This window comes from Crassostrea angulata, chromosome 9 (assembly GCF_025612915.1).
Source record: "Crassostrea angulata isolate pt1a10 chromosome 9, ASM2561291v2, whole genome shotgun sequence".
Taxonomy (NCBI): domain Eukaryota; kingdom Metazoa; phylum Mollusca; class Bivalvia; order Ostreida; family Ostreidae; genus Magallana; species Magallana angulata.
This window is the reverse complement of record NC_069119.1, coordinates 20,894,841-21,006,120: the sequence shown is the minus strand read 5'-3', so window position 1 is coordinate 21,006,120 and position 111,280 is coordinate 20,894,841. Positions and strand designations below refer to the sequence as shown.

General features: G+C 33.6%; 8 protein-coding genes and 1 long non-coding RNA gene across 10 annotated transcripts; 4 read left to right on the top strand and 5 right to left on the bottom strand.

The window, feature by feature from the left end:
* Positions 1-10,827: 10,827 nt before the first annotated feature.
* Positions 10,828-13,487, bottom strand: LOC128163503 (uncharacterized). Its single transcript, XM_052827116.1, has 3 exons — positions 13,232-13,487; positions 11,381-11,567; positions 10,828-11,242 (listed from the first exon to the last, which is right to left on the bottom strand). The coding sequence occupies exons 1-3, from the start codon at positions 13,433-13,435 to the stop codon at positions 11,130-11,132; spliced, it is 504 nt and encodes a 167-aa protein (XP_052683076.1). The 5' UTR covers positions 13,436-13,487; the 3' UTR covers positions 10,828-11,129.
* A 10,688-nt stretch (positions 13,488-24,175) lies between these two features.
* LOC128163493 (uncharacterized) lies at positions 24,176-31,015 on the top strand. The gene is made up of 4 exons (XR_008240809.1): positions 24,176-24,333; positions 26,353-26,473; positions 26,676-26,849; positions 30,371-31,015. It is a non-coding gene; the product is annotated as an uncharacterized LOC128163493 (long non-coding RNA).
* Positions 31,016-32,728: 1,713 nt separating this feature from the next.
* Positions 32,729-38,041, top strand: LOC128162812 (uncharacterized). The gene has a single exon (XM_052826190.1). It carries the CDS (start codon positions 33,143-33,145, stop codon positions 35,525-35,527), a length of 2,385 nt encoding a protein of 794 aa, XP_052682150.1. The 5' UTR covers positions 32,729-33,142; the 3' UTR covers positions 35,528-38,041.
* LOC128162813 (transmembrane channel-like protein 7) lies at positions 36,409-62,503 on the bottom strand. 2 transcript variants are annotated; one of them, XM_052826193.1, is made up of 19 exons: positions 62,366-62,503; positions 62,089-62,187; positions 58,292-58,479; positions 57,871-57,946; positions 57,335-57,407; positions 57,027-57,199; positions 56,725-56,861; positions 55,585-55,732; positions 54,979-55,076; positions 47,612-47,693; positions 47,125-47,211; positions 44,996-45,121; positions 44,596-44,670; positions 41,790-41,903; positions 40,013-40,218; positions 39,287-39,454; positions 39,098-39,137; positions 38,495-38,573; positions 36,409-36,582 (listed from the first exon to the last, which is right to left on the bottom strand). In XM_052826193.1, the coding sequence occupies exons 2-19, from the start codon at positions 62,122-62,124 to the stop codon at positions 36,575-36,577; spliced, it is 1,914 nt and encodes a 637-aa protein (XP_052682153.1). In that variant the 5' UTR covers positions 62,125-62,187; positions 62,366-62,503; the 3' UTR covers positions 36,409-36,574. The 2 variants fall into 2 exon arrangements, with proteins under 2 accessions (XP_052682153.1, XP_052682152.1); XM_052826192.1 differs by lacking the exon at positions 39,098-39,137.
* A 4-nt stretch (positions 62,504-62,507) lies between these two features.
* LOC128162814 (uncharacterized) lies at positions 62,508-66,435 on the top strand. Its single transcript, XM_052826194.1, has 8 exons — positions 62,508-62,670; positions 62,903-62,996; positions 63,494-63,757; positions 64,243-64,424; positions 64,558-64,704; positions 65,247-65,331; positions 65,511-65,845; positions 65,973-66,435. Exons 1-8 carry the CDS (start codon positions 62,599-62,601, stop codon positions 65,994-65,996), a joined length of 1,203 nt encoding a protein of 400 aa, XP_052682154.1. The 5' UTR covers positions 62,508-62,598; the 3' UTR covers positions 65,997-66,435.
* A 147-nt stretch (positions 66,436-66,582) lies between these two features.
* On the bottom strand, positions 66,583-69,585 carry LOC128162815 (uncharacterized). The gene is made up of 2 exons (XM_052826195.1): positions 69,368-69,585; positions 66,583-68,333 (listed from the first exon to the last, which is right to left on the bottom strand). Exons 1-2 carry the CDS (start codon positions 69,417-69,419, stop codon positions 67,357-67,359), a joined length of 1,029 nt encoding a protein of 342 aa, XP_052682155.1. The 5' UTR covers positions 69,420-69,585; the 3' UTR covers positions 66,583-67,356.
* Positions 69,586-74,936: 5,351 nt separating this feature from the next.
* LOC128163481 (uncharacterized) lies at positions 74,937-76,513 on the bottom strand. Its single transcript, XM_052827096.1, has one exon. It carries the CDS (start codon positions 76,467-76,469, stop codon positions 75,078-75,080), a length of 1,392 nt encoding a protein of 463 aa, XP_052683056.1. The 5' UTR covers positions 76,470-76,513; the 3' UTR covers positions 74,937-75,077.
* A 14,331-nt stretch (positions 76,514-90,844) lies between these two features.
* On the top strand, positions 90,845-98,674 carry LOC128162200 (uncharacterized). Its single transcript, XM_052825382.1, has 3 exons — positions 90,845-91,466; positions 92,766-98,006; positions 98,463-98,674. The coding sequence occupies exons 1-3, from the start codon at positions 90,845-90,847 to the stop codon at positions 98,672-98,674; spliced, it is 6,075 nt and encodes a 2,024-aa protein (XP_052681342.1).
* Positions 98,675-105,970: 7,296 nt separating this feature from the next.
* Positions 105,971-107,210, bottom strand: LOC128163989 (uncharacterized). Its single transcript, XM_052827697.1, has one exon. It carries the CDS (start codon positions 107,191-107,193, stop codon positions 106,003-106,005), a length of 1,191 nt encoding a protein of 396 aa, XP_052683657.1. The 5' UTR covers positions 107,194-107,210; the 3' UTR covers positions 105,971-106,002.
* Positions 107,211-111,280: the final 4,070 nt, after the last annotated feature.

The window sequence follows — 111,280 nt, the reverse complement described above, 5'->3', positions numbered from 1 at the left end:
ATTTTCATTACAATATTGTTTAACAAAATCAATACGTATACCTTCTACATATGAGAAACACATTGCAAGAATTAGAGTGTCATCTCATAGACTTGCAACTGAAAGTGGATGACACACGAATGTACCAAAAGAAAGGCATTTATATAAATTTTGTTTTGATCTTAAAGATTAATTCCATATTGTTTTGATATGTCCACATTATAGAGAAATCCGAGTAAAATAATTAAAGAAATATTTTTGGAAAAAAAAAACTTCTGTAAACAAATTCAATTATTTAAAAGTGTTCACAATTTTAAAGAACTGTGTGATTTTGGGAAGTATCTTCGCCTAGCTTTTAAAACTAATGATAATTAAGAAAAAAATTCTGTTTTTTTTTCTTCAGCTGTTAGTAAAAATTTATTGCTTTTTAATTATACTAGTATGTAACAACCTATGCTATAAGACGTGCGTCTTGTGCAGATAAAGAATGAATGAATCACGGACGCATTTTTTAAAATGAAACCGAACGTAATGGTATTCACACCGATGCTCTATTTTGCTCTCTACGAAGATCAGAAATAAAAAAAAAACCCACGAGAACAAGAAACTAACGACTGACAAAACTGGGGCATTCATACACGAGACTTTAAAAAACAGGCACTACAAGGTCAGACTAAAAGACCCTAAACTCAGAAAAAAACCCATATCGACAACATACACTAACACTACTCATCACAAATTTTCAACAATTAAAAGGAGTTAATGCTGGTGGTTCTTATCTAAAATGTGAAACTTAAAGTGATTGCATGTATATGTACTTAAATTACAATGTTTTTAAGCATCTGATATAGTATGCATAATTATCGAAAACTAATTAACTATTGATAAGGTCCATTTGCAGCAAAAGTACATTAGTAAAAGGGTGAACCATGTAAAAGGCAAAAACATAGAGTTCATATTGCTTTATAAAAGAGATTGACACTCTTTCACTATTTGATTCGTGCGAATTAAGAAGAGTTCATTTCATGTATAAAGGCCAGACTTTGGGATTGTTTAGAAATTACTTCTCTAGAGTCCGATTTCACATTCAATATAAGCTCAAGAAGAACATTGCTCTAAATAAATCCATTACTAAACTTGCAATTGGTTACATTTATGCAAGTCCAATTCATTAATTAAATTATATTAACATACTAGATATGATCTCGTTGCGAGCAATGAGGAGGTCTTCCGTGCGATTTTTTAAGGGTAATATGACCCCGACTTTGATATTTGACCCTATATCTCCTTATCGGGGCAACATAACAAAATTTTGATGGTTGAATATTGTTAAGAATATCATTCTCAGCATTTTTTAAAATTGTACATTGATTTTCAAAAAAATGCTTTTTAAAATACTTGTTCTGTTTGATATATGTTATGAAACTTTTGGATTTCTGGTCCCTTAAAACCCCTAACTACGGAACGCATGACAAAATAATTAAGGTCTTCCGTTTCCAACGGAAGACCTTATAGTTTTCGTACTGTTTCTTATTATTAAGGTCTTCCGTTTCCAACGGAAGACCTTATTGTTTTCGTTCGGTTTCTTTTTCCCTATTATTATTATTATTATTTTTCTTTTTTTTTCTTACAAATTTTGTGCACGCGATTTCTCAGAAACGGCTTGACCGATTTTCATGAAACTTTCAGATCTGATAGATACTGATCTGAACCTTATAGGTTTTTGATTTTATTGATGACGTCACTTCCGTTTTTGAGAAACTGACGTTTTAGCGATTTTCAGAGGGGTGGCTTGTTCCTCTAAGTTCTCCTAAACTATAAAAGATATTGAGTTCAAACTTTCAGGGATAGTAGACGAAAGATTGTAGATTTGCAATTTTATTTTCATTTTGATCTAGCTTTAAAGGCGCCGAAGCTCGCCTGGACCCGAAAATTGAGATGGAAAAAACGTCGTAATTTTTCGTGGGTTTTTTTAATTATCTCTTTTCTGAAAAATATTTTTTTAAGACATGTAATGTAAAAATAGTTTCTACTTACATGACCTTTCTTTTGAAATCAAGAAAAAGGGGCTGGCCCTTCAAATAAAGGGACCAAAGGGCTCGAAAGTCTTTAATCTGTAGCCCTTTACTGAACGATATTTTGTGAAATGTTATAGAAGCAAATATGTTCATCTTACAGTTATGTATCCAAGCAATGTAATGATTTTTCCATGTGTTACGTAATTAAGGGTTTTTAGGGGCCGAAAGTCCAAAATCTCGATCACCCATATCTCGGAAAGGAAAACTATTTTGAAATGCAGTGTAGAAGAAAAGTTGTTCAAAATGATGTTCTTAACAATATGCAACCTTCAAAATTTCGTTAAAGGGCCCCTTTAAGGAGATAAGGGATCGGCCCCTAAAACCTTCTTTCTCATATATCTCCAGAACGGTAACAGATTTCTAAACACTTGTTGAACAAAATGTGTTTAGAATTCAGTGACCTTTTATTTGATATAAAGAAAAGGGGGCTGGCCCCTTAAATTAGGGAACCAAAGGGATCGAAAGTGTTTTATCTATAGCCCTTTACTGAGAGATATTTTGTAAAATATTATAAAAGCAAATGTGTTTATCTTACAGTAATGTATCCAAGCAATGTAATGATTTTCTCATTTGTTACGTAATTAAGGGTTTTTAGGGGCCGAAAGTCCCAAATTTCGATCACCCATATCTCAGAAAGGAAAAATATATTGAAATGCAATACAGAGGAGAAGTTGTTCAAATTAATGTTCTTTACAATATGCAACCTTCAAATTTTCGTTAAACGGCCCTTATAAGGAGATAAGGGATCGGCCCCTAAAACCTTCTTTCTAATATATCTCCAGTACGGTAACGATTTTCTGAACACTTGTTGAACAAAAATTGTTTAGAATTAAATATCCCTTCATTTAATATCACGAAAAGGGGGCTGGCCCCTAAAATTAAGGGACCAAAGGGCTCTAAAGTCTTTAATCTGTAGCCCTTTACTGTAACATATTTTGTGAAAGGTTATAGAAGCAAATATGTTTATCTCACTGTTATGTATCCAAGCAATGTACTGATTTTATTATGTGTTACGTAATGAAGGGTTTTTAGGGGCCAAAAGTCCAAAATTTCTGTCCCCCATATCTCAGAAAGGAAAAATATTTTGTAATGCAATACAGAAGAAAAGTTGTTTAAATTAATGTTTTAAACAATATGCAACCTTCAAAATTTCGTTACACGGCCCCTATAAGGAGATAAGGGATCGGCCCCTAAAACCTTCTTTCTCATATATCTCCAGAACGGTATCGGTTTTCTAAACACTTGTTGAACAAAATTTGTTAAGAATTAAATGACCTGTCATTTAATATCAAGAAAAAAGGGGCTGGCCCCTCAAATAAGGGGACCAAAGGGCTATAAGTCTTTAATCTGTAGCCCTTTTCTGAGACTTATTTTGTGAAAGGTCATAGAAGCAAATATGTTTATCTCACAGTTATGTATTCAAGCAATGTAATGATTCTATCATGTGTTACTTAATTATGGGTTTTTAGGGGCCAAAAATCCAAAATTTCGATCACCCATATCTCAGAAAGGAAAAATATTTTGAAATGCAATACAAAAAAAAAATGTTCAAAATGATTTTCTTAACAATATGCAACCTTCAAATTTTCGTAAACGGTCCCTATAAGGAGATAAAGAATCAGCCCCTTAAAACTTCTTTCTCATGTATCTCCAGAACGGTAACGAATTTTTAAACACTTGTTGACAAAATGTGTTCAGAATTAAATGACCTTTCATTTAATATCAAGATACCTTTTTCTTGATATTAAATGAAAGGTCCCTTAAATTAGGGGATCAAAGGGCTCTAAAAAAATTATCTATAGCCCTTAAATGAGAGCCATCTTGTGAAAGGTTATTAAAGCTAGATTAGGTATAATACGTTTATATATCCTAAAAGTATAATGATTTTCTCTTGCGTTACCCAATTAGGGTTTTTTGGGACCAGATGTCAACAAGTTTAATCTTTTCAATCTTCATTGGAAGAAATGCAAGTATTTTAAAAAGCAATGTAATAGAACTTATAAAAAGCGATGCAATAAAGCATTAGTACTTCACTCCTTTCTCCATATCATGTTTTTTTTGTCAAAAATCATAGTTGATGATGTCATATTTTCTTCTAAAAATCGGACGGAAGACCTCCTCGTTGCTCGCAACGAGATCGTGTCTAGTTATTATTATTTTTTTCCACGAATTTTGTGCACGCGATTTCTCGAAAACTATTCGGCCGATTTCGACCATTTTTTCTCAGATGATTGCCAGTGGTCATAATTCTAGAAGTTTTTTGAAATTTTGAAATCGGCACTTCCGGTTCCGATTTACGGCCGATTTTGTCAGTTTTTACGACTAATTTTGTGCAGACATAAACTCAGAGACTATCAGAGATAGGAATATGAAATTTTCAGGATAGGTAGACTATAGGTTGAAGTTGTGCACAATGTAGTTTTTTTGCGCCAGTGGCGCCATTTCTATGAGCTCGCATAGGCTCGAAAATTGGGTACGAATTTCGAATCAAATTTTTCATACGTTTTGATCTGTATCTTTTTATGAGTAGATATTTTGTTAAAACATATATAACAAAAGTGGTAGATAATCAAAAGTTCTTTTCAACAAAATCAAGAAATAGGGGCTGGCCCCTTAAATTAGGGGCCAAGACAGTCATAAACTCTATTACGAATAACTTAAAAACGATTAACATTTTGTAATGCATTATAGAAGCAAAGTTGTTGATCGTACCAATATCTATTAGGAAAAATCATTGCCACGCCCATTTATTACGTAATTAGGGATTATTAGGGGCCAAAGTACTTAAACTTTGACGAAAAATAACTAGAGAAGTATACATATTTTGTTAGACATCATAGAAGAGAAAATGTTTGAATAAATGATTTAAATTGATTCCACTTATCAAAACACGATTTTCTGTCCCCATTAAGGATCTAGAGGGCTGGCCCCTAAAATATTCAATCATTTGTATCTGAAAAATGATCAACAATTTCACATGGAAGTAAGAACAAAAAATATTTGTATTCTTAAGACCTTTTCACACAAATCAAGAAAAAGGGGCTTGCCCCTTTTTTTAGGGGCCAAGGCCTTCGTAAACTCTATTACAAGTAACTTAAAAACGATTAACATTTTGTAATGCATTATAGAAGCAAAGTTGTTGATCGTACCAATATCTATTAGAAAAAATCATTGCCACGCCCATTAATTACGTAATTAGGGATTTTTAGGGGCCAAAGTACTTAAACTTTGACGAAAAATAACTAGAGAAGTATACATATTTTGTTAGACATCATAGAAGAGAAAATATTTGAAAAAATGATTTAAATTGATTCCACTTATCAAAAGACGAATTTCTGTCCCCATTAAGGATCTAGAGGGCTGGCCCCTAAAATATTCAATCATTTGTATCTCAAAAGTGATCAACAATTTTAGATGGATGTAAGAACAAAAAATGTTAGTATTCATGAGACCTTTCGTATAAAATCAAGAAAAAGGGGCTTGCCCCTTAAATTAGGGGCCATTAGACTCCTAAACGCTATTACTCATACCTTAAAAACGATTAAGATTTTGTAATGCATTATAGAAACATAGTTGTTGATAGCAGCAATATCTGTTTGTAAAACTCATTTCCAAACCCATTGATGACGTAATTAGAGATTTTAGGGGACTAAAATATTAAATCTTTTATGTGCTGTATGTTAAAAAGCAAAACTCTTTGTTAAGCATTTTAAAGGATATTGACAATCGTATACATTATCTAAAAGGAGGTGGTTGAGGGAGAATTCTGAAATTTCATTGATATTTTAATCGAATCGTTTAAAAAATTAAACGGAAGACCTACTCGTTACTCGTAACGAGATCGTATCTAGTTATAATTTATTTTTAAATAAAAGTGAGATAAACATTTTTGCTTCCTAAACATATAACAAATAATTTTTCAGAAAGGTCTATTGAATAAATCCTTTAGAGCTCTTTTGGACCCTTATTTGAGGGATCAGTCCTTTTTTCTTGATATCAAATGAAAGGTCTTTTCATATTTAACAACTTTTGTTCAACAAGTGTTTAAAAATTTGTTACCGGTCTTTTGTAAAGACCGTTTTAGGGGCTGACCCCTTATCTCCTTATTGGGGCCATATGACAAAATTTCGATTGTTGAATAAGCATTTATTATTCCATATTGCTTTTCAAAATATTTGACCTTTTTGGGATATAATTGATCAAGGTTTTAAAATTCTGGCCCCTTAAAACCCCTAATTACGTAACGCATGATAAAGTTTTTATAATGTATAGTTCAATATGTGTAAGATGAACATTTTTGCTTCTTAAACATATTACCAATTATTTCTCAGAAAATTGCTATGGAAGAAAGACTTTAAAGCCCCTTTGGCCCCTTAAATAAAGGGCCAGCCTCTTTTTCCTGACATCATATGAAAGATCTTTTGATATTAAACATATTTTATTCAATAAGCGTTTCGACATTTGTTGCCGTTTTTTTAGCTATCTGGGAAAGAACATTTTAGGGGCTGACCCCTTATCTCCTTAATGGGGCCAGATAACGAAACTTTTATAATTGAATATTATTTAAAACATCATTATATGCATCTTTTATTCTATATTGCTTTTCAAAATATGTCCTTTTTTGAGAGATAATTGATCGAAGTTTTGGACTTCTGGCCCCTTCAAACACCTAATTACGTAACGCATGATAAAGTTTTTATAATGTATAGTTTTGACGGGCCAGCCCCTTTTTCTTGATGTCCAATGAAAGATCTTTTTTAAAAAGAAATTGAATTGTTCTACATGTCTGAACAAAATATTTTCGATAAAAAAGATACATAAAGAAAACCAAGAAAAATCACCACATTTTTTATATCTCAATTTTCGCGTCCAGGCGAGCTTCGGCGCCTTTTGTGCCAAATATAAATGATTCACTTTAGACAAAACTGCAATAATTATTCGTCTATAATTCCTGAAAATTTAAATTTGATATCTTTTGTCATTTAGGAGGAGTACGACGGACAAGCTGACCCTCTAAACATCGCTTAAGGTACTTCACTACACCGAGACTTATACTTTTTAAGACACTACGTCACAAGATGGCGATTTAACTGTTTTGTTAAACTGTTTGTATCAATCAATTCAGATGTATTTCGTCGTAGCTCAGTGGTTAAAGCATCAGGTTTGTTAACCGCAGGTCATGAGTTCGAATACACCTGGGGCTTTTGTTTATGTTTACTGAATGAAATTTTTGAAAATATCATTTTTTATCTAAAATTGCACATTTTTTCGCCTATTTGACATATCTACTTCTTATCCATCACGCTTTGTATCATAATCAAGTAATTTTCTGCTGATTTGAGAAACTATTTCAAGGTGTAGTGAGGCACCTTAAACGTCAATATCTCTAAAACAGAAATGAAGTCATTAAAATAAAAATTTTCCAACGAGGTTCAGATCAATATCTATCAGATCTGAAAGTTTCATGAAAATCGGCCGAGCCATTTCCGAGAACTCGCGTGCACAAAATTGTGCACTCGGGGCTTGAACCCGGGTCGGCTGGGCCATGTCCACGACTCTATCGACTGAGCTACTCGGACTCCCGCTTCAGAACTTTGATGCTTTATTTTTCGTGATTAATGCCTTGATCGATTTTAAAACAAATTACATATTCTGAATCAGTAAACGGGTCTCTATCAACTGTAAAAATATGAAAAAGAAATATTAAAAAAATAAAAAAGTAAAAAAAAAAAATAAGTTTTGAAATTTTCTTCTTTGATGAGAGGAAGTGACGGCGGACATTTTCTTGAGTGTGTTGCACCAGAAAAATGGAAGATCTATCATCTCTGAAAATTTCAGCCTTGTATCTTTACTTGTTTTCGAGAAACGTCGCAGACAAAATTCACTTTTAAAAATCGTTTATCGACGATAACTTCCGACCGGGAGTGATTTTTTGAAAATTTAAAAAACCAATAAACTTTAGTAACTAACGCGTGACTGGGGAAAATTTGAATGAAATCTATTGAGCCATCTCCGAGAAATCATCTGCACAAAATCAGTAAGAAAAAAGAAGAAGAAAGAATAATAACAACTAGAGCAAAGCTTGTTGTAAAGCAACGAGTGGGTCTTCCGTTAATGTCGAGAGTAAAGCTTGATGTTCCTGCAAGAAGCAGAGCATGAACAAAATCATAGTATATATATATATATATATATATATATATATATATATATATATATATATATATATATATATATATATATATATATATAAAGACAAGGATTTAATACATAACTATGCGATTACCTTAACCTTATACCTATGAATATGGTTCAAGTTCACTGCAAACCCTTTACCTAACGGCACTATGTGGGTGAAGTATGAGCCAGATTGAGCCAAAGGGAGAGAAGCTATGCTCCGGATAAGTGATCTTGGACGGAGAGATGGACGGATGGACAGACGGACAAACTTATCACTATAGGGTACCCACATAAATATGTTTTTCTATCTAACCGTGAAATAATTTCTGTGCTATCTGTCCATGGTAATTAGTCATCAAAACCATTCACAAGCAGCATTCATTCAATTTCCCTCATTTTCAAACTCGGAAAACCTCTGATGTAATCCGATCGCTGCATTAAATTCTTAGTCCGATAACTCTAATTTATTTATCATAAAAAAAATTCTGCATTGCCGACAAATAAAGTTTTCTTTAATAATAAAAATTAATACATATTTACTATTTGGACAATAGTAAGTTTATTGTCCCCCTCGACAGCAACTTTATCCCTCGGCTTGGCCTCATGATATAGTTGCTGTCTTGATGGAAAATAAACTTGCTACATCCTCATAACCAGTAAAAAGGTATATAATGTCCCATTCACCTACATTCCAAGTTATATAACCTCCCATTTGTAAACTGCAATATCACTGTGCAGTCAACACAACAGTCATAGCCAAAAGTTTCAAAATTTACTCCTGCTTCTCATGCACTTAACATTAGGAGCCTTCATATTGCATACCAATTCAAACAGGAGACATCCCGATAACTAAAGATAATCATAAAATTCATTTCATGAATCATTAATTACAACACTCATAAGCCTTCAAGTACAGCAACTCTCAATTTTACAAAATTATTTACGGGTACTTTATTCGAAACTGTGCCTTGCTACCTTTAACTTAGTACATTATCATTCAATGAATAAATGTTTGGTCTTAGACTTAGAAAGCTAATGCAATTCTGAGAAAAAGTATACCCCATATTCCCAATTCCATTGAGGTTTCAGAAAAATATGGCCATTGAAGTGAACCCACCATTTCCACTTTCCTCTATTTAACACAGATTCATAGGGCTCTCCATAGTAAAACATCTTTGCCAAACCTTTTAGAGGTCAATTGATTCTCAACCTCCTTCAATATAAGAAATTTTTTTCAATACAACATACATCTACATCTACATGATATTATCATGATAAAAGCATCACACCACTTAGAAATGCCCTTACATGTACACTGTATACCCCCCCCCCCCCACCCTACCCCCGCCAATCTTTGATTTTCATGATCGAATAACTCAAAAAACAGGATACTAGTAAATGAGAATACAGAGTCTCTTTAATGTTTTTTTTTAGGTAGAAGTTGACATATCTCGTTTGAAAAACTATTATAACTATATAACAGACGCAATGATGGAAGAGGAAGACGTTAAAGTGAACAGCAAATATACTGGTACAAATATTTATACACATTTTGAAAACCCGTTTGAAGATTGGGATTCGACTCAAGAAAAGGACAGTGAAAAGGTGAATAGAAGTAACTTCCTTAGATAAATTATGCATGAGAGAGAGAGAGAGAGAGAGAGAGAGAGAGAGAGAGAGAGAGAGAGAGAGAGAGAGAGAGAGAGAGAGAGAGTTTGTGTAGAAGATAATCAAATTATTAAATTGCAAGATATTTTTATAGGGTGGAAAAGTTTCAATGTAATGTAATGTAATTACGTGTATGTGAAAGCTATAACTTTACCATCGTCGCAAGCCACGGATTTTGTGTCCATTCTATTTCCACAAATAAAATAGGGAATGTGGAAATAGAATGGACACAAAACCCGTGGCTTGCGACGTAACTTTACACGTTTTTATCAATGATCCGTGTATATATAAGAGTTTTCTCCGTAAGCCGTTCTGATACGTCAAGCCCACAAATTGTACATGTGTTTTGGTTTAAAGGGCTCTAGACGAAATTTGAGCTCAGCATTTTCAAATTTTGTTTTTCAATTTTTAATGTCTAGAATGGTTAGCATGGGTATTTTTAATGCTTCGTTAAAATTTAAACGTCAAATATCCAGTTAGGCATATAAGCAACCCAGTTTAAAATTCTTTGCTTATTTTTAATGAAAAGGCAGATCACTCTAAAATAGTATCACGAAATTCAATTACACCCGCGAGTTCTCTCACGGAGATCGCTACTTCACCAAAGGATCTAATGGTAATCATATTGAATTTGATATCATAGAACCTTAACAAGACTTTGGACTTTCGGTTGCACGTAGCTATCTATTTCTTGCGTCAAAACAAGTTAAAAATGACGCGATTTCAGGCGAAACCTGCACTGATTGCGTAGTCTTAGCTCAAAAGCCAGACAAATCTTGTTGATTTCAAAGAGCCATGGCTGTGTGCCCAACAGTGAAATAGACAGGCCTACGTCACATTCCTGTTTGACACAACAACCCCAAGTCCAAGCTCTTATTAAAATGGTTCTAATGTCTATACGTCAAGAATAAAAATGCAACAAAAATTCATTCATCAGTTTTATTCAATCTACATGTACTTGCATTCTTTAAGATCTATGGTTTCTCAATGGATGTTTCTTATATTGCTGCTTTGTGTAAATCCATTTCATAAATTTGTAAAAGGCACATCAAATACACAAATATTGTATGGAACATAAAAGTAAAAAAAAAACAACCATACATGCATAAAAAGTTAAACTCATAAGAAAGGAAAACGAACCCCCTACCCACCCCACTACTTTTGAAAACTGATATGCACAGGATATGTAAAAAATGAAATCCATACAATTTATGCTGTTATAAACGTTTAGGATTTCACAGTAGCGAAGAGAACCAGCACAAATGCGACCCAGACGAGGACTGCCCGGATGTAATGGCGGGAGATCCAGCGTTCCACGGCCTCCCTCACCCACTGATTCCCTGTCAACATGACACGGTCAAACATTTCAATAGTCATCGTCACATGTATAAATCAAAACTAGGTTTATTAAATCGAATATATTATTAAAGAGAACATTAAAAAGAAACCTGCAGGGTTATTGTAAGTGCCATTTTTACCTTTCTTTGTAATGACATCTTTCTCCAAAAGAATCTTAATTTCCGGACGCATGACGATTATGGTATAGACAAACGAGAAGAGAGAGAAGGCCACTGGAGCCAGCCAAAGATTCCGCAGCTCATCAGAGGCGGGGCTTAGGTAGAACACGCCTCCAGAGGACGCTGCCATACACAGCGACATCACAGGCTGTAATATGAGGCAAAACTCAACATAAATACATTGCAATGAAGTATAATTTACTAGTATATGTTTTTTAGTGGACTGCTCTTTCCAGTGTAGTTTCAAATTTTTGATTTCACCTGAATCCTAAAAAATAAATATGCAATTAAAAAAATCACCGTAATTCAATTTAGCAAATAAAATCGCAAAATTAAATTTAAGAATCTAAACGTATAAAGGTGTAACGGCATAAAAACACTTGTATTGAACAGCGATTTAACACTCTCTTTAAGAAAAGATGAGTATACAGAATTAAGTTTTAACACTCTTGTAGCTAGAAATATGTCATCAAATATATAGAATGTCGGATCATTAATAAAATTAAGAAACGTGCGTCTATTGTTTACTATGTTGCATTGCATGGACAATTTTTTTTTAATCAAGATTGTAAGAATAAGTAATGTATGTACAATGTAATGTACAAGTTTGCAAATTTCAGTAAGATGAAATTTAAATAAAAAATTATTTGAATGCTTGTATACTCTAATGTTATTTTATTTTCATTTATACATGTTGATTTGAAATAATGCTTTGGTGGTTCTTTAGGGTACAAACAGAAACAAGTTTGTGGACATTTCAGAAAAAAACCCCACAAACCTGCTTGAACAACGAAGGTTTATTCATACAAACTTTCAATATAAACACATTTAAAAAAAAAAAATTTCATATTGAAAATAAGAAAAACTCTAGCTCTGACACTTGATATGACTTCAGTAAATAGCATAGCATATAATATACTGCATGGGCCATATCACAGTTACCTGGTTTTATATCTTTATCCTAATAAACAATTTCCCTAAATCAACGATCAACATCAATCTCTCCATACCATACACATTCAGGCTATACATGTATGCACAGGGGTTTAATCAGGTACTAATTAACATGCTCTATTTGTTCTCATGGGCTTTGCTATTATATAAATAGTGCCTGTTTGGGAGGGCAACTGCATTGACACCCCGAGACAACCATTGTCATCCGACGCAAAGCGGAGGTTGACAATGGTTTTCGAGGGGTGTCAATTTCAACAGTTACCCTCCCAAAAAGGCACTATTTATTTTATTAGACTGAATGACTTTTTTAAAATTTTAAAGAAATGAAGTGAATTCTACAGCAAACCATACACGCATAATTTACGCGCATGTAACAATTCTTTGTGTTACCCGTTGCCAAGTGTGTTGCTAACGCTGGGGGTAATATAACGGATTACCAACTGCGTCTAAACCATTTAACATGAAAGTATAATAAAACTATACTCGACAAAGTTAAAAATATTTATATCTTCAATATATTTTTAGTCATATATAATATAAAATTATATAATTTACATTTATTTATTTTACTGTGTGATATTTCATCTTTTAATATCCATACCACAGGGACAAAACCCGTTATGATTACATTGAAATTAATGTCAAAACGGGCTTGGCCCCTGTGATCAAATACACCAAATACTGTTCAATGATCCGCCCCTTTACAAAAAGAAAGAGAGATCGTGTGCACTCTACCGTGACATTTATTCAGCTTTGTTTACAGTTGATCTAGGCCCATTTCTCGTGATAATGCATCAAGAAATAATTCGTCAAATAACACATATTTATCAGCCCGATTCTTGCGAGAATGTGACTTACGATGAGTTTGGCTGCCCTGGTGAAGCTGGTGGACCATTGTTCCCACAGAGAATGCAGGGGGAGGTTGGATCGACTGGGGGCCTCTATCACTGCTGCATACACACTGCAGCCCGTGTAAATTCCCGCTAACATGCACGTGAAAACCTTTAACAGTTCCACGGGGGATATCGGCACACTCATGATACTTTTAACAATATCATCCATTTTCCCTTGGTTTACTTTCGTGTCCGTCTTTCGTTCCTCCAATGTAAATAGAAAATCTATATTTAGATTATTCTTGTTATTCTACAGGGGGCGGGGAAAGCCATTGATCAATATGGAAAAAAAATAAATTATATATATATAGTGGCGCGACAAACACTATGAATAAATGATAAATATTTTATTTTCTTGACCGAATAACTCAAAATCGGGATAAATGAATAAATTTTAAAAAAAATTATCCGGAGAATATTGAGTTTCTTTAATGTTTTTTCTTTTAGGTAGAAGTTGACATATCTCGCGGTCATACTAAAATACGCATGCCGTGGAAAACACGCCTGCCGAGAGAAAACCACACGCCTGCCGTTTACCTGACGGATTATTTTAATATTTTCTTTGATATTTTATTTAACTTAACTAAATTAAGTATCATAATAACAAAAAGTTGACTTTATATTGATTAATTAGCACAAAATTAGCAAAAATGTTCAATGTTGGTAAAGATAGACAACTCTTACGTAGAATTCATACGCCTGCCGAGGAAATCTAGACGCCTGTCGTTTATCTGATAGATAATTTTTTTTTCTTGGATATTTTATGTTTCCTAACTAAATACATTATCAAAGAAACAAAAGGTTATTTTGTATTCGCTGTTTAATGAAAAATATTATTAAAAATGTTCAAAGTCTGTAAAGAAGACAAAGACTGAAAGAGTTCTTACCCTGCTTACGCCTGCCGAGACACTGAGTTGTAATAAGCCTGCTGATTTAATCATTTATCCATGTCTTTTATTTTTATTTCTTGAAAAACTTCAGCTTTTTACATAGTTATCGTTATACTGTATTAGTGTTATCATACCCTTATTCTTTTGTTGCAATTAATTAAAGATATATTACAAACTCGAATCAGGGAAATATGTACTGTTATATATATATACATGTACAGGACTTTTGTATGTCTCTGCTCGAATTTTAAGATTAAAGATGGTCTCTAGTTTTTAGAGGAACCCTTAAAATATGCATGTATTTTACGTATAATCAAAATATTTTGTTTTATATTCATACGATCTAAAAGTGGTGTCTGAAATAAGAAGGAACTTCAAAGTATACTGATGTGAATATATATAATTAATGCACTGTTATACTAAGTTCAGAAATACGTATGGAGTCAAACTGTAAAAACTGTGTTGGGTGAACATGTAAATACAAAATTCAAGACATGCAGCCTAATGGAAATTAATATTTACACCAACTAGATGCAATTGGACAATTTCATTTTTTAGAGAAGTACTAGTGGACTGGCATAACCTTTATCCGTGTATGAAGGCAATATAATGTATTTCTTAAACAAACAGGCTAGCGTACTTCAGTTGTGTAACATTCCAGATTTTATAAATATTTATGCTCCTAAATTATTAATTCTAGTAAATGTATATGGGGAAAGGTTAGACTTTTTGAGCAAAGTGCACGTGCATTTACATTTTCATACACAATTAGTTCTGTACAATGTTTGTAACTGTTTACATCTTGAAAAACTTTTTCATCTCAAGAATTTCACTGCCTAGTTCATCAAACTATATCTAAATCTCTAGATTCTGGTACTGTTTCGCTGCGTTTTTAAAATCAAATATTACACAGGACATTAATTCATGAATAAGCCTGCAGCAAAATTTTACATTGCATGATATCAGTGTAGCGGATAATTATTCCATTCAAGGAAAAGAGGGGTGGGGGGGGGGTATCAGTTTGAATATTTAAAAAAATAACCGGCTTTTTCTGTTCGTATAGAAGAAAAAAAGCAGACTTATAGAGCATGCAATCACCAAATCAAAGCAGAACTCTGTAGGTTGATTCAATATTCAACACAATCAATATACCGGTATAATTATTGCAGCTACATGTTCAGTATATGCTTTATTTTGGGGTTATCATTCAGTATTAAGTTCGTTTAATTTTTCCAAGCTGATGAAAATGTGACCGGCTTAAAATTTTACGATTTATGGTCTCAGTTTTTAATGGAGAAAAAAAAGAACCCTGGTTTAATGATTAACATTGTAAAGTGATTCAAATCATGTCAATATTCTTGGTTATAAGCCTGGACTGTCTCGTAAATAATAATGAATGATAATTTTCCCTACAAAATAAGTTTTGTTTTTCTGTATATCTTATAAGCTTCTCGAGGATACATTGTATATAGTAACACAAATGTTTCAATGTTTACGGTTATGAATGGACTATACACGTTTTATGAAGAGAAGTAAGTCTGACCAATTAAAAACTGATGGCTTATTAATCAGAAATATTTTTTTTATTAAGTGCTTGTACATGAGATATACATATATAAGGATAAAATGGTATTATTTTTCAATTTCATATAGATACATAAAAAATACAAATATATGAGACAGAAACCATGATATGGCGACCTTGCTCTATCAATTGGAATAATTAAAGTGGACTGCAAGGTTTTAATAATACTTTTGGGTTAATAATTAGTTGTAAGTTCAAAGGCTATACACAGTATCTTAAAACATACTTAGGTAGATCGACTCCTTCATAACTATTTTTCTTAGTCACCTAAAAACATGCAAATGAGAGAGAGAGAGAGAGAGAGAGAGAGAGAGAGAGAGAGAGAGAGGTGGAGAGAGAGAGAGAGAGAGAGGGGGCTTGTGTACAAGCTGTGTGCTTCACGGTCGTCTTCCAATATACAGGTAGGTAAGGTCTATTGTTTCTTAAGAGACAAAAAACCGTTCAATTCACACAGAATACACAAGAAACTAACACGTGTATGTATACGCGTGTATCGGTAGAGCAACGATCACTAGTTATCTTTGGACATGTAGCCCCAACCCCGATTCGCCCAAAATATTATAGCAAAGAACATAATAAGTAAATTATCTTGTTATTAGTGCATGATTTGTAATAAAATGATATTAAAGTACATTAATCTGTATGTGCATGTTCTGATTGTGGTCCTGTTTTTTTTTATTTACAAAACTGTGAGTGTAACCGTTTGAGGGATAATGAAGTGAATGATATTGTAAGCCGTTTGGTATGATTATATACATTGAAGAATCAATAATTACGAATGCATGCATTATTCTTTTTTTTTTTATCAAAACCTCCACGACCTACGATTAATTATAGTCAGTATGGTTGATTGATATAAAAATTGTCGGGAAGATATTCAAAGACAACCGATCTGCATAGAATATTGCGTTCATTTTTTGACTCATAAAATTTTTACTCATGAAATAAATTAAAACCACCACGTTCAGACGTCGAACATTTGGAATGTGAATGTCTTACGCTTACCGACTCGCTGCAGTTTTCTCCATATTTTTATTGATTTTTTTTTATTGAAAAATACATGTACTAGAACAGTTGAACGCAGGTGCAACTACATTTATTAGTATTTTTTCTCTTGATATTTGAATTGTTTCCGTTAATGAAGAGTGAAAGAAAGAGAGGGCAGTGGATGGAAAAGACGGAGAGAGGAGAGAGAGAGAGAGAGAGGAAGTGAAAGGAGAGGAGACAAAGATAGAGGGAGAGGGATAGAGATGCAAGAAAACAGCTTAATTTCTTGCTTTAACACGCAAACAACTATATACACGTATGTACACGCCACGTTTCTAAAGCCTTCTCCTTTCTCATAAGGGTTCCCATATATAGCAGTGGCGTCGGAAGCAAATTGAAAAGTGGGGGGGGGGACCTAAATACTACCCCCCCCTGAAAAAAATATACTGGATGCACAAGTTTCGTGTTACGTTTTAATATCATTGAAATCTAATTGTTATGTCTTTATTCGTTTACTTTGTAAAGTTAAATGAAATATGAAATATTGTTTGAAAATACAAGATTATCAATTTTTGCGTTAGGCGAAAAGTTATGATATTGATTAATAGTATCCCTCTTTACAACACAGAAAGTTTTATTTAATTCTCATTCTATGATCATGTACACAGTTGACTGAAGAAAACAAATTAATGAAAAAAATCATATCATGCAATAATATAGGTATTCGACAAGCGTAAAAGCGTACAAAAGGAATATACCTTGGGCGTTTCGTATCTATAGACGTGTTGATAAATCTTACCCTGTATTTCTATCATAAAAAGCTTCAGTGACAGGCGTAATAATCAAAACATTAAATTCTGATAGAAAACAAAACTTTGTCAAACTTAAAAGGGATGACATACATACTATATCATACTCGTATCACCCGACTTCATATAATATGACGAATCAATAGCAGCAATAAGTAAAGTTCTGAACATAATTATAAGGCAAAATGTTAAGTCTATATAAAGCAATCTTAAGTAATTCATAAATTAGTTTATACAAATAAAAATGACATAAATAAAATGGCAACCGTGCATATTAAATCGACAGTCGTAAGATTTCTACAAAAGAGTTTTCCCTTTATTTTTAAGCCCTTCGCAATTTTTTGCCTTTTTATCTATGCTTGCTTTTTAGTACAGTAAAATAAAATACATGTACTAACGTAAGAAAAATATTAAATCATCTTCAGGTAAACGGCAGGCGTATGGATTCCACGTATACTGTATTTACCCATGGTTTTTTCTCATGTTGTGTTAATTAAAAAAGTGCGTTGAATATCAGTTTTTGTATTATGTTCTAATAAATATTTTTACATTCTGCAATGCTTCTGTGGTTTTTGCTCAAGGACCTTGAGGGTTAACTAATACCTAATGACTGTTGGCATAAGCACTAGTCCGTCGGTCAAAAACCTTGAAGGTTAACTAATACCTAACGACTGTTGGCATATACACTAGTCCATCGTCAATGCACAAGTCTAAAAGCCGAGGTATGTGGATGGGGGTGGAAGGTGGGGGTAATTAATTGGTCGTATCTTTCATTTTGATTTTTAAGTTAAGTCGGTTGACTCAAAACAGCGGTCTCCCACTATGCATAAAATATTGACTGTGTTCTCTAGAAGTAGATACTTACATTGATTCAGTTTTGTATCGTATTATGATAAACGATATTTTGTCAAACCACACTACAATATCCACTATTTTGATATAGATCATTGGCTATGAGTTTCATATAATATGATAGAGGTGGTCTCATAAAGGTGATGCCTCGCCTCGTTGAGCACTGTCATCTTTGATTACCTATGTTTCTTTTATGGAATATATTTCCCCGGCGACCATGAAAGACAACGTCAATATAATCCAGATGATACCGTTCAAGGATTGCTATAAAACTAATCAGCTTATCAGCATTTAATTACCCTCTGATGTATCATGTAATATGACTGCCCTCTTGTTCAGCTGACATTATTTTAAAAGCTCTGTAGGAATGAACTTACTCATCAGTATCATCTTTCAGATATCCGTGTCTAAGGGCTTTTTGGGGTACAATCGATACAAGATGTGAACGAAAGCTTCTAGTCTTTCCATATAGAGATATTTTATTCGCAATTTCTTAAGGTTTAATTGATAACAATATCAGTCCAAGAATTACCCTTCACCTTTATTATTACTAAATAACGTTACATTTCACCTCTAGTAGTTAATTACTAATTAATGTTACAACCCGCCTGTTACAAATGCGTGTAAATGAAACAGTCAAATTGAATGCGGATTGGGGAGGCATTTGTTAGAATTCCGAAGGTATACGGAACCATATCAAAGTCGATGCTTCATAGACATAATACCTAAAATCTTGCTAGTATCGCCTTTTTGGAAATGTATTTTTCCTAGTTTTAATCTTAAAGATTTAAGCATACTTATTTTTTTAGATGAAAAATTAAACCTTTTTTAGAACAGTAAAAAAAATTAAGAATATGCGACATCTAGATTCGAGAGAAAAGTATTTATGCAGATAATATGCATGCTAATGCGATTCAAGCCAACAAACAATATACAAAACAATGATGGCAAGTTTAGTCAATGAGAAATCTGTTATAACGGATTTACACGTGATTTGTCTTGGACAAGAGAACTGTCAATTTAGATAGAAGATGTCTTATCTCAGCGCCACTGATGAAGGAGCATCACGGTTATTGTTTATGGCAAGTAGAATCATGGCGACACCTTTTGCAATCTGTAATTACGCAGATTTGCTTTTAAGACGTATTTTGTCTTTTGTGAGATAATTGAAGTCTCCAAAGAATATTTCGGTTTTTTGTGGGTACAACATGTACGACGATCAAGAAAATCAAACTAAAATGTCCTTGTAGATGATTTTTTGTTAAACTTCTTTATAGATTTTCAAGTGAGGCAAATATGCCATATGTAAAATCTTACGTAAATTCATTTTGTCATAATTTTGTGATTATTTAATTGATTGCAAAGTACATCTGTTGGATTACAAGAAAAAAGTCCAAAGAATCTGGAAAGTCTGTCGGCCAGTAAAGATAACAAATGAGCAGCTACTGAAGCATGCCCCCCCCCCCCCCCCAAGAAAACACCCCCCCCCCCAAAAAAAAAAAAAAAAAACAAAAAAAAACCCCAAAACGATCAGCATGGATTAGCCACATGACATAGAGAAAACCCCAAAAGGATTGGCCACTTGACATGGAGAAATCCCCAAAAACAATAAAACCAGAGATGCATTGGACTCGAGCCCACAAGGTCAACAAGAAAACAGGGCAATCACTGGATAGCGGAAGAAGAATAAGAATAAAAGATCTGGAATGAGCCAAAAGAACAACCATACACTGAATAAGAAGGAGGACTGCTGTAGCAGTCCCATACCCTACAACGAATGACGAGGACTTAAGTAATTCATGTATTTACATGTAATTTCTCTATGAAATGTAATATATACCGTGTCTAACAGATTTAACACACCTATACAGTTCTGTAAGGATGGTTTGATGCGTTGTATCAGTAGTGATATTAAATCAAATTATAACAAGCCTATAAATTCACGATATTCGACGCCGTTATCCGATTTCAGTGCGGTAGTTTTTAAAGGTGAAGTAGCAACTTTTTGGTATTCACAGATTTAAAAGATATGGACACTTGTCAGAGTTATCAAAAAGTATATCAAATGTTCGAAAAAGCGTGAAAGCGTAAGTACAGTACATAAATCTATTTCTTATTTATTGCCTGTTATGCTTATTATCATACACATCATTGAACAGAGTGGCCTTTAATCTAGATTAAAACTATGTTAAAAGACATAAAAACTTGTCAAATACGAAATCAATACCCGGCAAATTAGGAAAGGTCTCACTCCACCCGATTAAGTTACGGATGGCGAGTTTTTGAATTGTTTCGCCTCCGTTTAATTGGATGCGTATTTTGTCCTTTTTCATTCGATATAGATCCGTTTATTTGGTTTATTCGCCGCTTGCTCTAGATGCAAGAAGTCCGTTCTATGCGGTATAAAGATTTGAGCCTTTTCAAAACCATAGTGACCCAGTGTCCGATTTTCTCAATAGCTGCAATGTCCGTTGGACCAGAGATACAGTACGTCGGACATTCGTTTGTGAAAAGGGTAACAATTCTTCAAAAATCGTTCTACTAGTTTCTTATGCTTTTTGCATTTGCAGGGGTGGATCCAAGATTTGAAGAAAGAGGAGCGTCAGTTTTAAGCAGGGGCCTGGGCCGCATTGAGGCCCCCAGTGGGTCCCGGACAAAGCCCTGGGGGCGGGAGGGGGGCGAAGCCCCCTGAAGTTCCTCGATTCTACAGATTTTGTAGGGTAAAAATAAAGTGTTCAACATATTTCTTCTCGTGATTATACTTATAAAGTAATGAAACTATTTACAATTGTTAAAGGTAGTAAATTTACGACCTGCAGTAACCATATCAAAGCCCTCTGCCTTGCAGAAATATATGAAATATTGTTGTAAATGAAGTTTAAAAGAAAATAACCATGCCAGCATGTTTTATGATAAACATGGAAGATTGGTTACAACACTAGCTAGTATAACCAATTACTTAAAGGTTGGTGACTGGTCACATTTAAACCCAAGCACAGCGTAACGGAAATGGGCATTCTATGTACACATAGGCGTCGGAACCGGGGGGGGGGGGGGGGGGGGGGGGGGCTAGGGGGGGGCTTAGCTCCCCCCCCCACTTTTTTTGCAAATTTATACCTTACCATTAGAAACATAGCATAATAGAGGGTTCAGCCCCCCCCCCCCCCACTTTTTCTCGCATGAAAGATTATTGTTTCTAAATTTACCTTGAAAGATTGAAAAGTTGGATTCACAAGCATATTACTCCCCCCCCCCCTTTTTTGAAGAAAGAGGAGCGTCAGTTTTAAGCAGGGGCCTGGGCCGCATTGAGGCCCCCAGTGGGTCCCGGACAAAGCCCTGGGGGCGGGAGGGGGGCGAAGCCCCCTGAAGTTCCTCGATTCTACAGATTTTGTAGGGTAAAAATAAAGTGTTCAACATATTTCTTCTCATGATTATACTTATAAAGTAATGAAACTATTTACAATTGTTAAAGGTAGTAAATTTACGACCTGCAGTAACCATATCAAAGCCCTCTGCCTTGCAGAAATATATGAAATATTGTTGTAAATGAAGTTTAAAAGAAAATAACCATGCCAGCATGTTTTATGATAAACATGGAAGATTGGTTACAACACTAGCTAGTATAACCAATTACTTAAAGGTTGGTGACTGGTCACATTTAAACCCAAGCACAGCGTAACGGAAATGGGCATTCTATGTACACATAGGCATCGGAACCGGGGGGGGGGGGGGGGGGGGCTAGGGGGGGCTTAGCTCCCCCCCCCCACTTTTTTTGCAAATTTATACCTTACCATTAGAAACATAGCATAATAGAGGGTTCAGCCCCCCCCCCCCACTTTTTCACGCATGAAAGATTATTGTTTCTAAATTTACCTTGAAAGATTGAAAAGTTGGATTCACAAGCATATTACTCCCCCCCCCCCCCCCCCCCCCCCCCCCCCCCCCCGCGGATTAGGATTTCCATGATTTTGGGAATTACTTTTTTCTCAATATTTCAGAGGATTAGTCTAGCCCCCCCCCCCCTTTCAATTTGCTTCCGACGCCAGTGGTACATGTATGTTACACCATTAAACCCACGGTTTTTTTTCATACTGCAATATTGAAATCAGTCTAATGTTGAGAAATCCCGAGTTTCCAAAAAGTTGAAAATTAAGACTCGCAAGTTGTATGTTTTCTTTACCATACGGAGTATAATTTAACTTAGCTTTGACAATGTTAGGGGAGAGGGCGCCAGGTGCCCCCTTAGAATACGCCATTGATTTTATTTTAATATTATATTGTTTATTACCCAAACAGTATAATCTTTATGTTGACAATATCTTGAACGATGTCGTCCAAGACGTTGTCAACCTAAAGATTACACGGTTGATAACTTGATACATTAAAGTACCTGATCGACAATCATTAACGGACACCATTTTGATCAAATTTTTAAGTTGTAATTTTCCCCATTGGAAGTCCGTTAATATTAGTCGGAGAGGTATCACTGGGGCATTTAAGAGATATGAGAGTTCATTCTTTTTTAACTTGCTTTCGTTGTAGCATTATGGTTTTTTTTTTCCTAAAAAATATTGACCAAAAAATAGTCATTTCATTTTATTGAAAAAGAGTTAACTCTAAAATGATTTAGAACGTATATTTTCCTCCTAACAGTAATAAATCGAAGCAAAAGGACGTGTTTATTATATAAACAAACTCCCTACGATTACCTATTGATCCCCAGAAAAAAATACATATAAATAAAAAAAGGTGTTGGTGTTGACAGTTATCAAGCTGTCATTTAGACACGTGTGTGAACGCACGCCCTTTTGTAGAGTCCAAGATTGCAGTCCAAGATTGCTCGGTGCATTTAAAACCGATTTTATTTATGGATATTAAATGGTCATGTAATCTTACCCAAATTTAAATTGGATTAGAAAAACAACTCAGAAACGTTCAAGTTTGTTCGTGTAGTGCATTGTCACATGTAAGAAAAAAACTGTTTAGTAATTATTATCTTAAAAACCGAAACACCTTTAAAATTTTTGCACTTACGTCATCTTCAAACCATGTAATTCTTTATGAAAATTTGTACATCAATTAGAAAAATATTTGATTTAGTTGGTCATCCTATACATAACAACTACAAAAAATTCATTGTTTACTTTTTTCTGTTTCTCTTTTGTAAATCCTGCTTTTCTTATACTTTTGAAAATAATTCTTATGCACCTCATATATATAACATTATATGTTATAAGTAAAAATAAATGGAACTTGAAGTATGTTGGGGGTAAGCAATTCAATTCAATTTATTCTCTCAAACCATTATCATACAATGGTACATGAAGTACAATGACATATTTGCATTAACTTGTGATGTCAAGGGTCTAATAAATTATATATAAATTATAATACAACATAGTATTACACATGCGCGGATCCAGAAATTTTTTCCAGGGGGGGTCCGAAGGATAATTGTGTTTGGCAGGGGGGGTCCGAGGCATATTTTCGCGATAATTTTACTATGTAAATTTAATAAATTTTCATTTTCCAGGGGGGGTCGGGACCCCCCCGACCCCCCCACTAGATCCGCGCATGTTACATGTGTTAGTAAGCATAAGTAAGTAAGAGAAAAAAAAATATAGTAATAATACAAAAAGTGGTAGAAAAAAATAGATCATCGTATAAAAAGTAAGCGAGTGACGTTAATATTTTTTTTTATCGATAAGTGATTAATAATTGCGATAACGACAGTAAATATCATCACCTAGTTATCACAATTTACGGCTGCCACCTCTGACGACACGCTCTCTTCACCTGCCTATGGATACCAATCGTCGCAGAGTCGGTGCGTGGTAGCAGAGGCTGAGGAATCAACAGGACTCGCGTGCCTACTTATTGACTTTAGGCTTTGAAAACTCGCACTGGATTTACACTGCAAAGACTTGGACACATCTTAAGACAGGTAAGGTTACAATAAAGAAAACTTAAAATAATTTTAAAAAACAACAACATTCAGTTATTTGCTATTAGATATCGGCTTGATTTTCATCGCGGAGAAATTAATCGAGTATCTAGAGTACTAGTAAGTAAACGATTTATAAATCTATTTAATCAGCTTATAAATGTTCTCATCAAATAAAAGAAAAAAAGGACAGCGATTTTACATTGATTAACATAAATATATAAACAATTTACATTTTGTTTTAACCTCACTGATAAAAGCAATCACATCAGTTAATGCACGCAAGGTCACTCGGTTATTTGGTTGATTAGCTTTATGATAAAAAAAGAGACGTGTGTTATTATTTCATGTACACGTATCATTCATTTTTGCATAAGAACGGCTATATATATATATATATATATATATATATATATATATATATATATATATATATATATATATATATATATATATATATATATATATATATATATATATATATATATACACACCGGTATTTGGAACAATATATATAAGCATTTTTACAAAACACCTACATGTATAGCATTGTAATAGATTGTCTATAGTGGCTTTTGTGAACATATAATCAAAACGACTAAACAGTTTCATCGTCTATCTAATAAATAGAGATGAGAGAATGAAAAAAAATATGATAAAGAAAATAAAGTGAGATGAAATCACAGTATTTTTATATCTTATGTAATTTAAATCAAGAGAAAGGACTTGTCAGGGGAATATTTTTCCACTAAATACTTATCTATCACATTCATGATGTATCTAAGACCTTTGACTAGTTCATTGCAGTAATTTTATCTTAGGCTTCTAACTAGACAAGTAACCTTATATTATCTTACGTACATGTTTATGATTCAAGTGTATTTTACCATTAATTAATGATCATAATCGTTTTTTTCCGGAGTCTGAGACGGACTGGATCTGTATTTTTTTTCCGGTTTACAAAGAAGTAAATCTCCATTAATTGATAGGTGCGTTTTGAACAGGTCTAATGTTCTTGATGACTTTAAATCAACTTTCAATCACTGCTGTGTATCGTATCTTAAAAGCCTTTTACGAGGACAAACTAATTCGATATAAAGAATAGTGTTGTAAATTATTCAAGGTAAAAGGATTAACTGTGTTAGAATACGCAGACGACAACGTCTATGTAAATGTACTGTTTAAACCCAAAGGGAAAGCCTTTTAACAGCCTGTTTTTAGTTTCCATAGTTATGCGTGTGATTTAAATTCAAGTATAGAAGGGTCATATTTTTTTTATGTAAACCGATTAAGGTTCTCAATGAAAAAAAAAACCTAGAAAGTTTGAGACTTTTTCACATTAGTTGTTGATTTTCCCCGAGAGAGTCGGATCTTGTTTGAAGAATATTAGTACTGCAACTGATATTAAAAGTAAAGTCATGTATCCAAATAAATAGGCTCACAATGGGTTTGAACTAAATTTGTTTTTTTTTTTTATATGAGCTTATAAACATCGATTTCTTAAGAATTATGCATTTTCCATAGATATAATCATTGAATGATTTAAAAAAGCCGGTATTAGTTTTGGATTAACTAAGTACTAGTACATGACAGTATATCATAAATAAAATCTGACTATTTTCAAGGTAGCAATAAGTAAGTTTCCTTGAAAAACAATGCTTTTGCATACATTATTTCAAATTTATCAATTATTCTCAAGAACTAAGTCTTGTCAGCGGCGATGATTTGTGCTTTGGTTCAAACACTGTTTCACTTTCGGTTTGTCAGAGTAACTGCATAGGAGAGTTGATTAAAATCAACTCCCAAAAATAACGGAAAAAAGACTCGATCGTTTTTTATCATGATAACTCCCTTTAGTTTAGGCTTTTTTTTATATTCTAACCCTCTGAAAAGACGAGGATGCTAGTATTAGAGTAAATTCATGTCTTTTGATTTATGTCCATTGAACGTCAGGTCATATGTGTTGCATATATGGTTTTCTTCGTGGACTATATTCATTGTGTTAACGTACTTCTACAGGACAATAATGAGAACTGAGACGTGTGTCACATGGGTGGTTTGTAGTCTCTGTCTAATCACCTTGTCTGTCTGCCGACCAATCAAAGACGTCGAAGGAGAAGCTTTTGCATCAGACAATGAGGTATTTAGAAAAAATATTAAATAGTATGAAATTGTACTTTTTTGTATTTTTGTGACTTTATATCCTTTAAATTTAAAATGTTCCACAAATTAGTATTTTAGACATATCTCGCCTTAAAAATAGAAAATATTTATGAGGTAAAAGTTATAGTTCATCACTTTTTTGCGGGAAACGTAAAGAGCAATGGATGTCATATTTGTAGGAACGTCTCCTGTTAGCAGCCAAACTTTTACAACAGATGCAACAGAGGCAGTATGGCATACGATACTATCCCAACATCCCAACACACAAAAGAAACCTAGGGACAGTCGATTCCTTGTACAATTTACCAGATCTCCTCTACAGAGGGAAAAGATAGTCACACAGAGAAGCTTAGGTAAGAACAGACTTTTGATCTTCAGCTCTTCGTGAAAAGAGTTTATTGGGTACATACAGTCTAAGACTGTACTTAAGTAGAATTTAATTAAGTACATGCATAGACTTTTGACCGTAACTAAAGAACCTTGCTTAGCGAGGACAAGTTAAGCAAAACGTGGGTGGCAGTTAAAGCTATCTTTGGGAAGTATTCAATACGTAAATATACAATTTGTACAGTTATTAACCTCGGTGTTAAGATCTATGTCATCATTTTTAACATTACACCAAAATATACGTATTAAACTTAAAAAATTTAATACATGTAGGTTTTTAATACTTAATACCCATAATAAGCTAAGTTACATTTTCACTAACTAAAGGAATTTTAAAGCATGTAATCATTGATTTTCTTTGTAAAAGGGCTATTTTGCTAGTCCTGTTAAAATTGTTATGAATATATTATATGATTTGATACACAAACGAAATGTCTGTTAGCACCAAAGGAACACTTTTTTAAAATATGTTTGATAAACGCATCATTTGTGGAATCTTTGGTTGAATTAAAATCAAAGGCCCTATTGTATTGCACTTTCAGTGTGCAAGTGAAGATTTAAAATGATTTAACAGATTTAAAAATGGCAGGAATACGCTAGATGCCGTGTTTGTGCAATGTCGAGACGAGAGGAGCCAAATGTCACGTGTTTTACCTCTTGACAATGACAAAACTCAACACTCTGCAAGACACTAGTTACTTTTTTCGGTGAAAGGTTACAGCAAATTGAGCTGCATTTTCATGCTGAATTTTTTTTCTTTACCAAAATGTTACTTTCTACTAAAATGGCCAATAATATCATGGTGTTTAAAATACCTTTAGCCATATTTTTTGTGGGAAAAGCCTTTAAAAAGTCTTAATTGGAGCAAGATTGAATTATTGTCGTCCTGTACAAAAATTGATCTGCTATATATTCCTTAGAAGAGAAATAATTCTTCTGACAAAAATTAATGATTTTTTCAAGTCTTAGTTATAATAAAAGTCTAAGTTACATGCAAACTTATCATACTAGCAGGTTTTTTCAGCAAAATAAAATTCTAACAAATACAGCTCATATTGCTTTAAGTCATATTAATCAAAGTACCTATATACTAAAACTTTGGTTTTTTTTTTTATGTATACGTACATATTTTGTTGGAATAACTTTTGAGGATTTTGAAGGGGAGCTTCGGTTGACCAAAGAGGTCTATAAGGCTGTGTCTTCCTATGTTTTATTTTTTATTTTTTATGGGTCAAAACGCGTTTTTCTTTTTGTTCAGACATGATCCTGATTACTGAGTATATATGTGTAAAATATACCCTGAAATAGATTTTATTAAACATCATAATTATTCCTATTGCCACAATTTACGACACCATGAATATTATTAATTACCTATGCCCACATTTTATAGTAAAAACCCTGTATTATTATCTAAATAACCAACCAACGGTGTCAGAGACTAAAGGACCTTGTGGACAATAATATTATTTTGATTCAATGAAAACCGCGAAAAATAGTCAGCTTTTTATAATCCCATTGTATAAGCATTTTTCAAAATAATTGAATTTTAATCAAACCATGACCATGGCCTTTTGATTCCATATTCTCATATTAACTGATAAAATTAACGCGGTAAAATTGCAATTTCTAGAAAGAACTACTTCGAGGTATGTTAAGTCAATTGCTTAAATTGATTAAATTGGGTAAACTAGTACTACATGTAGCTACAATGCAATGGGCTGACTTGCACTGTAGCTAAATGTAGTACTAGTTTATCCAATTTAATCAATTTAAGCAATAAGCCTTTAAAAAGTACACTTTTATCAAAGGTAGCAAAAGGAGTGTTATGAAAAGTTGTCCATTGAAAAAAAATCTGGTATTTTTTCTCTAAATTTACTTTTCGATGATTGGCAGAATTACCTTAATAGTGTAATGAATGGGGGGTTTAATGAAACCCGGTGGAGAAAGCCTTCTCATATCTTCGTATACATATACTACAAAACTATGCTGAAACAATACGTATGCACCTTTAATATAAACGAATTTGATATGCATTGTGTACACAAGTTCATGTACCAAAATTAAGCAGTTGCGCTACAACTAGGAAAAGAAATTAAATTAAAAAAAATGTCTTTAAAGAATGAACAAAGTAGATCCAGTGTTCTGTGACGTCACACTTTTATGTAAAACTTTGCATTCTTTAAAACTTGTGCAAGATAGTTTAATATATTTCTATGTAAATATTATCAATTGGTATTATTGAGAAGTTAAAGATATTTTCGCAGTTAAATTTTAACCTAAACTTTTAATTCTTTATGTACAATAAATCTATGCTAAGTGGAAATAACTCTTTTTCTGATTTATCTCCCAGTTGTTTGACTAAATGCTATAAGTTTACTTATCCGAACTATCAAATCGAATTTTATAAAATGATTGTAGTTTTAGTTTTCTGATACAGTTGACAATAAAATTAAACATGATAAACAAGTTTCTGCCTACAAAGATTTTGCTTTTAACAAAAAAGTACGATTTTCTGATGCTAAAATGTGCTTTAGTTTATGTTTATCTGACATCTCGAAAAGTGGGTTGACAGGTAAAGTTTTTCTAATAATTGATGAAATTCAAGTCTATTTAGTTGAAACCAGTTCTGTTTTCCAACTTTCACCAGAGAATTTTACGAGTGTGGAGTTACCTTAAGGTGCAGTGACAGAAAACGAAAACAATTTGTCCGATCCTGACCTCATATCTGTCAATAATTGCAATGATTTTACAGTAAACAACTATTTACAGCAATCTACATCTAATCAAGCAAACCCACGTTATTATGTTTTATGCGGCGCAGCAAATAAAAATAATGGATACATGCATTTGTAATAGGTTAATCAAATCGTATTATTCTAGATTTAAAGTAATACAGAATCAGGACTACATGTATATTGGTATAACCGTAGCTATCATAAATATTATGATTAAGCGTAAACAAACAGCATGATTAGATAACTAACTATGCTTGTACATCATGATTTACCTACTTAAGACGAATATTCACGTAACATTTAAAGGTCACGAGTATCATGTTCATTACACAGTCTCTTTCTGCGGAAATACATTTCCTTTCATACCATTATGCAATTACTAAAATTTAGTTTCTTGACAATCAAAATCAAAACAGTCATATAATTTTGATTATCAGGAATCTAAAGTTTGGCATGAAAATACGTAATTTAGTATTTTAATCAGCTGTAAGCTTTTTTTTTAGAGTGATAACAGGTTGAATATGTTATTAAATATTTTATTTAAAAAAGATGTAACCAAGACATAAGCTAAATAAACTGCAGTTGTATATGAAATGAAGTCTTCTATTCCTAATGCTTATTTGTCAATCGGACTAACGCAGCATCATATAATCATTTACAGTAACATCTTTCGGCTGTATGGAACAAAGTAACATTGTTTTAAAACAACTATTTTATATGGATATCAGCATCGTTTTTATTTACTTCAGAACAAATCGTTACGGAGAAGATGGATGAGACCCCAACAGATGGAATACTCGCTTTTCAAAGCTTACGCAATAACCTTCGATGGCCATGCTATCTAACGAAGTGGAGATGATTCAACTGCTTTTCACTTCTTTATTTTAGAAATACGGAAAATTATATATAAATGAATCTTTAAAAAAATTACATTGAAATAATTCGCTGTACTTTAGATACGGAATTTGTAAACGCGTTTAGAAATTTCTTTCATAATGAATACATTGTAGATTGTATATGATATTTCATGTTACATTTTGTACATGTACCAATTATGTGAAAGAAATTATATATGATACGTAATCCATTATATGACAATTAAATCAAAAGTTAAAAAAAATGCAAAAAAATGCAAAAGCTTAGACAAAGTTTCCTTTAAACTTTCAATGGGATACTCAACTGATGGAAAACTTAATTGTCCTTTTTAATGTAAGAAGGAAAAATAGTATTTTTTTTTAAAATTGTAAATCAATTATATTCAATATTGCGTAGGACGTGTTATATTTCAATGAATAATTCACTTTTGTAATTTTTAAATTTGATTTGGACCAATGATATACATTGCAATCATATAATTGACAGGGTTGCTATGATTAAACAGATATTAAATTTTCTTTGTTGGGTTTGTTTTATTGTTTGGTTATTTATATTTAAGAAATACAATTGTAAACAGTTTTAATGGTCTCCTGATTAAGAGTAAATATTTCATTTACCACGGCCATCAAAATAAATTTTGATTATTTTATAATACGAAATATGTTTTGTTGATTTAGATACCAGAACGTAAGCAAATACGTAACTAGCGAATAAGCAAAAAATAAAAAGATTTAAAACAATACATCATATACACCTATTAATTGTTCAAAGATTAACATATCATATGCCATATATATCTGTAAATTAAAATCAAGATAGTCTGTGTTACATTTTTGTAAAGATAAAATTGTCAGAATTCTGTTTCTTTTCGCTATTATTTGATTTGAAACGAATCTGCAACATGTTCCTGCTTGGCAAGACTTGACACTTTTATAGCATACACTTTTTATTTGTTAATAAGTTCACGTTTTACTTTAGTTTGAAATGAAACGATCCACGCAAAAATAGGTTTTTTAATGGCTGTGGCAAATAAAAATTAACCTTGAATTTTTGGAAACGTGCAAGATCTTTTCAATCAGTGATCAAATAATTTAAATAAAAAAAAAAAGAACGCATAGAAAAAAAATATCTATATTACATTTTGTAATGTTTAGGTTGGTATCGATCCGGCTTACGGACTGATAAAATTCTTCTTGTTTACTTTTACCTGTTACACCGAGGGTCGTAAAACTTATATTACTTCATTCTCTTTTTTTTTGTCGATGTTTGCTAAAGATGAAAAGTTCAATAGTGCGATAAGTTTGAATATGTAAAATCAATATCTCGAATAATAATAGAATATTAAAATAAATTTTGATTCGGCAAATGCGAAATAATTTATGTCATCAGCAATGAAGCAATAAGTTAAGTGTAGAGTAAAATTCATCACTGTGTAGCTAAATTCATTTTATTAGTTCTCTAGTGTATCATATAATGATATTACATGTACATGATAAGATTAGGGGACTAAGATTTTAGACAAAATTGGTACTGGTTAACACTAACAGTGATGTTATTGATGGGAAAATATAAAGATTATAACAAGGCCATCCTTACCTTTTTCATAATAAAAATGTTTGCTTACATCATGCCAGGTAATACTTAATCACTGCCCATTTTGACTGTATTTCAAGTCACATAGTATATAATTTCTAGTTTTGACACCGTCATCTAAATATTCACATTGTTATCTATATCCTCCATTGACACTATTGAATAATGACACTACAAAATAATTTTTTATCTCCCCCCCCCCCAAAAAAAAATACTAGTACATTAGTTATGAGACAAAGAATGATAAAGGTAATACGTACTTGAATTCCACCTGTATGTACATTTGCCAAATAATTTGGTTCTTTCCAAAAATCACTTGTCATTCAAAATGCCTTAGTAGATCGAAGCTGAACAATTCAAAGTAAAACATAAAAAATTAAATGTAAACCGAGAAGACTGTTTTACTACACTTACCGGATATCCACGGCCTCTCAAATTTATAGTTAGCCTTAAAGACATTAACACGAAAAATATATTGTAAAGTACAAACGATTTAAATTTTATAAAGATAATACATTGAACAGATAATGCAACAAGATCTCCCTCTAGCTGCAGAACAAATAAAGTGTTACCAAAAAACTCACAACTTTTTGTTCATTATTCAATCAGTTTATGTGTTGTTCTTAGTTTATTTATGTACCTTAAAGCAACGTATTATGATGTAAAATCGTCGATATGTATTGATAATTTGTCATTTGCATGAAAACTCGGCTAACGAATTCTGTGATCTCGAACTAGACTGCATGTCTCCCAGCGGTTCCTGTTGTTCTGATTATTCGTTTCACCGTCATTTCCAGCGATTACTTCACCAGTTCTGCTGACAGTCCACAGAGCAGAATGCAGGAATTTGCTCGACTTTTCAAGTAGTTTACAACGCGTTCGTTCATTCGTGGGATATTTAAACCTACTTTTTCCCTTTTATGACCAGATACTATTGTTACTCAAACTTAGTCGACATTTACACGTCTGACGGTGAATCAGCCGTTTCTTCATGCCTTAGTGAATAGTTTTTTAAACGGACATTCCAGAGGAATAAACAAAATTGGATTAAGATGGCGAACAAAAATATCGTTTTTGGTTTGAGTTTGATTTGGAGTTTTATCGCATGCGTTTCTTGCAAATGTTTGCACCATGAGGAACAGCTGGTGTACCAGTGGGTGGCTGTGGAATTCAAATGGCCGAATGATACCATGAAGCAGGAATACATCAACTCTAGTAAATACATATTAGAAAATAACGCCATCAACGGAATAAAACTGTATAAAGATGATGTTTACTTGACAATTCCCAGGCTGAAGGATGGGGTCGCCGCATCGCTCGTAATTATTGATAAAAACGACTACAGCGAATCTCCGATGGTTGATGCATATCCCAGCTGGGAAATGCATATTTTAGGAGACTGTAATACACTGCAATTAGTACAAAGCATGGAAATAGATCCGGAGAGTGGGTTGATGTGGATTTTAGACACAGCTTACGTCCCAAGTTCATCAATTGAAGTGGCTAAAAGATGCCTCCCTAAGATCGTGGTATGGGACATTAACCAGAATAAAGAAGTTTATCGGTATGTTTTTTCGAAAGAAGTCATAGAGGACCCGTTTTATCTGAACGACCTCGTCTTAGATTACGGCGGTCAGAAAGAGGTTGAATTCGTGTACATAAGTGACACCCTTGGAAGAAAAATGGTTGTTTATAACCACATAAACAAAACAGCTTACACATTCGTTCATTCCAGTTTTGAAAGAAAAATGCAGTATGGAAACATTACCATTAATGGTGAAAGCGAAATGGTTCCGTTGAGTGTTAACGGCATAGCGATATCAGATGATTTCCGATACGTGTACTATTGTCCGATGGCCTCATTGAGTTTGTACCGAGTCCCTACGTCTGCCCTTAGAAATAAAGACGCCAATATGGACGCGGTGGTCGAAAGCCTCGGTAGCAAAGGGATTCAGTCAGACGGTCTCTATCACGGAAGAGGAAGCTCACTATATTATTCCACCTTAGGACAGAATGGAGTTTACCGTTGGGATACGTTAAAAAATACAAAAGAAGTCTTGGTTAAAAACACCACAATTGAATGGGTAGACTCTCTAGGAATGGACGGAAAAGGGTACTTGTGGTTCACATCTAATGATTTACACAAGTATTTTAGAAACGGAACAATACCCGGCAAATCCAATTATTTTGTATGGAAAGTTTACGTTGGAGAAAAAGGATACCTGGACACCCCTAAGGGAGGTCCTGTTTTTGGTTGTAAAGAAACGGGATCAAAATCAGCATCTATCGCTGAAAAGTGGGTTACAGTTGACTTTGAATGGCCAACATGCAAACAGCGAGAAAATGCACTAGCTTCGAACAATTATATTCCTGCAAATAATGAAATAAATGGAATAAGTGTTTACAAGGATAAAATTTATCTAACAATTCCCAGAACCAAAAATGGAGTCGTTAGTACGGTTGGGATCTTAACCGAACACTCGATTCAACCTTACCCGTCACCTGAGATGAACACCATTGGTGACTGTAATGCTTTGCAATCTGTACAAAGCATGGAAATTGATGTTAACACGGGCTTTCTTTGGATGTTGGACTCGCCATCTGGAAATTCATGCAAACCTAAACTAGTTGTACATGATTTAAACAAAAATACTGAAGTCTTCAGGTACGTGTTTACTGAGAGTCTGCTGGGTCAGAAATATTTTCTTGAAGATATTGTTTTAGATTACATTCATCAAACCGCTTCGTTTGCGTACATATCCGACTCTTTGGGTGGAAAGCTTATCATTTTTGACGTCAGTAATAAATCCGCTTGGAGCATAACGCATCTATCAATGACCCATAATACCCAATACGAAAATATAATGGTATCAGGAATACAAACAAGTACTCATCAGAAGGGAATCAGAGGAATTGCTTTATCTCCAAATTTCAAATATTTGTATTATTCGCCGCTAGCTGGCGTTAAACTGTACCAGATCGAGACCTCCGTTATAAGAAACAAGGACAGTACCGCCACAGACATTAATACATCCGTCAGAGAAATAGGAAATAAAGATTTCCCGACATCAGGGATGTACAGTACCAAAACCGGTCTCTACCTGACTGATCTGAGCACTGGCTCTATTCTGAAATATAGTTACTCGGCGACGGGGAATCTAGTGAACGGCAGCAAAACGGAAGTGACGAAGAATTGCTTGATCCAATGGCTAGACAGTCCAACTGTTGATGCAAATGAAAACCTTTGGTTTACTTCACGCAATGTCGAGCCTTTCTTTGGCAATTCTACGATGACTGAACATTTCAATTTCTTTATATGGAAGCTTAACATCGGTCAAAGCAAGGACACCTCTGCCGGCACAATTTTATCCGGCAGTACATCTGTTTATTTGTTACAGTTTTGGTTGATCACGATGCTGTATTTCCATATTATTTAAACCAGCAATAACTGCTTAACGATGAGGAACGATTTGAAGGAATGTTTTAAACTGTACCTCTACGTGAGATTTTAATGGTAACACAGCATTCCTTTAGTATGTCAAATGAATGATGTGATTTAAAAAAAATTAACCAGCTAAATTACAGTCAACAACACGCAATGGGCTAGTGTACAGAAAAATTTTCTTTATATCAAATGTACAGAATAGGTATAAAGTCTCACGATTCATAAGTAAAGTATATCGATGACAGCTGACTCCTCCACGGTTTATAAACTTAAAAAAAGACAAGTTATTCAAAACCAAAACCACCTGAGTGAATTTTGGCCATTGTTCTTCTTCAATTCGTTGTTCGCAGATACAAAATTAAAACTATTATGAGGACACAAAAAATATTTCATTTTCAAGACACGTTGAGTGCCTCTTGATATTTGAAGTACACGTAACGTGTTGTAAATTTAGTCTCATTGCGAACAATTTAAAATATATAAACCTTGAACTTGAACTCAGCCTGATGTAAATAACCATTGATAGCCTTTTACTGGGTCGCCGATAAGCAGCTTTACAAGTAATGTTCAGGACACCACAACAAGTGAACCATAATAGACACGATAAAAGAATGACAAAGACTGGGCTTTGTTAAATTGTATGCCTTATTCCCTTATCATATATCGAATACACAAATTATATGTCTGTAAATATATGATCATTAATACGCCATTAGTCTAATGTTTGTAGATATCTAAATCATAAAATAACGCATAAATCATTGCTGCATTTTGCTGTATTAAATAATATTAATGTCGTTGTATCTATTGTAATATAAATACTATTATAGAATTTTGTACGTATTCTCTATTAGCTCAAGATAAATAGCTGTGAATCGCTAAAATCTTTATTAATATGTCCCTCTTGTAATATATTAATTTGACAAAACCATGGAAATAATTTCTTTCAAAGTTTGTCTAAAACTTTGTTTTAGAATTAATTTTAATTCAGGAGTAACTCGGGTGGCCTTGTATTTTCCCAAGAAGTTCTGCATTGTCCTCAGTTTCCTGTAATACAGAAAATGTCCTCGATATTAATAATAGGAAAAAACCGTGTGACAAAAGTGTATACATGTATCTGCGTGAGATAAGAATTTCGTCATCTACAGAGTTGCAAAAAGCTCTACATTATTTTAGAAATAACTGAAATGATATTGCATTAATACAGGTAGCAACATGATGTGTTTTGGACTTAAGGTGGCTCTATACACCCACAGTTTATTCCAATTTTCAATAGAAGACCACAAAATATATACTTATCAAATATTAAAATGACAATAGGGATACTATAGGTATTTTTAAAGAATTTTTTAATGTTTTTTCGTGTTTTTGTAAAATATTTTTTTAAAAGACAGCTATCAACAAATTGAAAGACATTATTTTGTCATATGATGGATATTTCCATCGGACACACAAAAAAAATATAACACTTCTTAACATTCAAAAATGTTATTATTGCAATTTTGTTTAGTATTTCCCCAAAACATATTTTTTCATATTTTCTTACTCTGTTGACAAATCATCTGAAAAAGTTGCTTGATGTTATAAGAAAATGTATTTTAATAAATGTGAAATAAAAAATTGAATGAAAACAATTGCAAATAAACACAAAAAATATTTTAAATTTTATTTGGTATGAAAGTTCCTCGTGTAAGGGTTATCATTCCTAAGTCCCAAGGCCCAAACACCTTGGGGACTTTTCATTTCTGAGTTGAAGAAAATTTCCTAAATATAATGTTGGAATGATAAATACATGCATATTTCATTATAGACTTTGCCCTGTATAAGTGAATATATTCGCTTTAGTGCAAAACTAAGTCAAATAAATAAAGGGGAACATTGACTAGGCTAATAGGATTTATGTATCCCAACCTGAGAGAAATTCAAAGCAACCCTCTCATCCCCGTTAGGTGTCGATAATAATGTGCATTAAAGTATATTATAATTAAAATATTTTCCCCTGTTTAGAATTTTCTTTCACGGTATTCAACCAAAAAATACGTTTTAGAAATTTTTGGAAAGTTAAAAAATTTATTGTTCTCAACGGGAGTCGAACTCATGACCTACTGGTTTGTAGTGAACCCACTAACCCACTGCGCTACGGTGTAACATATCGATGACGCTAAAGAAACTCTTAAAAAATTTATCCTTGATTTTATTGTTTATTTCGATAAATAATACCACACAACGTGAAGGTGTCACATACCACATTACTTGTAAGTAATGAATTTTCCAATTATCAAATTAAATCTATCCATTTAACAAATTTTTCAAAATAGCGGTTCCCATACAATTTACCTCAGTTTAAATCAGCCAGTACCGGAAATGCATGTTTCCAGATTTACTTTTTTGCGTACTGCGTCATCAAAAAGTGGTGTATAGAGCCACCTTAATACCTAAGAAGGTTTTGATCGTATCTGCATTGTTTAGGTAATAAATAGCAATTAATTAAAAAAAATTCAACTTGTTTGGTCACGTGTTCAGATTATGTGCAGCCCGAACTGTTTCTCTAAAGACTCTTGTAAATGTTTAATGTTAATCTTATTATCATAAAAAATAAAATTCGACGCTACAGTTCTAAAAAACCTGGTTCTAACTAATGATTCTATCAATTCTACAGATTGTGTTATATAAAACGGAAGAATCTGAGAAGAAGCACAAGGCTCTGCATTTTGATTCATATCAACAAAAAATATCGTATATCAGGAAAAAGCGATATAATATCATCATGTATCTACAACTATAGGCAACCAACTGAATTGCCAGCACTTCGAATTCCGAAATCAAAGCTATTTATGTAAAAAAAAAAAAAGGCGTTATTTTCACCTAAATATACATGTAATTAAAAGTGGAATACAAAGAGATATAATCTAAAAGGAAATGAATCTTCCTCCAATAATGAATCAGAAAAATAATTTACCTGTAACAACTCCGCTTGGAGTACCAATCGATGTCTTTTCTCTCCGGAAATCAGCACTCTTTGGTAAAATATGTAGGCCCTAAAGTAAGCATGTTCTTATTATTACGATTCTTGTTCAAAGATGGATTCCAAATTAAATATAGTTATGCATAAAATGTTTTACAATGTTGCTCACTACTTAGAATGAGATAAGCTTATGTAAAACTTTGAAAACTCTCCTATAACATAAATATACTATTCGAATTATAATGCAAATGTTATTTTTGCCTTTTTGTTTGGCTATTTGGCTTTGATAAGGCTATTTAAAAAAAAATTCTATTATAAAGTGTCATTCATCAATTATTTTCTCTTGATCATCATAAATTCATTTTTTTCTCAAATACATGTACATATGAAATCAAGTTATGAACACGAATATAGCACAACTGTATTTGTGCTTTATTGAAACATGTCGATAAACCAAAGTTTATTCTTGATATTGACCATCGTAGAATTCTATATATAGACAAAGAAATTGATATTAGTATAAACTTTCAGGTCAGTGACAATAACAAAACATGACAAAATAGCAGTAAATATATAAGCATAAATGGTGTAATGTACCTGTGTTATTGATTTTGAACTAGTAACATAAAACACGTTGCTGAAATTAAAAAAAAATTTAAAGAAGAAATAAAATAATCATTTTTCTGATCAAAACGGTTTAAGATAAAAAAAAAAAAATCAATAAAAAAACACCAACATTGCATAAAATCCAAAAAGTACGAAAAAAAAAAGGGGGGGGGGGCTCACAGAAGTAAAAGAAACAAAGGAAGTAAAACGCTATCCGACACTGCCCATTGCATTATTTGTTGCAAAAGAATTGGCTGTTGCTGTTGGAACTTGGTGTAGACTGAGGTCGGCTTCTCCTGTCCAAAGGGTCCACAGTCAGAGCTCTGGCCCAGGTTAATAACTTGCTGACTACAACATTACAGCAATACCACACAGCTTATGTATACGCCAATGTAAAAAGGAGACTAAAGATAGTAATAGTCAACCAAAATAGATGTACGACAAATTTTCCTACATGATAAAAATGGCAATTCTTTTTTAAAATTTGGATTAGGCGGCACCACCCCAAACTACTTTCAAAACGATGCTACGTGACTTATATACGATAATTATATGAAAATCAAAGTATTGTGACTTTAATTAAAATGTAAAATTCCATTTGAAAAGTTTTATCTAGTATATTATTTGTACTCCCTATGTTAAAATCCGACTTATTTCAAACTTGTGTGTTTAACAATGTTTAGATTTAGGTCACACAGTATGTAAATGTAAATGAACTGCTCGTTCGGTGTTTGCAACAGTCCCAGAAATAAATTGTTGACACATTTTCTTTCAAATTGAGGAAATTAGCCGTCTCGAACTCCATCGCCTGAGTGCGGTATGTTACACGTACATATTAATTGATTTTTATCGTTTGGGATTAACAAAGGCCAATATACGAACGCGTGTACAGTGATATATACTTACCTTCCAATAACAACAGATATTGGGATTATAATCAGGATCAGTGTAACCAGCAGGAAAGCTGTGAGGAATGCGGTGTTCCTGGACTGGCTCCAGCGCTTCAGGGGCGGGCGACATGTATCGCAAACAATGCGGTAGTTGACATGGAAGAAGACTAGGTTAGAGAGAACCCCGACCAACGGAAGAAGTGGACAAGCCAGCGTTCCAACCTGAAACCGGACACTGGTTGAGAAATAGGTCCAATAAAAAAAACCATCACAGAAAGCGTATTATATTTTGCGTGTACAATTATATAAATAGTGCCTTTTTAGGAGGGTAAGAGTTGAAATTCACACCCCGAGAAAACTATTGTCAACCGACGCGAAGCGGAGGTTGACAATGCTTTTTGAGGGGTGTCAATTTCAACTCTTACCCTCCTAAACGGGCACTATTTATTTTATTATACTGAATGTTTTAATTTTAAAGAAAACTTTACTACTTTTATATATGAATGACGTGAATTCTTTTGCGAACAGTACGCGCAGAGTTTACGCGCATGTAACAATTCGTTGTGTTACCCGTTGCTAAGTGTGTTGCTAACGTTGAGGGTAATAGAACGGATTATCAACTGCGTCTAAACCAATCAGATTTCAGTATTTAACATGAAAGTATAATAAACACATTTATTGCATGATGGTGAGGGAGATATGAAGATTTATTCGACAAAGAAAAATAATATTTTCCGAGGGCATCGTCCGTAGGGAATTTCATTTTTCTGGAGAAATGAATCTTCATATCTCCCGAATATTTATTGCATACTTTTTATTGTACCGAACAACAAAATATTATACAAAATACGCCGTGTCTTTTTTTTCAACTTTGAAAAAGCAAAAACGTCTTGATCCGGGCAAGAAAAATACTAACCCCCGTAACCCCCTCCCCCACCCCCGGATCAGCACAGGTAAATAATTGGTCCATATATTTTGGTATTATTTTAAATACTCGAATAAAAGTAAAGCAAATAGGTAAAGCTAGGTATATCAAGTCATGCAATTCAGAAATGCTGTATCTTCACATGATATCCAAATGCTTGTAGGCCCTACATATTCTGTCTGTGTGCGTATTTACAACCCAAATTACTTTGACATGATCTAGATATCGGTTTCCCGTTCTTTTTTTTTTAGAAGTGGCGGTTCACAACCTACATGTTTACTGTTGAGTTTATTGAGGATAAGACAGCTATTTGGATGTCTTAGAGTTTAGATGATTTTTAAGAGGTACATGTATCGTAAATTTGAACTTCTCAAGAAACTGTCTTAAGATAAAGATGTGCCCTAAGATAAATCCGAGACATATCTTAGTCTAAGACAGCTTCATGAACATGCCCAAAGATCATAATGTCTACTCACAATTTAGTTTTAACTCAAAAAATATATAAATTGTTTTTCCAGTAAAAAACAAAATTTCAACACTTAGATAGTTTAATTGATATCATTTCTTGTAAACAATAAACATGACTTATGAACTAAAACATGACTTATGAACTAAAACATGACTTATGAACTAAAACATGACTTATGAACTAAAACATGACTTATGAACTAAAACATGACTTATGAACTAAAAAGATGATGTTTATCCAGTTTATACAAGACTTAGTTAGTTTGTGCCCTGTGGTATGTATAACATCACGGTATGTCTTGACTTACACATAGCAAAAAACATTTTTTTTTGGTTTGTCTCTGAAACCAAAAAAACCAATACAACTGAATCATATGACAAAAGCACTAAATTTAATTACCCAAATAAGTCCTTGTCGATAAATCAAAACCAATGCCGGGCCCGACATTACAAATTCCGATTTCTCCTGAGTCCAGAAATATCTAATGTAGTTGATGCCTAGTTGCCCTATTAGCTAGAAGAATAGAAAATATAACTTAATCAGACAAATGACACATCTTCTACGATTGTTTACAAAGGTGTGTGTGAATTATCGTCATCACTTTACAGTTTCTTGAGGACGTGCAATTCTATAAGATAATATATGACGTGATTTGACATGAACATTGTTGGGTACGTATACAGAGTTCCCATGATAACAACACAACATCCTCACGAAATATAATGATATTTTCATCATAAAGCTTTCAGTTGGATAACCTTTTTTTTCTTTCTAGAAACTCAAAACTTCCAGAGTCTATCAAGAAATTTGTAACAAGGTCAGTTCTTTTTTTATCTCCAAAATGAGAAGAGTTTGATGAACTTAACAGTATAGGGTGTGGAATAAAACCAGTACTCTAAGAGTAAAAGAAAGCAGGCGATTATAATTTCAATAAAAGAAGCAGACTTCGTGATGTAGTTCATATAAAGAACGCGGTACATGTACATGTACCATACTTACCATACTTAGTAGCTGTAAGAAGATTAGGAGGCAGTCCGGTAATAAAACGCGAAACCTTCGCTTAATATATACATGTACATATAATTTATACATGAACGAGAGAGAGAGAGAGAGAGAGAGAGAGAGAGAGAGAGAGTGTGTGTACTACATGTATACAAAAACCCTACAAGCTTATTAATAAAAAAAAAACGTATTCCCCTATTTACCGAACAGTGAAAAGCGATCATCGCTTTGTGTTTGTGATGAGCGCTATTGACATCATTTTAATTGGTTGTACATGTAACTAAATTTATCCATTTCCTCTTTAGAAGTCACGGAATACCAATACTCTTCTATTTTGCCATAACAAATTAGGAGGCAGATAAATAGAAAAACAATTTATTGTTTCAGCAAGTGCGTCATGATAACTAACAGTTCGCGTGGCAGTACATGCATTATTTTTGTGGCATCCCATTTACATGTACATTGTATGTTTGCTGAGGTACTTAAATATGCCAATATATTTGTACATGTTTAACAAAGCATTTTTATGTGTAAGTAAAGAAAAAAAAAGCCCGTTACGACATGTAGGCTCTTTATTATAATGACAGTTTAATTCACCTTGACAACATGATGTATATATTTAATGTATTACATCAATATTTCTTGATTTCTATAAATTTTGTAATCACAATACAATCATGCTCATTTTACCGTGGCACTCTGTTATTCATCTTTGACAATTACATCCAAAGCAATAACCATTCCCGTTTGTATGTCCCGTTAAGGCGCTCTTTTTTTTTTTTTTTTTTAGAGTTTTGAGTTTTGAGCACTAACAATTAAATACTTCAAAACTCCGATGCTTAAAATACTGGAAACCTCATTAAACACTCATTAACGTTTAAAATTTAACAAAACTATTTGCACATTTTTAAATTAGAAATCCGTTTACGATTTTTTGAAATCATAACCTAAATGTCATTTTGGATTTAACTGATTATGAATTAAACTTATCCATCTAGAAAAATGATATCCTATGTAGGCATGTGCGTTAGAACTAAAGACAAGCGTTTAGTGCACCAAGAGCCACCAAGCAAAGGGATCCCAGTGTACTGGACGGACAGCACTTAATTTCCAGGTCATACCCAGAGCTAATAATCTGACCCTTGACCTTAGTTTGTTCTTTAAAAAAGGTCGTCTCTCCTTTATTTTACCAAGTTTGATATCTGACCAAGCAAAGAGGGTCTAAAGTAGCTGCAATAATGTAGCCCTCTCCCGATTTTTTTTTTTTTTTTTTTTTTTGGGAGAGGGCTACAACTCCATAGGATCTCCGTAATGGTGCAAGTGCGGGAGTGATTCACTCCCGCAACGATTTCGTCTCAAATCGTTTATAAATGACAATAACATTTGCATTTCTTACCTGACCTCAAACGTTGTAGATGTCTATGGCATAAATTAATCCAAAAATATCAAGTATAGTCCATATATCGGTTACTTTTCGTGTATGTCAACAACGAAACTGTCGAAAGTTGAATTTGTCCGCCATGTCTACTGACCTTGACCGGTTTTATTTTGGGACAGCCAATGAGAATTCAGGAGCGGATCTTGAACTGAATATAGGAATTCCCCTATTATAAACATAATTAACGCGGTAAATATGAATTTTCCATTATATACCATTTCCTTAAATGATGTTTAAGTGATATAACGAGGTAAGATCAATTATTAACACTGACATTTGCGTTATCAAGCCCATCAAAACTCCAAGCGTACATCCCATAAAATCACGCGAGAACTGTCATGGCTGCTGAAAAAGACGACTGGTAAACATGCTGATGTATTTTATCTGGTTTTGATTTATATATGATTAATTTGTTCAACCTGAATTAAAAAATCATTTTATCTCAAGGAAGACAAATATAAAATCGATCTTTTCAGACCGAAGTCAGCCGCATTAAAAACTTAATTTTGCACCATTACGGAGATCCTGTGGAATTGTAGCCCTCTCCAGTAAACATCAGATATAAAAAATCGGAGAGGGCTACATTATTGCAGCTAGGTCTAAAGATATTGATCGAAAACACAAGTAGTTTGGTGTACCAGAAGTTTATAAACACAGGGTCCTTGTGTACACAATCTTTTAACTTTGAAACAAACGTCAATGATCTTTTAACACTCAGTGTATAATCAGTATGCAGGTGTGCTTGCAGTTGACATTGAGACTTACGTGAACAAGCGTATCCATGACAACCAGTTTATAGAGCTCTTGCCCAATAACAGTTCCTGCGCAGTCATACGGTAACTGGAAAAAAAACAACATATTGATGGAAACAGGGTGTATGTTGCTATCTATTCTCAAGAGAATGTTTTTAATAATGTTCAATCATTAAAAATAATAGGATCATTAGATCAAAATTATACATGCGTTAGTGATGACGGCAACCAAAATGATTTTTCTCCATCCTTTGTCTGTGATTATATTTTTACACTGACTCATCATAAAACCTGGCATGTCACCCAACACAGCAACTTAACAGTATTTGAAGCCATTTATTGTCTCTGATTATCATTTAGATATGAGAGAACTATTCCTGAGGAGATTTGAAACAACAGATGTTGAGATGTACCTTTGTGAGACGACTGTATAGAGTAACTATCAGAGCAAACAGGTTGGCCATTCGTAGGCAGAAGACCCGGGCCAGGGTGATGCTCAGCTCCATCTTACCACTGGGATACCTCTCCATCGATGGTAACTGAAGTCAGACAGATTTAATATAGGTACAAAGTACAAAATTCACATCATCATATACTTGCAAATGGGGGGGGGGGGGGGTGTGTCTAAGGAGACATCACTAAATTTTGTATTATCGGATTATTTCGCAATTAATCTACACTCAGGAACATTGACAGCACCGACAAATAAAAGGACCGACTTCAGACTTCCTAATGCATGTAGCTGTAGCATTAGATTCATATATTGACAATAATTAAGGAAGCGAAGTTAGGTTTATTTATTTTCATTTTTTCCCGCAAATATTGCTCTCTTTATAGCCACTAGGATCACTAAGAATGTATCTTATTTATAATTATCAAGTTAATCCCAATGCGCATACTTTTCAGGAGGGCAATCTTTTAACAGGATATATATTTGCGTGTGATTTATTCATTTGAAAGTCGTTCCGCGGAAAATTAATGAGTAGTTCGTGACCTCCACGGCAAATTAGTGAAAACCTTATATGCACGATTTCAGAGGAAAATAGTTAATATTAAAACATTGTATCTTATTTCAAATATTAGTTACACTGGTTATGGAATTAAAACAAAAATCCAAAAATAGTTAGTCTCTAAAGGCAACCAAACTGAAACTCTTTCCACATTTTTTTTACAAGTTCTACAACCTATAATTTTCTGTAAATTGTGCATAATGGTTAAATCCTATTTACAAACTGGGGTGATAATTCAGAGATACAGTATGTATAAATGGTAATTTTGTTTATTTTAGTCTTGGTGAGACCCACGTAGGTAGGGAATAATATGCAAATTGAATCGCACCCAGAGCTGTAAATGATGATATACAGTTCATCACAAAGTTAAGGACAATGGTCATTTTTTTCAGCACCAGGGCAGCAGTACTTGCTAGAGGGTTTACAAAATATTTTTGCGCTAAAACAACACCGTTATCAGCTTTACTTAAAGCTATCATTGACGATAACATCAAACAATGTGATTCTCTTTCCTATCAAAGTCAGTTATAATGATCTGCATTGAAGTATTTTAATTGAAATGCAACCAATATCAGTATACCCGATGCTAAGGAAGCCGATTTAAAACTTTTCAGAAAATGTTTTTGAATTTTATGGAATAACCAAAAAGTTAATTTAATTCATAGAGTTAAAAAAATTAGTTATCTTAAAGTTTAGACAATTCGTACGAAAACGTATGTATAATTCAATCAAATTCGTTAAAATAATAAATTCAACAATAATTCATTAAATAGTAAGTTCTAAATCTTCTTCCTAATTGTGTTTCATTAAAGTGAAATCAACGAAGTCATTTAGGCTTTATCAGTGCATTTTCGCAAATAAATTTTTATATTGTATAACGAGTAAAAAAACCCAAAATTTATTTAACATGGCAGAAATTAATCTATGACGATTGCATTGATATCTACAAAAAAAGCTGGTTTTATCAAATTGAAAAATTCAGTAAAAGAAAATATAAAATGAAGAAAATAAATGGTTTGTTGGAATTATGAATAATTACCTTTATGAGAAAGTTGGGATGGGGTTACAAGGACTTGTCAAGAAAATTGATTAGGGCATACAGCCGCATACTAAATATTTACATACCGCTAGTTTAAAGTAATGGAACATGTCTGTTGTGCAGTCTATTTTTTGTTTATTATAAGCGTCATTACAATTACATTGTTTTGATTGGTTGGATGACTTCAGAAAACTATATTAGGATTGGTTGATCTAGTATCCGTGAAGTAATTGTCTAGACGCTAGCTGTTCTTTTGAATTTTGGTTGGTTTATAAGTATCTTTGATGCGATTGGCTGGATGCTTACCTTTGTTATGATTGGTGGTGCATATACATGTACAGGTAAAAAATGATGTGATTGGCTGGATACTGAGTCTGTGTTATGGTTGTGAAGTGTTCATATGTAAATGTGTTGCGATTGGCTGAACGCTTACATTTGTTATGATTGTTGAATCGTTTACATGTAATCATGTTGTGATTGGCTGGTCGCTTACCTTTGTTATGATTGGAGGAACAAGCATATTAATGAGACTGAATACGATTGTGGTGCCGTACACATGAACAAAATCACTCTCTCTTTCCTGGATAAAACAATTCAAATGTTATGGTTAATGAGAAGAATCCCAGCTACATGTATGCCAGTCAATTTTAAATCAATAAATTGTTCATTGATCTTTCTCAATAATTAAACATGTTTTACATTAAATTGTAGAAGGTGTGATTAATCACGTTTACTAGTATAGTATATTAAGTTGCTAATTAACCAACATCCAAGTCAACTTGATTTTAATATATTGATTTTGATATTTGTATAAAGAGGATTCAACTTGTATATGATTATCATACGGTGACATATTTGAGTCGACTCTCTTTTTGGAATCCATTTTAGAGAATTTAACATTCATGAGCGATGCTCATCAATTACAGAAGTCTAAGTGAACTTGAATTAAAGATTAGAACCATTAGATAGAGGTGTAATACCCTTGATCCTGTTGACTGGTCCGAGAAATTGACATAGACGACGAGAAACACAATTGTTGTACACGCTCCACCGATTATCAGTCTGCAAAAATATCAAAGTTGGGGAAAATAAAAAATAACATCCAGCTACATGTAGTTTATTTATATGTTCTAAATAAGGTTGATCAATAAACACGCGAAATTGTTTGTTTACAAAACATTTACAGAACATAAACATGTGTATCAAATAAACATTTTCTCAATTTAAACAAGAGGCCCATGGGGCCACATCGCTCACCTGAGCAACAATGGGCGTTCAAAAGATATTGTGCCATATGGCCCCTCGGTAGAATAACAAAAAATAAATATTGTAAAGTATTCGAATTTTACACTTATTTTTGTATACACGTAATCTTTGACATTGTACCTTCATGAAATACGATTTTTTACCGAAATCCTACGCAAAATATAAAACTAAACACTTGGTAGTGGTACACTGTTAAGTTGTTAACTTCCAATTCCCTATATTTTCGTTCTGCCCCCCCCCCCCCCCCCCACTTTGTAAAGCGATCAAAATATATGAGAGCATATAGGTACATTTTTTTCATTAACTACTTACTAGTTTTTGTACTTAAAAAAATATATAATTGTTATTGTTTTTTATTTAAAAAATCCTACATGTATAGATGTGAAGAAGAAAATTGTACCTCAATGTGCTCAATTCCTCAAATTAAAAACATTCAAAAATTTTATTTGTGTTCTCCATTATAATTAAATGACTGTTATTTACTTCGCGTACAAACCAGGATAATTTTCCGCTGTGATATTCTTAGGAATAGCGATAATTACATTATCCCCGCAACAGAAATGTGTCAGAAATATGGAAACTGTTTTAAAGATGTCGTTTTTATTTACTCATGTCTGAAAAACTATCAAAATTGATATAGATTTCACATTATTTATTGTCTAAAGAGGAGGCCCCAAAGAGTAGGTATATACAGAATATCATTCTTTTATTTTGTTTGTACAAGTATTTATCATACTCTAATTCATAGAGAATTTCTAATGTTCAACCAAAATTTCAGCGTCAATCGTAGAATTATAAGCAAGATACAGAGCTCACAGTTCGCCTAGGTTTGAGTCATATTTTGTTCACATGAGTTTATTACATTCAGCTTATGATCTTTAACTTGGTATTTCCTATTCAGCATTAAAAATGGAGAAAAAAAAATGGCCTAAGATTTTATATTCTTTTATTCACTCAAGACCAGTTCACTGGTATTTGAGGTTCAAAATCAGTTTATACAAATGTACACGAATACAGTCAAGGATCACATGTACAGTAGGAGTAATAATGACAAAAAAAGGTTAAGTTTACAATACAATAAGTTGTTAAAGTTGGTTTCTGGAAGAACAGACTTTGAAAATTTTCTTAATAAATATTGACAAATTTTTTACTTTTTTAATCTTTAGTTTTTAAGATCTGTGTACAATTGTGAGCAAATCTCTGTATCTTGCTTATAATTTGAAGCTTAACACTTAAATATGGTTAGTAAATAGAAATTGTAAACAATTAAACACAAGAAACATGCACTATAACAAATAAAGAACACAATTTATTTTTTCGAAATGAATCATACGTACATATACATGTATATACCTACATATTTCCGTCAGCGATATCAAACTCTATTTAAACTGAATAAACTCGAGAAAATGCCGAACATCGCAAAAAAACCTATTGCATTAATCTACCTTTACGCAAAAGATAATGGCAATGCCGATCGAATTACCGATAGAATGAATTGTATTTCAGTACTTTTTTGATACATCAGATTTTGCTTAATTTGCGCAGGTAAACAGTTAACTGTTTGATTTACCGAAGTCTCTGTTTGATTTGATACGTAAAAATCACGAAATACAAACGACAGTTCCAAAGTTACAAAGCAGAAATAATGAAAACGAAACGAAAATCAGAACAAGCTAACACCAACGTCAGGTGTGAAAACTGTCAACTCATTGAAATATTTAGCCTCAATTTACTTCACAAAATCGGCAACAATATATTTTGCATGTTTCAAAAATTTCCCTTCATACGCGAACTGTTGCACAACAAGCAAATTCATCATAGTCAGATCGACCCTTTTTCGTATAATGTCATGGCTGCTTTAAACAAAGAACCTCGTTTTAGAAGTATGAAATACGAGTCTTGGTAAAATGGGTATATGCAAACCCGGGCCGTGGCAAAATAAAAGCCAAGGCAGATCGACAATCGTCAATTCCAAATACGCATTATTTTGCAGCAATATTTACAGCGAATACAAATATACTGGTCCACCAAATATCCTGAAATTTTAAAGAAATTGGCAGATTGATAACTGCCAATCTTTGTTTTGCCCAGGCCAAGTCTTGCCTACCCATTTTACCGGATGCTGAACCCGAAGCTATTTTAAAACTGATTGAAACACGCCTTTCCTTTATTATTATTTTCGTAATAACTCGGATATAAAACAGAATTAGCACTTAATTTTTGCAATTTATATTTTCCTTCCCATAAGTATGGAACGCCATGGCTGCCTTATAGCATTAGACTATAGGCACATTATGTCAAATTACCATTACATTATGTCAAAGTCCATTACGTGGTGTGAATATATCTTTACATTTGGTCAAATCGTTATTACGTGATGTCAAAAGCACGTTAGGTGAAGTAAACATGTCTTTACATTATGTCAACTTTTTATGTTGTGATGTAAAATCACCCTTACGTTATGCCAACATTGTACAACCAAAGGTCAATACATCATGACATTATTTCGACACTGTATTACATGGGGCGAATGTATCCTTACATTATGTCAACATTTTATTACATGCTTTCAATATATCCTTACATTATATCAACACTGCAGTACGTATCGCGATTCTATCCTTACATTATGTCAACATTTTATTACATGATATCAATGCATTTTTACATTTTATCAACACCTTATTACATGGTGTAAATATATCGTTTTATTATGTCAAACCTTTATAACTTGATGTCATAAGTTTATGACGTTATGTCTAAACTTAATAACGTGATGTGAATAAGTCTTTGCTGTAGGTCAGTTCTCTGTTTCATGATGTACATGCTCCATTACTTTAAGGTGAAACATCATTTCGTTACGCGAACACGGATACATCGGCCTTTCTATATACAAGGAAACGGTAAGCTTACCCAAATGTATCCAGGGGCTATTGAAACTTTGTGGAACAGAATGGAACCAGTAAAGGGTCATCCAATGGGAAAATAGAAATTTAAAAATAATGATTTATTTTGATTTTATTCATTTCAATTCAAAAAAAGATTGATCTTTAATTTTATTGTTTAAATTCGTTGTTTAAAGAAAAATATACATAATTATATTACTTACTACTCTAATGTTAACATATTACAGTATTTTCACGGCAGAACTTACTAACTAGTTTAAGCTAGCAAAAAAATATTCTCTATTAGTTAGAGATTTAAAACAAACGAAACGCATTCCAAAGCATACCATCTTTAAAATTACAATGTCAGCAGTACTTGACTTATTTGTAAGATTCTGGTTCCGTTACGTTCCGCAATATATTATTACCCCTGTGGATATTGGTATTCAACGGAACAGAACGGAATGAGCGTAAATTTCCTTCTCAGCCTATTTTCACGCCTATTCTATACTTACAACGAAAATATATGTAACATGATCATACATTTAACTGTTTACAAAAACCAACACTCATGTTGTCGAATTATTTCATTTAATTAAAAATTAGTAAGTTACATGTATGGGGCAAACCCTGAAGACAGTACCAATTCTACCAAAAGTGTTTGCTTTTCTTTATAATAAATCTGAAATCGGCGAATACAGTTCCCCTCTCTTATTTGTGTGCGTTTTTATTACGACATATTTCTGATTTATACCCTCTGTCTGAACAATTACCTAAAACCAACATTTCATAAAAACATCTATATCAAGATGGAGAAGGTCTTTAAAGGGGTTAAAGATCTCTTGTAATTTATTTGTAGATTTTATTTCATATAAGTTATCAAGTGCCCTCTTGGATGAAAAGGAGAAAATTTATTCAGAGGAACGTAGCGTACCCCCTCCACAAACACCATTCCCACCCCCTCTGCAGCAATAAGAAAAAAATCATTTTCATAGCATAATAATTTTGTAGCAGAACGGCCATACCTACAGGTGTAGTTAGGGTCAGTATCCTTAATTTAAGATAGCAATAGCAACGTTTACTTTTAACTACTAAATACTTTATTTTAACTACTAAATACTTTGAGACTAAATTTTAAAAAAATTAAATATGCCCTGGGTGTCTGCGCCACGACATACAGGCTTTGCAACGATAAAGAACCCTGACTGCTAAATGACTGAGTGTGTAGTAACGAACGTAATTTGAATATTCTTGAAGTAAAAAAAGTATAAATCAAAAATAAAATTTTAAATCCCCCCCCAAAAAAACCCAACAATAAAGGGGTTAATTTTAGATTTTATATCCATTTCATTTTGAATATTCAAATGCCGATGAGCACGAGAAAACTTGGATTTAAGTCTTATTCTTATAACTTAGGTCAATCTAAACTATAAATTCAATGTTTAAATACGTAGATGTTCATTCACTCTCGGGAAATTAAATTGTCAGCAACTAAGTCTTTAACAGCTTTCAGAAGACCTATATATAGGCCTATATATATTTTCATTCTAGTACATGTGTATGATTAAATCACTGCTTCTTACTAGTATTTACTGTTGGGGTTTTTCTGCATGGGTCCATTTGGGTAAATCGGCGTACCGTTTCTATATAGTAAATTTTGAATTTAAAACATGACAAATATACAAAGACCAAGGATTTCGTGTTTGTATAACGGAATGATGTTTCGACTTTAAGTAATAGAGCGTATACATCACGGAATAGAGAATTTGCCTAATGTAAAGACTTATTTACATCACGTAATAAAGTTTAGACAAAAAGTCAAGACATTTTCGTATCAAGTAATGTACTTTTGACATAAAGTGATAAAGTGTTGACATAATGAAAGGATGAGTTAACACCATGTATGAAGGTGTTGATAAAATGTAAAAATGCATTGATATCATGTAATAAAATGTTGACATAATGTAAGGATAGAATCGCGATACGTACTGCAGTGTTGATATAATGTAAGGATATATTGAAAGCATGTAATAAAATGTTGACATAATGTAAGGATACATTCGCCCCATGTAATACAGTGTCGAAATAATGTCATGATGTATTGACCTTTGGTTGTACAATGTTGGCATAACGTAAGGATGATTTTACATCACAACGTAAAAAATTGACATAATGTAAAGACATGTTTACTTCACCTAACGTGCTTTTGACATCACGTAATAACGATTTGACCTAGCGTAAAGATATATTCACACCACGTAATGGACTTTGACATAATGTAATGATAATTTGACATAATGTACCTATAGTATTATGCTATAAGGCAGCCATGGCGTTCCATACATAAGGATAATTTATGCTAAACTACGTTGAATTGGAATCAGGAGTTCTTGAGAAGAAGATTTTTAAAAATGCACCCCCCTTTTTCTACAGTTTCAAGGTTTCCTCTGCTTTGAATACAGATCGGACTTCATTTTTGCAATTTATATTCACCCTCCCATAAGGATACTTTGTGCCAAATTTGGTTGAAATTGGATAAGCGGTTTTAGAGAAGAAGTTCAAAATGTAAAAAGTTTACAGACGGACAGACGGACGGACGGACAAACGGACGACGGACAAAATGTGATCAGAATAGCTCACTTGAGCTTTCAGCTCAGGTGAGCTAATAAATACTAGACTAAGTATTATTTAATGATAATATATTCACAAAACAAAGGTTTCAGACCCTTAAGATAATCCGTTGTATTGTAAAGATGAATCAAGACATGGAAAGCGAACTGCATTTGTATGCCTTATTGAGACATCGAACGCCATTATATTATGACGTATTTTCTTGTCAAAAATAAGCAATGGGATAAATTATACTATAAACAAGTTTATCTTTTAAAAAGATTGATGAGCTCGCGCTGTAGACATCATAAACACAGAAGCAGATTTCTAAAACATCGGTTTAAATTAATTAACAATAGTAAGGCACGGTGTTATACTGAAATTGTGCTGGAGTAGGATCTCAATTTAGAATTGTGAAATTAGAGTGGGCTTCACATCGGCAATGGCATAGCTCATTGCCAGTGCCCTAATCATTATGTATCTACTGTACAGAATTTCATTTCGAGGTGAAATTTTTAAAGCTGCTTGGTCCTATTTTTTCGTAATTACAGTATCAAAATTTTGTTCATACAAATCATTTATCTTACAAAGTTATGGACTTTCTCCTTTTTACACCAGCAGAACCAATCTCCTTTCAAAGTTAGAAATATTCAAAGTAAATGAAAATAATTTCTCTTTGAGCAAACGAAAAAACAAACCAAAATGCATCACGGGAATGTTTAGAAAAGGAAACCGAATGGTTTCGTCCCCCGAATGATTGGGTTTATTCAACCCGCATGCTATTCGATTGTAAAGAAAGCAAACTTTAGAAATATTGGCGAAAAAAACGTACACATGTTTATTTGTAATTTGTCTGATCATTTGTCTGGCCATTTCGACCTTTATTTAAAGCGATGTCAAATTCGTAATACAACCATACTCGTCACGTCGTCAGGGGTGAAATCTAACATGAGGCGAAATAACGCGGTATCTTTTAATGTCGTTTGTATTGTTAGCAAATTTTGTACGTATTTTTCTTCATTGAAATTTGGCTTAATTGACTGGGAAAACTACTGCAATGTCTATTATTATACATATACTAAGCATAGCCATTGTTTAAAAGCGTACATAAAATTTGATATAAAATTGGACCAAGCAGCTTTAAGAACCGTTGGTACTCTTTCGTAGCAATCGTATCTTCTCGGGCCTTTCCGGCAAGCTCGGAAAACATAGAATTTAAGATAAGGCTAGCTATTCATTATAATATTTAAAATAACTTTGCAATATAAGACCTAGGCTACTTTTACTTTTTGACATTTACAATAGAAAACAAAACTTCATGTGAAGATGATAAAACGAAATTCAAATGGTACAGTTTATCTACAGTAGTACAGTATTCCTAGAATCCCCTACTATGGAGTCGAGCATGCGTATTCCAGTGAAAAAGAGCGCTTGCAATAGTCTTAACGAAAAATGCGCCAAATTACAGTGAATATATAGAGCAATAGTTTGCTTTGCAGATTACAACTGTTCAAAATCGGTGTTTTAACAAGCCTAGTAGAGAGAGTATGGTCTTCCACTAGTCTAATCTACTAATGACTTACATGGTAATGATCCAAGCGAGGACTCTCAGGGCATATATCTTGGTTTTATTTGTAAATTTATCCGCTGCTTCTTTAGCCTTAACTTCATATATGTGATCCTGAAATGTACAATTCACCATCAATAAAGGTATGGTTTACTGTAACAGGAGAGATAACTTTTACTATTGTTATACTTAAGATATATAAAATTATCATTCTTAGGGAATTTGTAATCTATCATACGCTGAACTTTAACCATATCCTTTAGTTACCGTTTTTAGAATTATTATTAAAAATTTTTTCAAGGGCTAACCAAAATATTTTCGAGGAATATTAATAAATTTAAGGTTTGAATTAGAACCATTTTAACAAGGCCTTGGACTTTTCGTAGGACGTAGCTATCATTTCTTACGTCAAAACATGTTAAAAATGACGCTGGATTCAAGTGAAATATGCACCGATTGCGTAGTCTTAGCTCAAAAGCCAGAAAAATCGTGTTGATTTCAATGAGCTTTCACTGAGTGGGCAGCAATGAAATAGACAGGCATACGTCACATTGCTGTTTGACACAACTACCCAAAGTCCAAGCTCCTGTTATAATGGTTCTAGAATTTGATCTGCACGTACCTTGAACATACTGACAATTCCTTTAGACAGATTAATACTAGCTTCCGGTGACGTCACAGAGTAGTCCCATGAAGAAAGCGTCATGAGGGAGAACTTGAATCGAGTTTCGGCGGCTGTACTGGACCGTGGGGACGCGGCTCGTGCTACACTAAAAGCAGCATTTGTTTAAATTTCAGACTAGTTTTTTTCACTGTTTTTTTTTTATAAATCAAGATGCGTCGTCTGTACTTGATATTTAACGAATGCATTAGTTGGGGCTATATCGGCCTGGGTAGCTCAGTGGTAGAGCACCTGAATAAGATGCAGGGGTCCCGGGTCCTGATTCCAGGCCAGCCATACGTTTTCAATTTATCTATCAATATGCTTATTCCTCCTCTCTAACTACATGTTCTACCCACAGCTTTAACATGTTTCAGTAGTATATTGGTTTCTACATGAGTTATATTTTTTCTACACAACAATGACGATGCGTTTTTGTTCTCCTTTTCATTCATTGTGGAGTTTAGTTAAATTTTGTATCATAAGATTTAATAGTTCAGTTTCCGCATATTACCTTCACGTAAACCTTGCGCAAAACTCGTGCTAAAATCTCCACGATGTGAAAATTGGTGGAAAAGGTTAATATAGATAAAATCAAAGACCGTGAGTCATTATTTTTAATTTCTTTCGGGGTCTGAAATCACTTTTATGCATTTATGGTTTATTACATGCAGGTTGTGAATAAATGTAAACTAGCTTTAAGTAAGAAACTACATTTGCTTGAAAACTATGGAATGTTCTGGTTCAGGAAATTTCATTGCTACATGTAAATGGTATAAATGCGGTTGTTTATTCACTGGTAAAACAGGCCTCTCTTTTGTCATTTTCAGTTACACTTTTTATCGCACTAAGTAGTAAACTATGGATGTAATGGAACGTTCTTATAGTTTATCGCCTTTTCATTTATTCCGGAATTGTCAAGGTTGTTTAATATTTCTACTATCCAGTCATATCTTTGTTTATCCGTTAATACTGAAATCTTATACTATATCACGAACACGTACGTTAAGCTCAGTCTACTTTTGCATAAAGTGATGGTAACTTTGTCATTATTTTATTTTTTGTGTGTGTGAATGAGTATATTATATATATTATACATACCTTTTCATAATAACAAAAAGCGTGCCAAAGTAAGTGAGGATGATGAGGAACAGGTAGGCAAGGGCGAGGGGGTACATCCCCCCCAGGGCGCGGTACTGATAGCCCCCGTAAAACATCCACACCTCTCCCAACACTCCCTGCAATCAAATTAATTGGTTTTAAAAAAAACTATCCTTCTTACTAAAGCGGCATATTTGGCTCTATATGTTTTATATTAATGTATAAACGTTTTAAGTTGTACGTGTAAAAAATTGATTTCTACAAAGTAAATACAAAACTTGTCAATGAAATCATATAATGACCTGACCATCCACTATATTTCCCAAAGCAAACCCTTGTGTGACATTACTATAGGGGAATGATATTGCCATGGGAACGACAACTAGACTGGTCCAGAAAACAGACAGCACCAGATTTGTCATCAAAACCCATCTTGTGAAGACAAAGAGGGCTCCGATACTGGAACCAAAGTTACCTAAAACATAGAAGAACTAAAAACACACGCTTCACAACCGCATCCTGTATAAAAGAGACTATAACAATTAATTTAATGTTGTAATATTAATAGACACCATAGTGTAATCTTCCGTAATGATTTATTTTTACTTACTCTCGATTTCTTTTATTTCTCGTCTGAAAAACGGTTCCTCTATTTGTTTATTTTTCCATCGCTTTTTCCAGATCTATAAAAACAAAGTCTGATTTTGTAAGTTTGAAAGAAAACATTCATGCTAGAATATTACTCAAAGTTTATTACAAAATATGTACATGGTTAAGCTTAAATGCTTCATTAACCACAAATTTTCCTTTTTTTTTAATATAAAAAGTGTGTTCTTTCTTGAGTCGATGAGTGTGGAATAAATCCAAGTTTATTTCCATCGTGTTTGCTGCTTCAATAGCTTTTGATTTTTTAAATACATTCATGTCTAATAGTTTTTATGACGTATCGTGGGCCAATATTGTCAACAAAACAACCCCCCCCCCCCCTCCCTGGCATCGACAAAGACGAACGATTACAATTTTTAAAATACCTCCTGTAAATAAGGAATATTTGTTATTACATCAATTTCAGCCATTTCTACCATCTAATTCGATGAGAATGGATCAATGGATTCTCAATTTTTTTCAGATCGATATATTTCTAACCTTGAAATCATGGAGAAGGAGTCCAAAAAATCCCAGGTTAGCTCTTATGTTCGTCTTCTTTTTAGTTGAATTAGAACTTTAAAAGAATAGTATGTATTTGATATAATTTGATTTATTTTATGTATTTTACAAAGTAATCACATCCTGAAAGCTCTCTATCAGAGCAACAACCTACACGAAATCTGTGAGAAATTAAAAATGGCAAAAGAGAAAAGATGCGTATAATAATCGACATATTTTTCTTCTAAAAAAAACAAACAAAAGAAAAAAAACCAGAAAAAACCCCAGTAATCACCCAATGGCTTTATTTGGTATTATCATGTGTAAATTCTTACAAGTATTATTTGAATGTATGGCATTAATATGCAACCAAAATAACAGATTTACTCCCGAATGGTCCGTCCATAAACATCCGGGTTACCTGCTCTCCGCGGGGTGCATCAATTCCTCCAGGTACATATCGTCCACCAACTCTCCCTCGGGGGACTGGGACTGGATAAGTCGACCTTGACCTCTCATGAGTGACGTAGTTGAGGGTTTGGACGCCTTGCCCATGATGAGAGTGTTTGACACTATTTGGGCGATAGAGGACCGTCTTCGTTCAACCCCCTAAACAAAATGCAGTATACGATTTGTGAAAAATTTACTATACATGCGATAAAAAATCCACAAAACACGGACTGTGTTAAATGGGTCATTATCAAAATATGCAGACTTTTAAAATATGTAAAACATGAGAAAATTATTGGTGAAAAAATTACTTTGATTGCAAAAAACACATTTAACAAACAATGAAGTATAACATCTAAAAATTTGCAAACATTGGAATCTACCATTTGGTTGATAATTAGACTAAAATTAAATGAACTGTGACAATTTTGTCAGTGGTGTAACAGGCATATAGTATAGGAAAAAATTCTTAAATAAAATAAAATAATTCTTTTAAAATGATGGACATAAAGTTTATATCAACAAACTTCATTTAAAGTTATTAGAATTAGATAACAGAAAATATTTGACACATTTACATAGTGACCAACATAACATTTGAGACAAAGTCTTGATGTTACTCAACAAATTTTTAATTTGAGTATTAAAAAGAACACAACTGGATTTTTCTTTTAATGGAGCATAAAAAAGACATTATTGTAAATGCACTGGTGTTTTCAAATATACATGAATCATTGTCAGTTAATTTTATTTGGAGAAAAATGTACACGTTACACCACTGATTATTATGTTTTACCACTGACTAAAAGTTACACCACTGACCTAGCGATAATAGATAAGAGATAAGCGTGTTAAATTTTGTAAAATAAACTAATTTCTTTTTTTGATTGCATTTAAAACATGATAAATTTGATCTTAAATAAAAGTTTTCGTGCCTCCTTCTTTCATAATCTGAAGATAGACACACTGTTACACCACTTATAATCAGTGTTACACCACTGACAGAAAAATGGCATGTAGACGTTTTTTTACATGAATTCACTCATTCTTTAATGTTATATTTTTTACTATTGGCATCCACACACTTTTATCCACCTTGTACCGAGTTCGAACTTTCTTCGGCTCATCAATCTCACAAACAACATCTTCAATACTATACCAGCTCATATCAATCATACACTTTGGATAATAAAATTGAAATTTCTCCAATTTTCTCCAAAATCTATGCATACAATGCATATACACTTCCTCTTTGTCTATGTATGTTTTTTGAAGCTCAGCTAGCATTTGTTACCTTTAAGTATTTGAAAGATTTTAGTATAACATAATAGGGAATGTGAAATGTCAGTGGAATAACATATATTATTGTACACTATAAGTCATTAAAAAATTTGATTTTTTAATAAAAATATGATGTGGATAATTTCATTTCTTTATTAGAATAAATTAGTTTTTACTTTTATCTTTTAATCAAGTATTTAAATGGGTAAAACATAATTAGAGCATACAAAATGTCAATGGTGTTTCAAATAATGTCAATGGTGTAACAGGTCTCATTTTCCAGATTAAGAAAACACAATTGCAATTAAATAGTCAAGCTTTCTTTATTGTGACAGTGTCTAACTTGTAAAATTGATAAATAACAATTGTTCAAAATGCTCAAAATATAAATGAAATGGAAGAAAAAGTAAAATAATTAAATAATGTCATGTGGTGTAACAGTTTTTTTCAGTGGTGTAACAACAATTTTTGGTTACACCACTGACCGTTATACCACTGATGTATCCATAGTAAATGTAGCAGTATGAGCCAAGAGAACAGATACTACACGAAGCTACATAGCCTATGTTATAATGTGATAAACATTCATCATTTATGTGAAAAACTTTTTTGTTCTTTCATAACAGAAAACCTTAAATAGCACGTTATCCCACTGACACAGTTTACATTGTATTTTTCGGAGCATACTAACATTTTCTGCCATATTTTCTATCACAATGATGTCATCACTGATACATTTATCTTTTTAGTAGCAGGGAATGATGTCACTATGAACTGGGGGATTCCAACTGTAGTACAATATTATTTACTTGATGTATTTTAAGATATTTTTATATAATTTGCCTTGTAACACCAATGACAAAAATTTTTTGTACAAGCATATATCTCATCAAATTCATTGTTTTTAAAAGAGAACTTGTTAAGGAGCATAGCAGAAATTAAAATATGAATGTTGTTTTGAAAATTAACGGCGATTTTTGAATAAAACATCAATATTATTGAAGATATTGTAGGTTAAAGACGTTGGAAAAATTTAATGACAACATAAATTCACTGAAATCTCATAACAAATAATATTTTTTTTATACTTTAAGCAGTAAAATTGTCGATTTATTTGATCAACAATATGGGTTTAAGTTTCTAAAATCCAATGGTACTGTATATATTCCCCAGAACATTATTTTTCCCCCTTTAAATTGACACTGACACAAAAGGCTGCATATTTTGATAATGACCCATATACAAGACTCATCCCAAATATCAATGGGGGGGGGGGGGGGGGCTTTATATCTACAACTTCAAATTCACTCTTAGTTTCCTTAATTTCATTTCATTTTCTATATGCTCCTTAAAAAATGGGGAGAAGGGGAGGGGACTACAGGATAAATCAATTATATGTTAATTTAACAAAAATGTTTGCTGCTAAATAAAAACTGATCCTAACGTGTCCAAAATGTAAATATACTTATGTGAATATACTAAATTAGAATTTTCCATAGAGTGATAGGTTCTGATCCCCGCATGTGCATTTTAAGGAAGGAGTCTTTTCTGGTTTTCGACTTGTCAAACGTAAATTTGATTAATTGTTAATTAAATCAAGATGAAAGGAAATCAAAATAGTATATTTTTCTTTCTTTTTTACTATCATACAATTTGGCATAGAAAAAGGTTATCAATGTTTAGAATCTAACAAGGACTATATTCTTGGCGTAATATTGGCGTAGGAAAATATCACATGTTTCGCAATTCAGAATTGCTGCAGATTAATGAGTCTTTTTTAGCATTTTAAAAACAATAACATTAATGTTAGATTTTTTTTTACTAAAGTGAACTAATGATATGATACTTGGGTTTCAGAATATGTTTTTAAAATATGATTTGCCTATCAAATTACATTTTTATTAGCTTTTTAAAGCGCCTATTCTATACATTGATTTTTGTGAAAAAATCACTAAAATCAGTTTTTCTCTCTTATAAAATGGTCAATATATAAGCTTTTCTGTCAATTTATATCTTTATATAAAGTCTTCATAATACATAAAAATCAGAAATATTTTATTATTGGAAAAATAAAAAAATAATCAAAATTTCTTCAAAATTTAAGAAAATTAGAGGAAATGCGGGTTAAGCAATATCAATTTTAGTATGAATATTTATTCCAATTTAGTAGTATAAGCTGATAGACACTCTGATAGTCTATGATTTCATCGAATATTAGAATCTTCAAATCTTAAACAACTGTCTACAGAACTACAAAGAGCTACACTTATTTTTATCATCCTTTACGTTGAGGAAAAAGGTAGTGACCTTGACCTGACCTTTATGCGAAAACAAAAAGGTCAAATTTGATTAAACTAATAGAATCATTTGGTAATATGATCCGTTTGACTGTTTCAAAATTTCATGAATTTCTTATTATAAGAAGTATGTTTGATAATGAGAAGACTCCTTCCTTAAACATTTACAAACAAAACTCATGGAACTCACCAGTTGACTAATCATTCTTGGTGGGTAGTTTTGCATATTTTGTCCTGTCGAATACTAAACAATGTGGTTTTTGTTGATTGTTGAATTTGGAATATTGAGCTGAAGTCAGAGTAAAATTTTAATTTTTTATATTATGTATACATTTCAAAACTGGAAAGCAAATTAAATGATCAAGGCGTGTTCAGTTCTTATTTCATTTAACAGTTACTTGAAAACAATGAATGAATAAACGTTTAATATTTTAAAATCTAGTTTCTAAGACATAAATAAAACATACCCTTTCAAGCCAACTTTGTTATTTCATTTGCATAGTCCTTTTCGGATAGTTTTTGTATGAATGAGTGTACACAATACAGAAAAATGTTTTAAAGGCATCGGGATCGGACTTCTCGTCAAAATCCGGTTTACCTCCCTTCGAAGCTCTTCAGTAAATGTTTTTATTGACAACGAAGTCGAAGGGCAGATAAAATATTTGTTTTCTGTTTATCTCTTGTTCTTATTGATAAATTCATGAGAATGGCGTCAGCTGGAAGAGGAAAAGCAAGAACAAAACAGGCAAAAAAACATGAAATAGCGGAAAGGGTGAGATAACTAATACATTTGTACATTCATCGTGATCAGGTGATTTGCAAATGTAGCAAAAATAGTTTTTTTTTTTTTAAATTCCTGGATAAGAAGCACTATGAAATCTACGAAAAATAAGCAACCACAAATTCTTTAAATTTCAGTGGAGTTTGAAAATACTGTAAACATGTGAACATTTATTTTTATTAAGTTGCAAGCAACAATTTTATTCCTAATTTTATTAAATCAGGTTCAAGAGATACAAATGAGGCAGAAGAATTGGATGGAACAAAGAGAAGTAGCTTTGAAAACAAAAGTAAACTCTGAAGGGAAATCAGCAACAGGTACAATTCATTTATCACTGTTTATTGATAAGTTTTTCTCTTTGTAGATGGCTATATCACTAATTATAAACCACTAGGCTAGTTAAACTTAAAACTGACATTAATTCATAAATACACATAATTTCCCTTTGATCCCTGACTTTTGCCATCTATTGTAATGCTCATGCATGTGGCTACTTGTAAAATACAGGTTCATAAGCCACTATTGTTGTGTCACAGTAAAAACAATTAGTGCCACTGACAGTAAAATTCCCAAAGTAAAATCAACCTCTTTTTATCCAAAGATAATTATGTTAGAAAGTAACTGGTAATTTTAATATGAAAAGTATACAGTTTTGTAAATGTAATAGGTACTTAATGCATGCACGTATAAATGATAACTTTGCTTTCACTCTGACAGGTAAATTTCACGTCAAACACTTGGTTTAATTGGCTCAGTTATTAAAACAAAATGAGAACTTAATTTTGAGTAAAGTTTTGTTATTTAAAATCTTCAGTTGAAAAGAAACCTGAAACTAAATTTGCACCATCACCAAAACCAACTAAAACCACAGCAGAAAACATTGCATCTACCTCAAACCATCAAATGTCTAAAGAAAGGTTCAAATCTTGGATGGTTGCCAGAGAAAGAAAAGGCAAAATGGATCATGGAGACTATGATGAGGAAGACAGTGCAGATGTACTTAAAGTCTCAAGTTCAAGGACACCTGGTTATGCGAGTCCAGAGCCAGAGTGGGAAGAAGAAGAAACAAGTTACAAAAGTTAGTACTAATAGTACAATGTACAAAATGTCTTCATTTGATAGGAAATGCAAAGGTACAGTGTAATGCTGCATTGATTAGGATTTGATGAGTCATTTCAATTTAGTGGCAATTGTAAATCTTTTAGAAAGCAAAGCAACGTACAGTTCTGGATTAAATGATAAACTAATTAATGATTTGGCCAATTTGATGACACTTAAATTTATGTCATTTATTCACTAAAGACAAGCTAGTATAGTTCAGGGTTCTTTCATTTTGAGAATTTATATATTTATAATATAACATCTATTCATAAAAAAGATATATGGATAAAGGGTGCGTATACTGATTGCTAATGTCAGTTCAACAGTATAATTGAAGCAAATGCTGAGCTGATTGTAATTTACTGGAAGGGCCTAAATGACAAAATTTTGTCTGAAAACAATAATTAGTTAAAAGAATATATGTTAACGACTGATTAACGAGTGCCGGTATCTTAATTACAGACTACCAACAGTCTCAGATCATGAATCAGATGATGTCAGCAGAGGACTTTGATGCCAGAGCGGACAGCATTCTGACACGAGTAAAATATGGATTGGACAAACAGGACAGCTCAAGCAACAATAATAATTCAGGCGCCTCGGATCTATCAGGCCACTACTGCCCAGTGTGCAGAAAACTCATGGTATATACATCATAAAACATTAATTTCTAAATTATTCTTGAATGGGAATTCCATTGAACTAAATGATGTTAACCATGTTTTAGCTTAAATTCAAAAAAGATACAGAATGTTAAATTTCAAGTTCTGTTTTTAGAGAGGAGACCAGAACTCTCCACTGATTTATGTGCCATGTGGACACAACACCTGCATTTCCTGTTCAAAGGGAAGAGAACTCTGTCCGTGCTGTGGATCCCAGGCTTCCTCCAAAACTAGAAATATTATGTTGATGCAGATTATAGAGGTCAGCAAAAAAAAAAACCAATAGAGATTGCCAAATGTCAGGTCCTAGTGTTTTGCCTTCTCTCTTGTTCAGAAAATATTTTCATTTTTTTCTAATTCAGTTTATTCAAATTATATAGCCTTCCTCAGTTAATGTAATTCTAACAAAATTCATTTTACTTTTAACATACATGTACATGTTATGATGAATACATGTATTTAGGTTTCCAAAACTGCTTCCAATCTACATACATGTTATTCTATGTGTGATTCACACAACTGCTGTTTAATAAGCCATTTCAATTCAAACGTATGGAAGCTGAAAGAAAACCTGAGCTTACCTTTTGATACAATGCAGAAAATTTATTATTAACAGTAAACACATTGTCAACACACACCTGTAAACAAATTTTCATGTGACTTATAAAATCTCATTCCTACACTCACTCATTCACCACTCATTCACGCTCGATTGGCAATGCGAGCCAAATGTAAATACACAAAATATGAAACTTTTAAATAACTGTGACAATGATCTAGCTATAAAAATCTTTTTCATTGCAGGATTATCACAAAAATTTACATAGGGTCAAGGAGAGACAAAATCCAGAGCTTTCTAATGCATCTGAAAAAAATCAGAAGAGGAATAGTATGTTTTATTTTATTCAGAATATAATGAAGTTAATTTCCTAAAGTTGTCCCATATTTAGCCACAGGCATGTAAAATCATGAATAAAAAATCATTGTTACTAAAAGGAGTACATGTATTAGTTTATGTTCAATTTAATTTAGATTGATATGTTAGACTAATTTCATATTAATTTTTAGGAGGAATCAACAAAACAAAATACAGAGAAGAATATGAAAATCTGAAAATGAGACAAGAAGTTCTGAAAGTTGAAATAAAAAATATTCAGGGTGAAATAAACTCTTATGTCAAAGAGATTTCTGATGGAGAAAAACAGATTTCAAAGATCAGGCATGAAGAAAATAAGGTCATAGGGCAGATCCAGAGCCTCCAAGAAAAGCTTCATGCACTTGAACAACATCGAGCTCAGTACGAGACTGAGTGCGAGAGTACTCGACAAACTCAGAAGGAGGCCAGAGGAAAGCTGCATCAGACGCAGGATATCTTACTAACAGTTGAAATACAGATGGAGAAGGTACGTCCAGTACAGACTGATAAATTTACAGTGCATTATAAAAGTTCAGTAGGATTCAACCTACAATGTGAATCTGACACAAAGTAAATGCACTCTGACTGATTTATATCATTTTACTATGTTTCAGGCAAGGTTATTGGCCGAACAGTAAGCCTAGAATACACAAGACACTAGTCATGTCCGAGCTGATGTCGAACAGGAAATAATCAGCTGATGAAGACATCACTCGTAATGTAACTGAGTGAGTTCCAATGAGGAATACCGGTGGCTCAGATTACTTGACCATTGAAAATGCTGAATACATGTATTAAGAGAGACTATTAACAAATACTAAATATCCAGACATTATTAGAAAATGTAGAATATCTAGCTTACTCTCTGTCCCTATACATGGTCACTTAAAGTGTCAAAAGGGAAAAAATCAAGTATTCCTCATGTTAATGCTGCCAGACATTTTCCTAGAGCAGTTACCTGGTTACTAAGCAATGACTGAATGAGTTGTACACATTTTGATTTGAAGGAATCTTAATTTTTGTAAACTTAAGGACAATAGCCTCTTCATCGGCCAATAAAACGAGACGGGAACACACTTTAGTGTCATTCATTCATGTCAAAATTGCAAAACAAAAATTACAAACTAACTAAAGGTTATTGTAAGTGACCTTTGGCTTTTCCTCAAAGATGGCGGCCAGGGGACATGAAGGGAAAGTGTGGGTTTAACTGTACAAGTACCTTGATTGTTCTCAATATTAACTCTGCGCACGTGCTGATCGATGTCATATTCCAAGAAAAGCGCGCGGGTGATGATGACTGACCACGGTACTCCTTGCGTGAAGAGAGACATCGCATGACGTTAAACAGCACAGCAAGACAATATGAATACTGTATAGGTATGAAAGGTGCGATAACTTGGTTAAAAACTAATATTGCGTTATTTAATGTCAATTTATCGTCATTTTGAGTCTCCGAAAGTAAATTAGTCAACATTAAAATACACTATGTCTTTTAAGGTTGCTCTTGATTCACTGATGAATATTAAATAAGTATTCCCTGATGATAATTATAATCATGTTGATTCCCTGATGATAATTATAATCATGTTGATTCAAACATATTGTCTGAGATGCTATGTATAATTACATAAACCTAAAACAAAACATGTCAATGTTAAAACCCCCCAGTATTGCGTAACATAAAATTATCATAATGTTACATGTATTCATTTGTCTGCTCAGTCATCCTTCTCAATGCTCGAGCACGTTTACAAAGTATCAGTTTTTGTTGTCAATTTCTTCATTTGTAAATTTATTTGTAGCTGCCTTCTGTTACATTCGAAAAGAGAAATCACATTCACATGGCATTAATTTCTATTATAAGCTTCGTTTAAAAATCGTTCTTTGTCAGATGTCTCTTCATTTATAAATGCCATATGTTATCCAATTATACAACATGTTCAGTTTAATTATAATAAATGTCATTTTAGGGGCGTCATAATTCAAGTAAACAGTTTTTCAAGGTCCAAAGGTTTCGAAATTCCAAAATGGTATTTCCGTGGTTGTTTTTGGGACCCCTTTTGAATTAACATTGTCCTCTTCCTGTCCTGTTGCTGGCCGGTTGATAGCGAGCGCCAGTTTTGGCGGTTCCTTGCTCCCAGCGTTAAGAACGACATCTAGCGGTGAATGATCGTGAAGTTTCCCGCTTCCCGCCAGGTCGTTCGGTTCTAAGCACCAATCAAATGGACACATTTTACATTCGCCGTCCAGTGCGGGAATAATAGGAGATTCGATACAGTTAGGCTGAATTTTACTAACATCCGGGCATTTGTGAGGATCTATCCAAGAACAGTAAGGAATGGTGTGAATCGGTTTTGGCGTTCCTACTGATTTCATTGTCACCGTGACTCCTGTGTAAGATGTTCGTGAATCAAAGTCTGTTTGGAATGTCGAGGGTTTAGTGGAAGCTGTTGAAGAGTACAGATGAGCATGCATTTCGTGAGTCTCTCTTGTGGAAGGAAGAGGGTCTAGTTTTAGTTCATTTCTCCACATTTCATCATTATTCACATGAAGCGATTCCTGCCATCTAGGATATTTATTGTCGATTTTTAAGAACGGATTTTTCATTTGAATATTTTTCACTGCACTTTTCGTCGTCGACAGTTGATTTGATTGTGACGGTATGATTTCGGATTTCTGTAGTAACTTTTTTTCGTTTTTTCTGTCTTTTGATGCATCAAACTGAGGTGTGTTCGAATTGCCTTTCTTGTTCAGAAACAGATGCTTTGGGGTTCTAAATGTCTTTGGTGTATCAGTGACTTGTTGAAACTGTAATATTTTTGAGATATTTAATTTCTGGACACTGGCTCCGTTAGGGTCGTTGTTTGTTTCTTTTAGAGGCTTTTCAGCTGTAAATGTTCTAAATGTTTTTTCGTTGTTTCTTTCTGAGAGTTTCTTGAAGCTGAATTCTGGTAACATTGGCTTTCTTCCTCCAACTTCAAAACAAACAAATAAAAAGTGATAGTTAATTATTCATCTGTCGAATCATTTAAGCTAAACAAGTAATCCAAATCATGCAAATTGTCTTTGAAATACACATACATGTACATGTAGGTTAAGTATGCAACGCGTCCGGTAAAACGGTTGAGAGCGGTATAGCGGACTTTTTACTTGAAAACAAACATTTAAAAAGAATAATGGGAATTCTTTACAGTTAAATAGATATTTCATAATTTTAAAGGTTTTTTTTTTTACGTTTATTCATTCAAAATGACAATTGTTTTCCTATGTATTAACAAAGTATTTAAACGGTTTAAGTAAGTCCTTCCAATTTATATGACGGGTTCCAAACATTAACGTACTGCGATTTTTATGTTGACACCCACCAATTGACAATAATATGACACATAAATGGAGAATCCCATGCTTCAGAGCAGTCTCTTGTGTTGAATGACAAATGGAAGCTAGCCTTCGCTTTTATATAATAGAGAATTCAATATCAACTCAGTTAAGAAAATGGTCATGAGTTGCGTTCAGCTTGCGACCCCCCCCCCCTCCCCCACCACCCCATAAAATTCCACCAACCAACAACATCATGTGTGAACGACAGATAAACACGACTGACGATGACTTTGGAATATACATGATATTGCACTATGTAATTATTGACATCCAACTGACGGACGACGCGGCAATAGAATGCCAAAAAAATTAACATGAAATGATCTGACAATTTGTTTAGGGCCTATTAAAAGTAAATGAGAAAACACTTTTAAAAAAATGTTAAAAACAAGACTAGGATTTGATCAAAAATTACAAAGTCAATTACATGTATGTTCATATACTTGAAAAATTCGCCGTGAATTGAAGTTCTCTTCTGACTTTAACCATCTACAACTGTTAACAATATAGACACTGGACCTACTTCACGCTGTAATGAATTATAAAGTGGCACGTTTGTTTAAATGACTCTAAATTCTTTAACAGAAAAAATAAAGAAGGTTTAATTGAAAAAAAAATCAAGACTTACCAACAGGACAGAGTATCCAGATAATCAAAGCCGCCAAAATACCTGGTTTCATTTTTAGAGGAATCCGAACACTTTCATGTAACACGGCAGTCTAGAGATGCTGTATCGTGTTTACACTTGTGAACGGTGGCCTCGGGCCAACAGAAGTGAAAGAATTTACCAGGTAATTTATTTAGGTAATTAATTTATCTGGGTTAATTAACACGCAGTATAATGAAGTCGGTGTTCACGTTATGATCGTCGCACAACTTACATGTATAAGTTCAAGTTCAAGTTCAGTTTATTCACTCAGACCAAATAATTTGGTACAAGAGGAACATATATATAATACATACAAATACAAATCGTCAGAGGTACAGACAAACAGGTACATTTTCATACAGGGAAAAAATATAAATAAAAAAGAACAGACTATAGAATCACTACTTATATTAGATTTTAGTATAAAGGATCATAATAGGAAAACAACTAAGAGGAGCAGACAGCATCAAAAATTTTTGAAATAAATACACATAATTTTCTTAGCGATTTACAATTGCAATTAGTCATGAGTTCAGAAAACTTAAAAAAATTTGGTCTTTTCCAATATTTTGTGTTTATGTATTTTTTCCTTATTTCTTCTAGTGCCGAACATTCTAAAATATAATGAAATTCATCTCCAATAAGACCTTTATTACACAAAAGACATAACCTCTCATTCAAAGGAATGTTATACCATCTGCCTGTCTCTACAGGAAAACGATGGTTTGATGTACGAAATTTAATGAATTTTTTTCTTAGTTTTACAGGTAAAATATCAAGATACTTCTCAAAGCCAAAATATGGTTTTAAAATTTTATACACTTGACCTCTGGAAGAACAATTTATATCATTTGACCATATTTGCATAAATTGGTCTTTTAATCTTTGGTTTACAGTAGCAGATAACCATTCTATATTGACAAAATTATGGTTCTGCCAGACATAATGTAGCCCGCACATGTTCAAAATTCTTTGAATACAATCAATCCATGGGCTTTTACAATCGCTATTAAAATGTTGTGAAAATAAATATCTGTACACTGTATATACAATTTTGTTCTTGGGGCTTATTAGCATTTTCCCCCAATATGTAATTATTCTTGTATAAACATTAATATACAACGGGTAGCGCCCTGTTTCTCCATATATCATAAAATTCGGTGTTGTGCTTCTTAAATTAAGTACTGTTTTCAAAAATTTCAGATGTACACGTTCAATAATATCTAGATTTTCAAAGCCCCAAATTTCGCAGCCGTACAATAAAACTGGTAAAACAACCTTATCAAACAAATCAAATTGACAATTTACTGGTAAATTAAAATTTCTAATTTTTCTTATAACACCATACATAGCCTTTTGAGCCTGTTCACACAAATGCTTTCTTGCTTTAATAAATGAACCAGTTCTTGACAGAACGATACCCAGGTATTTGAATTCTTTAACATTTTCAATAACTTCTCCTTTATAATAAAAAAGCTTTTTCGATGTTGGACCTTTGGAGAAAACCATTATTTTTGTTTTATTAACATTGACATTAAGTTTCCATTGAGTACAATAACTATAAAATTCGTTGAGGGCGTTTTGAAGGTCTTCTGTCGATTCCGCCATTATGACGGTATCGTCAGCGTAAAATAAAATAAGTAGTTTCAAATGTAATAATAACTCGTTTTCGATTTCATTACTAATGCTTTGTAAACCTACAATATTTTTTTCCAAAAGAAAGTTTTCTAAGTCATTAATGTACAAAGAAAATAAGAAAGGGGAAAGGTTTTCTCCTTGTCTAACACCTACATTACATTCAAAAAAATTAGAAGCAATACCATTTAATTTTACTAGTGACTTTATACCCATGTACATGTTTTTAATATATCTAAAGCATTTCCCGTTAATTCCATTTAAAATAAGTTTACTCCACAGGCCGGTCCTCCATACAGTATCAAACGCCTGTTTAAAATCGATGAAAGCACAAAATAATTTCTTTTTTCTTTTCATGAAAATATCACAGAGAAATTGTAGTGTCAAAATATGATCTAAAGTTGAGTAGTTTTTTCTAAACCCGGCTTGGTTTTCATAAATAAGATTTGTCTCAGTGGCGTATGCTTCCAGACGATTGGCCAAAATACTAGTGAAAAGTTTACCTAGACAACTTAAAAGAGATATCGGGCGGTAATTTTCCGGCTGAGTAGGATCCCCCTTATTTTTATAAATTGGTTTGATTATACCGATTAGCCACTCATCTGGAACGAACCCACTACAGAAAATAATATTAAAAAACTTCTTATACACTTGTAAAAATATAGACAGAGTAGATGAAATATGTTCATTTACAATAAGATCATACCCAGCGGCTTTACTATTTTTAAGTTTCTTAACTGCCGCAACAATTTCTTCATCAGAAATTTCACCGTTAAGAATATCGTCATACATACATGTACCAATAAAATCAGGGTTATCAATATTAGATTCACCGTTCTCACAGCCCTCATTCATATCCTTTAAAAATTGAAACATATCGTCAATGCTAACAGCACATTTTTCATCCCGTCTTGAACCATGTAAAATTTTCCAGTAGTCTTTCGGGTTAGTAGAACGCAAGTTGACAAGTTTCTTAGTAATGGTTTTCTTATAATCTTTGATACAACCATCCATTGTTCTCTTGTATTGCTTACTTAGTACCTTCAGATTTTCTTTATTATCTGTTGAATTATTAGGGTCTTCCGTTTTTAACGGAAGACCCTTTTGTTTTTCTACGGTTTCTTTTTTTTCTTATTAGGGTCTTCCGTTTCCAACGGAAGACCCTCTTGTTTTTCTATTGTTAGGGTCTTCCGTTTTCAACGGAAGACCCTCTTGTTATTCTATTGTTTCTTTTTCATTATTATTAAGGTCTTCCGTTTTCCAACGGAAGACCTTATTGTTTTCGTACGGTTTCTTTTTCCCTATTATTATTTTTTTTTTTCTTACAAAATTTGTGCAGGCGATTTCTCAGAAATGGCTCAGCCGATTTTCGTGAAATTTTCAGATCTAATAGATATTAATCCGAACTTAATATACATTTTTTTATTTTGATGACGTCATTTCCGTTCTTGAGAAAATGACGTTTTAACGATTTTCAGAGGGTCGGCTTGTCCAGGGATCTCCTCCTAAACGGTAAAAGATATTGAGTTCAAACTTTCAGGGATTGTAGACAAAAGATTGTAGATGTGCTATTTGGCATTCATATTTGTCATGCTCAAAAGGCGTTTAAGCTCGCCTGGTCCCGAAAATTGAGACTAAAAAAACGTCGTTATTTTTAACGGTTTTCTTAGTTTATCTCTTTTCTGAAAAATATTTTGTTAACACATGTATTGCAAAAAAAGTTCATATTTACAAGACTTTTCATTTGATATCAAGAAAAAGGGGCTGGCCCCTCAAATTAAGGGACCAAAGGGCTCTAAAGTCTTTCATCTGTAGCCCTTTACTGAGGGATATTTTGTGAAAGGTTATAGAGGCAAATATGTTTATCTTACAGTTATTTATCCAAGCAATGTAATGATTTTATCATGTGTTACGTAATTAGTGGTTTTTAGGGGCCAAAAGTCTAGAATTTTGACCACCCATATCTCAGAAAAAAAAATATTTTGACATGCAGTATAGAAGTAAAAATAGTCAAAATGATGTACTAAATAATATGCAATTTTCAAAATTTCGTTAAATAGCCCCTATAAGGAGTTAAGGGATCGGCCCCTAAAACGTTCTTTCCCATATATCTCAAGAACGGTAACGAATCTCTTAACACGTATTGAACAAAATGTGTTGAAATTTAGATGACCTTTAATTTAATATCAACAAAACGGGGTTGACCCTTAAAATTTCGGGGCCAAAGGGCTCTAAAGTCTTTCATCTGTATGCCTTTACTGAGGGATATTTTGTGAAAGGTTATAGAAGCAAATATGTTAATCTTATAGTTATGTATCCAAGCAACGTAATGATTTTATCATGTGTTACGTAATTAGGGGTTTTTAGGGGCCAAAAGTTCAAAATTTTGATCACTCATATCTCAGAAAGGAAAAATATTTTGAAATGCATTGTAGAGGAAAAGATGCTCAAAATGATGTACTTAACAATATGCAGTATTCAAATTTTCCTTAAACGGTCCCTATAAGGAGATAAGGGATCGGCCCCTAAAACGCTCTTTCCCATACATCTCAAGAACAATAACGAATTTTTAACACCCGTTGAACAATGTGTTTTTAGAATTAAATGACCCTCAAACAATGTAATGATTTTATCATGTGTTACGTAATAAGGGTTTTTTAGGGGTCACAATATCAAAAAGTTATATCACTTGTATCTTGTAAAGGTGGCAGGGGATAGTTTTTTGGTCGAGGAAATGTGAGACAGATATAGTGCTCATATATGTAATTTAATTTTTCAGTGGATTTTTAAATTTGCCAAAATTGATTTGCATGCAGGGGCCACATGGTCCCGAATCTTGAGAATTTTTAAACATTTTAGAATAAAACAAGTACAACTTACATATAGCACTATATAGAATAGCCGGGGACGGTCTCAAAATCTTCTGAAAAATTGTTCTTTCTTCACATTTTCACGGGTCCAGCACCACCCTCCAGTCCCGAGCAACTGCCATAAACTACCATAGGATTGGTAGCTAAATGTACTATGTATACCCATGCAAATAATCACCAATTGATGGGGGGGGGTCAATCACCTTCTTTTCGAGTTACATTTCGTGTTCTGAACCTACCCTACTTTTCAAGCACTAAACCGAAAGTAAAAATTTTGGCCACAGTATCGCATTTTCATTCCATATCTGACCAGTATTAAAGTGTCATATATCAATGAAATTGAAATGAGCTCCTCTATCCACAACATGAATGCAATAAATATTCTAGCAATTTAAACCTCTCATACATGTATAACCAGCGAAACCTCAAAAAAAATATTTTGACAAGTACATGTAATATACAGCAGAAAATATGCTCATAATGATATGTATAAATTAATAATAATTTTTTTAATTGATTTGTCAGTGTCTAGGCAGATTACATCTGAAAATACATCAAAAAGAAAAAAATCACGGAACACACAAACCGAAATAGTATCGAGTGGTTTAATTTGATGGATTAAATTTTTCGTAAGAGTTATCTAATAAAGTTGATGTCATATTCTTAAAATAGAATACACTTGGCGTCGTCTGAGAAGAAACTGCGCAAATACAAGATATTGTGGGACATCGTTGAAATTTGAAGACATTGATCAAGATACATATATCATTAGATATTTAACAGCACAGGAAATATAAGCATTGATCTGAAGTGTGTGTAGTCGATTATTTGACCGATTATTTGATCAGTGCATTGAGCATCGTAAGTATTTATGCCCGAATTATTGTAATCTTTGACAGTTTGTAGTTATACCATTGACGGTATGCAAATTTACTTCGCTCGACGATTGAGTTTATTTAACACGTTACCGTTTATGTGTTTGTATACTGTGATAGATAGAACTGCCAAGTTCAAACTCCTATGACAAATACAAATACAAATACAAATATTTTATTGGCACAGACACAATTACAATAATTGGCAAAGGCCCAATGAATATATAAGAACATCATTGTATGTTTACAATAGTTGCATGTACAGTATATATATTTTTACTGATCTATATAGATCAGTTTAACATTTCCTTAGACTAATTGACATCTGTGTTCAAAGCAGTCATTAATGAATTTAACAGTAATATTTAAAATAGTATGTATTTCACTATTTAAACATACATGTAAAATGTATCTTTCTTTGTTCAAGTTATTGGCAATATTTATTTTACTTATCTTATAAAAATTACTAAAATAATTGTTCCTTAGATGAGAATAGGCTTTACATTGAAAAAGAAAATGAGTTTCATCTTCAATTGCACCAGTTTTACAAGCATTACAATATCTTTCATTCCTAATTGTGGCATTATATCTACCACTTTCTATTGCAAGTTTATGTGCACTTAATCTTATTCTACTAATAGAGGATCTCTCAGATCTTTTCCTGAGTATATCAACATAAGGACTTCTTTTTCTCATATATAATTTTTGAAAAAATGAAAGTTTTTCTGAACTAAAAATTTTTGATGATTGCTCTTGGATACATTGGTCAATGATTCTTTGCTTTATGTTTGGTAAAAAGTGTTGGATTGTGCTTTTATAATTACTAATGTTTGAGAATCCCAAATTGTCTAGGATGCCATAAATTTTCTTAGTCCAGGAATTGGAATTGATCGTTCCCTGATATAATTTAAATGCCAAAGAATTAGATGTTATCAAGTGATTCCAATATTTAATGCTTGAGAATGAGATTTTAGACCAAAGTGGTAACCTGTTTAATTCTGCCAAACAACCAGCATTAGATGCTTTGCAATGTAATCCAAGTATATCTTTAAGAAATTTTACATGAAATTTTTCGATAACTGAAATATCTTTCAATGAGAGATCCACTCCCCATATTTCACAACAATAAAGAAGTACAGGAAGTACAATAGAATCAAAAAGTTTTTCTAAGAGCTTACATGGATTATCAATACCAATTATTTTTTTCATTTTAAAATATGCTTTTCTGGCCTTTTCAACAAGCACAGATGTTGCTAAATTAAACTTCCCATTACTTTTCAATACAATACCCAAATAACAGTATTTTGATACAACTTGCATAGTATTTCCATTGAAAGTGAAATTGATGCTTTGATGTTTACTATTTGAGTTAAAAACCATGATTTTAGATTTATCAACATTGACTTGTAATTTCCAATTTGAACAATAGTTGTAAAGAATATCTAAACTAGTTTGTAAACCACTTTTGCTCTCTGATAAAATAACAATATCATCAGCATAAAGCAGACAGTTTACATTGAGATTATTTACATGTACAGGTTCACATTTTACATTTTGTTTCAAGTCACTGACAATACCATCAATAAATATATTGAAAAGTGTAGGGCTAAGAACATCCCCTTGTTTGACACCACATTCAGAGTTAAATATTTTACCTAACCCATCAGAAAATTTTATCCTACTGGTTGTGTTGCTGTACATGGAAAAAAGAATATTAAATAATTTTTTAGAAATATTAGAGTTAAGGAGCTTATAAAATCCAATCTCTTGATTAACTATACATGTATAGCTTGGACAAAAAACAAACTATATAACTTATTAAGCTATTCAGAGTATCTTGATTTATCAATTTTGTCATACATTTTTCTTAAAATGTTTATATTTTAAGCATGTATAAAATTTCGCACTTTGGTGCAGTGATAGTTTTCAACTTTGAACTGTTCTGTAAACGAAATTGTATCTCCTTTTGGGGTAATTGATTCATGACCACACGTTACTTCTTGAATGAAATATAAAGGAAGTCAGTTATGGTAAACAAGACAACTGATTGGCATAGTAATTCAGCACATCATAAGAATTCTTATCCACACCTCAATGTACAAAAAGTGGAGGACAGGGAGTCAAGTGAAGTTGTACCCAAAGCGACTCATACCCAAACAAACTAAGTATCGATTGGTTTGGTGGTAAACATGTTTAATTGGGTTGTAAATGTAAAATATATAATCTGTTAAGGTTAGGTTTTTATATAATTGCAATACTAAATTTAGAAATAAATGTAGAATTTTTTATAATATAATGTCATGTCCTTTAAGTAGTGCTGAACATACTTGCCAACTGACCCGCTTTCGTCGGGTCACACCCGATTTTTCAACCCTTCACCCGATTATTTTTTATGACCCGGCGGGTCATGCTTTTCACCCGATTTTTGTCGAACAACCCGAAAATCTCCCGATTTCCGGATTTGGTTCGTAAATTACGTTGCGCGTTTGACTTCCAGTTATGAACCCAAGCTAAGCTTGGATTTACGTAACGCGTAAACAATGCCGATGGCTATAACAGACACATTATTTAATAAGTGTAATTATTATCGTGAGTTGTTTTGACTAAGCGAAGGTTTAAATCATTAAGTGTGATGGCTTCCAATAAGAAAAGGTCTTCATCGGGGCCAACGGAATCAAAACCAACAAAAAGAAAATGATATTTTTGTACCTATCAACATATCTGGGAAAATGAATTCCCATAGGTAAAACAAAGTAATCGAGTACAAAACGAGGCTTTTGCGTTCTATGTAACGCACATTTGAATATTGGATTTTGTGCTCAAAATGATCTGACTAAACATTCATAAAAGCTAAGTCATGTATAGAATGCTTTTTAATACACAAAAGTCTTCCAAGTCGCTTACAACTTTCATGCCATCATTTACAGAGTTCAAAAGCAAGGTTAATGTAGCAGAAACTCTTTTTGCATTTTTTTTTTTAGCTGAACACAACCTACCATTTTCTGTGTCAGATCACTTTACAAAATTCAAAATCAGCAACTGTTAGTTAAAATGCTTCTTTGCAATAAAGTACATGTATTACACACAAGTTTTAACACATATTTCTATTGTATATACCTTAGTGAAATGCATGATAAATATGTCGTGAATGTCGTTACGCGCTATGACCAGATTTTTTACTTTCCAAATCTGGTCATGACCAGATTTTCACATGTTGGAGGTTGGCAAGTATGGTGCTGAAACGAATACCATAAATCAGTATTCGAATATTCGTGAGTGCTATTCAATTCATATTCAAATATTTGTAGATGTCAAAGACAAGGTATTAAGTTTGTATTACTAAGTGGGTGTATGTATAGACTGCTTAAACACGTCAGTTCGAAGTTGACACTTAACGCATGAGTATTCATTGAATTGGGTGTACATTTATCTTTTAAGCAAATAATATACTGATATTTTTTTAAAAATGTCCTTTAAATAGAATCACAAGTTTGATTACTTCTTTAATAATATACTACAGTCCAAACTCCTGTGTGAGACCGATACGTAACTTCGTAAGTCATTCCAAATATTTCCGCCATGTTTGATATAGTATTAAAAAGAAAACTGATAGCTTATAGTTCTAGAAATGTTCTGTTTATTTGAGAGAGAAAAAACAAATTATATCAAGGTATCTTTTTAAAAAAAACTTTCTATGTACCTTTCGATATTAACTCTCCGTAGCTCGCACTCGATCAAACATTTAAGCAAATTATTTCTTCAGGGTCTATTATGAATTGATAAATCCAGAATGTTTGTCTCCGTTCGATGTAAACCATGCTTTTACTTTCAAGGTAAACAAGCATGGCAGAAGAGTCTATATTACTGGGTTAAGTAATAGATTCTACCAAGCATGGCAGTCATAGATGGCTTGTCTTTTCTTTCGTTCAAAGTAAAATTGTCCAGCTTCTCCTTTCCATTGTAACGAAATAACATGATGCTGCTTAGTTTACAATGCTTAATATGGGTGTTAGACATGTGATCGAATATTCGAATGCTAAATATACATTCGAATATTAGAAATTTGCTATTCATTCGCGAATATTCATACATTCGTTTCAGCACTACCTTTAAGTTAGCCTAAGATTGAGGTTCTTATATCAACATTTGATAGAAAATTCTGTTTACATACAATCTTTTCTTTAAAATACTGATTAATTAGATTCACAAATTTAAAAATTCTTCACACTCTTTGAAGGCAGACATAACATTATAATTAATGTCATTTTTTACTCGACAATTTGATTACAAGTCTGTTTGGGTATGAGTCAGTTTAGTTAAGAATTGACTGTAATTCATGGACAGTTACCAAAACAATGGAATATATTTTAAGCCTAAAATTGTTCAAAAGCTGCAATGTTAAAACTCTCTAATAAGGGTTACTTTTTTAATGGTCAATGATGCAAATATGAGTAGTTAGTTAATTGGGATTTTTCGTTTATTACTTAAAATAAATGAAAAAATTGCATATATATAGCTTTATCAAGCTATTTTGAATACCTTAATGAAGAGATTGTGGTGGACCTGTCTAACAAAAAGTCGGATACATTGAATACGTTATACGATAATTTAAAGTGTGGATGCTGCATCTTACATTTAGGAAATAGGCTTGCTGATATTGCACGAGAAATCTAGAGAATTACCCCAGTGTGCTAAGATGTTTTTAAATATGGCTAAGTCACAGACCTCTTAATATCTATGTGTAGGTAATAGAAGTACATGAACTTTCTTTTTATAAATTATGTATACTTTGATTGTCAGACCGGATCAAATATCGGTGCCAAATAACTCAGTTGGTAGAGCACCGGACTGGAGATTTAGGGGGCCCAGGTTCAAATCCTTGACTGTTCCGTCATTATTTCTCCCATCCTGTCACAATACTATAGTTTGTTTAAAAATATTTATGCAGCATGTTAGGACGACTTTTAATAAAAATAGACATACCTGCGAAAGAACTGCAATTGAAATAGATGTCAAAGGGAAATTTTTCAAGATACTTTCATTTACACAGTCATTATCATTTTTCCCTTGAAAAATATCTTGCGGAAATTTATCATGCAGAATTTTGACATATTTTCTCCATTTGAAAGTCAGTCTGAATAGCTTGCACAGTTTCTCAACATAATCATCCAGGTCTGTTGCTATACAAAATCCTCAAACGTAAGATTTTTTAGCCATGTATAAAACCTGATAAGCTTTGAGTGGCTTTTCACGGGAGAAATCTTAAAAAATTTTCATACTCTTGAATGAACAATGAAGTCTGAGGTATTTATAAATATCCATTGATAAAGCAAAATGTGAATGATAAGAAGTCACTGTAATGAGTTGAAGTCGACTTGAAGATACTTCCTGTCCAAAACTGACCAAAAGTGATATTTTCGATGTATTTACAGAATTGAAAAATCCACCCACTCTTTCCAATTGTCTCATTTAACATTACATATCGTTAATGTTCATTTGACCTTGAAATAACATCTGTTATGATAATTGCTCTGAAAATGAAAAAGAATCAACATATTTTTACCCTATTATTGTAAATATGCATCATAAATGTAGAAAACATGTAGAATTTGAACATTTTTCATGGATTAATCATGCCTCCCCAGCTACCTGGTTGTGTTTGAATTTCATTTTAATTAAAAGCAGGTATCACACTTGTAGGTCTTACCAGCAAAGTTAAAAGGAGACTAGAAACCAGAATAAATGAAATATACACAAAATATGATAAATATAAGCTTACTTTCTATGAAAACAAGAAATCACATTAAGGGTGGCATGTCTTTTTGTGAATAAAAATGCTACAGATCATCCATTTACCAAAAAAAAAGATCAATTAATATCAGTGATGGTTGTTTTCAAATATGTGTGAGAAATGACTCAAGGAAATTTCTTCAAGTTTCATAATATTAGGTTAAAGTGTTTAAACTAATGCTTCTTATGAAAATCAAAAGATAGGGGGAGGGTATACATATAAGGGCATTTCTAAGTGATGTGATGCTTTTATCATAATACTATCATGTAGGTGTATATAGAATTGAATAAGGTTTCTTATTTAAGGAGGTTGAACAACAATTGACCTCTAAAAGATTAGGTATAGATGCTTTACTTATGGAGAACCCTATGAATCTGTGTTAAATAGTTGAAAGTGGAAATGGTGGGTTCACTTAAATGGCCATAATTTTCTAAATCTTCTATGGAATTGGCAAAATGTGGTATACTCTTTCTCAGAATAGCATAAGCTTTTTATTTTCTAAGACAAAATGACTAAAAGTAGCAAGGGACAGTTTCTGATAAAGTACCTGTCAATATTTTTGAGAATTGCTGTACTTAAAGGATTATGAGTGTTGCTAAAATTCATGAAATGATTTTTAATGATTATCATTAGTTAGAGGGATGTCTCTTGTTGAAATTAATATGCAATATGTAGGCCCCATATGTTAGGTACATGGAAATTAGAAGTAAATTGCAAAACCTGCGGCTATGACTGTTGTGTTGACTTTCCACAGTGAAATTGCAAGTTACAGACGGGAGGTAAAATAACACGAAAAGTAGGTGGATGGGACATTGTGAACTTTACACCCATAAGTTTAGGACATGTGATGGTGCAACATGCACACAGTACGAAAGGTCAACCCTTTGCAAGGAATTAGCTGGGGAAGGTCTAAAAAGCTGAAAAATCATGAAAAATTAGCAAAATATGAAAGGGTCAAAATCTCATAAAAACCAGTATGTAGAAAATTTTACAGGTTATGACAAGTAACTTTCTTCAGAAATTGATGATTGGTTTAAAAAGTATGAATTAAAGGTATTTATGCTAAATGGGAACTGAGGAAATTCTATTTACAGAGTTCCAAAGACACACATCCCTTGGCTACAGTAAATTGTATAAAAAAAAAACTATCCTGTGCCACCTTAAAAGCTGTTTAAAAGAGTATCATTTTGATGTTAAGAGGTAAATAAAAATTGATGAAATAACCATATCACTGCATATCATGCATATAGAGTATTAAGAGGGAGTGATAGTTGTCACCATATTTAGACTGTATCAGTCTCCTTATAAAGAAGAGTTTATGTAAAAATAAAGGAAAGTCCCCAATTTTTAAATATTAAATGTATGACATTTTTAATCGAGTGTTCCAAAGCAAACATCTGGTTATTGGAAAAGTGAGCGGGCGGCTGCCAAAACGATACCCTTTTAATACAGATAACTCTTCCAAAAGATAGGAAGTTGTTGTTTTGCAGATCAAATGTACATATATCAGAGCTGTGCTTTTTACTTGAAATTTTATTTATGATATTTTTGTTATAAAAATACCAGCTGCTGAACTTAGGTAATTCTCTCACAGAATATTGCATGTAGGGTACCCCATTTCTCTGGATGTGTTGTGTTTTATCAATTCAGGGTTAACATACTGTTCACACAAAAGAAAAACCCGGTTTGCTGTAACATTAACAGCTTTTCTCTTGTTACTAAATTATATTTAATGGTATATCTGATGTTTACATTGTTGCCCACCCAGCCCCCTTACTGTAAATGAAATCCTCATTAAAGAAAATTTTAGTCCTATGGGATCAATTTTTAAACGGGTTTTTGAAAAAAAAAATTGAAAACAATGATTGAAATAGTAAAAAATTGGTAGGCAGACAGCTGCCAAATGGTTACCCTACCCCTATGGTACAAATAACACTTTCAGCTGTTGAACTTTTTAGTTCAATTTAAAGTTCTTTATTCCAAGAGATAACTATTTTATTATTAGATAGATATTATATAAATAGTGCCTGTTTAAGAGGGCAACAGTTGAAATTGACACCCCGATAAAACTATTTTCAACCGACGGGAAGAGGAGGTTGACAATGGTTTTGGAGGGGTGTCAATTTCAACTGTTATCCTCCCAAACAGGCACTATTTATTTTATTATACTGAATGTCTTATTATTAAAGAAAATTTTACTGCTTTCACATAGAAATGACGTGAATTCTATGGCGAACCGAACAGGTTTTATACAGAGAGGAGCTTTATCTGGCTATTTTTATTTGATGCAAAGGGAGCTATGTTTAATTTCACTATGTGGTTATTTCTCTATAACAAATGAAAAAAGGGATACACAAATTTCTTTACGCATTACGTTTACTGTCAGTTACATTAATGAGCTTAAATCTGACATCTTTGATTTTTAGCTCACCGAGACGAAGTAAAGGGGAGCTCATGCTATAACCCCGGCGTCAACGTCGGCATCCGGACCTGGTTAAAGTTTTTGTTGCAGGTCCTGTATCTAAGATATTACTTGTCCTATCTTCACCAAGCTTGCATGGATCATGCATCTGGGCCTACTTGTGTGGAGGCATCCTTAGATAGTGTAGATTCAAATTGGCTCAAATCATGGTCCCTTGGGGTAAGGTGGAGCCACAATCAGGAGTCAAATTTTTGCACAGGAATATAAAGAGAAATTTTATTTTAAATCTTTTACTTCGAACACGACTGGCCAGAAAAGCTCTAACTTGTGTGAAGTATCATCAGGAAGGGTAGATTCATATTTGGTCAAATTATGATCCCCGGGGGTAGGGTAGGGGCACAATTGGGACTGGTTAAATCTTTACAAAGGAATATATTAAGAAAAATCTTTTTTCTTTAAAAAAAAATTCTTAGAAAAGGTGCAACATTAGTGAAAGCAACCTTGGAATAGTGTAGACTCAAATTTGACAAAATCATATTTTTCAGGAGTAGGATGGAGCCACATGGGGTGGGAGTCCAATTTTACAAAAGAAAACAGTTTAAATTCAGCAAAATTCAAATGTTATAATATATGGTTTAACTTATATGCAAGCATTTTGACATATTTTTTAATCTTTAAAATTGTTTAGAGGTTGGCCTCTGGACAATTCTTGGGGTTCACATGTTTGATGTAGGTTTATATCCCATTTGATTTAGATCTTCTTGAGAATTGTAATGTTCAATATGTGAAATTACTATACTGTGACAAAAAGGGATCTATGATAAACAGAATATCCAGGGATATTTTTATATACAGGATCTGTTGTATAACATTGTCCATATTTTTTTGGGTATATTGCTCCGTAAAGCTGATTTTATAATGTCTATTGTTGCTCAGGTGAGCAACGTGGCCTGTGGGTCTCTTGTTAGAGCTGGTTAAAGTTTTGTTGCAGGTGCCCTCTGATGATTATATCTTAGTTACTACTGGTTTTAACTTCACTAAACTTGCATGAATGGTGCGTCTTATGATACTGATGCTCCAGACAGGCTTGACTGCTGAATCTTAGCCATAGGTTTCAGATGCTGGAGAAAGTTTAGGTTTTTAGAGCTGTTTAAAATTTTTGTTGCAGGTGCTCTCTGATGATTATATCTTAGTTACTTCTGGTCCTAACTTCATCAAACTTGCACGGATGGTGTGTCTTATGATACTGATGCATCTGACAGGCAATAATGCTGAATCTGAGCCATAGCTTGCAGATGCTGGATGAGGTTAAGGTTTTTAGAGCTCGTTAAAGTTTTTGAAACAGGTGCCCTCCGATGGTGATATCTTAGTTATTACTTGTCTTAACTTCATCAAACTTGCATGGATGATGCGTCTTATGATACTGATGCACCTGACAGGCTTGAATGCTGAATCTGCATTGATGCTTGATAAAGTAAAGTTTTTTGGAACAGATCACATGTTTAATAGATAATAGTACATGTACTATTTCAAACTTGCATAGTTGATTAAACTCTAATATGAATGAATCGCAGAGGTAGCTTCAGATGCAGTGCTTGTTATCCATAATCAAGGATGCTAAAAAATATATCATAGTTATTACTTGTCTTAACTTCACCAAACTTGAATGGATGGTGTGTCTTAAGATACTGATACACCTGACAGCCATGGATGCTGAATCTGAGCCATAGTTTTCGGATGTTGGAGGAGGTTAAGGTTTTAATAGCTCGTTAAAGTTTTGAAACAGGTGCCATCTGATAATGATATCTTAGTTATTACTGGTCCTAACTTTACCAAACTTGCATGGATAATGTGTCTTATGACACTGATGCACCAAACAGGCTTGAATGCTGAATCTGAGCCATAGGTTTCAGATGCTGGATGAGGTTTAGTTTTTTGGAACAGGTCACGTGTTTAATAGATAAAAGCATGCATAGTTGATATAACTATATTATAAATGAGGTAGCTTCAGATGCAGAGCCTATCTCAATAATCAAGGATGCTTAAAAAATCTCCTACCTCACTCAAACCTGGTTGATAGATAGATGTGTTTGTTGTGTAATGATATAACATGATTTCTATGATAAAGTATTGTAAATATGATACACAGTTGTTTAATATGATACAATATAATATCATATGTTATATTGTAAAAAGTTAAAAGATACGAGATGATATTGTATCAATTTTTTTTATATTTTATAATATGATATTGTTATGAATAGTATTGTATATTATGATACAGTATAATATAATGATTGTATTAATGATATTGTATTATTTATTATGCCCCCCTTCGAAGAAGAGAGGGCATATTGCTTTGCTGCTGTCTGTTGGTCGGTCGGTCCACCAAAAGTTTCCGTTCATTTTCTTTGCAATGGATGAATATATTGAAATGAAATTTGGTATACAGGTTTATCATGATAATATTTAGGTTAATTTCGATATTGGTTATGATAGAGTAATTTTCGACAGAGTTATGGCCCTTTGACTTAGAAAAATTCAACTTATTTGCAGCTTCCGCTCATTTTCTTCGCATAGGATGAACATATTGAAATAAAATTTGGTATACAGGTTTATCATGATAATGTTTCCAAGGTGGGGAGGGGCATAAGTGTTTCACAAACATCTCTTGTTTATTATATTATCACATGATACTGTTACATATGATATTGCTATATATGATATTGTATGATATAATATTGTTTATTATAGAATATTGTATCATACAATATTGTATTTTGTTTTCCATTGGACTGAAATGTCACATTTCCATTGGATTTAACATGGCACGTGATTACCTCATATATCTCTATGTAGGTTCTTTGAGGATTAATATTAGGCAATATGGCCGTCATTGGCCACCTCCTCACCTACTCATCTCCATATTTCATATTATTTAACACAGAAATCGTGTTCGGTAATTCAAAAAAATATTTAGAGTAGTGGCCCTTTGGAATTATTTTTAAATTAGAGTAGTTGCCCCTTGAATATTGATGTCACGTTGTGTCTGGATCAGAACAAAATGTCAGCGTCTAAATTTACTCAAATCTGTGCAGAGGTTAACAATTGAATAGCAACAAAACATTGTGAGTAATATGGGTGAAGTGAAGATTTTAAAAGCGTATTTTAAAGGTGGTATTGATAATTTTGAAGAGGTTAAATGAGTTTAATTGGACGAGATGTGAGGCATCTTGTACATGCACTTTATGTGAATGAATATGTCGCTTGATAGTCCTCGGGAAAACAAAACACTTATTAGGTTAGTTACTGACTCACTACGGAAATAAATTGGGTTGATCAATCTCATAGACGGCTCTGCTTCGCCTAGCCATCTATGAGATTGATCAACCCAATATATATCCGTAGTGAGTCAGTAACTAATATGATATTTATTCTATAATATTGTATTATAAGATATAATTGTTATGTTATATTATATCATATCATACGATATTGTATAATATGATATTGATTTATATTATATATGATTACATCACATGATATTGTATTTTATGATATTGTAATATATATTTTTGTATTATATGATACAATATGTATAATATTGTATTATATATTATTTTATTATATCAAATGATATTGTACCAATTCATATGATTTAATTTTGTATCAAATTATATTGCATCATATGATACATCATATTATGTATCAAATATGATACAGTATCATACAATTCAATATCATACTATATTATACTATATAATACCATATGTTGCAATATTATGATGTATTATGTGATATGATATTGTATTATGTAATAAAATACAAATATTTATAACACAATACAATATCATATCATTTGTTAAAATATCATATCTCATTATTGTTTATTACAGTATTTTATTGTATTATATGATATATATTGTAAGTATGATAGGATGCAATATTGTATATTATATTATGATAATGATGATAAACATTGTATCATATAAAACGGTATGAAATGAACATATGATTATCATACAACTTTTTAACAGATGAAATACCATATTGTGTCAAAACAGTGTCCATGAATATCCAAGTTCATAAAGTATGATTTTCATATAATATGAAAAGGGTTGTCTGATAAAGGTGATGCCTCATTAAGGTTTTGCCTCGTCTCGGTGAGCTAAGTAATCTTTGATTACCTTTGTTTATCTCAAGTGAGCTTTCTGATAAAAATTTGTCCACTGTCTGTCGTATTTGATGTCAGGTTTTCACATTTTTATCTTCTACTCCAAAACCACCAGGCAAATAAAACTATTCTATTAAGAGATAAAACATGTGTGCAAGCATCCTTAAGTAGTGTAAATTCAAGTTTGTCCAAATGATGATCCCTAGGTGCAGCTACTCATAGGTGATTCAATGTTTATCAAGGAATATTTTTTAGAAATCTTCATAGAACTTCTTCTCAAAATCCTTGTGGTCAGAAAAGCTGTTACTTATATAGAAACATATTCATGTTGTGTGTATTCAAATCATTGTCCACCGGAGATAGAGTTGGGCAACATTAAGGAGTCAAATTAATCTTACACAGGAACTCAAAATATAGAGGAGAAAATTTTTTAAGATTGTCTTCACAAAAACCATTTTGCAGGAAATACTGTAGCTTGAATGGGAGCACAGTCAGGTAGTGTTTATTCAAGTTTGCTAATGAAATCACATCTCGGGGTAGAAAAAGGCCACAACATATGTTGGGATGTTTACAAAAGAAAACATCAAGAAAATATTTAAGAGTGTTCTTCTCAAAGACCATTTTGCCAGAAGAGTTTAAACGTATGAAAGCATCGTAGGTTAATGTTTGTCAAGTTTGATTAAATAATAGTTTTTTAAATTAGGAGAGATTAAATAGAGGTGGGGGTTTAAAGTTTTCATTCAAATATAGAGAAAATATTTGAAAATTATATTCTTAAATAACCATTTGGTAAGTAAATATCTCCAGAGAACAATAGGACATAGCTGTCAAGAGTCAATTTGTTGAAACAACATGTGATTGCTTGACTGTTGAATTTAACACCTACAATAATTAAAACAGGATTTAGTTTATTTTGTCTTTTGAATGATTATAAATATCTTGGGGTGGAAAAAGCAACATAGACTGAAACTTGTATTTTTATAAAATGTGATGGGGGAATGAAGTATCTTAATGATACTGACATTGAAATGGCTTAACATGTAGAATTGTGTTTTTATGTTGTTATCTTATTTCCTTAACTTATGATTTACATTGAATAAAGCAAACAAATACAAAAAAATTGTACTTGCCAGTATATCTGAGTTGAATGAAAATAAATAGTATTTACCGGGACGGGTATTGCCGTTATTTACCACTTGTATTTCCCAGCAAATCTTGCCCCTGGGGTCATCCCCAGTCACCACGAAATAGAAATTACCATGTATCTCAAATGCGGTTAGGATCATGAACCCTGAATTATATATATTCTTGTTCCTAATGACAAAGGCCATCAAATAGTGTGAAGGTCATGTGCCCCAGGGGTGGTCCTGACCTCCCTTGATCAGGAAGTGCCCAATTATTGTGAAAACACTTTGGATCCTGAACCCTATACCAGATATATTTTTGTTCATTGTGTAAAGGAGCATCAAATGGTATTTAGGTGAGAGGCCCTTGGATTGGTCATTACCTCCTTTGAACAAAAAATCAACCAAATATATTCTAAGTGGTTGAGATCCCCACCCCTGAACCATATATTCTTTTTCTTTTTTTTTGTCAACGGGTATCAATTGGTATCTAAGTCATAGGCCCCACAGTTGATCCTGACGCCCCCACCCCAAAGAACAGGAAGTGCCTGTTATCTTGAAAATATCTTGAAAAGGCTTAATATTTCTTCCCCTAATCCGAAACCATATATAGCCTTGTTCCTTGTTTTAAGGTGCATCAAATGGTATGTAGGCCATAGGGCCTGGGGATATTACTGACCCACCTTGAAAAGAAAATGTTAAAATATCTTCAAAATGGTTTTAATCCTACCCCTAAATCCCAATATTTACTTGTTTTTTTAAGTCATAGGCCCCATGGTTGATCCTGAACCCCCCCCAACCCCCCCCCCCCCCCCAAAAAAAAAAAAAAAAAACCACAAAAAACCAGGAAGTGCCTGTTATCTTGAAAATATCTTGAAAATGCTTAATATTCCTACCTCTAATCCTAAACTATATATATCCTTGTTCCTTGTTTAAAGGGATATCAAATGGTATGAAGGCCATAGGCCCTGGGCACAATACCTTGAACAGAAAGTGCTTAAATATCTTCAAAATGGTTGCAATTCTACCCTTAAATCCATATATGTTTCCTTGTTTTTTGTGTCAAGGAGCATCAGTTCGTATCTACATGTAGGTCATAGGCCCCAAGGTTGGTTCTTAGCCTTCTAGAACAGGAAGTGGCCAACTATCTTTGGGCACTTTACAAACAATTGAGACCCCCCTAAACTACTGTAGAAACAGAAATATTCGATAAGGATTTAATTTCGTTATATTCGATGGCAGTAAAAATCAACGAAATTAAATTAATAACGAGTTTTTCACCAAATTATTAATGAATACAAAGAGATTATGATATGAGGAAATTAAATGCCAACAGAATTTTATTTGGTTAAAAAACAACGAAAGTTTGACCCAACGAAAATATGTGCTTCTACAGTGTGCGTATATATATATATATATATATATATATATATATATATATATATATATATATATATATATAGCATTGAATACTTTTTTTGACGTCATCGTCTCAATCACTGACGTCAAGTGAGCAGACAAATTAAATAATGCGCATTAGCGCATTATGATAATTTGTCTGCTCAATTGACGGCAGTTATTGACACCGCGACGTCAAAAATAAATCATTTAATGCTTATGTTTACATTCCCTGACTGATGAAATCAATTAATTACTTAAATAAATCGATATAAATTGCAGATCACGGAGGGAGTAAATTAATAACAGCAAAAACAGCTGTTTTAAAAAACTGGTTTAAACTGGTTATCACATAGAATGTTGAGTTGAGATCGACGAGCATGAAAATATAATCCATGAAAAATGACTCTTGAAATTTTGCTTTTAACAATAAAGTCAACTTTTTTGTTGAATAATTTTTAAACATGGCGTTTTGACAACATTTATGAAATTTTTTTTTTACCGATAACATAGAAATCACCGTTTGAGAACTACTTATGTAAATCACATGTAAATTCTTACGCAGTGATTAGGTGTTGCATTTAGAGGCATTTAAAGATCACATATTTGAATGGAAAATAATAGTAGAATGTAAATATATATATATTTGTTGTGCTAAGGGGTATTGAATGGTATGTAGCTCATGAGACTCGGGAGTGGTCATGGCCCCCCATTGAACAGGAAGTGCCCAAATAACTTGAAAATGATTGAGATCCTAACCTATAAACCATATATTGTCTTGTTCTTTGTGTAAAGGGGCATCAAATGTATGAAGGTCACAAGAATTGGGGGTGGTTATGATCCTTCTTGAACAAGAAGTGCCCAAATCTTCGTGAGCTCATGTTGGTTATGCTGATGCACAGTAAATGACCCCTGCTGAACGTCATGAATCTCTTAAAAAAGAAATAATCAAGAATTATATCTCATTGTCTGTAAAGTTTGACCATTGTGTGTTTTCCTGACCCCTCACATTCTTGGGAGATTATCTTCGACCTAATTATATTTTGCATCTGTTAATAACAAAGTATATCCCTGTATTAAAAAATATAAAATTAATTTATAAAAAAAAAAAAAGTACATAAAAATGCCTTTTTTCCAACCAACTTAAATTGACGAGTTGTTTTTCAGATGCCAAAAAGAAAAAGAGCTGTTAACAGTAGACAAAAGCGAGAGAATGACAAAAAGAGAAAAAGGCAGCAGAGGCAAAAAACTGCACCTGGAGATGTCCCAGCAGATCAGACTCTAACAGACTCTTCTGTTCCTTGTCGGACAGAGGAGGAAGCTGTTTCAGCTTCTCCCGGTAATTTTCCGGGGCTTGGTTTTATGGGGTTCCCACCTAAAGAGGAAAAACCCCTGGCCAGGGTGCAGGCCTCGCCTCGAGTGAAAATGCATTCACCTGCCCCGAGGTTGCCATCTCCTCGGGGAAGTCTGTTTGTCCGTGAACAGGACAAGGCACCGTCCCCTGACTCCCTAGAAAGGGTTTGTGCTCCACCGAGGGCATCTGGACCGGACACCGTGCACGTGTCTGGACCAGCAGGTCAGGCGCAGTTGGAAACCTCCATGTATGGAGGGACCAGCAGGAAAATAAAAGATGAGGGCAACTTGACGGTAAACAAAAAGGAAACTAAAAGGAAATCAAATAGAAATGAGAACGGAAACAATGAGAAACATACTTTTTCAGATAGATATAATGATGGAAAGACTGAGAAAACTAGTGCAGATTTGTGGCGGCAGAAATCATCTAAAGAAGGTAATTTTGAAATATCAGTGCAGGGTTCATTTCATCAAGCTGACCCTTTCTTTGAAGATAATGCTGGAACACAATGTGTAGCAATTTGTTTATCAGGATTGGCTTATCACAAACTTAAAAGTGCATTAAGCTGGACAACATCGGATATAGACCAAGTTTTAATGACAGGCGATGAGTTGTACACGTATTTGCAAAGGAGCTCCTCAATTAATGATAGGTACCTGCTGGTTGAAGAATTACCACAACTCTTTGAATGTTATAATCAATCATATACATTTCATGCAAACGAATCACTAGCAAGTGTTATTTTGGCTAATGATAGCTTAAATTATGCTGAATTTAATGCATTGCCACTAGATGAAGCATTTCAAGTTGCTCTAGCAGACAATGATGGGTGTTTTGTTTGCTTTGGAGGAAACACTTTTTTGATAGGAAAAACAGAATGTGGTTTCTTTGCCTTCGATTCGCATTCTAGGTCCTCTGATGGAATGTTAAGTATGTATGGAAAAAGCACAAGAGTTTTATTTCGAAATGTCTATGAAATATATTCACATATTCAAAATCTAGCTCTGTCAATGGGATATTCAAAAAGCACTGAGTGTAATTTGACAGGTGTGACCTGCTCAATGAATTGTATTGAAAATGACAGGAACAAAGATAAGGAAGAACAAGATGCTGTTGTGCTATTTGAAAAGTCTGTGTTATCAGAAGAAAGAATTGACAAAACATGTGATCAAAATGATGATGTAATATTTATTAGTCAAGAGCAATTTCAGTTTAGTTTTTGTCCATTGAATTCGGAAATTAAACAGAATCTTTGTCAATTATTGAATGTTCCTTACATATGCAATGAGAATTCTGCGTACATGCAACATTCGGAAACAAATATGACAACACCAAGATTAGAAAAAGAAATTGTAGCAGACGGAAACTGCTTCTTCAGAGCTGTTTCATTCAGTCTTACAAACTCAGAAGATTTTCACAATGTTATGCGCAATGCTGTCTGTGAGCATATGATAGAACACAAGGAATTATTTCAACCATTATTGAACAATGAGCCATCTGTTGACAGTCACATTTCATCTACACAAATGTACCAAGATGGTAAATGGGCTACTGATGTTGAAATATTTGCTACAGCCCACTTACTGCACACTGATATCTATACATTTTCAAGAGGATGCTGGCTAAGATTTTCAATTAAAGATGTTGAACCTTCTGAACGAAACAGAACTGAAGCAATTTATTTAAATCATCAACATCAAAATCACTACAATGTAGTTCTCTCTGTGAATGCAGATCACACAGACTTGACTCAAATTCCAAATGAATATGAGAAGCGATGCCGAAATCGAAAACGAATGCAAGAAATAAGACAAACACCATCAGGTAATGCAAAGAAACAGTGTTATGCAGAGAAAAGAAGACAGTCTTTAAGAAAAAGATACAAGTCTGATTTACAATTTAGGGAAAAGAAACTGAAAGCCGCTTCTAAGAGATATTTATGCGATGAAGAATTTCAAGCAAATGTAAAAAATATTAGGAAGCGAAGGTATCATACTGATGTTGAGTACAGCACCAAAACAAAAGAAAGAGGCAAAATTAAGTACGCAACTGACCCAGAACATAGACAGAAAGTAAAAGAAAGAATTGTTGTAAAGTATGCAACAGACCAAGATCATAAAAACGCTTTGAAACAAAGAAGTATTGAAAAATATGAATTAAATGCTGAACACAGAGAAACTGTAAAGGCAAGGAGCAAACTGAAGTACAAGTTTGATGAAGCACACAGGATACAAGTCAATGAAGCAAGTACAAAACGATACAGGGAAAATAAAACCTACCGGGATGCAAAACTTAATGCAGCGGCTGAGAAATACGAGTCTGATGTTTCGTTCAGGTCAAAAAGAAAAGCCTCGAGTAAAAATCAGTATGATTCCAGTCCAGCTAAAAAAGCACGAATCAAGGAGAGAATAACAAATCAGAAATCTGTTAAGCGAGCTAAACTTGAAAACCAGGATGAGATAGTGAAATTATTTAAAGAGAAAGCTGTGCAGGGCATAGATTATTCATGTTGCTGCTGTGATCGACTCTTGTTCAAAAATCAAGTTCAGAAGTGTGAACAACACAACTATGCTAAAAATGAGCATGCAGCAAATGTTGCAGACTTGTGCATTCAAGACAAGTATTGCCACCATTGTTCAAAAGCATGTCCAAAAAATTGTGTTAAGTCCAACTTATGGATTTGTTTTACATGTCATAGAAAAATCTTGAGTGGAAATATTCCAGCAGAAGCCGCAGCTAACAAAATGACACTTGAAGATATTCCAAAGGAATTCCAAGAATTAAACAGTCTTGAAAAACACTTGATTGCAATACACATTCCATTCATGAAAGTTATGGCACTTCCACACGGTGGTCAGCAAAATATTCATGGACCAGTTGTGTGTGTCCCATCTGATCTGAAGAAAGTAACAAGTTTACCAATGAAAACTGATGAAGACCTGTTACTTAGAGTAAAACTTAAGAGAAAGCTAAATTATAAAGGTTATATCGAATACCAGTTCGTGAACCCCAAGCATATATTTGAGGCATTAGAATATTTGAAACAAAACAATCAATGGTATCAAGATGTAACAATAGATACAAACTGGAAACCAACTGTCGAAAGCTGCCAAATAACTGAGCATAATGAACAATTACCAAACGATGAGGATCAGCAACAGATAGCGACTGATACTTGTTTACAACCAGTTGATATTGCTCAAGACGTTCTCGACCATTACTTTGATGATATTTACGATATTGCTCCTGGTGAAGGAAATAATCCGATAAGAATGTTACAGGAACCAGGCAACGAGGCAAAATCATTTCCGTACCTCTTTCCTACTGGAAAATTTTCATGGAATGAGAAGAGAGAAACACGAATTACGTTGTCAAGATACTTCAACAACCGTCTTATGAATACTGATGACAGATTCGCAAAAGACAGCAACTATGTTTTCTTCAGCCAGTTCATGTCTGATTTAAATCAAGTTATAGAAAAGACACAGATATCCATCAGAAAATCGGTTAGAAGAATAGAAGGGGAGCGTAAAATGACTGCTAATATGGTACAAAACCCAGAAATTTTATCAAAGATGATGAAAAATGACGAGGCTTTGCGATTCATGCAACCCATACGTGGAACACCAGCATATTGGTCAGCCGCACAAAAAGATCTGTTTGCTATGCTTCGTCAATTAGGAATTCCTACATGGTTTTGCTCATTCTCTGCTGCAGAACATAGATGGAATGATGCAATTGCAACAATACTAAGACAGCAAAATGATAACAGAGATCCAAGTAAGATGGACTGGGCTGAAAAAAATGAAGTCCTCAGAAGTAATCCTGTCACAGTTGCTAGAATGTTTGAACACAGATTTCATGTTTTTCAGACGGAAGTTATATTTTCACCATCACAACCGATTGGAAAAGTTTCAGATTATTTCCAGAGAGTCGAATTTCAGCAAAGAGGATCACCACACATGCATTGTTTATATTGGATAGAAAATGCACCAAAACTTGATGAAAACGGAGAGGAGGAAGTATGCAATTTTATTGACAAGTATGTAAGTTGTGCAATACCATCTGACAATGAAGACTTGGAGCTCAAGAATATTATTTTGTCTGTACAACAACACAGCAAAAAACATTCGAAGTCATGTAGAAAAAAGGGCACAGAATGTAGGTTTAATTTTCCTAGACCACCATCTACTTGTACGTTTATAAACTCTCCAAACGAGCAGGACACACTTGAAGATGATGCTGATGCAATTCAGTTAAAAGTGGAACATGCAAAAGCTAAACAAATCCTATTACAAGTTTGGAATGAAGTACAAGATGAAGAAAATGGACTGGAAAACACAGAACAGATTTTCGAAAAATTGGGCTTGACACAGTCTCAGTACATAGAAGCACACAAAAGATTAGCAAAGAAAACATCAGTAGTTCTAAGAAGAAACCCATCAGAACTGTGGACCAATCAATATAATCCGTGTCTTTTGAAATGCTGGGATGCTAATATGGATATTCAGTTTGTTTTGGATCCATTCAGTTGTATTGTCTACATAATTTCTTACATTTCAAAGTCTGAGAGAGAAATGGGAATGGTGTTAAAGCAAACGAAAATAGAGGCAGAAGAGGGTAATGAGAGTGCCCGTACAACCTTAAAGAAAATCGGTTCTGCGTATTTAAATCATAGGGAAGTGAGTGCACAGGAAGCTGTGTATCGTGTATGTAACCTGAAAATGAAGGAATGTTCAAGAAAGGTTGTTTTTGTACCAGTGGGTGAAAATCCGACAAGACTGACAAAACCGTTGTCCCAAATCAAAAGAAAACGCACAACAAAAGACGATGACGAAGATGAAGAAGATGATGAAGACATTTGGATGACAAACATAGTAGAAAGATACGAAAATCGGCCAAACGAACCATTTTTTCAAAATATGTGTCTTGCAGAGTTTTGCTCAGAATTTAGAGTGCTTGCTAAATCACAGGTTCCCAAGACTCATAATGAAAATGTGTATGAACTGCAAAACTCAAAGGGATTCATTCAAAAGAGAACACGCACACAACCAGCAATTATACGATACCCAAGATTTGATGCTGAGAAAATGTCAGAGAAGTATTACCAAAGCCTGTTACAACTATTTTTGCCTTACTGGGGAATTAATCAGTTAAAACCACCAGGTTTTGATCAATATGATACATTTTACGAAAACGGATACATACGAATCACAGCAAAGCAGAAGTTGAAATCAGTCAAATCAATTGTGGACGAAAACAAAGCAAGGTATTCTCAAAATGAAGATGTAATCGCACAGGCACAGGAAAACTTTGAAAACATCGGGGTACCAGAAGATGCTTGGGCAAATCTCTGTCCAGAGACAGAATTAATGAGACATGAATTGTCTGCAGAAAGAAATGTTGATCTTGATTTGAATGCTACTGAAGAATTGCCAGATATGCAGTCACAAAAGACTAATAGTGATGTTCTTTACAAGGTTCAACAAAATACACAGTCAAAAGAAGAAATAACAACTGTTCTTCAAAATTTGAATGAGACTCAAATGAAAGTATTTTATATGGTGCGGGAGTGGTGTTTGAAAAAAAGTTTTGGCGAAAAACTTGAACCAATGCACATATTCATAACTGGTGGAGCAGGAACAGGCAAAAGTCATCTTATTAAAGCCATACATTATGAAGCTTCACGTTTACTTGGAAAGCAATTGACAACTCCCGACAGTGTTTCAGTACTACTTACTGCTTTCACTGGAACAGCCGCATTTAACATCGGAGGAAATACTATTCACCATTTATTTTCGCTGCCGAAACATATGCCTTTACCATATGAACCATTGCGAGAACAGAGTCTAAGTGAAATGAGAGTTCAACTTGCAGATCTGCATATTCTCGTTATCGATGAAATTTCAATGGTGTATAAAAGATTATTATACTATATCCATGAAAGACTAGTACAGATTAAGAAATGTAAAGAACCATTTGGAGGAGTGTCGGTAATTGCCGTGGGAGATTTCTACCAGCTTCCTCCTGTTAAACAGCGCAAAGATGAACGTCTCTATAAAGAAAATCCACTTTATCCTTTTGATTATTGGGTAGATCTATTCAAAGAAGTGGAATTAACAGAAATTATGAGACAACAGGAAGATATCCCATTTGCAGAGGCACTGAATACACTTCGGACTAGAGAAATAAAACAATCACTGGAAGAACAAACCAACTCCATCCTAAGAGAATGTATACGAGAGGGGCCAGACGATGTCCTTCATGTTTATGCAACAAACGATGAGGTCAATGCCTATAATTTGACAATGCTTAAGAAGAAATGTGAAGAATTTGTTGAAATTAATGCTCAAGACTTCACAAAAGATAAAAGTACGGGAAAACTCAACATGAGAAGCAAGCCTTTCACAAGGTCTAAAACAGACAGTCTTCCAAGCTCTTTGTTATTGGGACTTGGTGCAAAAGTTATGCTCACTAGAAACTGCAATGTAGGTGATGGTCTTGTTAATGGAGTTATGGGAGTTGTATCAAAATTTGTATATGGCCAGAGACATGCAGAAAAAAGTGTTGTTGCAGTAGAAGTACTATTTCATAATATGAATGTTGGGAAGAAAACCGGAAAGAGAAGTAGAAATGGAAATCTCGTTATAATAGAAAGAATTCAAGAGGATATGAAAGATCAGAAAACAAACAATGTTGTTCGGCATCAGTTTCCATTGCGATTGTCATGGGCCTGCACAGCGCACAAAGTACAGGGACTGACAGTTGACAAAGTAGTTGTTAATTTGGACCGATCATTTTCACCTGGACAAGGTTATGTTGCGTTGAGCAGAGTTACATCAAAAGAAGGTTTATTCATTGACTCAGACAAACCTGAATTGATACAGAAAAAGATATACGCAGACCCAGAAGTCAATTCAGCTTTGCAGAACATGCCGAAAATAACATTTCCAAACTCCCAAACATCAGAGAATGGTATCAAGATTTATCTTCATAATATTCAAAGTCTCGGTAAACATTTCAATGATCTGCTGAAAGATATTCGATGTAAGAATGCAGACATTATCTGCTTGACAGAAACTTGGCTGACATCTCGACAAAATGTCAATTTATTTGAAATGAATGGTTTCAAATTTCATCAAATAAGTAGGGAAGATTCATATGATTGCACCAATTCTCAAGTTTCACAATTACGAGCCTCAAAAGGTGGTGGTGTAGCTGTTTATATTAAAGAAACTGCATTAAACAACATTGTCAGCTCACTTCCTGTAACGAATGTGGAAGGAATCTCTGTATATTGTTTGCAAGAAGATATAGTAGTTGTCACTGTATATCGCCCAAATTCTCAGAATGTTACACAGTTTTTAATGCAACTCGAAAAGTTGATTAAAAATTACAGATCTCAAAATAAATTCCTTGTTTTTCTTGGAGACTTCAATGAAGATGCAACATCTGCAGGTCCTATTCAGACTTTTATGATTGATCAAGGTTTTAAGCAGATTGTTGATTTCAAAACAACAGAAGGAGCCACTATTCTAGACCATGTTTATTTGTCAAAATCTTTAAAAGGAAAAGTGGAAAAACTTTCAACCTACTACAGTTACCACGATGCGTTAATTTTGACCATTATATCAAGCACGTAGATGTTTATGAAGTATTCATTCTGATCCTGGCCATATAAATACATGACTGTTATCTTGGCTTCTTTGATAGTAAGTATTCTCAATACGCAATATATTTATAAATATCTTTTATTGTCTGAACAAGATTGAAAAATATTTACTTTTATGGTAATGATGAATACTTATGAGGTAGATCAGTTTCGACGGTGATCATGGGTAGAGTTTACCCGAGTAGTATTCATTCTGATGATTCCGAGTCTTCCATTGCCGATGTCATCACGGAATTTACAACTCAGAAGGAATACATGAAAGAGTATTAAATAACAAATAATCTACCATAAGACAAAAATTTGAAGTTAGTTTAGAATTCAAGAAATTCAAGGACAAGAGGGAAATTACTTCGAAATCTCAGAGAAACTGTAAATCAATATGTTTCAAACACAATCGGAATTGATTCGGAAAATGAAAGTAAAAACTACAAAGTGGAATGTTATGCCATTTAGAAAAGAAAGATGTCGATTAAAACGAGAGAAAACCGGGACCAAGAGAAAAACTAGCCTTCTTCTGCCGCACCAAATCCGTTCTAAATGTGCCTTATCCTACTCGTGTTTTGCACAGCAAAATTTTTATGCATAAACAGCAGTTTGGAACTACGCTTTTTCATGTCGGTGGGAGACTTCACTTATTTTCAAAGATACTTCTTGTCTATAGCAGACCGAATGGGATAAATCAAGACAAAGAACAGAGCACACCCGAAGGCATCCGAGTTTGTGAAGTAATTATTTGAACACTTCAAACATTATGAATATTAGATTTAAAATTCTTGTTCTGTTACTGTAAAATCTATATTAAAATCACATTAACAACTTTGCGAAACGTGTGTACATGTATATGATAACATTTTAGAAATGATTATGAATGTGTATAAAATCCCTTTGTGTTGAGATTTAAATGACCTTTAATTTGATATCAAGAAAAAGGGTCTGACCCTGCAAATTAGGGAACTAAATGCACTAAAATCTTTCATATGTAGCTCTTTGCTGAGGGAAATTAAATGAAAGGCTATAGAAGCATATATGTTTATCTTATAGTTATGTATCCAAGTAATGTAATTACTTATTCATGTGTTATGTAATAAGGATTTTTTAGGGGTCAAGAGTCCATAAACTATGACCACCTATATCTCAAAAAGAAAAATATTTTGAAATGCAGTATAAAAGAAAAGATGCTGAAAATGATGTACTTTACAAAATGCAACCCTCAAAATTTGGTTCAGCGGCTCCAATAACGAGATAAGGGACTGGCCCCTAAAACGTTTTTTTTCCTCAAGAACGATGACGAATTTCTAAACACTTGTTGAACAAAGCTCTTATCCCTGAAACAAAATAGTATCTGGCGCTTAGAATGTAGACCCTGTTTTTTTCTATTTTAAATCATGTTTAGCTGTTAAATAGCATAATCAAGATCGAACATATATATCAAATTCTAAAATCAGACGGAAGACCTCCTCGTTGCTCGCAACGAGATCGTGTCTAGTTATTTTTCTTTTTCTTTATTTTTCTGACTTTTTCAAAGCTTAATATCTCAAAAAGTTTTCAACAGATTTACATGAAACTTTCAGGGATTATGAAGCATTATTGTGCCTCAAAGTTTTAAAATTTTCAACTACAACGTCACTTCCGTTTTTACGTTACGTCAATTTTTAAATTTTAAAAAAGTAATTTTGTCCAGGGCGTTTTTCAAAAACGGTTCAAGATAAAGACTTGGAATTTTCTGTGTTGAAGCAATGATCGTTTTTATTTGGACATAAGACTGGAAATTAGTTTCCGGCTCTTCCGGTCTAAACCGGAAGTGTTTTAAAATTTTCGAATTTTCGAATTTTTCGTTTTAATTTAAAATGTTTACGAGCTTTGTAGAGTTTGTTATGCTGAACACGAATCTGAAATCCGTTTGAAAATCGGACGATGCATTACAGAGATATCGGGGGTTAAAAATTGATTTTTCCGGAAATTTTGATTCCGCTTCCTTGGTTTAAAAAATAGCGTAATGTTCAAAGTAAAATTAACTCGTACCAAAAATAATCGCTAAGTCGTACTTGAACACATTCGGATTTTTTTGTTAAGTCGTTCTTGAAATCAGAAAGGTTTTTGTTAAGTCGTACGTAAAATCATTCGTATTTTGTTAAGTCGTACCAGGAATAATTCGATTTTTTTCATCTTTTTATTTTAGTTACTCTTGTTATTGGTTTAAGGGCTCTGCTTCTTACAGGAACTTCCAGCTTTACTTCCGATATTAACGGAAGACCCACTCGTTGCTTTGCAACGAGCTTTGCTCTAGTTTCTTTTTATTATTATTTTTTTTCTTTTTCTTTATTTTTCTGACTTTTTTAAAGCTTAATATCTCAAAAAGTTTTCAACGGATATACATGAAACTTTCAGGGATTATTAGGCATTATTGTGCCTCAGAGATGTCAAATTTTTAACTGCGACGTCACTTTTGTTTTTACGTTACGTCAATTTTTAAATTTCAAAAAAGTGATTTTGTCCAGGGCGTTTTTCAAAAACGCTTCAAGATAGAGACTTGGGATTTTCTGTGTTGAAGCATTAATCGTTTTTATTTGGACATAAGGCTGGAATTAAGTTTCCGTCACTTCCGGTCCAAACCGGAAGTGTTTTAAAATTTTCGAATTTTCGAATTTTTCGTTTCAATTTCAATTAATTATGAGGTTTGTAGAGTTGGTCATGCTGAATACGAAACTGAAATCCGTTTGAAAATCAGACGATGCATTACAGAGATATCAGGGTTTAAAAATTGATTTTTCCGGAAATTTTGATTCTGCGTCCTTGGTTTAAAAAATAGCGTAATGTTCAAAGTAAAATTAACTCGCACCAAAAATAATTGCTAAGTCGTACCTGAACACATTCGGATTTTTTTTGTTCAGTCGTTCTGAAAATCAGAAAGGTCTTTGTTAAGTCGTACTTAAAATCAATCGTATTTTGTTAAGTCGTACCAGGAATATTCGATTTTTTTCACATTTTTATTTTAAGTTCTCTTGTTATTGGTTTAAGAGCTCTGCTTTTACAGGAACTTCCAGCTTTACTTCCGACATTAACGGAAGACCCACTCGTTGCTTTGCAACGAGCTTTGCTCTAGTTCTTATTATTATTATTCTTTTTATTTTTTTTCCAACTCAAATATTTCAAAAATGCTTGCATCGATTGTTTTGAAATTTACAGGTGTAATGTGTATCTAAAAGATCTCTATGATATGAAAAAATTATTTGATGACGTCATCAATTTCGTCAGATATTGACGTTTTTCACGTTTTAAAAAGTGATTTTGTCCGGGGCTTTTCTCATTTTTGATTTAAGATAAAGCTATGAGATTTACAGAGAAGGTAGAACTATCGTTTTACTTATGACATAAGGCTGGAAACTCAATTCGGACACTTCCGGTCGAAACCGGAAGCAAAACCAATTTTTTTGAATTTTCATGTTTTTCAATTTTAAAAATTTTACGTACGTATCTTACAGTAATTTTCATGCTGAGTTCAAAACTGAAATCCGTTTTTGAATCAGACGATGCATTACAGAGATATCGGGGTTTAAAAATTGATTTTTCCGGAAATTTTGATTCCGCGTCCTTGGTTTAAAAAATAGCGTTTTGTTTATAGTGAAATTAACTCGTACCAAAAATAATTGCTAAGTCGTACTTAAACACATTCGGACTTTTTTTGTTAAGTCATTCTTGAAATCAGAAAGGTTTTTGTTAAGTCGTACTTAAAATGATTCGGATATTGTTAAGTCGTACCAGGAATAATTCGATTTTTTCAACTTTTTATTTTAGTTACTATTGTTATTGGTTTAGGAGCTCTGCTTCTTACAGGAACTTCCAGCTTTACATCCGACATTTACGGAAGACCCACTCGTTGCTTTGCAACGAGCTTTGCTCTAGTTTCTATTATATAGTCGTTTTGCTAAATGATATTTCCTTCTTGCTGTTCTACAAACCCGATTAAACCACGGCTTACTACTTTTTTCGTTACTAAAATTATCTACGTGTTTACTCATGCCGAACGTTTCTCTGGCTGTGTTGACAAATACAGTGCATATATCTTTTGCTATTTTGGAAATGTTATCTTTACAAATATTATCGATACAAGAGGAAAGAACGTTAAGTTCATTTTCAATTTCACACACCGCAGACATCTGAATATTATTGCGAAAATCGTCTGCTTTGTCCGCACACCAGAGTTTCACGCTTGGTTGGTTTTTACCTGGAATGTTATTTTTAGCGTCATTAATACAAATGGAAAATGAGAAAGAAATTGGATTGTGGACATCCGAGAACAAGTCGCAAAAATTTTTAATATTAAAGGATTCTACAATTGCAAAGAAATTGGAACTGGCTAAAACATAATCCACAGTGCTACTATCTTTACAGGTGGTACCACCAATATTCTTATCGTTACCAACTCTGCTATTCATAATATAAATATCATTATTCTTACAGAATTCAACAAGTTTGTAACCAAAGTTATTTATAGTATGGTCTCGTATAATTCTATCTAAAGGAATCTGATAATTATCAAAAATAATAGAGCGGGTTGCGACCTCTGATTGAATTTCACAATGAGTTACGTGTGCTAAAAAATCATCAGGAGTATAATAGTCCTGCATTTTACCAACCCTGGCGTTGAAGTCGCCAAACAAACATAAATATTTACAGTTACTTTCTACGTTAATTATCTCTTGTTCAATTTCTGAGAAACAATCTGGGGAGGAGTATCTGCTTCCCTCAGGTGGAATGTACACTAACCCACATACAGCATCTTCACTTATATTTAACAATGTTTTGCTTACTTTAAACAAAAAAATAAATTTACAATCGGTTTCCAATACTTTTATGTATTTAACAATAGTATCTTTAAAAGCTAGAATTAAACCACCAGATCGTCTTTTAGAAAGTTTGTGTCTATTTTTCATGTAAGTGACGTAACCGGGTATTTGAATATTGTCCGAATCATCAGTTTTTGTTTCAGATAGTCCAATGATATCATAGTTTGCAATAAAATCACAAAATTCGGGGTAATTTAGTTTTTGTTTGACACCGCATACGTTAAGCGAGAGAAATTTCAGAGACGTGTAGCTGTTTGTTCGCGAGAGTTGTTCTCCTGCGTCTCCCTATCCAATTCGGTCGGGGGTTGATCCTTGACGTTGTCGTTTAAAAGCCTGTCGGTCGTCTTTGGTCGGGTTTTGCGGGGTGTATTGTCGCTCGGTTGTTTGATTGCTGGCGGATCGCGTCTGAGCTGGCGTGGGCGTTGGAAATGCTCTCGGAGCGGATCCTATAGGAGGGATATATTCTTGTCCGTCAATGTAAAGCACGTCCCGGACCAGTTTTACTTTCTTGTGGTCTTTCTTTGCCTGGCGGAGGACGGGATATAGCTTCCTTCTCTTTTCCTCAATTTCAGGGGGAAATTGTTCGTTTACCCAAACGTTGGATTTGTGGAGCTTCTGGGGGGCACGTGTACGGATTAATTCTCTATCCTTAAAATAGGTAAATTTGGCAACAATATTTCTGGGATGGGAACTGTACTCCTTCCATTTACCCATTCTATGGACCCTTTCGAATGGGACTTCGTAATCCAGTTTATACTTTTTTTGGATAAATTCTTGTAGGACAGCTTCGGTGTCGTCATGTCTCTCCTCCGGGATTCCAGAAAATATCAGATTGTCGCGCATTGAACGAGCTTTTATATCTGTATATCTGTCTCCAATAACAATGCCTTAGGATCTACATGTAACTGAGCTGTGATAATTATATTGTTTATATACTGTTATATAAAGGTGATATTCTTCTCTATGTTGTAATAACAACCAAAGAGATAAGTTCAAGTTCTTTATTCCGAGAGACAAATGTCTCATAGGTTATACATATGAACATATACATATTAAATAAACAGTAAGAAAAACAAAGTGTACATCATCAATTTGGATAATTCACATGAAGAGTTCGTTGCTTGTTTGCATAATATAAATATTTACCTAAATTACACAGTTCTTTAGTATTAGAGGTAGAAAATAACTGTATAACTTTATAGACAATTGGTTTTCGGGAGTAGTATTTTTTAATATATGTAACGTTTGTGGGTCTCGTAGCTTTAATAGTTACTTAAACAATTACGTTACATAAATTGTGTGGGTCTCTTATTTCTGAAATTTACCCAATAAATAAAAGGATTTATAGTTTTCTATAAATTTATTTATAATTGCATTAAACAGTCAAAATACAAGATAGGTGTAAATAAACAACAAAATCACTCGATGGGTAATGGGTAATAGATACGATGGGTAATGGGTAATTTACCCGATGAAACAGTATGGGGAATCTGTGGGGGACCCAAATATACTGGGTACGAAATTTAGCATCAGACTTACCCAACCTAAATGTAAGGCACAAAACGTCTTGAGTACATATTTACCATTCTGCTGGGCGCTAAAGGCTCCATTTGAACGGGAGTGAGTTACGTAAATGTTGTACTGCACTGCACTGCTGTCGTCTGCTCAGGGGCTCGTATATATACACTTTGGTCGGTAGGTGCGAATCACCTCACGCGCAAAACATACGGTACCGTACGGATTGGCGCCATGTTTGAGGAGAATCACACTGTGATTATCTTTGCAACCAAAGTAGTGTTTACGAGTAAATATGGGACTATACTTATGGTTAATTGCTTGGATAAGTAAAAGAATTATGCCTTGAACATTTGTAGGTAAGTCTTGTTGCTGTAAATACTCCGTTTATATCACGGATGAGTTTCTCTCATTGAGGAAATTCGGGTTCATGATATACATAAGTAACAAATATTCAATACGAGCTAATATAAATACAATGCATTATCTTGATATAAATAACCTAACAACTAGGATGTATTAACGAAGAAATTAAGCTTTACATGTTACTTAGGAACAGATAGAAGGGAAAATCATGAAGCTGTATATTGACTGAAAAATCCGTAACACAGCCCCCCTTCTTCTGAACATTCGTCCCGAATGTTGTACAGGTAAGAACTCTTATGTTGAAAGTTGGCTTTCCTTATATGGGAATAAATCTCCATTTATAAAGACAACATACTCACTGAGTTCAATTACAACAATTTATGGGATAACAATATGACATCATAAATACAATACATTAATAGTAACATTTTAAACAATAACAATAATGTGAATAAAAATATAACTTAACCAATAATGATAACAATTTAAGAAAATGAATAATATGACGTATATATCAATAAAATGTTTTATCACAGGTACACATCAGATGCATCACAAATCCAGCACAACATCACTGATGTGAAAACAACTTGAGCATGGACTCAATTAATCTACAGAGAACGTCAATCTCGTAAAACGCACATTCTTGAGAAAGTTCCTTCAGAGCAGTAACAGAAGTTGGAATAGAGATGGATGATACACAGCAGCTGTTCCTCAGGAAGTCTAATATGAAAGGGAAATGTTTTGGATTCCGGTCGATGAAGAAAGGTGTTGATGGCAGTTTAGAGGACAAAGTTGCGAGCAACGAGGAAGGATCCTCCCGCAGTGTGGATCTGGTGGTGGTGAACATGGTCCCTCCAATGTTCAGATTTACCACCTCGTCCTGCTTTGCAATGATATCTTTGACCTTTAGGGACAGCTTATTGGTAGGTATGTACGGAGTGGAAGAAGGTAGGTCCGGAACAGCATACTCCTGTTCGGGTTCTGGATCAATAACACCGTCTGTATGAATGGACAACTGATCAGGATTGGAGCGTTTGGAGACAAGAGTTGTCTTGGAATAAATGGAATTCTTGTCCGATTCTGATAAAGCCAAGTCTTTATTAAGGTCAGGCAGGGGGATCTCCAAGGCTTTTGAAGAAGCTGGCTTCACAGATAAAGCTGCAGAAGTGGAAGTGTCGGGACTAACGGTACTGGAGGCAGAAACTGGATCCTTTGGTGTCAGAGAGTCGCCAGAAGACTTCGGAACTGGGATCTTCAAACTCATCAGAGGAATGATGGTACGTGAGGGTCCAGCAGATGGGGGGAGTCCATAGCATCGCTTCTTCTTTGGAAGAGGCTCCAAGCATTGGGCTGTCCTCTTGGATCTAGCGAGGTTGGTGTTGCCTAATTGAGAACAGACTGGTCGTTGAACTGGATTGCAGAACTTCGACCTGTTCCTCTGGAAGGTCTGGAATTCAATCGCCTCGTCGCCAGTGAACGTACCAGTTGCCTTTTTGATTAGTTGGAATGAAGACACTGGACAACCATGCTTTTGATCCGTTCTAGAAAATGTGTTGCCACAGGAGGTGCACTTATGACCGAATCCGGAGTGGACGGTCGTTATATGCCTCTCACAATGGCTGGGGAGTGAGAACTCTTTATCACAAATGGTGCAATCGTATTTCTGGATCTGAAATTTGACAAAATAAATTTTATTAGCAAGACGTAAAAGGAAAATATAATGGAAAAAGATAAAAATAATGGACAGGGATCCAATCATCACTTAGGGAAAGCAAGGTAGGTTTTCTCCCTTATATGGTTTAAGTAAGTTATGGTGGACAATTTTTGGCTTATGTTTTAGAGTTTTTCTGATTTTGTATATAACATCATTCACTCTTTTAACAATAAGGTAGGGACCAGTCCATGGTCTACATAACTTTTTTCCATGTTTCTCATATTTTGGAGAGTAAAACCAAACTGCATCACCCACTTGATACAAGTGTTGATGAATTTTTTTGCTATATTCTCTGATCATGTGTTTGGTAGATGATTGAAGTTGATTACGGGCGTGGTTATGAATAATTTGTAATTTGCTTGCTAATTCATTTGCAAATTCAGATCCATACTTTTGCTTTTGTGTTTCAGGGTCTGGGACACCAAGCACCAGATCAATGGGTAGATGGGTTGGTCTACCAAAGACCATTTCATTTGGGCTAACCTTTGTAGATTCGTGGACGGACGATCTATATGCCATCATTAAAAGGGGTATGTATTCATCCCAATCTTGTTGGGTTTCGTTGACAAAGGCTGAAAGCATGTTCTCTATCGTGCGGTTAGCACGTTCGATCATGCCGTCTGACTGTGGCCTATAAGGGGTAGTGCGGGTTTTTACAATGCCAAGTATATTGCAGATGTCTTGGAATAACTCAGACTCAAAGGATCTACCTTGGTCAGAATGTAATTCCATAGGTACACCAAATATAGAAATAACTCTTTCAATAAGTATTTTGGCAATAGTGTGGGCCTTTTGATTTTTGATAGGGAAAGCATCTACCCATTTTGTAAAATAGTCACCCACTACAAGAAGATATGAATTCTTCTTTTTAGTAAGGGGGAGTGGACCCATAATATCTATGGCCAACCTTTCCATAGGTTCTCCCACAATATATTTTTGTAAGGGTGCTTTGGGTAATTTATGGGGGGATTTTCTTGATTGGCATAAATCGCATTTACTACAGAAGGTTTTAGCGTCTTGAGACATGTGATACCAGAAGTATCTGTCTTTGATTTTTGATAGGGTTTTTCGAACACCTAAATGACCGCCAGTGACACTGTTGTGCAATTGTTGAAATATGAGATGCTTAAGGGATTGGGGAAGGACAATTTGGTATTTCGGCTGGACACCTTCCCAAATATGAAATAAGATTCCATTTAAAAATTTGAGGGAATCATATCTGACCCAGTAATATTTATGGGCTTCACTAAGATGGGATATTTCTTCCCATTTAGGTCTGTCCTTGGACTTTACCCATTCTATGACGGTTTTAATGATTGGGTCTTGGTTTTGGGATTCTTTGATGTCAAGTATTGGGGCATGGGGATCAGTATTGGGCAAATTATTTTGGGCGGTACTTTGAGCTCTCGTAGTTATAGCAGAGCAAGAGGGCTCATATTTCTCTTCTGCTTTATTACAGTGTTTGCAGTCAAGGGGACAGGGTCTCCTGGAGAGGGCATCAGCATTGCTGTGAGATCTGCCGGCTCTATGCTCCACTTTGAATTCGTATTGTGACAATAATTCGAACCAACGAGCAATTTGGCCTTCTGGGTTTTTAAAGTTTAGCAGCCAGGTAAGTGAACCATGGTCTGTCCTAACTTTGAAGGGTCTACCATATAGATAATGGTGAAAATTTTTAATGGATTTTACAATAGCCAATAATTCTCTGCGTGTTACACAATACCGTCTTTCTGTAGCACTGAAAGTTTTACTGTAATAGCAGATGACTTTTTCCATTCCATTTTGTTCTTGGGAAAGTACTGCGCCTAAGCCGTTATTTGAAGCGTCAGTATCGAGGATGAATAATCCTTCCTTGTTTGGGTAGGAGAGGATAGGGGCACTGGTAAGGGCTCGTTTGAGTTTATCAAAAGCTTCTTGGCAGTTCTCATCCCAACGAAACTCTTGTTTAGATTCTGTGAGTTTATGTAGGGGTTTTGCAATATCAGCAAACTTGTAAATAAATTTGCGATAATAAGAACATAAACCGAGAAAACTTCTGATATTTTTAACAGAGGATGGGGTTGGCCAATTTATAACTGATTCAATTTTGGATGGGTCTGTTGCGACTCCATTTTCATCAACAATATGTCCTAAGAATGAAACTTGTTTCTGAAGTAGGTAACACTTTTTGGGGTTCATTTTTAGGTTTGCCCCTTTAAGTCTATGGAAAACTTGTTTCAGATTTATGATGTGTTCATCAAATGTCTGGGAAAGAATGATTATATCATCTAAATAGACCATACATATTTTCCAGGACAAGTTAGAGAGGACTTTCTCCATAAGCCTTTCGAAAGTAGCACCTGCATTGCAAAGACCAAAGGGCATGTTTAAGAATTGCCAATGACCACCCCCAGGTATGGAAAACGCTGTTTTGGGTTTGTCATCTGGGGCCATCTTAACTTGCCAATAACCGCTTTTTAGGTCTATGGTTGAAAACCATTTTGCTCCTGCTAGGGCGTCTAGGGTAGAATCAATTCTGGGAATTGGGTAACTATCTTTAATTGTCACATCATTTAACTTTCTATAATCAATACAGAATCTTATGGACCCGTCCTTTTTCTTAACAAGGACAATCGGGGAACTCCAGGGGCTATTGGAGGTTTCTATTACTCCCTTATCTAACATATCCTCTATTTCTTTTTCGACTTCACCCATTTTAGCTAAGGGTAATCTTCTTGGGTGTTGTTTAATGGGAGGGGCATTCCCAGTATTAATTTTGTGTTCAACAAGATTGGTAAGACCCATGTCAGTTGATGTAGTGGAAAAGCTATTTTGATATTCAATAATAAGATTTTGCAATTTTTGCTTTTGTTCAAGGGTCACTTCGTTGGGGAGTTTCTCAACAATACACTGCAAGTGGTCGGGGAATTGGGGTTTAAACTCCGGGTTCAGAGTATTAAGGGTGTGGGAATCGTCAGAGACTTCCCTTTCTAACACTTTGTCAACACAGTTGACTGTGGCGATTTGGGTATTTTTGTAAAGCTTGACACTTTCATCTTTCAGATTCATGTACCGAACTGCGACCTCACTGTCTACAGTTATAAGGGTTTGGGGAATCAATAATTCATACTTCTCAACAAAACTCTGGATGGGTTCTATTACTCCAACCTCATCCTTAAATAAGGGGTTATCCACCTTTGCAGGGGCAATAAATTCACAATGGGGAGGAATTTCAATATCCTCAGCAAGACTTATCTTGCTACACGACACAACTTCTACACAAGATTTACTAAAGCAGGGAATGTCTAGACCCTGTACCTTTAGTTTCATCTTCACAAAAAGGTCACATGAATTCTGAGTCATAAAATCTAATCCCAATATACATGGGGTTTGTATATCAGCCACAAGAACTCTATGGGTAACTTGAAAATTTTCAAGGGATATTTGAATGGGGCATTCTCCAGAAACTGGGATTATATCACCACTTGCAGATGTAAGTTTTATTGAAACTTGGGTAAGTTGGGGCTTTTCCAGTTTTAAATTTTTATAGAATTGGGTACTGACTATGGTCACGCTAGCGCCCGTGTCAACTAGCATAGGTATTCTCTTACTCCCAATTTTTCCAATAACATATATTCCATCATTTCCCCCTTTAATATCTCCCACTAAAATTTCTTTGGGGGTAGGTGTAGGACAAAGAATCTCTTTTTCAGATTTTACTTTGTTTTTATTTTTGAGTTTAGGTTTTAGTGGGAGTGGTTGAGCCATATCTAATGGCTGTTGTTGGGGCCTGCCCCTTGAAACTGCCGACTTCCGACCCCTGAATTCGACATTGGGTAGTTTCCCTGTCTTCGAGGTTGGAAAGGTCTGGAGTTGTTGGGGTAATTGCTCCCATTGCTATGATTTCTTTGGTTTGGTGAACCCTGGGGTTTAGGTCCATAATTTGTGGGTTTTTGATTTGGGTAGTTGGGCCTATATGGGTTTTGGTAAGAACCCTGGTTTGAGTAGGATGCATGGGAATTTTGTGCAAAATTTTGAGTTGGTTTATGGCCATTTCTTGTGAGAGCTCTGATTTCTTGGGTAAGGGACTGTAAATCTTTCCGCAAGTTTTGATTATCTTGTTTTAAAGAAGAGATAGGGTCCATTTCATTGC

Bases quoted from the DNA above. Each gene is read 5' to 3' on its own strand.
- LOC128163503 (XM_052827116.1), bottom strand. From the start codon at position 13,435: ATGGATGATATTGTTAAAAGTATCATGAGTGTGCCGATATCCCCCGTG. The intron at 11,568-13,231 runs GTAAGTCACATT...CTCATATTACAG, and splicing joins CCAGGGCAGCCAAACTCATC to CCTGTGATGTCGCTGTGTAT. The intron at 11,243-11,380 runs GTAAAAATGGCA...TCATGTTGACAG, and splicing joins AGATGTCATTACAAAGAAAG to GGAATCAGTGGGTGAGGGAG.
- LOC128162812 (XM_052826190.1), top strand. From the start codon at position 33,143: ATGGCGAACAAAAATATCGTTTTTGGTTTGAGTTTGATTTGGAGTTTT.
- LOC128162813 (XM_052826192.1), bottom strand. From the start codon at position 62,124: ATGCAAAACTACCCACCAAGAATGATTAGTCAACTG. The intron at 57,947-58,291 runs GTAACCCGGATG...ATTCTTTTAAAG, and splicing joins ATGCACCCCGCGGAGAGCAG to TTCTAATTCAACTAAAAAGA. The intron at 44,671-44,995 runs GTACATCTCAAC...TTTTTTTTCCAG, and splicing joins TATACAGTCGTCTCACAAAG to TTACCGTATGACTGCGCAGG.
- LOC128162814 (XM_052826194.1), top strand. From the start codon at position 62,599: ATGAGAATGGCGTCAGCTGGAAGAGGAAAAGCAAGAACAAAACAGGCA. The intron at 64,425-64,557 runs GTATATACATCA...TTCTGTTTTTAG, and splicing joins CAGTGTGCAGAAAACTCATG to AGAGGAGACCAGAACTCTCC. The intron at 64,705-65,246 runs GTCAGCAAAAAA...TTTTCATTGCAG, and splicing joins TGTTGATGCAGATTATAGAG to GATTATCACAAAAATTTACA.
- LOC128162815 (XM_052826195.1), bottom strand. From the start codon at position 69,419: ATGAAACCAGGTATTTTGGCGGCTTTGATTATCTGGATACTCTGTCCT. The intron at 68,334-69,367 runs GTAAGTCTTGAT...TTTGTTTTGAAG, and splicing joins CTGGATACTCTGTCCTGTTG to TTGGAGGAAGAAAGCCAATG.
- LOC128163481 (XM_052827096.1), bottom strand. From the start codon at position 76,469: ATGTACAGCAACACAACCAGTAGGATAAAATTTTCTGATGGGTTAGGT.
- LOC128162200 (XM_052825382.1), top strand. From the start codon at position 90,845: ATGCCAAAAAGAAAAAGAGCTGTTAACAGTAGACAAAAGCGAGAGAAT. The intron at 91,467-92,765 runs GTAATTTTGAAA...CTGTGAATGCAG, and splicing joins GCAGAAATCATCTAAAGAAG to ATCACACAGACTTGACTCAA. The intron at 98,007-98,462 runs GTATCAAGATTT...TTTTTCTTGGAG, and splicing joins CTCCCAAACATCAGAGAATG to ACTTCAATGAAGATGCAACA.
- LOC128163989 (XM_052827697.1), bottom strand. From the start codon at position 107,193: ATGATTGGATCCCTGTCCATTATTTTTATCTTTTTCCATTATATTTTC.